The sequence below is a fragment of the Schistocerca americana genome, chromosome 2, assembly GCF_021461395.2.
Source record: "Schistocerca americana isolate TAMUIC-IGC-003095 chromosome 2, iqSchAmer2.1, whole genome shotgun sequence".
Classification (NCBI taxonomy): Eukaryota; Metazoa; Arthropoda; class Insecta; order Orthoptera; family Acrididae; genus Schistocerca; species Schistocerca americana.
In genome coordinates this window covers 206685669-206829847 of record NC_060120.1, presented here as the reverse complement: position 1 = coordinate 206829847, position 144179 = coordinate 206685669, and the positions used below count along the sequence as shown (strand labels likewise).

At 41.6% G+C, this 144179-nt stretch overlaps 1 protein-coding gene across 1 annotated transcript; it reads left to right on the top strand.

Moving 5' to 3' along the window:
* Positions 1 to 48780: 48780 nt before the first annotated feature.
* On the top strand, positions 48781 to 98375 carry LOC124593888 (juvenile hormone acid O-methyltransferase-like). The gene is made up of 5 exons (XM_047132235.1): positions 48781 to 48933; positions 53406 to 53626; positions 57393 to 57525; positions 73857 to 74004; positions 98191 to 98375. Exons 1-5 carry the CDS (start codon positions 48781 to 48783, stop codon positions 98373 to 98375), a joined length of 840 nt encoding a protein of 279 aa, XP_046988191.1.
* The last annotated feature ends 45804 nt before the right edge of the window (positions 98376 to 144179 follow it).

Sequence of the window (144179 nt, the reverse complement as noted above, 5' to 3'; positions counted from 1 at the left end):
AACAGTACCCCAAATTCGGTGGTTCTGTGTACTTACTGCATCCTGTAGTGTAAAATGTGCCACGTCAGTCCATAGAGTGATTTCCCTAAATCACTCCAGGCAAATGCCGGGATGGTTCCTCTGAAAGGGCACCGCCGACTTCCTTCCCCATCCTTCCCCAATCCGATGAGACCGATGACCACGCTGTCTGGTCTCCTTCCCCAAACAACCAACCAACCAGTCGATAGAATATTGCCCGGCCACATGTCATCAACTTCGATCCGTGCCAGAAACGGAAGAGCAAATTCAGAACCTTGCCGCGGATCATGAGGTTTTCTGGTGCTCCACCGTCTGGATCTTGTAGGGGTACCAGTTTAGTAAACAGAACGCACTCATATCCGTGCTGTTGACTACGAGATGCATGATTCTCGGGAGACTGCGCGCGCACTAGCGCTACGCAGGGCAAGTTCTAAACGGTCGGTTGCAGCAACAGCAACTCCGTCGATAACTTCCACTGGGGTAAGGCGCCTTCCTCTTCCAGGCACCGCGCCAAGTGCACACCGGACCTCTCCTCAGAAGGTTCATTCGGCGGTACTCTTTTAGCGCAGCACTGTAGCTGCCGCCGCTCACGCAAAACAGTTTCACTAGAAGTGCACTGTCTCTATCCTCGATAACCATTCTGTTCACTCACGTCACGGCTTGTCAAATAACAGCGTTGGTGCTATGCCGCCATTCAAATGGTGTAAAGCTCCAGCTTCGCACCTGGTGGCCAAAACTGGAAGTAATTTTTTTCCAGTGTAAATAGGTTCCGCACTAATGCATTACCATTCCTACAAAGCGTCGTTGGATTTCGGCGAGTAGCTTCACTTTAATTAAAACCAACTTTTTCCATCCCTCGTGATATACGACCTGTCTGAAACTTGTTGCTGTTATACTATGGGAGATGACGGAAGACACATTCTCGGATTCCTCATTTTGTGACTGAACGTGCTTTGCACTGTGTTCAGTGTCAGTAATCTGCCCATGATGACGACGACAGACGTATGACGAATTTATCCAAAGTGAGTAGCAAACCTACTGCTCGAATTCGAAAGTACGTAAAGAGGCACTACTCAATATTGATACAGTTTTCCACATGCGTCCAGTAATCGTGCGAAACCTCTTGCCCGGCGAAGAGCTCTTGTCCCGGGCATCCGGTTGGTCGACCCTTTTCGTACTGTTAACACGGTACGAGCCCTTTTTTCTGATAATGAGAACTTTCCTATACACAGTCTAAACTGCCTTGTCCTTCCACGTCATTATCTTTCGGAGAATGATAATAAGCTAGATTACAGGAAAACAACTTCACTGAAATCGTAAAAAGCGTCGCTCTTACCTGATTAAAACAAACAAAAGACAAAAAAATCATTACTGAGGCAGTCAATCACAATCGGAATCCTTATGTTTCGTTTTATTCTTTATTAGTGCTCAGTATCGGCAAATACTTTTCTTAAAACAAATGTTGACAAATTAGTGGACAAATTGTTGCGTGTCTCACACTATACTTCCATTGTTATTCTGGGGATTCCCTTTGATTCGACCAGAGATAGCGAAAAATCGCAGAGGTTTTTTCCCATTGGCTCTTTCCTTGGCTGCTCACAATATCTCATTCAGCTACACTTGCTCTACATATGACTGCTAATTTTGGGAGCAAAAGAATCAGCCTCCTGTCATTTTCTGACTACTTTCACTCAGTAATGTCTTACGGAATAATTTTCTGGGGTAACTGAACATTTAAAAGGAAATATTGATTGCACGGAAGACAGCTGCAAGAATAATATACGGTGTTCACACGGAGTCTTCATATAAGTACCTCTTGAAGGATTTAGGCGTGTTAACTGCGCCATCACAATACAAATATTCGGTAATGAAATTCGTCGTAAATAACCCACTGTTGTGGCTGTGCCCTCTTGTAATGTTTTGTGGTTCCTGTCTGCATGAGGAGAGGGTGGTATGCTAGGTGGGTGGCTGGTTTCCTCTCACTTCAACACAAAATGCACACGTGGTTAAAATACACTGTATTACAGGAACCAATTGTGTACTAACTTCAATTACGTCCGGTCTGAAGTTCTGTGGTTAACATCAACCAAATAACATGTACTAATTCTTGAATCTTGTCCGTGTCCTTATCACAACTGTACACAATGAAGTTCCCTCACAGCTCGCTAAGGTGTGAGGCGACGACTATCACTGCGGAGGACTAGATCACAGTGGGAACTGACTCCCGACGCGACGTACGTTTTTTCTTCTTTTTTATTGTTCGTTCACTCAGTTTTTTTTTATTACAGAGGATTGCTAAACCCTCTGACCGAACACGCTGAGCTACCGTGCCGGCGTCTGAGATACTGTTACTGATTGATAGCTCGGTCGCCTATATGCACGCTGCCCTGGGGGCGTTACCGACGCGTAGTCTAGGGGCTGTTTTGGTTTTCTCTTGTTATAAGGGCGCTTATTTCAGCGCCTGCTATACAATATTTGCTACTAATGACTGATGTGATGGTGAAGGCGCACGCCAGCACACCGACCACAGTTATCTGAAAAGAATATGATGGCCGTACTTTCGACACTAGAGAAAAAATACCTTTATTAGCCACTACTGAAGCTGTTAGTGGTTGAGATAGGAGTTCATTATGCAGCAACAAAAATTATTGATCATTTGTACAATAACATATATGACAGGTAGCAAAGTAAAATTTAAATCAATGTAACCTATAATCCTGTCTTTTATCCCATGGAAGGTTTTTTTATGTAAAGACTGGTTGTCAGGAAAAAACGATCTGGTTTTTATGTTGCATAAATGCATGAGTGGAACGAAAATGGCATGTTCATTAATGTCAATACTAATGACGTAAAGGAATCAAAAGAAAAATTCGGAGTAGGTGTTAAAATCTTTGGAGAAGAAATGAAAACTTTGATGATTGCCGATGACATTGTAATTCTGTCAGAGACAGCAAAGGACTTGGAAGAGCAGTTGAACGGAATGGACACTGTCTTGAAAGGCGTATAAAAGATGAACATCAACAAAAGCAAAACGAGGATAATGGAATGTAGTCGAATTAAGTCGGGTGATGCTGCGGGAATTAGATTAGGAAATGAGGCACTTAAAGAAGTAAAGCAGTTTTGCTATTTGGGGAGCAAAATAACTGATGATGGTCGAAGTAGAGAGGATATAAAATGTAGACTGGCAATGGCAAGGAAAGCGTTTCTGAAGAAGAGAAATTTGTTAACATCGAGTATAGATTTAAGTGTCAGGAAGTCGTTTCTGAAAGTATTTGTGTGGAGTGTAGCCATGTATGAAAGAGAAACATGGACGATAAATATTTTGGACGAGAAGAGAATAGAAGCTTTCGAAAGGTAGTGTTACAGAAGAATGCTGAAGATTAGCTGGGTAGATTACATAACTAATGAGGAGATATTGAATAGAATTGGGGAGAAGAGGAGTTTGTGGCACAACTTGACGAGAAGAAGGGACCGATTGGTAGGACATGTTCTGAGGCATCAAAGGATCACAAATTTAGCATTGGAGGGCAGCGTGGAGGGTAAAATTCGAGAGGGAGACCAAGAGATGAATACACTAAACAGATGTAGAAGGATATAGGTTGCAGTAAGTACTGGGAGATGAAAAAGCTTGCACAGGATAGAGTAGCGTGGAGAGCTGCATCAAACCAGTCTCAGGACTGAAGACCACGACAATAACAACAACAACAACAACAATAACGTGCGTACATATCCTGTAAACTGACTCTTTCCACATCATTTTGATAAAAGAGCCGTTCCAATGGTCTACGGAACATGTAACTTTCTTACCTAAATTACGGTGGCTGATTTGTTACGTCACATAATGTATTTTCTGCATTCCGTTCCACTTTCCTTCCTTTCACATTCGTTCTTATACTTTAAAAGAAGGATACAAAAGTCTATAGGTTTCAAGGGAATTGACTTCGAACAGCCCTGTAATTTGCCGTATCACACTTTCTGGGTCCTTGCAAGACTTAAGAATGACAAATGTGGTATCCTCTTTTTGCTATTGCGGCAATTTGTTGCGCTACATAAGCTCCCTTTTGTATAAACCATGTTACAAATCAATGTCATAGATACAACTTGAATTCACCGGATATCTCCTTCAACAGTGTAGCTGACTGTCCGCTTGGTGCGCTGCTGTCGTAGGTGTATCGCGACTGTATATGCTAAACTGTATTTCAACTGTTTTTAACTGCGATATTGTTCAAATCATATCCAGTATTCCACACGCTGTTTCGGAGAAGCCTTTCAAAAGTACAATTTGCTCTCCACAATGTAAGAAAACTTTGAAGTGTAAAGACACACCTGATCACGAGTTTTCCTAGAATGAACAGCGCCGTAGACCACAGACGCTGTCGGTGCCTGAAGTGACGACGAAGCACCAAACGTAGAACTCACCGACCACAGCGTGAGTACCGCGACCCAGATATAGACACATAAAGAATCGAGGGCGCCCGCGTTTTTTTATACGTACCCACCACCCCTCCGGCCCGTTAGACGCTCTCGCCCACCTCAAAAGTTACCGAGTCAGCAACACTCAAACGGTGCAATCTCTAACTTTTCGTCGTATGAGACGTGTTAAAAGAAATGTTGTTGGATGCACACTTAGTTGGTGATTGATTTGATGACATATTTGAATATACAATCAAAAAGCTGCTATTAAACTTCATTTTGCTGCAACTTATATTTTACTGTTTCAGCATAATCTGGCAAACTTGAAAGCTTAAATGGGGCGTTCTTTGTTTCAAAGTCTGCCAGACTGTGATGAAACAATGAAAGACAGTTACAACAAAACAAAGTTTAATATCAGGTGGTAGAAATAATACTTTTGATTATAATAAGTGGAGCAAAATTCAAAGACGATTTTTCGCAAAGAGATCCATAATTTAATATCTGATAATGAACCTACGGCCGAGCGGTTCTAGGCGCTTCAGTCCGGAACCGCGCTGCGGCTACGGTCGCAGGTTCGAATCCTGCCTCAGGCATGGATGTGTGTGATGTCCTTAGGTTAGTTAGGTTTGAGTAGCTCTAAGCCTAGGGGACTGATGACCTCAGATGTTAAGTCCCATAGTGCTTAGAGACATTTTAACCATTTAATGAACCTACGCATAGCTACAAAAATGGCGTAAATTTTATTACTACACTAAACGCGATACCTACTTTAATACCTTCTTTTACGCACAATACTTGCAATAATTTCCTGGTGTGTATTTTTGCCGAAAATTAATAATATTTCTCAAACATTTTTGTGGGTTCTGTAAAAATTATACAATGGATTAGTCTCCGAATTTTCATTCTGAAACGGAAATTGGGAAATGGAAAAACAGAGATATCAAATTGATCAGCGTGAGGTCTAGTTTGACAAGGAAGAAATTAATTCTTGAAAGTAATCACGATAATTAAGAAGAGCAATGAGTGATTGGGTTAGGGAAAATTTTTGTCATAATTTTCATATCCAAATTATGGATGGCAAATTGATAAATTGGGTACCACACTGACGCGTGTGAGCTCTAGTGCAAAAAAAAAAAAATACTTTAAAGTAACCCAGCTAATTAAGAAAAATTTAGTTTGTGATTTCAGGAGAAACTGGTCAGTGAATTTTCATAGCCAACTGGAGATTAGGAAACAGACAAATGTGGTACAAAATTGACCAGTGTGAGATACAATTCTGTAAAAAAGTTGTAATTGCTTGAAAGTACTGATGACAAATAAACCATTAGTGATCTGAGGGAAAACTTGAAATCTTTAACGAACACCTACGTAAATGAAGTGTCAAAAATGTATAAGACAGCAAAAATTGAAACTAGTTTGCTTTCACTCTTAATACAATACCAATAGATTCTGAAATATATTGTATTTCATGATTTATGAGCAAAACTTGAAAATAAAAAAAAATTAAAAATAAAAGGTAACATGATTTGTGAAATGATTTGTAAGAAATAATACAAATTAGAGAAACATTTGACCTGTCTTTCAATGATGCTCCAAATTATATAAAACAAACGAGGTGGCCATTGAGAACTTGAAGCTCAGTGCTTAACTTAGAATATAAGTATTTTATAGGGTACTGGAGAATATTTTTCTTGCGGAATCTTACTCATTGGTCTCCTTATGTCACTAACATATTAACATCTCATAGTTTTGTGTAATTAAAATTCTTAAATCAAATTATCACCGCATAAGTCATTGTTATTTGTGTCGTCATTGTTAGACGACATCTGCGTTTATTACACATTCATCATCAGTCATCAAACATGAACAAGGTTAGTTACTTATACGTGAGACTTTCCGTCTCTCATTAAAATTTACGAGTGATCTCCCACTGTGTAATATGTTATCTCTAGCGCCCTTCTTGCACTGTAAAGTGACACGTTGACATACGATTTTAATGTGACTTAGTTTGGATTAACTGACGTACGTTAGTGAAACTTCCAGGCAAATTAAATCGGTGTGTTCAAAATGGCTCAAATGGCTCTGAGCACTGTGGGACTTAACAATTGTGGCCATCAGTCCCCTAGAACTTAGAACTACTTAACCTAACTAACCTAAGGACATCACACACATCCATGCCCGAGGCAGGATGCGAACCTGCGACCGTAGCGGTCACGCGGTTCCACACTGAAGCGCCTAGAACCTCACGGCCACACAGGCCGGCAATCGGTGTGTCGGACCGGGATTAGAACCCGAACATTTACCTTCCACATGCAGCGCTCTTACTTGTAACTTGCCATTCGTCTCACAATTTACACTGAAGCGCTAAGGAAACTGGTACAGGCACGCGTATTCAAATACAGAGATATGCCGAAATCGGCAGCGCCTATATAAGACACCAACTGTCTGGCGCAGTTCTTAGTTCGGTTACTGCTGCTATAATGGCAGGTTATCAAGATTTAAGAGAGTTTGAAAGTGGTGTTATAGTCGGCGCACGAGCGTTGGGACACTGCATCTCCGAGATAGCGATGAAGTGGGGCTTTTCCTGCACGATCGTTTCAAGAGTGTACCGTGAATATCAGGAATCTGGTAAAAGATCAGATCTCTGACATCGCTGCGACCGGAAAAAGATTCAGCAAGAACGGGACCAACCACGACTCTTGAATCTTTCAACGTGACATACTTGCAACGCTTCAGCAAACTGCTGCAGATTTCAGTGCAGGGCCATAAACAAGTGTCAGCGTGCGAACCATTAAAGAAAACATCATCGATATGAGATTACGGAGCCGAAGGCCCACTGTGTACCCTTGATGACTGCACGACACAAAACTTTACGCCCCGCCTGGGCCCGTCAACACCGACATTGGACTGTTGATGACTGTAAATATCTTACCTGGTCAGACGAGTCTCGTTTCAAATTGTATCGAGCAGTGGACTTGTATGGATATGGAGACAACCTCATGAATCCATGGACCCTGCATGTCAGTGGGGGCCTGTTCAAGCTGCTAGAGGCTCTGTAAGGATGTGGGGCATGTGCAGCTGGAGAGATATGGGACCCTTGACAGGTCTAGATATGACTCTGACGAGTGACACGTATGTAAGCATCCTGTCTGATCATCTGCATCTTTTCATGTCCATTGTGCATTCCGACGGACTTGGAAAACTCGATCATGACAATGCGACACCCCACACGTCCCAAATTGCTACAGAGTGGCTCAAGGAACACTCTTCTGGGTTTAAGCACTTTCGCTGGCCACCAAACTCCCCAGACGTGAACATTATTGAGGATATCTGGGATGCCTTGCAACGTGCTGTTCAGAAGAGATCTCCACTCTCTCGTACTCTTACGGATTTATGGACAGCCCAGAGGATTCATGGTGTCAATTCCCTCCAGCACTACTTCAGACATTAGTCGAGTCCAAGCCGTCGTGCTGCGGCACTTCTGCGTACTCGCGAAGGCCCTACAAGATATTGATCAGGCGTACCAGTTTCTTTGGCTCTTCAGTGTAGATCATTTAATCAAATTAATTTCCTCTTCGAAAGATTTAAAATGATGTCCTCTTTCACCTCCATGCCGTATTCTGACCTTTATGTGTGCTATCTCCCAAGTGCTGTCGGTTCCGACGTAGTAATCCTTTTGCCGTCAGATCCCGCTGCAACTCCTTGTTCCACGTTTACATTTAACACCTAGTGCTTGCTCCGCCCGCTGCAGCTAACTTCCCCCATGCCTGGAGTTGGCTTCTCGCTGCGTTTTACGAGCGGCGCCTAACTGCCTCTTAATCATGTTTCTCATTTTGTGGTGCTTCCCCACTGTGTTTGCGAAAACAGGGCGCTCGTTTACTGTAACAGAGCGACACGTGTCGCGAACGTGTCCCGCGGACGCTTCAAGTTCTGCCTGAGAGACTGCGGTCATGGTGGCACCGACACCGGCAGATTACGGCAACGACCGACTTTGTCCGAAGACGGCCGATCTTTTCAGACCAGTACGTCACTGCGAGCGCGGCCAGATGCAGCCGGTCTCCTCGTCCGAACGTACAGAATTCGGACGACATTCGACGAAATTCAAATCTTTCTTCGGTCGAATCTCCCGACGTTCTCACACACGAAATATGGATCGTGAGAAACTGATAAATTGAGTCCAAGAAAGATCGTATTTGTGTCATGTTGAGAATATAAATTGTCGTAATCAGGATATAGCTCAGCATTTGTGGACTGAAATTGGTGCTTTATTGGAAACCACTGGTAGGCAAAAGCACAGTCGGGTATTTTAGGCGTATATTATAACACCAAAACATAATTCATTAAAGAGAAAAGAGTGGCGTATATTACGCTTAAAGTTATCATACTGGATGTTTTTTGGGTTTTGGTAGCTGAGCACTATCGGTCTACAAATTACTGTTGCTATTTACTGGCATTTATACGCCAGCAAGGTCGCCATTTTTTTACTTGAGGTGATTGCAAATGTGGTGCATGTGTTACCACTTTTCAATATAGCTGCTGTTAAAAGTATCTTATTCTAAAATTTATGTTTGCCTGTCGCGCGTATCTTTAGTGACAGTCACTGAAGTGTAAATGACATATTTCTCTTTTGCTGAATTTATTTGTAGTTGTGGCGAGTGTTCGTTATCTTCCTTTTCAAATATCACCACGAATAATCTCGAGTGCGTAATAGAACGTTTCTCTCTTCATCTCACACGCTGATGGAAAAAAACTCGCAATACCAAGAAGGAGTTGTACAACGAAAACTAAAGTTGGTAGGCGCGTTTCTACATCTGAAAGATGCTGTCTATTCAGACTTTGTGTCATTTGGAAACGAGTGGCGCTAGCTTGGTACAAACACAACGTAGGCTACTGTAACTGCTTCTCGATTGGATGTTAAGCGAGGCCAGATGGACGACGTTGGACAACAATGGGGCACATAATGACTTCACATCGGATTGGCAGAAAAGCGTATCACGTGTAAGTATAGCCTAGGGCTGCGGTCGCACTGGCACAGACTGCATTCCTCCCACGACCGACATCGGCCGAAGACGGCCGATCTTTTCAAAAAAATACGCCAGTACGTATGCGGTCTTGTTACAACCGATCTCAGTCTCAACGCCCGAACGAACAGAGTTCGAACGACGGTGGGTGGATTTCTAATCAGTTTACATATTGTCTTCTTTGTTTTACGGCCTCTTTCTTCCTCAGTCGCAGTTACACAAGCTATATATGTTAATACCGTCTTTCTGCGACAGTAATAAAAGCCATAGTGACACTGAAGCGTTTCACTTTATAATAACGCACCTTCAAAGGTCGCTGCGAAAATAAATCTTTTCTTCAAATTTTGTTTGCTGTGATCACGAACAGTTATCATTCTTCAACTTACTTCTGTAAACAATAAGTCCCAGAAGTATGAGGATTGACAGAGTATTTTTGTTTCTTCATAGTCCACAGTATGGCCAGTCTTTATACAATGGTCAGCCACGGCTGATTTGGTGGCCTGGCATAATTCGGTATGACGCTTGTGTTCGCGGCACTTCTCTTCTACAGTGCGGACTGTCTCCCCAATGTAAGGTTTTCCGCACTGACAGTGAATTTGATAAACGCCTGGTTTTCGAAGGCCTACATCATCTTTCACTGAACCCAATAGAGTCAAGGGGGCCGGAATACGCATTTCACATTGTGTTTCCCCAGGATTCTACCGATTTTTCTTGAGGTGTTTCCGACGAACGGAATGCACACCAATGACTTGTGTTCTTCTGTTTCTCCTTCTTGTTCTCATGGCGCAGTCTGTCTGAATGCGTGTCTTATTTGCTTCTGGTTGTACCCATTTTTCCGAAACGTTGTCTCTAGGTGCTGCAGCTCTGCTGGAAGGCTCTCCTGATCGCAGATCGATCGTGCCCTGTGAACAAGTGTGCGCAAAACGCCTTCACGCTGGGAGTTGTGGTGACAACTGGAGGCATTTAGATACAAATCGGTGTGTGCAGGTTTTCTGAATACACAATGTTCCAGCTTCCCGTCAGATTTCCGTTTCACCAGGACGACAAGAAACGGTAGGGCACCGTCCTGCTCCACCTCCACCGTGAACTATATGTTGGGGTACAGCGAGTTGAGGTGTTCGAGAAATTCATTTAAGATATCCCGTCCATTTGGCCAAACAACGAACGTGTCATCCACGTAGCGGAAGAAATTAGTTGGTTTTTGTTTGGCTTGTTCTAGTGCCTTCTCCTCGAAATTCTCCATAAAAAGTTGGCTACAACCGGCCCCCATGGCGACGCCATCTGTCTGTTCATAATAATTTCCGTCGAACAGCAAGTATGTTGAGGTGAGCACGAACTCGAAGAGCCTTGTTAGGTTGTTGTCGAATTTCTTGCTTATCAGATCGATGGAGTCTTTCAGTGGTACCCTGGTGAAGAGGGACACTACGTCGTAGCTCACTAACAGGTCGCTATCCTGGAGCCGAAGTTCTTGTATATGTTGCAGAAAGTGGATGGAATTGCGGATGTGGTGTTCGCATTTTCCCACAAATGGACTAAGGAGACCCATCAGGTGTTGGCCCAGTTCATAGGTTGCTGCTCCTATGTTGCTGACTATTGGGCGCATAGGTGTCCCATCCTTGTGGACCTCTGATAGCTCATACAGTCGTGGCGGTGCAGCCGCTCGTGGTCGAAGTTTCTTGACAGTTTTTCCATCAAAGATACTGCGAAGAAGTTCAACGGTTCTTCTTTGAAGGCGATTCGTCGGGTCTCCTTCTATCCTTCTGTACGCTGCGTCATCGAGAAGATCGTACATTTTTCTCTTATATTCTGAGTGCAGGAGTACCACTGTAGCATTGCCTTTGCCAGCAGGCAAGACCACCAACTCAGGATCGCTGCGTAACTCGCGGATGGCTACTCTCTCCTCCTTAGAGATGTTCTGTTTCAGTGGTGCGGCCCTGGTGAGCGCACGGCACGTTTCACGACGTATTTATTCTGCTTCATTGGCTGGCAGAGTATAGGTGGCCTGCTCCACACTGCTTATAATGTCCACAATCAGTAGAGATGTCGGGGCTGGGACGAAGTTGAGTCCTTTCTTGAGCACCGACATTGCTGCGTCATTGATAGTTCTTCCTGTAAGGTTGATGACAGTACGCTTAGGTAGTTCTTGCGTAGTCTTCTGTCGTGCTGCAAGGCGTTCAAGCTTCGATGTCTGCTTACTGTAGCTTTCCTTCATATGCCGTCTGCTTGTGTCCAGGTGGCAGCGTTAGCCCATTCCCATAATAAACTGAAGATATCCTGAGATGGACATCCAGCAGTTTCTTCGAAGTGTCATCCAGGCAGCGGCGAGTATAATGAATTCTCTCTCTTACCAGCGCTAAGCTGGCTCGTCTCATGATGCGCCTGGCCGCTGCAGTCCTTATGTGGTGAGTTATCTTGGCGAAGCGCGGCACGACAGTACCGTCTCGGCACCTAAGCAGGAACGCAAGTGAGTACAGCAGTCGCTCCTTCTAGTTCCGCAGCTTGTCCAGCATCTTCATCTGTTGTAGCATTTCCTCCCCGTAGAGGTACTTGATATGCGATCTGAAGTTTTCCCGGCGTATTTCCAATTCGAACAGTTCTCGGGTATCCGACCGGGTAGCGTCGTAATTTCTCCACAATATTTCGGCAGACACAATAAAGACAGCGGCCTTCAACTTACTCGGGCTTGGAACCCTGGACTCAGCCTGGAGAGAAAGATGCGGTCCCAGAGATCGAGGACGCCCCTGATGGCGGCAGCAGGGAGACTGTAGACCCCCGTTCAGACCCAGGCGCCGCTTCCCCCACCACCTCCAGTAGCCGCAGCACCGGCCGCACCAAAGACACCAGGAAAGGAACGGTGGAGGGGGTAACGGCTAGTATATATAGGTCGCCGAGGGGTCGCCGAGGGGAACAGCACAGCATTCGTCAGGAACCACCTGAAGATGGCAGCGTGTACGTATGCCGAAGTATTATGGAGAAATTACGACGCTACCCGGTCGGATACCCGATAACTGTTCAATCTCCACCTCGTTGTTTACACGAAAAGCTAGAGTTCACACGAGGCGAGCGGCTGCTCACCCATCAGAGACAAAGTCCCGCGATACCACTCAACGCCAAATTTTCCAATTCGTTTCACTTCCTAGCTACCTAAAGACCGACTGTCCGCTTTCGCACCTCAATCAGAACTGTCCCTCTCTGTCCGTCTCCGGCTGCGTTTTCCCGCGCGCCGAATATCCTCGCTCAAGTGAGTAGAGCAGTTCCCTTTCCTGAAGCTGTCCATCTGGTTGGCTACAGCTTATTCTACATTATTTTACATTTCAACATATAATCAAAGCTTGACCACTTTCACATTCGAAATAAAGTAACAATAATATCCAGTACGTAATAAACGTCAAAATCTTTCTTAAGCTTGAATGTCACGGCCAGTAGCCTAGCACCAATGTGCTTTCTGGTAAATAAATAAAGCACAAAAGTAACGATTATGCACTGAACGTTACAACAAATATTCTGTTACCTAATGATTCAATAAGGTGTCATGCTGTCATCGTTCAATGTGTTTTGTGTGGAGGAAATGATGATCTAATGCTTAACTGAATATATTGATAATTTAAATTCACTATTTCTTTTAAACAAATAAAGTTACAGAGTTGATATTTATAACATTCGTCATTTTAATGATGCGCTTCTATATGAAATGTCGATTGTTAAGATCGACCAAAGCGTTCAGATTTTAGCATTGACGTCTTTGTTACAAAACTTGTTAATTTCATTAAATGAAACAACAAGTTTACTGTTACCAGTCACCGTTTTATTTTTTCCACGGCGCGTTTCGAAGGTTTAAACCTCCATCATCGGGTGGATTTACATTAGTTAGTGTTACATACGTGTGTATGTTGTGTTACGACATTTGGAGGAACTTGTGGCACTGCCTCCAGTGGTCACAGGTTCCTTTTTCTGTCGTAACACTTCACATGTATACTGCCACATTTGTAAACAAATATGGACAAATGTGGCAGTATACATGTGAAGTGTTATGACAGAAAAAGGAACCTGTGACCACTGGAGGCAGTGCCACAAGTTCCTCCAAATGTCGTAACACAACATACACACATATGTAACACTAACTAATGTAAATCCACCCGATGATGGAGGTTTAAACCTTCGAAACGCGTCGTGAAAAAAAAAAAAACGGTGGCTGGTAACAGTAAACTTGTTGTTTCATTTAATGTCAGTAACAGTCACGGTAAAGCCTAACCTAAAAATGTTCGCATTTAAAATTGTTAATTTCAATTTAACAGTAAATACTAAACTATTGTAGATATGATCAATATTCAAGTTTTATTGGGATGACCACGAAAATTTATGGATGGTTGATTAAAATCACTGTGGCATAATTCCCTGAATTACTACAGGATTAAATAGTTTTCACAAATGTTTCCCTTTATGGCATATCTTAGGTCCGCCATATTTAACACTGATACGTCTTTCTGGCCACAAACAGCTTCTATGGGGTTTCCATATCACATAGGTTCTCGTCTGTCTCGCTCGCACACTAAAGCACCTAGGCCACATTCAGCACAATAGACGCCTGTGAATTTCCCCATCTCGTGGCGAATCTGCACTCTTTGTGGCACACTGTCCCGGACGACAGGTTCGTTTCACAATTCCTGAAGGCTGACTCTTTCGGCCCTATATTTAAATGAGAGCGAAATGCTGGTCAACTCACACGCAACACTGAAGGAACTGTCTGCTTGCCAGTTTTGCTAATGCCTGCAGCAGGCTTTGAATTCACTGCACTGATTACATGGGCCTTGTGACTATATTTTTGTGATTGGGCAGAATTATTATGTTTGTTCCAGTGCAAACATCCAGATTGTACTTACGTGACCTTTCTTGTCACAAGTGTATCACTGTGCCTGTCTGGACGGGCAATCATGGCGTTTGTGCCGTGAATAGCAAACGAGAAAATGACTTAACTCTGTTCACTGATGTGTCCACCTTGAGCCGTGGCGCTCGTTACTGGCGCGCCAGTCTCTTGGATGTTCATCATCGATCCTTCGATGCTTCTTATCTTTGCTTGCCTTGTTGTTTTCCGCATTCGCGGGGCGAATGGAGTTGACGTTTGCTCGGGCTACCTGCTGAGACGCCGCGAGGTACGAGGTGGGAAGCAACCAAGTATATGTGGAGTTGGTTGTACACGGTCTGCCGGTTCAGCATGGAGGATATGTGCTGGATGCCTTCCTTTCTGTTTTCCTGATTTTGCTCGCAGTGTCTTGCGACCGCCTAACTTGGGTTGCTGCCTGGTGTATACTACACGAGCCATACCGGACGTCCAGCAGAAGCCAGCAGAAGTTAAGCAGCCTTGTATTTCTTCAAAGAAAAGGAGCAAATGTATAAGACCTTTTGGTGGCCTCTTAAGTGTGGCCATCGCGTTTACACTGCCTTTGGGGAGAGCTAATTCTTTTAAATTTAAATAGTTGCGGTTCCCTGTCCTTTATAATCTTTTGGGGGTTTTATTTGAATTTTCTCTTTGGGGTTCCTTCCTTGTGCATGGTTAAATGTTTACTTGTATAGCGGGAAGTGACTCCTGGTTAAAACTCGGAGAAGTTGTTTAATGTTACTGCCGCTTCCGCCATTTGTCTTTTCAATTAAGTATTGTCATCCCTTCGAGCGACCTTGCGTCACTCCTTGTTAATTAATGCTGGTTTATGTGTACTTAATTTTGAATTGGCCATTTGAATTAATATTTTGGAGCGCAGTATAGCACTAAGGCAACCTCATTCTATACCACCTTGCGCCCCGGTCTAGTACCATAGTTTTCAGTGGCACGAGTTAGCTCCACTACCGGCTTTACTGATGTGCTCCCTTCAAAATCTTGTCTTGTATAAGTTTGCCCCATGTGTGTCTGGGAATACAGAGATGAGCTTTAGTGTGACTTCAGTGCTAGTCAGTTAATGAAATCTTCATTTTGGCTTGGTTTCCACTGAAGAGTTTGAGTGGAGCGTAGTGTGTTTATTATTCATTTAATTACTGTAAGTTTGTTTATTTAATGGGGAGCAAGACATTTAAAGACTGTTGGTATTACCGCCCCTAGTTGCGGAGTGTTGCTAATTCGTTCCAGATGGCCTACTACTTATTCAATGGCAAGGCTGTTGATTAGTTGGTTACTGTGAGTACAAATTCACACTATTTATTTGTTACCGAAATTGTTGAAGTGTCTGTGTCGTGATTCAATCATTAGCTGCTTGTTTCAGCTAAATTAATATAAACCTTACATTGCCTCCTTAAAATTTGTTGCCAGCAGAAACCCTTAAGAAAATGGTTCAAATGGCTCTCAGCACTATGGGACTTAACTGCTGAGGTCATCAGTCCCGTAGAACTTAGAACTACTTAAACCTAACTAACCTAAGGACACCACACACATCCATGCCCGAGGCAGGATTCGAACCTGCGACCGTAGAGGTCCCGCGGTTCCAGACGCGCCTAGAACCGCACGGCCACACCGGCCGGCGAAACCCTTAGGACAACTAAGTTTTGTCACTGCTTATGTTAACCTTTACTGGGGGCAATATTTCATGTAGTTAAATTTTGTCTTAAAATGTGTATTTCTCTGATGTAATAAACGAGTGGTAAAATAAAAAAACAAAGGAGCCTGGTCCTTCCCATTGTGTCCGGTTGGTGACACGTATCACACCTGTTTGAAGAACTGTTTACACATCTTGGCGCACTCGTGCTGTTGCAACCAACTGGTCCAGCCGTGGGCAAGGGAAGACTCAACTCGATAAACTGGCGGCTGCTCAAATTTATCGGTCGCTACGGCACCCGAATCATACTGATCTAGAATTTGCACTACGTGATGAAGTGATGGATCTGACTGTTTCAGAATCTGCTCTCTAAGATTGACATCAGTTTCATTGTACACGATTGCATCACGCAACATAACATCTGAATATAAAGCACCACAAGCGCATCTGAAATTGCATTTCATACCCTGCAAATCTGTTACCCACTTGCGATAAGTTAGTTCTGACCTTATCTTGCAACAAAAGAATTGGTGGCAAGCTGCCACCACAATCACTCTTGGTCATAATAGTTAGTTAGAGAACCTACAACCTGACCACAGGAAAGTTCACTCGGAGTGGCGTCAGGGAACAATTTCTGAATGAGGTGAAAGACTGCACTTCCTACTGTTGACAAAAAGTAATGTAGTTTTACAGTACCTGATACTTTGCGAGCAATGATGTCGGCTTCATACCGTTGCAACCACTCGAGCCATTCCTCTTCTTTTTCGTTAAATTGGCGAATAGGCGGTATGGCACTTGGAGCTACAGTTGTTGCTTGTTGGTCGGTTGGTCGTGCTGCGTTTGGCACTTAATTGGCCAGTAACTGCTGTACCGTGTTTAGGAGGGTTACAATCTGCTGCGTCTGAAACTGAAACATCTATGTTAGCTGTGTTTCACATTTCGCTTGCAGCTGATGTGCCTGAGCAGTTGGTGGGACAGGTCGGTTGCTCATTTTGGAATAGCCAAATGCAATAAAAACACAATGCAAGCAACAAAAATAGGCACACAAGCAAAGAAAATTTCTGCAACGCCCACGTAAAAACACTGAATAGAAAATAACACTATAAGATACATTGTTAAAACATGTAAACACACCCCTGCAAAGAAAAGGCAAGGTAGAATTAAGGCACAATGAAAACACAAAAGCCAACGATGAAACAAAACAGAGACAGAAACTTCCTGGCAGAATAAAACTGTGTGGCGGACCGAGACTCGAACTCGGGACCTTTGCCTTTCGGCGGCAAGTGCTCTATCAACATTTTTTTTATGCACGACGATTGCCACTTTTTTTTAATTCGGTCGCGCTAACCACTTTTTTTTATTTGAGGTTCTTTTTTAAGAGTGGTCAGTTATGAGTAGGTGGAGACAAGGCGGGCAGGGGTCGGAACCCGAGGCCTGGCCGCGGTGCCTCCCCCCCCCCCCCCCCTCCCATCCCTGAATCACTCCCTCAAAGCAGCTTTTTGATTTATTTTTATTTTATTTTATTTTAGTGTATTTTTTGTCTCTTTTATTTTCCAGGAACAGGGTAAATGAACAAAATATCTTTAATTGGTACAAGCTTAAATACAACAGAAATGCCATCTCTCCGGCGGAAATAACACGACGCATTACACTCGTACAAGGCGAGCAATTTTTGTTTTAACAACATGTAGGAAAAAAAGAATAATAATACTGATGTAAGCTAAGAGGTGTGAAGCAATATACAGTGGAGTGGGGGGAAAACCAGTGTGTTCTGTATAGTGCATAAAAGAAAGGAGGCGCGTGACCATGCGCCTACTCCACTGCGGGTTACAGTATAGAAAGTGGCGCGGGGAGTCTCAGATGTCAGCAAGAGGGGGCGGGAGTGCTGTCTGCGTGTGGCAACATCCAACTGAGCGGGGGTGACGTAAAGATCGCGTGTAGGTAATTGGCGAAGAAGGCGCGGTAGCGCGGTCGGTGCTCGACTTCACTGTGGGCGGTTTGTAAGTACTGCCAGAAATCAAGGCGTGATTTGTCGCCATTATTATACACGTAGGTGATCGTCCATCCCTTGACCCATACAAACGCATGATTTTTGGTGGCGGGGAAATAAGTATCCTCAGGATGGAGGAAAGTCCATGGGCCAATCGAGTCCGGCAGAATGCGGAGGTAACAGGCAACGAACTGTCGAGCAAGTTTCCAGACGTCACTGGTGGCAGCACAAGTCAGTTGATGGACGCCGTCATCCATGAGGTGGCAAATGGAACAAAGTGGTGAGTCCGCTAGTCCGATGGCGTGAAGACGTTGATTTGTGGCGAATTTTCCACTGCTTGTCCGAGTTGCACATATACAAGGACGCCGCTCGGAGTCGCACATTGACAAGGCCGAGGCCTCCCGCTCGCGGGGGAAGGGTGAGCGTGTCGTAGAGGACCTTAAAGAGCGTACCGGCTGTAAGAAAGTATCCGAAGGCAGCCTGGAGGCTGCGTCCAGTAGTTGATGGCAGCGGGAGGACCTGTGCGACGTGGACCATTCTGGACGCCACATGTTGATTGAGGTATTGGACACGTTGTAAAGAATCGAGTCGGCGGAGAAGATTTTGTCGCACCGTCGTGCGGATAGTTTGGAGTGCGCGCCGAAAATTGATGGCAGTGGAGCGGCGCACGGTGGAGGTGAAAATGATACCAAGGTATCGCAGTTTTTGTACACACGGGAGAGGTGCTAAGTCGTCGTGTGAGAGGCTGCGTCCAATGGACATCGCCGCGGATTTAGCCACATTCATGTTACTGCCCGCTGGAGTTCCGTACGTTGATATCAAATCAAGTACCGTTAGTGTTTCACTCCGTGAGCGGATCAAGAGGAGGAGGTCGTCCGCATACGCACGACATCGAAAACTGTGCTGTCGCAAAGTGAGACCAGAAAGGTGGCTCGTCAGACTCCCGATGAGTGGCTCCAGGTTTATGGCATAGAGTAGGGTCGAAAGTGGACAGCCTTGCCGTACGGAACGCCGGATCACCACTGGTCCCGCCACACGGCCGTTGACCTGAATCAACGACTCAGCGGAGCCGTACAGGCTCCAGCTGATGTCGATAAAGGCTGGAGGAAAAGCCATGCGGTTCGTCACTGAGAACAGAAAAAGATGCTGCACTCTGTCGAATGCGCTGTCAAAATCAAGGGCAACCACCCCCGCGCGGAGTCTGCACGCCGCTGCTAGTGCAATTAAAGCGAGACATTCTCCTGTGGCCGTTTGTATACTAACTGAGCCGCCCGGAGTTGTCTGTTCCGGGAATAGAATGCTAGGCAGGACCTTGCGGCATCACGTTGCCAGTAGGCGTGTAAAAATTTTATAGTCTTTGTTAAGCACAGTCAGGAGACGGTAATGTGCTGCCGTCACACCAGGTGTCGGTTTGTGGATGGGTATAATAATTCCCGTGACAAAGGACGGCGGTACGGCGTTCCCCGTCGTCATCAGTTCATGAAACATCGTCGTCCACCGTGACGCCATTAGTGTGAGGAAAGCGCGATAAAATTCTATCTGCAATCCGTCGACACCAGGTGACTTATTCAGAGCACCTTTGTTGATTGCATCGTGCGCTTCGTCACGCGTAATTGGCTCCATCAGCTCGTCCGCTTCGTCGCTGGTGAGGGTGCGAGTACGTGTGGTAACACAGACTCCGCAGCGTGGTCGTTGGTAGTCTCCTCCTGGTACATTGTGCGGTAGTGGTCGACAAAGGCACTGACGATTTCGGCCTGGCAAGTGACGTGCTGGCCGCGACAGGTGTCGATCTCGGTGATGAGTCGTTGTCGTCGATGTTTCCTATCGGAGGCGATATGATGCATGGTGGGATGTTCTTGTTCCGCCGAATCTTGACATCGCGTTCGCACCATAGCCCCCTGCAGCCTACGGCGTGTCAAAGTGACAATTTGCGCCTTAATTCTGCTGCGTTCCCTCTGGGTGTCCGGGGTGGGCGGCTGGGCGTCCAGGTCGCGGAGAACGGCGTAGAAATAGTCGGCAGTGTGGCGGCGCCACGTAGCAACTTCCTTGCCATACTGAATCAAGGTACGTCGAATGGCAGGTTTGGCACATTCCAGCCACCAGGTCAAGGTCGTGCAGTACTTAGGTAAGTGACGTTCACAGGTGGCCCATGTCTCGGTAACACGTTGAAGACGTTCGGGATTATGAAGATGGGAGGTGTTTAGCTTCCAGGGTGCACGACTACGCCAGACCACTTGCCGGGGAAGGAGAATGTTGCAGATGTAGACACAGTGGTCCGAAAAGGCCAAGGGCCAACGTTCTGCACCTCGGACTGCAGGTGTGAGTTTCCGAGAGACATAAATCCTTTCAAGGCGGCTCGCGGAGTGACTCGTCTGGTAAGTATGTCCAGGCGCGTCGCCGTGCCGAACTTCCCAAGTGTCGCGGAGCAACAGATCTCGGACGACAAGACGCAGTTCTTGACAGGTGTTGTAGTGGGGCACTTGATCTTTAGGGCGCAAGACACAATTAAAATCACCTCCAAGCAAGTAATGGTCGCAGCGTCCAAGAAACAAAGGAGCGATTTCCTCTGAATAGAAGAGTGCCCTGTCGCGTCTGCGGGTGGAGCCCGACGGAGCGTAAATGTTGACAATACACGTCCGCATGACGGTGACGGCTATGCCTCTGGCAGATGGAAGGTATGTGATATCGGCCACTGGAATGCCTTCTTGGGCGTAGATGGCTACGCCGCGTCCCAGGTGGTCACCAGGAGAAGGATAAGTGTTATATCCCGCGACGTCTGGAAGTGTGACGAAGTGTACTTCTTGTAGTAGTGCGATGTCGACGTCCGACGCCCATATCATCTCTCGCAGCAGTTTAAGTTTCACAGGTGAGCTAATGGTGTTGGTGTTGATCGTCGCTACTCGGTAGGTTTGGAGCCGTACCCCGCCGTGGAGGAGAACTCCACCAGCGGAGGATGAAGAGGGGCGAGGCAACGGCGAGTCGTGCCGTGCGCCACCTGACGGCATTATCAGCGGCGTAACGAGGCTTCCGTCTGGGGTAGCTCTGTCCCCAGTGTGTGGTCCGAGTCTTCATCGCCGTCTTCACTCCACGCCATTGAAGGCGCTGTCGTTGTGGTGGTTATACTTTCCACTTCGGTCGTAGGGGCGGAGGACGTCTCGGCGACAGTCGCAATGGTGGAGTCCATTGGTTCAGGAGGGCCTGGGCGAGCCAGTAGAGTAGTGACCGTCACAGCCACAGTCGACGTCATGTTGTCGTCATTCGCTTCGTCGTGCAGGTTTTCTGAGGTCTCGTCGGGTCGGACGTCCTCTGGAGCATCAGGGGGAGGTGATCCGTCTCGTTCCGAACCCGTGCGGCGCCTCCTCTTGCGCCTCTTAGGTGAACGTTGTTTGCGGCTTCGTCCGTCTGTGTCGGAAGACGGAAGGGAGTCGCGTCGCTCTGGGAGGAAGGCCGTCGTGGGAACGTCAAATGAAGGGGCGTCCATATGATCGGGCGGGTGGGGGTCGGAAGTCGTCGCTGTTGGTAGTGGCGCCGGAGTAGCGTCAGGCTTTGAGCGCGACGTTTCGGCCCCGGCGGTATCCGTAGCAGCTGGAAGGGTCACCGGTACATGGTCCGACTGGCGGCGGCCGGTGAGAGAAGAGAGAGCCGATGCGTAGGTGATCGGTAAAAATGTCGTCGGAGCCGGAGGTGCCACGGTAGCGGCTGGGAATTGGGTGATTCGTGGCTGAAGACATTCAGATCTGAGGTGGCCTTCTTGACATGACGTCATAAACACTGAGATTTATGAAAAACTGCCGCATTGCGCATGAAATTTAAATTTATTACTTCTTTTCTACTACTTATATGCGCAACAGATTTTGTAGACAGTATCCAATATACCACTGAATGTACTTGCTAAAGTATATCATTATAGGACATATAGATCGGGAGATATGACATCGTAAACACTGAGACGCGCAAAAACTACAGCATCGTGTTAAGACGTTTAAATTTTTTACGTCTTTGCCCACAACATATTTCGCTGTCAGTATCCACATATCCCGTTGAATGTGCCTACACAAATATATTACTACACGACATATAGTTCGAGAGATATGACGTCAAAAACACTGAGATGTGTGAAAAAAACGCCACAACACGCATGAAATTTTAATACATTTTTTCTTTACTGATAACAATAGGCACTCCAACAGTCAGTCAACTTAAGGAAATCCCTGACACCTTGAAACGCCTTTGACAGCTTTCAACTATGCAGAGCGAACGGTTGTAGGCGGAAACGACGGCCGTCTATAGAGCTATGAAGAGCTGTTGCCATAGAGACGTTTACAGAACCGCTTTGTAGACACGCGAATTAGCTGAGTCGAGTGTACAGAAACTGTCCGTGATCACGTTTCTTAATCTGAATACTGTACCTATACATCGGTACATCGTGCACAATTCTATGATACGACTGTTTCATAATTTCAAAGGTGTTTTGACGAATACATGAATTGAAATTTTTTCGATACTTCACTACAAATACAGTTCATTTTTTGAAAATTGGAAAAATGAATACTCGGGTAATGCCAGGTTCGTCAGCTAGTCAAATTGTAATTTTAGTGTTTTCAGTAGACGGATATTATTTTACTGGTAACTCAATCTATAGATGTCAGCCTTTTATTTGTCCTTGGGCCTACCTGCTTCCCACAATATGAAAACCTCAAAGCTGTGTTGAAGTACAGGAACTATGAGAAATATTTTGGCACAATATGTGGGGATTTGAAAGCAGTTAGCACGGTACTACTTCAACAATCCGGCTTCACAAAAATGCCTTATGTCATTTGTGAACGGGACAGCCAAGCGAAAAACAGGCTTTTGGAGGCAACTAACTGGGGTGAAAGAAAAACCCTCCAATTGAATTCATAGAATGTAATAAATGAACTAGTTGTTCCACCATCCAAGATACAATGATCTTCTTTTCATATCACGCTTGGACTAACGAAACAGTTAACTAAAGCAATTCCAAGAAATGGTGACTGCTTCATGTAACTGGTAACAAGATTTCCAAACGTATCTTATGAGAAACATAAATAAGGGCTTCTTGTGGGGCCACAGATCAGAAATTTAATGAAAAATAATTTGTCTGAAAGTACAATGCATCCAGTGGAGAAAGGACTTTGATTCTTTTTGAAGAAGTAGTGACCAACTTCGGGAGCGACAACAAACATATAAATTACAAAACCACGGTTAAAACAATGTTGCCAGATTTCATGAAATTTGGGTGTAACATGACTGTGAAGTTTCATTTTCTACCTTGACATACTGATTGGTATTGTAATTGTCAACTGTCGAAGCTGCGTTGGTAAAGTACCAGAACTTCAAGCACTGATAGAAAGCACCGAAGCTGAAATCGTTATAGGTACAGAAAGCTGGCTTAAGCCAGAGATAAATTCTGCCGAAATTTTTACAAAGGTACAGACGGTGTTTAGAAAGGATAGATTGCATGCAACCGGAGGTGGAGTGTTCGTCGCTGTTAGTAGTAGTTTATCCTGTAGTGAAGTAGAAGTGGATAGTTCCTGTGAATTATTATGGGTGGAGGTTACACTCAACAACCGAACTAGGTTAATAATTGGCTCCTTTTACCGACCTCCCGACTCAGCAGCATTAGTGGCAGAACAACTGAGAGAAAATTTGGAATACATTTCACGTAAATTTTCTCAGCATGTTATAGTCTTAGGTGGAGATTTCAATTTACCAAATATAGACTGGGACACTCAGATGTTTAGGACGGGTGGCAGGGACAGAGCATCGAGTGACATTATACTGAGTGCACTATCCGAAAATTACCTCGAGCAATTAAACAGAGAACCGACTCGTGGAGATAACATCTTGGACCTACTGATAACAAACAGACCCGAACTTTTCGACTCTTCCAGTGCAGAACAGGGAACCAGCGATCATAAGGCCGTTGCAGCATCCCTGAATATGGAAGTTAATAGGAATATTAAAAAAGGGAGGAAGGTTTATCTGTTTAGCAAGAGTAATAGAAGGCAGATTTCAGACTACCTAACAGATCAAAACGAAAATTTCTGTTCCGACACTGACAATGTTGAGTGTTTATGGAAAAAGTTCAAGGCAATCGTAAAATGCGTTTTAGACAGGTACGTGCCGAGTAAAACTGTGAGGGACGGGAAAAACCCACCGTGGTACAACAACAAAGTTAGGAAACTACTGCGAAAGCAAAGAGAGCTCCACTCCAAGTTTAAACGCAGCCAATACCTCTCCGACAAACAGAAGCTAAACGATGTCAAAGTTAGCGTAAGGAGGGCTATGCGTGAAGCGTTCAGTGAATTCGAAAGTAAAATTCTATGTACCGACTTGACAGAAAATCCTAGGAAGTTCTGGTCTTACGTTAAATCAGTAAGTGGCTCGAAACAGCGTATCCAGACACTACGGGATGATGATGGCATTGAAACAGAGGATGACACGCGTAAAGCTGAAATACTAAACACCTTTTTCCAAAGCTGTTTCACAGAGGAAGACCGCACTGCAGTTCCTTCTCTAAATCCTCGCACAAACGAAAAAATGGCTGACATCGAAATAAGTGTCCAAGGAATAGAAAAGCAACTGGAATCACTCAATAGAGGATTGTCCACTGGACCTGACGGGATACCGATTCGATTCTACACAGAGTACGCGAAAGAACTTGCCCCCCTTCTAACAGCCGTGTACAGCAAGTCTCTAGAGGAACGGAGGGTTCCAAATGAATGGAAAAGAGCACAGATAGTCCCAGTCTTCAAGAAGGGTCGTCGAGCAGACGCGCAAAACTATAGACCTATATCTGTGACGTCGATCTGTTGTAGAATTTTAGAACATGTGTTTTGCTCGAGTATCATGTCGTTTTTGGAAACCCAGAATCTACTATGTAGGAATCAACATGGATTCCGGAAACAGCGATCGTGTGAGACCCAACTCGCTTTATTTGTTCATGAGACACGGAAAATATTAGATACAGGCTCCCAGGTAGATGCTATTTTTCTTGACTTCCGGAAGGCGTTCGATACAGTTCCGCACTGTCGCCTGATAAACAAAGTAAGAGCCTACGGAATATCAGACCAGCTGTGTGGCTGGATTGAAGAGTTTTTAGCAAACAGAACACAGCATGTTGTTATCAATGGAGAGACGTCTACAGACGTTAAAGTAACCTCTGGCGTGCCACAGGGGAGTGTTATGGGACCATTGCTTTTCACATTATATATAAATGACCTATTAGATAGTGTCGGAAGTTCCATGTGGCTTTTCGCGGATGATGCTGTAGTATACAGAGAAGTTGCAGCATTAGAAAATTGTAGCGAAATGCAGGAAGATCTGCAGCGGATAGGCACTTGGTGCAGGGAGTGGCAACTGACCCTTAACATAGACAAATGTAATGTATTGCGAATACATAGAAAGAAGGATCCTTCATTGTATGATTATATGATAGCGCAACAAACAGTGGTAGCAGTTACTTCTGTAAAATATCTGGGAGTATGCGTGCGGAACGATTTGAAGTGGAATGATCATATAAAATTAATTGTTGGTAAGGCGGGTACCAGGTTGAGATTCATTGGGAGAGTGCTTAGAAAATTCAGTCCATCAACAAAGGAGGTGGCTTACAAAACACTTGTTCGACCTATACTTGAGTATTGCTCATCAGTGTGGGATCCGTACCAGATCGGTCTGACGGAAGAGATAGAGAAGATCCAAAGAAGAGCGGCGCGTTTCGTCACGGGGTTATTTGGTAACCGTGATAGCGTTACGGAGATGTTTAATAAACTCAAGTGGCAGACTCTGCAAGAGAGGCGCTCTGCATCGCGGTGTAGCTTGCTCGCCAGGTTTCGAGAGGGTGCGTTTCTGGATGAGGTATCGAATATATTGCTTCCCCCTACTTATACCTTCCGAGGAGATCACGAATGTAAAATTAGAGAGATTAGAGCGCGCACGGAGGCTTTCAGACAGTCGTTCTTCCCGCGAACCATACGCGACTGGAACAGGAAAGGGAGGTAATGACAGTGGCACGTAAAGTGCCCTCCGCCACACACCGTTGGGTGGCTTGCGGAGTATAAATGTAGATGTAGATGTAGATGTAGATTTTTTGCCTGCAAACCTGGACACTGTCACTGAAGAACAAGTAGAACGGTTTCACCTCGGAAGGCGAAACGCAAACATTATGCAAAACAGAGATAGCAGTTGCGAAGGCAGACAATCAGAGACGAGAAGTTTTGCCCCTTGTCAGAAGGAACTTCATGCAGTGGAACCAGCGAAGCGAAATTAAATTGTCACACATGTGTTGTGCTTTGTAACAATTATTAGCTGGTTCAAATGGCTCTGAGCACTATGGGACTTAACATCTGAGGTCATCAGTCCCCTTATTATTAGCATTTTAAGTTAACATATGCTGTTATCTATTCTAACGCAGTGTGTAGTAATTATACACATGATACAAAATAAGTAATTTTAATGGAATAAAAAAAATTCCCTGTTAGAATAAAATGTGATTTTATCTAAAACATTAGATGTCATATGTACAAACAGCTGACGTGATACAGAAAAACAAAAATCAGAATGGAAAACATGTCAAATAACACCTTACAGTCACAAAACATTCCTCTAAAAATTCACCAGTATAATGCTATTAATTAAAAACAGATAAAAGTGTGACAATACTGGGGTAACTAGGGATAAAGGATCTAACTTACACGTTGAACAACTCATGTGAACAAGCTTATTCCGATTAATACACCACACACTTAGTGTAAGATGAATTAAATTCACACACGCAAGCACAGGATTTCAGTTTTAAACATTGTTCAGGCAGTGTTACGAAGACCACACTTTGGATTTTGCTCAGTAATGCTACACCCTACAAAGCATCATTTTAGGGGGAAGGAAGATTAGTTCTGCACTAGAAAAACGTGATCCAACTATACGAAACACATGTGGCTAATCATTCCTAAGCAGACCTAAACGAGCTTCTGCCCAAACACGAACTGACCAGGCCTAAACAGTGCAAAACACATGTTACTTACAATACAAATCTCAGCATGCAAACATGCAAAAAAGTAGGCAGTCCGAATCACTGTTCTGTAACTGTCAGCAAATGGAACAGCTCAATTAATGTGCGATGCTTATCACTTGACTGTGGACTCTCAAATTAACTGACAAATTGTTATTGCCATGCCTAATTGTCATATAACAACATACAGCACATATTGCTAAAAATTACATGCTAAACAATTAGTTTTTGGGTACACATGAGGCTGTGCACGAATATGATCTTTTAAGAAAGGCTGCGACATTTACTGATTGTAACTACGGCGCAGAGGGTTTACAAAAGCATTTCAGCGTGTATTCCCTTTTCTTGCCCTAATCAGCTGTTAAATAATACCGAGATCTAATCGTAACGAGCAAAATACGATATGTAAACACACAAAATGATCAAAGAAAATGTTGGACAAGGTTCCACACAGAGGAGAAAGTCTGTTCCATGTCTCAATTTTCTGTAATATGTAGGCATACTTGGAGCTATTTTAGTTGTGGCACACAAATCCGTTGCCTTGACTTTTCAGAAGTTTTTCAGTAACGCATCACCTCACAAAGCACGATGAATAAGGTTCATGTTCTACACTAGAAAAATATAATTGGTGTTACTGACTAGCTAATATAGATTTCGTCACATTTGAACTAGAGCCTACCTGTGGTGGCATGGTCATCCACCAACGTTACATTTTCCGACACTTTAGCAGACGGAACCATACTAAAAAATGTTGCATTTTGATTATATAGTTAACAAAGTGTATCACTTAAACTACACATTTTCGTAGTACAGATACATGCCTTCATAATGTTCCAAATATGACTTGTAAACACACAAAATGCCCACACCACCAAAGGCATTGGTGGAACAAACTTCCACACTGAGGTGAAAGTTTGGTATCTGAAAAGACGATCTTTGCATCAAACTAAAAGTGCTCATCATATACCTAATGATTTTTAGAACAAACCACACATACAGGTTGCTTGTCACAGTATGTAAGTACAATTTCAGATCTCTAATGGTGAACCAAAATACGATCTTTGGACTAAAATAAAATGATTTATCAAAATACCTAATATTTCGAGTACAAAATAGACATGGCATTCCCACCAAGCCTGATTGTTCTGTACTGTTAGAAAAATAGATGTGGCCCACTATTAATTTAACCTACAGGTTAAATGACACTTGTCGACGAACTTAGTACGATGTTGGTACACAACTTCAATAAAACCAAAACTGTGTGTATTATTTATCGAAATACATAAAAGTTTGTTCTGTAACACGACAGAACACTTACAGGTGTTACTACTGATGTAACTTACAGCTTAAAGTGCACTTGTCGACAAGAATAGTTTGACCTTTGCACAAAAGTAAACAACATTAGTCTAAGTCTAAACTGTCTGTATTATTTTGTCAAAAATATATCTTAATTCGATTAAAATCGAATAGTGAGTCAAAGAGTACAGTGAGCGCAGTGCATAATCATTAACTTTATCTTGTTGTACAAAACACCTGCCATCTTCTGCTAATAATGCTAACATTCTTTATCACACAGTGAAGACTAAAAGGCGCTTAAGTGAAACAGTGTAACGAACCAGTGTGATCTCACAATGGTAAACCATATTTTCATATAGCTAGCTAGATCTCGTCATTTTTTAGTCTTACCATCAGATTATCGTGAATTTTGCCTACGTTATGGGGGCTGTTACATTGTTTCTCCCCTGATATATGGCTCTGCTGTAAAGGGAATGAAAAACATGTACTCCACCTTTGTCCTCCAGCACCTGATTCATGGTGCAATTACCGTAATGCCCACTACTGAAACAGTTCATACAGCCATTATCATTCCATCCCAGCAGCAGTCATGGATATCATAAACTTATTTACAGAAACCTGGAAAATCCTGGATTACTGAAGTGTCTGCATGGTGAGACTCAAAATCCCAATGAGTCGTTCAATAAACGTATATGGACTGCCTTACCAAAAAGTGTTTTTGTTGAAATGAAGACAATAAAGTGGGGGCTCAGTGATGTTGTTATTGCGTTTATTGATGGCAACATTGGTAGCGTAAAAGTGCTACAGCATGTGCGAATTAATGCTGGAGGAAACTGCATCAGACAACCTGAAAAGTGGACAAGATTTACATTGATAAAGCAGAGTATGAAGCACACTTGGCCACTAAGGAGTCCAGAAAGAAGAAAAAAAGGAAAAACTTGGAAAAAGATCAAGAGTATGATACACACTATGGTGCAGGGTGCCTCTGAGTGACTAAAAATAAAAAATTAGCGTATATTAAGTGAATTACAGGCTTTCGAAACTTCAGAAGCCGTTCATGAGAATTTAAATTTCCTGTTGTATTTTTCACTTAATCTCGAAAATCACTTCGAATAGAGTATTCAAATTTTAGGGAGTAATAATATATATATATATATATATATATATATATATATATATATATATATATATGTATACTGAATCTACTGAACTAACAGAAGAACATAATGTTATGTACAACTAAAATTATATAGGATAACGTACAAAAAAGTACACAAAATTTTAACTGTGTAATTAAAAAATTGTATTTCCGAAAGCAGTGGCTGAAATGAAATTATTGTAGTTCAGTAAACTCAGAACATACAGTTTAATGTCCTGTAAAAGTTTCATGTCAATGGCAACAGAGGTTCCGGAATTACATTGAAGCCAAGTCATTAAATTTTACGATGTCGGTATAGGGTGTTCCAATCCCCCTTAAAAAGACATATAAAAACCATTAATTTCATAAGAGACAGACAGCAGTGTCCTGTCTTCGCTCTAGTTGGTTTTTAAGCTGCTCGAGCAGTGGTTATACACTGACGATGCCTTCCTAGGTCACCAGAGTAGTGCAAAAGGAAGTAGTTTTATCATTTTAAAGTTTGTCGAATTAGTGATTGGGGTAGGAAACTTGCAGAGTAACTGTCCGATGTCAGACAAATATATCGAGCATTGGAGTGTTAAGAGCGTTGCATTCCACATGATTAATACTTCAGAAACCATGTGGCTTTAACAATATAGCATTTTTAGGTGCAGAACGTTGTAGCTACAGAAATGCGTGTTTATGCCCTGTAATCATTTCTCTCATGCTGGTACCTTCCTGGCAGTGACTCCAGACAGTGTAATAATACTTCAGAATTGATAGCACAGTTGATATACATGAAATGTTTCAAACCCCGTCTGTCTGGAGCTCCATCGTGTATAAACCACACGTTTATTCTTAACCATCCGTTATATGATTGAACACTCCCAGTTCTACTACACACCGATAAGAGGTGCTACCAACCTCGATATGCACTGATCTGGAGACATCTTGTACATTTGGATGGATGCCGTGGGTAAGACTGATGCGGAACAGTCTTTTCTGAATGGCAGTTACAGACACAGCTCGCCCTGTTTTTCACGAGACGTGGAATGTAGTAGGTGTCAACCGCAGATTCACAGGATAAAATTAAAACTACGTGGTCAGTTGTGAAGGAGGTGTCTGGTCAGTAGCACAAGGTCGACGATATAAAGTCAGTTCGCAATAAAAATATTTCTGTTACTGATAAATCAGATATATGTATAGTATTTATCAATCTTTTCTGAGCATTGCTGGTGAATTAAATAAAAATTTAGTTTATACAGGAAATGATATAACTTTCTTGGCAAATGCCTTTCCGAGATTGATGTCTGAAATACTCCTCTGTGATACAGACACGAGGGAAATTGAGTCAGTAATTAAATTACTGAAGACTAAGGACTCTCATGGTTATCATGGAGTGTGTAGCAGAATATTAAAGTACTGTGCTGCACATGTTAGCCCTGTATTTAGCCATATTTGTAAATTTTCCTTTAGGAGTAGTCAGTCTCCTGAGCGATTAAAGTACTCAGTAGTAAAGACGCTTTATAAAAAGGTAGAATGGAATAATGCAGATAATTTTAGATCAATTTCTATGCCATTAGTGCCGGCCGGTGTGGCCGAGCGGTTCTAGGGGCTTCAGTCTGGAACCGCGCGACCGCTCCGGTCACAGGTTCGAATCCTGCCTCGGGCGTGGTTGTGTGTGATGTCCTTAGGTTAGTTAGGTTTAAGTAGTTCTAAATTCTAGGGGACTGATGACCTCAGATGTTAAGTCCCATAGTGTTCAGAGCCATTTCAACCATTTATTATGCCATCAGTGTTTGCAAAAGTTATTGAAAAGGCTTGTATGTAACGATAATTGATCATTTTATATCACACGATTATGTATCAGATGTACAGTTCGGCATTAGAAGTCGTTTAACAACTGAAAATGCTATATTCTCTTTTCTCTGTGAGGTACTGGATGGGCTAAAAAAAATGTTTCGAACGCTTGGAATATTTGTAGATTTTACTAAGGCATTTGATCGTGTTGATCACAAAATATTGTTCCAGAAATTGGACCATTACGGAATACGGGAAGCAGCTCACAACGGGTTCACCTCTTACTTTAGCAACAGGCAGAAAAAGGTCACTGTTCACAATGTTGATAACGGCTGTGATGTGGGGTCTAAGTGGGGTACTGTCAAGTGGGAGGTGCCCCAGGGATCAGTGTTGAGGCCACACCTGTTTCTTATTTATATAAATGGTATGCCCTCTAGTATTACACGTAACTCAAAAGTTTTTCTGTTTGCTGATGACACTAGCTTGGTAGTAAGGGATGTTGTGTGCAACATTGGCTCGGTTTCAAATAGTGCAGTACATGACGTAAGTTCATGGCTTGTAGAAAATAAACTAATGTTTAATCACAGTAAGACTCAGTTTTTAAAGTTTCTAACACACAATACAACAAAATCTGACGTTTTAATTTCACAGAACTGGCATATGATAAGTGAAAATGAACAGTTCAAATTTCTAGGTTTCAGATAGATAGTAAGCTGTCGTGCAAAGCCCACGTTCAAGATCTTGTTCAAAGACTTAATACTGCCACTTTCACTATTCGAACGGTATCATAACTGAGTGATCATTCGACACGAAAATTAGTCTACTTCGCTTATTTTCATTCGCTTATGTCATATGGTATTATATTTAAAAAGATATTTTTGGCTCAGAAACGAGCGGTTCAGGCAATAACAGGTGTAAGTTCACGAATCTCTTGTCGATCCCTGTCCACGAGTCCGGGTATTTTAACATCCACCTCTCAATATATATATATTCCTTACTGTCATTTCTTGTTATCAATATTAGCTTATTCCCAAGAATAAGCAGTTTTCACTCAGTTAATACTCGGCAAAAATCAAACCTGCATTTCGATCGAATTTCCTTAACTCTTGTGCAAAAAGGTGTGCAATATACTGCTGCTTCCATTTTCAATAGGCTACCACTCGAATTAAAGAGTCTTAGCAGTAATCCACGCTCTTTCAAATCGAAACAGAAGAGTTTCCTCATGGGGCACTCCTTCTGTCGAGTAGTTCCTTGAAAAATTAAACTGATTCATATTGTAAACATATGGACTGACGTTTTTCGGGTTCATGAACATTTATTTTCATCTGTTATTACTTTAAGTTGTAATTTCATGAACTGACACGTTCCATGACCTTGGAGATTTGTTTTTCAATTTGGTCCTACGGAATTTGACGTGTAAATAAATAAAAAATAAATTAATTAAATTGGCGACAGTGTTGCAGGGAGGATTCGTCAAGGAAAATGTGGGAGGGATCTGCCAATCTCCAATTTTATCCTACAAATGCGGGAAAACTCTGTGACACCCATCATACAGGGAAAGATGACCAGTCATAACCATAAATTCTGCACTATGATCGATGTGGTGGAATATATAGATAACCTAACTGATCGGAATGGAACACTGTCTAATATACTTTGGTGTATATGACCGAATGAATGTACAGCACAGTCATTTATTTGCAGTCACAATTCAGTATACGGTACTTGCATTGTAGTGGACGGGTGATTTAGCGATGATACAGAATCTGGTAATCATTCTACTGTGTGGCGTCGAAACTGTGGAACAAGTGGTATAGTCTGGTGTATGTGACTGAATGGACATACTGTACAGTCATCTATTTGCTTTCGTAATCTAGTATGCGGTGTATATGACCGAGTGGACGTACTGGACAGTCGTCTATCTGCATTCACAATCTGATATATGGTACTTGCAAAGTATTGGAGGGGTGATTTAGTGATGGTACAGAAACTGGGAAGCATTGTGCTGTATCACTGGCTGGCATTGAAATTACCGAACGACTGGTGAAACTGCAAAAATTCGCACACCGTCAACTGCAGTGTGTATTAGAGTACATCATCCCATATTGGACGACTTTTGACAGTCCAATACATTCACTGATAAGCTTTTCATTGCCACATGATATTGAATGACACTATTTGGTTGAGATTTCCCCAAGGAAGCGTACTGGCCCCAACACTTTTTAATATATATACTAATGACCAGTCCCTCCCCCAAGGCACCGAAAGCTTCATACATGCAGATGATTGCGCCATTACCGCTCAAGCAGACAGCTTTGAAACTGTTGAACAGAATCTATCAGAAGCCCTCTTACAACTTGCCACCTACTATAAGGGGAACCATCTCAAACCCAACCCAGGGAAAACCCAAACCTGCGCCTTCCACCTAAAGAACAGACAATCTGCAAGAAGACTACCACTTAACTGGGAAGGAGTGCCCCTGGAACATTGCGAAACACCAAAATACTTAGGCGTCACCTTGGGTAGAGCACTCACCTATGAAAAGCACTGCATTAACACTAAACATAAAGTAGCCACGAGAAACAACAGTGTGCGCAAACTAACTGGCACTACATGGGGGGCACGGCCTGGAATAGTGAGAAACACAGCTCTTGCTTTGTGCTATTCAACAGCGGAGTACGCGTGTCCAATGTGGTACAATTCTAGCCACGCCAAGCAAGTGGACATACCGCTTAATGAATGCTGCCGCATCATCACAAGCTGTCTGAGACCAACCCCGACTGATAAATTGTACTGCCTGGCAGGCGTGGCCCCACCAGATATTAGAAGGAAAGTAGCGGGCAGGAAGGAAAAGACAAAGGCGTTGACCTCACCTGCCCACCCGCTATACAAACACCAGCCAGCCCGATGTCGACTAAAATCTAGAAAAAGCTTCCTGCACACAGTAGAAAACATCGTCGGGACACCGCAGCAAGTGAGGCTGGCACTGTGGCGAGAAGAAAACGGGCACCTTGGGGAATGGTTAGTCCCAAACGAAGTACTCCCTCCCGGCCATATGGAAGGATGGACGACATGGAAATTTCTTAATATTCTGCGCTCTGGTGTTACACGATCCAGAGAGAATATGCGCAAATGGGGCCCTCTCAAATGAACCGGCGCTGTGTGACTGTGGACACACTCAAACCACCATCCACCTCACGCAGTGTGTGCTGTGCCCAAGCATCTGCACCATGAAGGATTTGATGAATGCCACCCTGGAAGCGCAGGACGTGGCCAGGTTCTGGTCCAAGACTTCATAAAATAAAAAACTACTTGACCCTGCTTACATATCTGCCGGCCGCGGTGGTCTAGCGGTTCTAGGCGCGCACTCCGGAACCGCGCGGCTGGTACGGCCGCAGGTTCGAATCCTGCCTCGGGCATGGATGTGTGTGATGTCCTTAGGTTAGTTAGGTTTAAGTAGTTCTAAGTTCTATGGGACTGATGATCACAGATGTTAAGTCCCATAGTGCTCAGAGCCATTTGAACCATTTTTATATATCTGTATACTTTTATACTCTTTTTGTATTTGTTATATACTTGATATGTATGTGTTAATAATTCTGATTTTATGTACGATGCTTCTGACAAGATTAAAAAAAAAATTGGTTGAGATGGAAAGAGCCTTGGCGGAACACTGGATATCTGCTACTTGTCAGTGTGGAGCATAGTATTAAACGTTGGGTTCATCACCTTCCCAGTTATTTGGATGCGTTCCTCAATTCTGCAGACTAGTCCTATTTTTGTATGCTACAATATCCTTCAGATGTTTTTTTTTCACCAATAAGATAACAGTACCTTTTTTATTATTAGTGCCTCACATGTACTGTGAAAACACCTTCCAGCGAGGGTCAACACCAGAACAGTAATCATGTACATGACTGAAAAATGAGGGAAAAATGCTCTTCGAAACAGAACGCTGAGGCATTCACTATCCCATTACTGTGGAAGATGAGATTAACTGTACAGGGTACCACCTTCTGATAGCTGTTGCGAATGTTCTACAATCCCGCAAGCTCTTCCAGTTTTAACATGTTGCGATGTATTCCCGACGTTTGTCATTGGGTAACATCACCTGTGCATTTTATTTCTACCAACCTGTATGTGGTGGTAGCTGCATAGTTACACCATGTGGTGTTCAGCTTTCTGTAAGAGCCAATGGATTGAAACGTAATGATGTCGGTTTAGCACGTGACACAGACCTTTAGGACATAACAGAAAAAGTGGCAGTGCACAAAGCTGTAATTGTATACTGCTTGGAACTGTTACAACAACAAAAAACACAAAACAATATACTAAATTGCTTATGAAGGAATAACAGAGGAACCCTCTCTCGTGATTGATAGTCTGTTGGATATGGTCTTCCTCTAGTATAGTTGAAAAACTTTGTGCAGATCTGCGCAAGAGACTTCGACCAATGCCCACCAGCTCCAGTGGAGTGACACGTATATATGTAATGTGCTTGGTGTCAACACAAAGATGATATTTGTTTTTTGATACATCAGGAGACAGAGAGATAAGGTAAAATCTTATAGGAGGTTCTATTATAAGGAGTCGTATAACTGATTAAAGTTTGCATGCATATAGGTCTCTCAAAACTACACCAATTTTGCTCATGAAACCAACAGAACTCCACTGTATCTATTCTCATGGAATCACAACTGTTTTTATTATTATCATCGCGACTGTGTGTTTAAAAATACGTCTCACCACAAGTCCTATGTTATTTCATACTCCATAATCTCTGATTATAAAGTAGACACCACTTTAATCATAGCTCGTTGTAGAACATCGAAATGATAGTGTTTTTCCCGACATGTGAGTATGTTGTGTGAAACAAGTTGACATGATCAAATTGCTGATAAAACTAGAACGCAAAAATCTGCTGCTATTGCAAATGATAGTTACTCTATGACAGAATCTTTACAGACAGGTCAGTAGAGCGCAGTTATGGAGTAAAAATGTCACATGTAAGCATGCAGACAGTATATACTTTCGATGTATCGGAAGGGATAGACACAGTAAAATCTTATAGGAGTTTCTACTACAGTATAGACTCTCATGAATTGTTTCTAAACGCCAGTGTGATATAACATTACACTGGCAAAATGGGTCCTGCCATAGTGTACAAAAGAGCACTGTACTCTTCAATTATAGCTTGTTATTGTCGAATGAAAAATGATTGTGTTTTCTCTGACGTGGAACAAATGGAGCGAAGGGCTGTATTCTGTAATGTTATTTCACGTGTCTGAAATGTTTGTAATACACACACACATAAGTTTTTTTTTTTTTTTTTTTTTTTTTTTTACAGACACTGATTAGAACGTGAGGCTCTCAGGTTGTGTAATTTGTCGAGCAAGCTGAAAAACATTGCTTAACACAAATGTAGTTTCTTTGGAGTTTAAATTCTCGCTTTTTCTTTACTCCATTGATGATTTCGATATAATTAGAACATTCTGCGGTAATCAGTAGTTATCGCAGCAACATAGTGGAAGCATTTTTCCCTCAGTTTTATGCAGGGTGCACATGTATAGGCCTCAGCAGTCTGGTCATCTATGATCGATGGCGGTGCTGTAGATTTTTTTCACTTCGTTAGGTGTCGCAAAATAATAAGATGCGTATTGTATCCTGCAGCAAACGTAAAAACTATATTGAGTGTGTTTTCCTTTTTAAAAGATGCTCGCATACAAGAAGTGCCTTGACATTAAATACTATTGTTACAGTGAAGCGTTTTCACGTTCAGAAAGGTAGCCACTTTCTGGGGTGGACCTTCTTTGTGTGAGGCCACCAGGGCAGCTGCTCCACAACAGAAGGGGCAGTGTGAGGGGCAGTGCAGTGCAGCTACATTTTAGATGAACAAAAAGTTTGTAATTGGGATGGTCCTGAGTTATCTCATACAGTTTAGTTGGCTTTACATCCTTTTGTGTTTGCGAAGGGCCGATGCCTAGACCATCACCTCAAGGCTGGGTGCAGCCAGCGGCCAAGGAGAATGGCAGTTTGCCACAGATGGCACACTGTAGCAGTTGAAAGCGCTTGTGTGTGTCCCCCACCCCGCAAAGGTGGAAGGAGGGGTGAGGGAGGTAGGGGAGTGAATTATGGGAGGTGGGAGTGCCTATAATTTTGCTAGTTCTTAGCTGTACTATGAGGAAAATGCATGTTCAACTGCCACCCCTCTGCCATCTTTAGGAACTACATTTTTCCCCATTGATTATGAGTGCTGGTTTTTCTTTTCGCGACCAATTCACTGTGTAATTAAAACAGTGAAGCGTTTTCCATCAGCTGCAGTAGCATGTATTGGCTTCGATTGCCTGGGCTGTAATGTGATTGTCGAGCAGGCATCTGTAGCGAACTCTGATGCCAAACAGCGATAGATACAGTCCTCAGCTGCAAGCTTACAAGTAATTCACTTATTAAACTCCTCTCTGTTGAGTGGTATTGTGAAATCTTTTCCCAGAGAGATAACATCAGTTGTATGGAAATGTTTGAGTCCTATTGCTATTTTCTGCATGACTTACGTAGTGCTATGCATATAGTTGTGTAATTAGGACTGATCTCTACGATTAATGATGTAATTAATACCAATCTGTAGTTCAATTTCCCAACCAAAATAAATAAAATACACTAACCTAACCTTCCTCTCCTGCATCTGGACAGTTTCCTTGTGTTGTGGGTGCACTTGGGCTTTCTGTCCAAAAGGACAAGAGTTCGAGTCCTGGAAATAGCAACATCATTTTGAATTTCAGACCACTTCCTTTGTGGGATGGGGGAGAGGTGGGATGTCAGGGTAGCGGTGGGAAAAACAAATGTCCACCAAATTTCGATATTCTCGCCATAATTCGAAATTGCCATCATATTTGCAATTCCCACCAATGGGAATGGGTGAGGGGGAGGCGTTGGGGAGCAATGTGCAGGCTGAGGGAAACACATGATGTCACCTGGGGATGTGGTGGATTTGGGGTGGGGGTATAGGTGATAGTGGGTGGTGGGACTGTTATAGGGGTGGGTGTGGGAGTAATAATTGATCAACTGAATAAATTTACATATCAATTAGATATCAAAAGTGTCCTGGGAGCCTGAGTACCCTACTGCTCATATACTAGCATCTTAAGGGTCTTACAATTGCAGTTGCGGTAACCTGAATAAAATGCCTGAAAGCAGCTGAGACGTCCTGCTAAACCCGCAGGACAGGACAAGTAGTAGGAACTGTGGAAGGGAGCCAGAATTAGCGGCTGTAAGTTACTCTCCAAACATAACACTTTATGTAGTTATCCAAACATTACAGCGCAACTTCTAAGCTTGACTATCGACAGAAAACGCCTTTAATTCTCAAACGGCTGAAGGCCCATGAATTAAATACAACAACTATAAAAAATTTTTTTGGAGACAGAAGGCGCCAGGCTTTAACCTTAAGTAGCATTTAATCCCAAGTGATGTAAGACCTGATAAGTAAGAATCGAAAATTTTAAAGCGGCTGAAGGCCCATCATTTTAAGAACAATACAACTACGATAAATTCTCAACAGAAAGAAAGCCCACAGCTTTATCTCCCAAAGGATGATACTTGATAAGTAAGATCCTTAAAACTTACAGCGGCTGAAGGCCGGTGCTTTTAAAAACAACACACTACAATAAATTCTCAACAGGCAGAAAGCCCACAGCTTTATCTTCCAAAGGGTGATACTTGATAAGTAAGATCCTTAAAACTTAAAGCGGCTGATGGCCGATGCTTTAAAACAATATAGTAAATTTTCAACAGGCAAAAGGCCCAAGCTTTATCTTCAGACAATGTAAGACTTGCCCAATTTAGAAAAACTTACTTTTAAAACTGCTGAAGGCCTTTGATTTAAAAAACACAATTACAAGCATACGATTTCCAACCATCGGCTATGAACCATTAAAAGTACACACTTAAACGAAAACAGGAAAGGCAGTATAGGCAACGGTGCTCATAAGTTTCCAGGGGGCTCGGTCTGCCCTTGAAATCGTAAAATTCGCTTAGGTGAGACAAGAAGTCGGCCCAACTATACTCGATCCGTCGGTAACACAACCAAGAGAAAGTCAGGGACCCACCGACAATACCACTTGCTAGCGACCGACCAGTATACGAGAATTCCAAAGCCAAAAAGTTACAGACATAGCCGCCCACAACCAAAAATACATTAAGCTGTCAAAAACTACACACCATGTTGGACAGTGACAGCAGGTGAGGAAAGGACACTGCCTGAATTTACGTCAGCGACTTGGGCAGGTAATCGGAATGCTAACGGCCACAAGGCAGAAAATTCCTCTGGTGCACTTGAATTTCAAACTGACAAATATAGTTAATTCCACCACACGGTGGCTAAATCTTCACCAACTCGAACACTCGCTGTTGCTCCCAGGAATACCACCAACAGCGAACCACCAACCAAGGGAACAACGTGAACAGACGTGGCTTCGGTAATTAAATCACCACTCAACTTTCGTGCCCTGGGTCGGTGAGCCACGAACCTCGTAGCACTCGGAACAGCCCCCACATGCTCCGACACTGCACAGAGACCGACAGCGGGCCCGGCCGAATGTGCCACGCAGACACTTGCTTGCTAATCCGCTCCAACCGACCGACTGCCTCACACCGCCAATCCGGAACTATAAACACCAGACCGAAGATGGTATACGGTGCAAATATCGATACACACCGCTGCTGCCACACGTAAAAAGAGGAAGAACCACGGCATAACCGCAATAACCGCGGGAAACCTAACGCAGAGTAACAGCCAAGTTTTAAAGCAACGCATAAGCAGGGGTCAGCACGGCTCATCAACGACTTACTCGTAGACGGTAGTGTGAAACAAGCTGCAGCCATATGTCCACTCCTTCTGTCGTTAAGTATCTTTTAAGGAACAGGCCATACAGATACATAAAATGTGTACCTAACTCAATCGTCTGAATGTATTACAGTATAACAAACACGAGTATAATACTCCCGATGCCATAGTCAGTTAGTTCGATCAACGTCCCGTGTAAAGATCTTTTTGTGGCAGTTGCACCTGATGTAGGACAAATTAAAACTTTATTGAGCAACAAATATGTATGCTGAATTAAGGCCACTTTGTATGAAGTGTTCAGCCAATTTATAAGTATTTCACTATTAGTTCTTTAAATCACCAGAAGACGAAAGCCACTTCGTAATTACATTTACCAAAGAAAAACAAACAAACAAAACCTTAAAACAGCATTTTCTGTTAGGGAATAAAATTGTATAATAATTTCCACAGTGAAATTTAAAAAATTAGTAAAATACATAAGTTTATAAAGCCAGCTAACCATAAGTATAATACGAGGGTTGGAACTTAAATAGTGACAATTGTTTATTCAGAACCGATACAAATGAGTTACATGTTTGCACCTGTTACTGTCCTTCAAAGTAGTCACCAGCATTGTATAGAACCAGTTGCCAGCAATGTGGAAGTCGTAGTATACCGCTAGCAGAGCCTGTTCTGTTGATGGTGCGAATGGAGCGGTCTACTGCCTGTCAAATCTCTGGAACAGTTCTGAAGCGAGTGCCACGAAGTGGTTCCTTCATTTTCGGAATCAAGTCAAAGTCACAAGGACTTAAGTCCGGAGAGTATTGTGGATGGTACAGTACTTCCCAGTCCCATAGACCGAACAGAGCAGCCACAGCTTGCGCTGTATGCGCCCGCATAGATGCGAGGGTTGCGCAGAAAGTGTCGCCGCTTCTTTCGCAAAGCTGGTCGCAGGTGATGCTCCAAAAACGAACAGTAATACTGTGCATTGACGGTCTGCCGTGGAGGAACGTGATGCGTTAGGATAACACCATCACAGTCGTACACGAGAATAACCATAACTTTAGACCGCTCCATTCGCACCATCAACAGAACAGGCGCTGCTAACGGTATACTACGCCTTCCACATCACTGGCAACGGGTTCTACACAACGCTTGTGACTACTTTGAAGGACAGTAACAGGTGCAAACATGTAACTCTTTTGTATCGGTTGTGAATAAATAGTTGTCACTATTTAAGTTCCAACCCTCGCATCTATGGACCTACTAGTCCACTTTGCACTTAAATACAATGTTGAAGTATGTGATACCACTGAAGTCACACTCCAAGATTGAGGCCATTTGGCACTAAAAAAAAAAAAAAAAAATGCACGTGTTAGTGCGGGCTGCCTACATGGAGTATCAAATCATCAACAATATAAATGGTGTCACCAAGCCACTCTTTCAGACTCCTTCTCTCCTGTAAAGCCAATTATAATCCAAAATAGCCGAACCACTTGTGCTATCGTGCAAAAATAAATTAAAGATGGTAGAAGTAGCACAACTGTGTTTCGTACCATCTCCCCTCCTCCTCTCCAGGCACTCACAGGGTAGTATTACAATGAGACAGTAAAATCTATTAAATTGCCGGCAAGTTCGAAGCTATGCATTAAGGAACTACATAAACTTTACTTGAATAGGTACCAAATTCAAGATATGCATTATTTCGGAGAAGGTCTAATGTAATTCTGTACACATACGTACCTCTGTTTTTAAGCAATGTGATATCAAAACTATCTGTAAAAATGGAGTCAACTTCCATTATTTTCATGGCAGTCATTGATTTTTGCATATACATACACATGTCTGTATTTCATCAACGTAATATTAAAATGATATGATAATTGGTATCATGTTCATAATTTCCATGAAAGTCAAAGATATTTACATAAAATGGTATAAGATATTTTACATAAAATGCTATATTTGCCTCTCGGTGTAGGGCACTGCTTAAAGAAATGGTGAGGGTAGCCATTTACAAATTCAGAATTGATCACTCTCCTTTTTTTTTAAAAAAAAAAGGAATGGGTAATTATTTAAAAAAACGGATCGAGTAACCATTTAAAGAAATAGAATGGGTCATCAAAATGACTCTGAATCGTACCTCTAACGCGTCAAATTTTGAAACTAAATGTAAGAAGTGTGACGCAGGGCGAAAAGCTGTGTTTCTGTCATTGCTGAGTGTAGGAAGTGGAGCCGACATTCACCGTTTTTCTCGTTTATGGCTGAAATCCAACACATATTTTAAGAATTGAAGGACATGTTGTATTAGACATTAGACTGACAGACCTGGGGGAATGTTTCCAGATGGATTTTCACTCTGCAGCAGAGTGTACACTGATACGAAACTTCCCTGCTGATTAAAACCGTGCACCTCATTGGGACTAGAACCCAGTTTCTTTGCCTTTCGCAGGCAAATGCTCTACCTGCTAATCTACCCAAGCACAACTCACGACCAGTCTTCACAGTTTTACTTTCGCCAGTACCTCATCTCCCATACCTCATCTCCCACTTCTTTCCAAACTTCACAGAAGCCGCCAAATGGCAAGTGTGAAGAACAGGGGGGAACGGGGAGGGATTTAGCTGCTACACTACCCTGTCCAGCAACCACTTTCGCTGTTCCCTATGAAGGAATTCATAATAGTGTGTTTAAGGGCGCTGGCTGGCTTTACGGGAGTGACAAGGAGAGACACCACACAATAAATTCAGTTTCGGCCTTGGGAACGGGAGGCAGAGACCACGGTTGGTTTGCTTTCCAGATTAAAACAAATCTAATCAATCTACATTTTTTGTCATGTATTTCGTTAATTCTTGTCGATTAACCTTCGCGGTACCATGGGGGTTGGAGGCGGTAATTTGTATCTATGTTTTGAAAATACTGCAATGTAGTCAGGTAATTTATATTCTAAAATTTTGCTTTAAATATTTATCGTTCCTAATGAACCCATATACCAGATTCCGTATTTGTTTTAAATCCTTCAGTTAAACGTGACCCACAAACTGTCGTAGCAGTAGATGTAATGTTTCACAATGAATCTCATATTCAGGATTTTCAGCTTCACGACCATATGCACAAATTAATATCTCTTTAAAAAGTATGTTGTGAATAAAAGTCATCTATAATTAATGAAATGTATATTTTTAAAATTTTTTGTCGAGGTCATAAAATAGCTCCCCACCCACTAGTTGTACACATTAAAAAGGGCATTGATTTTGCTAAGTATGTGCTAAAATGTTCTACAACGTAGTTTTACATCAGTACCCTTACAAAAACTACGTTGTTAATATGAGTCAACAGCAGTTAATGAATTTTTAATTTTCCTTTTTTTTTTTTTTTTTTTTTTTTTGTTGGCATAAGTATCCCCCTCCCGAAACTGGTAATAGCCGTTACTGAAAATGCATTGCTATTGCTAGGGCGAATGTGTTGAATATCAAAATCGACGATGATTGAAGTTGTGTTGAAAGTACTGGAAAGCGGATAGTATCAGCGGAGATAGCAGCTAACTTTACATATGGGTGATGTGCTCCTTTTATTGGGAACTACGAATTGTAGGCCTTGATGTTTAGTTACTGAAATTGCGATATTATAGTATTCAATTAATTTTTAGTTAGGAACGAGTTATTCAACGTACAGCATCCTGCAATGGTTCATTTAATCAGCTCGAAAACGTGCATCTGCATAAGTAACTTTATTTGATCAGAAGTATAGTATATGGAGACCTATATGAGATGTGGAGTTGATCACCAAATGTCACGAGAAGCGTACCCCCACCCCCCACCCCCAGTATAAATGCAGGTGGTGAGTATTGTGTTGTCAGTAGACGATAAACAACTGCAGAATGGATCAGACACGAGAACTCAGTGACACTGGATGTCGACTGCGGACTGCTGGTGCTGCAACTGAGAACTGGAAACGCGATGCAACATTTACAGCTAAACAAAGATCATGCGTGCCTCATGTACTAACGGAGAAGTATTACCTTGAGTGGTTGTAAAAAACTACATGAAATCGGAGGAAGGAATCACTCCTGAATTACAAAGTGCTAGTAACAGTTCACCTAGCACAATGACTGTGCATAGGGAGTTAAAAAGGAATGGGTTAAAATAACCTCGCAGGCCCTCATGAACCACAAATTCGTGTAGTCAATGCTGAGCACCTCTTGGGATGGACGGACTGCAGTTTACGCTAAATGAGTGACTCGGAGCAATGAGTCACGCTATACCCTGTGGCAGTCCGAAAGAAAGGTTTGGGTTTGGAAACGCCCAGAGAAAATTTCCTGCCATCATGCGTAATGCGAATATTTAAGTCTGGAGGAAGTGTTGTGATCGTATGGGGCTGTCCCTCGTGGTTAGGGCGTGTTCTGCTAATTGCGCTTAAGTCAATGCTAAATGCGGAACGATATGAACCAATTTTACAGCTCTTTTGACAGCACTATGTGTTCGATCAGCAAGCCAATGCAACCTGTAATGAAGTAGAATCTATCATGCAGTGGTTTGTGTACAATAATATTCCTGGCAATCGGCTGGTTCCCCGTGGGTCCTGACCTGAGCACAATGGAACATCTCTAGGGTGAGTTTGAACATCGGCTTCGCCCCACACTCCAGCGTTTAACTAACTTTTCCGGTTTCCCGATCTTGAGGAATAATCGACTGCCACTTCTCCGCAGACATTCAGACACCTCTGTGAAAGAGTCTCCAACGGAGTTCAAGCCGCCATAAGGGCGAATAGTGGACACAGCCCGTATTAGTGTCCACAATAGCTTGCTTGATCAGATTGTGTAAGGGTATAAAATTTAGAATGCAACGACTAGTTGTTACGGAAAGTACAGCTCGCGACTATATGAGGCCGACCAGAGGCTGCAGTGGAACACTACTACTTGGGGGCATTTAACTGCCTATGGATAACACTAACACATAAACATGACAAACACTGGTGAATCCCTGCAGCACAGCAAAATTAACTGGCACCGCCAGGTGTTAACTAGCCGACCAAGCGGCAACGCAGGGGAGCTGATCTGCACACTAAAACAAAATAAAACCCAACCACAGCCCTTACACCGTCAGCGATTTACGAGCAGTCGACCACTTATATGACAGTCTTGGCCTGTCACAGAGCCAGACGCTGCAGCTGGCCCGGGATACCTCGCAGGTGCCCAGCCCCAGCGCTACCCCTTCTCGAACATTCTTTACGGCGACCTAAGCTATGACAACGGTGCCGGGCATTACACGACACCCAAAACTAAAGGCCACCCTATCCTCATATGTTCTGTCACAGATAGCAAGCAGCTCGCTACTGCTCTTATTATCCTACCAGACAATCGCAGACTCTTGACGCTTGCCTTGGCACATTTTTTCCCTCTGCCCTTGAAAACACTGCCCTTCTCTCGCTTTTCATCCACCATCTATCTCCTCGATGCGACCGTACTAGTGGATAATCTTGCCCAGCCCCATATTCCATGAAGTACTCGGTTAGTAACTGACAAATATGGAGGTGACAGTAGATTTTATGAGATGGTCACCACGTCATTGAGGGCGTAGACGGGCTCTACCCTTTGCGTAATAAAAAAAAAATGCAGTGGAACTTTCAGTTTGCGACCACGAACTGTGTAGGATCCAGTCGGTTCGCGTGACCACTCAACAGCACATTCCCGGATGACACACTGTCTTAGATGTGTGTGCTCTCAGCGCCTGTAAATTTTTAAGTGTCCTAATTCAGTCTACGAAAATATTTAATGGGTTTAACTTTCCTCCCTCCGGTTATGAGAACTTGCGCTGTTATTAAGTAGTAATTGCTGGCTAGAACTTCGTAACTTTTCATGAGTCGCAACCCTCGGGAAATGGATTTATTAGTGGTTTAACGAAGAGGCAGCGCTTTTTACTGTCGTGAGTGAACGACACTCGAAAAATCTCGAATAATGCGCTTAATTTGTAATTTAACTTGACTGATTATGAGCTTTTTCACCCCAGGCGCATAATGTGACAGTGACGAGTACACTGAGGAGGGACTCTCGTGTTAGTCTAGAGACATTAACTGTTATGAAATACCCTGGGTGCTGAGCTGACAGTCTAGACTCACTATTTGTGCCAGTGGCATTCAGTAGCGTATGGACATTTTAATTAAAAAATTAAAAAAGAGTTCAATAGTGTAAGCTTAGGTTTCTGCAGCTGCTGTCACTCTCAATAAAATTCTCTTGCGCTGTGGACAGCATTGTCAATATATAAAACTGTGCGACGTTTCAGCCGCTACTGCAAACGATCTTCCTCGTGGCTAGACTGTTGAATGTGAGAGACTTTAGATCTTATATAGCAGCGTAGGAAGCTGCCTTACGTAATTTGATGGGGCGCTTGAGGGCAGAAGGGGTGTTAGGCGTCCGTTATTGGTGGGTCCTTGTCATTGGTGGGTAGAGACGTATGTCACTGGTGTTTAGATTACGTCTTGCCATTGGTGGAAACAGGCGAATCAGAAACGGACGGTAGTTGTGACGTAGCACTGCGTACTCGTTGTCAGGTGTGGGCAGCGGCGTGCCCGCGCTCAGTGTGCGGACGACCACCGCGGTGCCCCGCTCGCACGTGTAAGTCGCTTTGCGCGCTGTCTGCTATCTAATGTCTCTCTTATTAAGCAGTGTAGCTCAGCATAAAGCCCCGAGACAGGCCGTCTACAATAGTGGCCGAAACGTCGGACAGTTTATGTATTGACATTGCGGCCAACAATCCAGAACAGTTTGACTGACAAAGTTCAATAGTATTAACAGAAATGGGTTCGTCTTGGCTGCATAGATTTGTAGTCTCTTGCGTTTCTGTCACCAGCCTAATGATATAGTGTTCTCTTACAGCTATTGTACTGCATCAGAACTCCCCAAGTTGCGATAAAACACCTTCCCTTAGGTTTCGTGCTTTTATGTAGCGTTTAATCTTCATATTTTCTTGTCAGGTATTCTTCACCAGCGATTAGAAGCTCGTGTGAGCGCCACATGAAAAAAAAAATGAGAGGCAGATGTTAATTTTCTTCTGGTGGACGCAATGCTAACGTGCCATCGTGTTTTTGTAACAAATTTGCCAAAGTAAATGGTGGGTCTCAGTACACGTTGGCGCGAACTGCGCTGTTCATTTAACCCGTCGAGTTACTTTAAATTTCCATTAAAGAAACAACCAAAAGCTTTCTTCCGACAGTCACAAGGAACGACCACAAATGATACTAGTCTATGTAGGAGCAACTTACATGCGGCTTAGAACTAATACTTACGGATGCAGGTTCTCTCCTCCCCCGTCAACCCATCATCACCACCAGATAACGAATGGCCAGACACTTGATGACATTTAGACTAGAACCCTCGAAGGGACGTTAACTACATTTCTATGAAACCTGACACGATCAAAGTTTCTGGAGTACTTTATCTTGATTTTTAATATAAAATTTGTCTTGGATCGCACATTCATAAAAAGATGCTCTGTCTCGATTGCTAACTCATGACTTTCATATTTAAAATAGACAGAAAAAATATTGTTCGCAAATACTTCTACGTACTTACAGTATTTACCCTATAAAAAGAAAAGAAAATGAATGAGCATAGCATCAGAGTTTCGTTACACTGAGTAACTCGTCAGATGTAATACAAACATGTACAGTGTCATAAAATTACTTTGCGGTCTATGATGCTACTATTTAACATAGAGACAAATGCACATCTGCTAGAGAGCACAACGGCGTGCACGGTAGCATGATTAAAGTTATCGTATAAAAATCATACAAAAACACAGGAAAAAACTATTGGAAGTTAAATTACGTGCATTTAAGCATTACATTTTAACACGAGTTTCTATGGTATCCGCATTTTGTAAACAATTGGAAACATACCACGGCACTAGTTTAACTATGTTTTTGAACGCTAAAACCGGATTCATCCACCAGTGACGTTTTCAAATGATTATGAACCCAGCGCCGTTGAGATACACAGAAAAAGGGAAACAGCAACTCGTATTCTAATCTGTATGCTATTAGTAACCAACTTGTCACGAAACATGTAAACGTACTCGTACGGTACACTGTGGTGTATATTATAATTTTCAGGCTGTTCTAACCGTGCACCACCAAAGACAAAATCGGTTCACAACACTTACTTATACTGATCACATTACGGGTCTGGAGATGTACAGAAGTCTTATTTTACGAAAAGCTCGTGTTATTTGATGCTATTAATATATACAAAGTGTCCATCAAACGGTTCTAGTAAGAAATTTAGGAATGAAATAGAAGGAGTGGGTCACCAATAAACCCCTTAGGATCTTCTTCAACTGAACTTGTTATGGCTGCTGGAAATATATTGTTAATGTGTGCTTCTGAATAATGGACACCTTTCTGGACCGGAGTAGGTGACCTTAAATTTTTGTAAAGATACTTAAAAATTGTTCCCATGGAGCGAGCTGTTGGTTTGAAAAATGAGGTATATTATTTACGATAAACTTCATTAACGCGTAAATAGCTGGGAAGCAGTAGTCAGTTTCCTTCGGCCTTGTTTAAAAACCTCTTCCAGAAACTGACTAGTATTCCGTCTCTAACGGCAAACGGTTAACGTCCACCTTCCCATTAAACTGTATCCGATGTGGAGGGGGGTTTCTCTAAAACCGTTTTTCTTCCAGGCATCAGCATCTTGTTCCTGGCTGTGAGGAGGATAGACTTCTAACCAGCTTGGCTGAGCAAGAAGTGTACACCAGCATGGATAAGCCAGACTTGTACAACCTCGGGTGTGCTCCCCTCACGCTGCTGGCCACCAAGCAGGTTGACGAGCTGTGGCCGGTCCTCACATGGCCGAGGCAGCCGCTGCCGGTGCTCGACATTGGCTGCGGGCCCGGTGACGTCGCCAGGAAGGTGGGTTCTTCACTTCCAGTCACGTTACTACTCCATCAGAGCAATCGACGACTAAGCAACTCCGATGTATTCTGAAAAGTACCGTCGCTCTTGGATATCTAGGACCACCGAGAAAAGGAGGTACACAGAGTGTTCATTTTAACAGAAGACACTGTAGTATCTTGAAACTACACTTCGGACCAAAAAAAGTTCAAATTCCAATTTGCTTGCTCGGAGGGGGACACTCAGTGATATCAAACTCAACCCGCCACCCAACCCCGTGCGTGGCTGGTATGGGCGACTTTGAAATCTTCAATGGGAACGCCCGTTTTTTATTGCAGATTACGATTCTACGGCCAAATCTATATACTTTTGTCTGAAGCATTTCCTTCCTTTCGCCACAGATGACGCTGTAATCAGAGGAACACAAATGGGTACCCCATCGTAATTTATGATATGATACTCAGTGGCCCTTGAAAGGTATTGGGACCGCACCTCCATGCTGTGAAGTTGGGCCAGGCCAGTATTTCGTAACTTTTACTTGGAACCCCATTCGCTTCGTCGTATTCCTCCGACACATCGAACAGGGGAGTACTTGACGCGGCACTGTGGCCATGGCTCGCGACGAACTCTACTCTCCTTTTCCATTTCGAGTAAGTGTTCAAACGTAGTATCACCATCTCCAGTACACTTAATGATCCACTTTCCAAATGATCGTAAACAGGACAGAAGCATAGATGCGGGAATAGCAGCATCGCCGTTTCCGATGCTGTCGCCCATATCTTTACTGCCTGTTGGCACTTGCTGCTGCACTTCATCTTTTACACATCCCCAAAGGAAGAAATCCAGTGACATCAAATCCGGCGACCTAGCAGAACAATTAACAGGGCCACTTCTCCAGATCCACCGACCAGTGTAAACACGATTTAATAGCTCCGGTGCTCCAATTACATAATGCCCCGGGAACTGTCATGCTGAAACCACATACGTTGTCGAACGTCGGAAACAACGTCTTACAGTTGTACCGGTAGTTCCTGTTTGTGCCCCTTCAACGTGCCGTCGATAAGATACGGACTAATGAGTTTGTTTCCTACGACGCCACAAGATATGTTAACCGACCAAGGACGCTGATGGTCAACTTGTTGTAACCAATGGGGATTGTATTCACTCCAGTAATGCATATTATCCCGGTTAAGGCAACCATGGTTTGTGAATGTAGACTCACTGGAAAATAGTTTCTCGGCAGATAACTTGGGGTCGATTGCATTTGTTGACGTGTCCATTTACAAACCACTACCCGGTTACGGAAATCGGCGCCATGCAATTCTTGATGCAGCGATTTGTAGTGTGGATAATCCTTAAGACGAAGCAATGTTGTACATTACTACCTACGAACATATTCGAATCGCGGTGTAATTGCTTATCCGTGGGCTGTGGTGCACTGCCACTGTTACAGCTACTTCACTATCTTCTCCTTCAACAACAATTTGATATGCCAGACTACCAGTAAATGGTAGCTTTAATGCGCCGCTGCACATACTGAGTAAATGAGATAATGTCTGTCCATCCCGCTCACAGGTAACTCATCACCAGCAGCAACAAGGGCTTTACATTTATCACACCCATTCATGAATTTTAGTAAAGAAAGCTATACATACCGTCCTACGTACGACAATAGATTTTAGACTTGCTGTGGGATTTCTATTCTACTTGCATAATCCTTCTTCATCTCCTGATTTACAGTACGACCTGGTACACAACAGGTGCACCAAATTTCGGGCACCTATAATAATTAACAAGAGAAGGATAGTTGCTAGTCACCATATAGCGGAGGTAGTGAGTTGCAGACAGCCACAACAAAAAGACTGTCAGAAAATGAGCTTTCGGCTAACAAGGCCTTCGTCGATAATAGACAACGCACACACACACACACACACACACACACACACACACACACACACACACACACACTGGCAACCGCAACTCACACACACATGATCATAATCACCGACTATTTTCTTTGAAGGCCCTGTTGGCCGAAAGCTCATTTTCTGACAGTCTTTTTGTTGTGCCTATCTTCGATTCGGCACCTCCGCTATACAGTATCAACTATCTTCTTCACAGTACTGTTACTTTCTAACTGGAATTTTACATTGTGTAATATCTAACAGATCGATATATCCTTTTCGAAAGCAAGAAAAAACACGATGCTCACGATTAAGCATGGATTATTTATGCAAGGTGTTAAAAATTATCCCATAATTTGAGAGGCGATGCCAACGGCCTTGTCGCAGTGGTAACACCGGTTCCCGTCAGATCACCGAAGTTAAGCGCTTTCGGGCTGTGGTAACACTTGGATGGGTGACCATCCAGTCTGCCGAGCGCTGTTGGCAAGCGGGGTGCAATCAGCCCTTGTGAGGCTAAGTGAGGAGCTACTTGATTGAGGAGTAGCGGCGCCGGTCTCGTAAACCGACTTATGGCCCGGAGAGCGGTGTGCTGACCACGTGCCCCTCCATATCCTCATTCAGTGACGCCTGTGGGATGACGATGACACGGCGGCCGGTCGGTACCTTTGGGCCTTCCAAGGCCTGTGCGGACGGAGTTTTTTTTTTTTTAGAGGCGATAGTGTGGTCCAAACCAAGACAAAAATATCCAGTAAACATGGCTTCTAAAACGTATATATTAAGAGCTGTGACCATTTGTTCAGTGTAAAAATTTGTTTCACACGAGCCTATGTGAACAAATGCTCATAGCACTTAAGGTATATATTTTATAGCCCATGTATACTGGAGTTTTTTTTCCTTGTTTTAGTCCATATTGCCACCTTTCAATATACGGTACGATTTTTTAACTTCCAGTATAACGAAACATTGGCCTTTGCGTTTAGGTCTCGCGCTGTGAGGGTTCCATACAAACTTCATTATTTATACAGACAGTTCACCCATATCGGAAATCTAGAATCTCGACAACTTACCAACTTGTTATCAACAATGATACTGACAAAGTATTGGTCCCAGGAATTGCAAGGCGTTCGAAAATGTTTTAATTTCAAGTCTGAAGTCGGATTTCAAATGACAAAAAGATATTTTTTCGTGTGATACAATTACAAATTTACATAAACTGTGAAATCTTGCTTCATGCCAAAATTCATGATTCTAGGTGAACGGGAAGTAACTATAGTTTTGATGAGTGAGCTTTCGAGTGTCAAAATATGTCATAAATGGCCGTACCTCGTGACTTCACTGTCTTGGAAGCTTCACGTTCTTACTCCGTCAAGGGACAGTAGATATTAGCATGTGGCATAAATTTGAGCTTGATACGTTTACTCGTTCCTGAGAAAATGGGTTTTTGACAATTGGAGAGACAGATGGACTGACAATAAAGTAATCCAGCAGGGGCTCGATTTTTACCGACTGAAGTAAGAAACCTTAAAAAGAAACGAACTGTAAGTACATTGTGTTTTCATCAGTTTATGAGCAATGTTCTGACACAAGGACACACAAATCTGGAAACAAATCCAGCTCCAATAAAGCTTAAACGCAGCCGATGTTCCTCACGCCAGCGTTGAACGCTTGCTGAAGACGTGGACCCGACAAGCTCACCCTACGTATGCAGGAGCCGGCCACAACCCATGGAGTTTCCACGATACCGGCGGGTTTTCAAACAGACACCGGCTGATGATGCGCCGCCTGAACTACCTTCCAGTTGACGCAGGCTCTACAGGGTGGTCATAAACAGTCTGAAAAGCTTGTAGGGGTGTTGCAGGGTAGGTTGTACTGAGAAATAATTGCTGAGAACAAAATTCATACGTTGCGGCAAGTCCGATTTAATTAGCAATAGAAGCACTTGCACGGGCAAAAGTGCGGTAATGCACAGACACCTGTTAGTCCGTGAATTACCACTTCTTCAAATGCACATCACCAGCTAAAATGTGCCTTTTCCGGAAGTTATAAATTTAATCTAGGTGAGTAGAAGCTACATTTGTGCTCTCTGAGGAAACGAAGGAAGAACATATTTGGCAACAGCTACTCCGGTACACTGCTTGAATTCACGCGTTCAACTATTTGTCTAGCTAACTTCAATAATAACAAAATCAGAAACGATTAATAATAATTTCCCAGTGTAACCTACCCTGCAACATCCTTACAAGCTTTTCAGGCCGTTCCCGACCGCCCTGTACAGGCTTTAGTTGGCGCGGTGAGCTATGTTCCGCGGACAGCGCGGCGAGCCGCCCCCATGTACCAGACCACGACACACGGACTGGACGCTCTGTAATCTGCACCGTGCTCTCCATTCGACAACTGTGGCCTCTTTCATCACCCTCCTCTTTTCTCAATATTCGACATGTCTGGAAATTGCACAGCACGGTTGTATCAATGATCTGCAATACCTGTGGATCGCTTTGCCTCTTCAAAGAAACGGAAGCACTGATTAACTTTATATGCTGTATAGCTTAGAAGAGCAAATCAGAAAGTATATTTCTGCACTGGCAGGTTTTAGCTCCGCGGCTGCCACCGGGCACGAAGCTGGTGGCCTGCGACATCAGCACAAAGATGCTGGAGTTCTGCAGGCAGCACAACGCGCTGCCAGGCACCATCACGTACGAGCAGCTGGACGTGGTTCAGCCCGACCTGGAGAACTCCGCCGTGTGGCAGTACGCGCCCTTCGGCAAGGTGTTCTGTTTGCTGCTGCTGCATTGGGTGCCCGACAACAGGTGTGTGCTCAGTTTGTCGCCCTATCCCATACCGTACAACAGCTGGCCTGCCTTATTTCTCCGATTGTAATGCAAGGGGGTTACACTTGATCACTCCAGCTATGGATTGCTGTTGTGGTACTTCCACGAGTAAGAAATACCATAACAATCAATCATACATTTTCTCCAATAATATTTTAAGTTTATCGATATGTATATCTTATGGTACGGACAAAACTAGATTATGTAAGGCTTGTTGTCAGACTGGCAGAAGAATGTGTTATGTATTAAAAAGAAGTCACAGAGCACCATGCAACTACGAGGGCACGTCAAAGGGTAAAGAACACTGTTTAAAATAGAAATAAACTATTTTATATTCAGGCCAACCTCAGCTTTTGAAAGACATGGCGTTAGGCAGAAGTCCGCTAACAGTTGGTTAAATTGATTTTCATTGAAGCACAATGGGTTTCTCTGCCTAAAGCCTCATCGTCAGGTGCAACATACGCGGTAAAAAGCAAAGTACAGCGTCACCATATAATGTGGATGTTAAAATTAGTAAACGAATGTCAAAAGTATAGTCACAACTTAAAAAGATTGCAGGCATACCGGTCGCTCCTAGTAAGGATTTACTATTCAGTGAATATCGTCATATGGCGTACCTTCATTTCTTAAAATTTGCCTGCATCAAAAAAGACGAAAGAAAATATTTTATAGTGAGTGGACGCTAAAAGTTTTTAAAAAAGGGACGGTTTAGCGTTAAAAAGTTGTCACTACTAACATGATTTGTCACGACACTACGCAGATTACTGTGTGATAAGTGTCAGGTGACAGTGTCTTACCAGTGTGACAGAAAGGCAGGTCGGTGTAGGATAAAGCAAAAGCGCCCTGCATGACCGACAAGGAGAGACTAGCTGGCTGCCGGAACGGAAGCTATCCATGTGGACCGAGGCCCACAAGAAAGACAGGCCGCGGCGCGTACGTCACGAATGTAGGCGTGCGCTCGCTCGCTCGCTCAACTCAGCAGACGAAAACTACGTTTATACGTCTGTTAACTGGTAACTAAATGTGTACGTACTAACGAGAATTGCATCTTTTGCTGGAATCCGCTGTTATGGATTACTACTGTTATTAGTCCTACAACGATAGGAAGTCCACTATGGCTGTACTGGGGTACAATAAAATTAAAATCATGCCAAAATGATTATCAGTTGCATAAGGAACCACTTCTTGTATGAAATGAGGACTGTTAAGCAGAAGAGGCTAAATACGATACACATTTATATCAAGTATTAGTCTTAAATTACATTTTGTTGTAGTACTGTTAATCAGTAGGACTTGGTTCAAATGGCTCTGAGCACTATAGGACTTAACATCTGTGGTCATCAGTCCCCTAGAACTTAGAACTACTTAAACTTAACTAACCTAAGGACATCACACATATCCATGCCCGAGGCCGGATTCGAAATCAGTAGGACTACATAATAGCAAATTCCAGTAGAAGATGCAATTCTCATTAGTGTGTTCACACCAAGCTGCAAGTTAACAGGTCTAGGAACGCATTTTGTCTGCTGAGCTGAGCGAGCGAGCGAGTTCAGGCCTACCTTCGTGACGTACGCGCTGCGGCCTGTCTTTCTCGTGGGCCTCGATGTGGACGGTGTGACGTCATGTACTCATGGCTAGGAGCGTTGGGTCGATGCCTTTACACACGAGAATAATACAGAATTTTATTACGTTCTAAAACTAAATCATACAAACAATCAAAATTAGACAGAATGATGTGGTGCCTTAATTTCAATTGGTTATTCAACGTGAATTGTGCGTTTTCGTTTGCTCTCTCTAACATATTCAAAATGTAGCCTTTTTCTTTCTTATGGAATATTTTTAAATTTTCTGAAGGGCTTGTGATGTTGTGTCCCTCTTCGCTAAGTGCGCCGTTAATTTAACTCGTGGGTTATTTAAGATAAGGTGTTCCTGAAATCTTATTTGAAATGACCTACCGGTTTGTCCTATATATTTATTACGGCAATCTTTGTATGTAAAACAGTATCCAGCCGCTTCATTATATTTGTTTACCAGAGCTCATATATTGGCTCTGAGCACTATGGGACTTACCAGAGCTTTTTGCCTGGGTTTACTGCTTCTATCCGAAAATGTAAAACACGCTGAAGTAATGTTTTACATCACGTATGACTGCATTTTTTTCGCGTACTGCACCCAGATATGGTATTCTAAAAGAAATAGAGCGTTCCTTTGCCTTCTCGGGTGGTGTTTTGCTTTGCCCTTCACCGAGCTGCCCTAACTCACACCGGAAAGACACTGCCACCTTATAGTTTCCACATAGTAACTTGCGTACTGCCGCGACGTGTTAGAAGTGACGATATTTTATTGCCAATCCAGCCCCTTTTTGAAAACTTTTAGCGTCCGCTCATTATAAAATGTTTTCTTTTTTCTTTTTAGATGAAGACAAATTTTAAAGGATGTAGCACACCCCTGGTCTCCCGTTAGAACCGAATTTTTTTTTTTTTTTGCCAGGAGAGGACTTGGCAGATGTTCGACAAGTCAACTGGAAGAAAAATAAAAGCTGCAAAGGCGTACTGTTTACTGAATATGTTCCTTCTCGATATGCATAAAAAACAATGAAAGTTCATGATTCGGTGCAGGTTGTTCTGCAAGGCATCTTTGAACGAGAGACTGCGGGGAGAGTAGTATAGATTTAGAAGCTGTAAAACTACTTTGGAGCAAATAAACCCCTCTGTTCTCTACGAGACATGAAAAAAATCTCATTCACGCTTTCAACTCAACGGAAAAAGAAGGAAAGGACACTATAGATGGGTACAGGGGAGAAGCTGCTGGTTTCATTGAAAACAAAACGGCATATCCCGTTGTGGCTTCTCCCCCACATCCCCCCGCCGTCCTCAGTATCGGCATCTATTCGAGCTATGTGATATAGCAGAAGAAAATGAAGACAACATGGTCGTTATGAAATAATATTAGGAAAGTTGTTGGACGCGAAAACGTATCCCTTTCATCGTGCCAGAACGAGAATTTCAAAGAAATCACAATTGGATGCAATGATAGTAAAAAAAATGCCGTCGATAGCGCCTTAGCTGCAAAATTCAGCAGAAGGGTCCTTCCCTGTCCCTAAGAGTCCGTTAGAAGAACATGTCGCTTTAATTCCAGGCTATGTACAACAATAGTATATTCGTAAGATAAATTTAAAAACTCTTTCATTAATCAGTTGGAGGATAGACATCTTAAATTTTTAGAAAAACTGTTCTTTGCCCCTAAAAGGTTGTAATTTTACAATTAGTCTATAATTTAATACAACATTTGAAGCCACAGGAACAAAAAAGCTGTAGTCAGTAATTTTTTTATGGAATTAATGAAGTGCAATTCTGAATTTTCACCAAGGTGTGCTCAATCTGCTGGTTTTCAAATAGCACAAGATATCAACAGAGAGCAAGGAATGATTACATTGAAGACCTATAACGACACTGAATTTACCGTTACATGTAATTTCATTTTTGTGCTCACATTTACAATGTTATCGTTCTCATAATGTGTTCGGCGTTGTGAACAGCAAGTTCAAGCCTGTTAATTTAACTTCGTTTGCATAATGTGAAATTAAAATCACCTTATTTTGTATGGGGTTTTAGTATTAGTGTTGTACATTTTCACCACAAAATAGTTTTGTTGTAATTCGTTCATTTGATTCTTACAAAAAATCAAAAAGTCTTATGTGTCCTCCACTGGGGCAACGCCTCCTAAGACATTAACATTTTCACAGGCGCGCTGTCCAGAACATTCAAAAGCTGTTGGTGCCTGGAGGAGAGGCTGTCTTCAGCATAATAGCTAACATGGTGTTTTACACAGCGTTTGAAGAAATGCCGAAAGACTCGCGTTGGGCGCGGTACATGCAGGTAACCCTTAGGCCTACCCGATATTCTCCTAAAGCTTAGAAATACTTGGGAAATTATGTTTAATAATTCTAAAAATGCCCTACCTCAGGAGAAGTCAACCTGTTTAGCCTGCCACCCACTTTCGTTTCTGTGTTAGTTGTAATATTTTCTAACCGTCCACCGATTACACAGTAAATATGATTTATGAAGTAGGGATAAGTTTACTTTAGAAAATTTATAAAGCCGAGCTACAAGTTAAAACATACAATAAGCAGTCCTTTATTGTCAACCCCCTGCTGCGATCATCAACAGGAGTCTTCTGGTGTCCCGTGGTTAATGAACAGGGCTAATTATAGGGCAGAGAGAGGCATCCGAGCACTCAGTCTTCCCGAGTTTCATGTACGATAAGAACCGGAAGATGCGGTATTACCGGTCAAGCTGATAACAATAAATTATACTGCACTATCCCTTGGAATATGGCTGAACTGGAATGCAATCACACTACTGTCTATGGCTCTACGTTGTCTAGGTGTCTGATTGCATCAGCCGGATCTTGTTCAATTGATAATTCACATGAACGCAGTTCCCTCGAACTGTACAAACAAATAAGTTACAATAAATTTTGAGGCCAATGCAAAGAGTTTGCAATAAATTTAAAAAAATTATTTCAGCAGATTCCACAAACACTTTTCCTGGTGCCTTTTGTCCGCCTCAACTGCTATTTAAAGCAAAATCGTGCACCAGATGTGCTTAAAAGGAAATGTGAAAGTCCATAGATCGTCTCGTGTACCTCCATACAACGTAGGTAACAATGTAAAATTTCTGACTTGTGAGCGCTGATGCGCCAAGTAAGTCACTGTTCGAATGATACGAGGGCTTGTAGAAAAGCAATATCTCCGAATTTTTAATTCTGTTCTCTATACTGGTAGAGGTACTAAAGGTCTGGCTTATTTCTCAGTCGACTGACGTAAGATGGTTTCGAATTGTAGCGTGTTAAATAGCGGTATGTACCGCAACTATGTCGGTGCGTAAGAAACAATGTGTTGTAATGGAGTGTCTAACCGCAGACAACGTGCATCCAATTGAAATCCATAGAAGAATGAAAGCTATGTGTGGTGATGATTGTATCGACATCACTAATATCCGACGCTGGGCTGTTCGTGCTCTTAATGAAGGGAGTAAAAATCGTCGAAGGAGACCAAGAGATGAATACAGTAAGCAGATTCAGAACCATGTAGTCTGCAGTATTTATTTGGGTATGAAGAGACTTGCACAGTGTAGAATAGCATGGAGAGCTGCATCAAAGCAGTCTTCGGACAGACGGCCACAATAACAACAACCTCATTGTGAGTGACAGAGCACAATCTCTTTCCAAAGCTTAGAGAACAGCTTAGAAGACTTCGCTTTAATAGCGATGAAGCAGTGTAATTAGAGGTAAGGTTCTGGTTCCGTCAGAAAGTCAAATATTCTACAATGGCTGATCAACAAACCGGCTTCTAGCTGGGGGAATGTCTTCGTCACCAAGGTGGCTGCGTTGAGAAATAAGTCTATAGACATGAAAAATAATGAAGTAGATATTAATAAAGCTTGTTTAATTTAAAAAGTTTTGCGATTTTTCGAATTAAAAAAGTTCGGAGTCATTCAAGTGTGAGCAGTGATCAGTATTGAGGAATATGACAGGAACGATCATTCGAAGCAACAATGCCCAGTAAACATTGACTGTAAAATTCATGATTAATGAGCCTTGAGCACCTGTTCATCATCGATACTGTGAAACCAATCGCACATCGACAACGACCATATACTCTGCAACTTACGCAGAATCGTCACTGGAGAGTGGGACAAACTGGACCAGGGCTGGCTTGATAATCTCATCGAAGATACATAAGTAAAGGTTTAAAGTCTGAACATATTAACGTTGGCCCAGGAATGCTGTGAAAAACCTCTAGTGGGAAGCAGAGGATTTTGTCCTTACACAAATGTCTGTGTATTTGATTTGGTGATCTGAACACATCCCAAATGTAAACAATCGCATGATTGAAGCCAATTTTTGTTTACTGTCCAGTGAATTTCCAAATGAAAGGGCGATGCACAACATTTGTTGTTGCGTGTATTTTTTGAGGAAATAAATGCAGATGTCTCGAAGTGTTTGGGTGACGATTTGCCTATTCTTTCATTTCTCCAGAGAGTGGAGAATTCAGCATACGTTCTATGTCCAGAACATCTGCTATGAATTTCGCCTTGATCGTTAATAATAAATTTTATCATCATTGCTTTTTCTCAATTCTATTACAATATGTAGATTTTATTTTAATAAAACGGATTGCTCTTCATAACCTCACTTCGAGAGCCAAACTGCTGAGCAGACAGCTCTCACAACGCAAGCACTTTCGGCGCTGAGGTGTCATCAAGAGCAACCACTCGTGACAGACGAGACTTGTTACATTGGTACAACGCCAGAGGTCCTGCAGTAGACTCACTTGTCACGAGTAGTCAATGGAGACAACAAAATCGTTCACGTGAAAGGGGCTTTAGACACAATCTGCCGAGACTTTCCAAAATAACCAGTTCTTAGCAGCCGAATCTGCACTAGTATATCATTACGATTTCTACAGGGTGAGAATTATTGAACTATTTGAATAAAACGTAAATTAGTTACAAACTACGGCGTGCACACAATTTATTCAACATATGAACGTCACTACAAATATTCGGATTTAGATTACGACATGTTCGATATTGCAGCCGTCATTGGCGATGGTGTGGAGCAGACGAATAAGGAAATTCTGAATGACCCGCTGAAGTGTCGGAACAGCGATGCTGTCGATGACCTCCTGAATGGCTGTTTGCAGCTCAGAGATGGTTTTGGGGTTATTGCTGCAAACGTGTCATTAATATAGCCCCACAAAAAGATGTCGCATGTGTTCCGATCCAGAGGATATGGCGGCCAGTTGAGGCCCATGCAGTGGCTTCTGAGTACCTGTGAGCCATAATGTGTGTCCCCAAAGTGCTCTTCCAGAACATCAAACACTCTCTTGTTTCGATGGGGTCGAGCTCCGTCTCTCACGAACCATATCTTGTCGAAATGAGGGTCACTTTGTATAATGGAGATGGAATCATCTTCCAAAACTGTCACGTGCCGTTCGGTAGTCACCGTGGCATCAAGCATCAACGAATATCGAACCAACAATCCGTGACCGGAGATTGCCCACCACAGAGTCACGTGCTGAGAGCGAAGAGACTTCTCGATCGCGAAATGCGGATTATCAGTCCCCCAAACGCGTTTTTTTTGGTTACTGACGAACCCATCCAAATGACAGTGGGCTTCGTTGATAAGCCAAACAACAATGCGCATGCTAATTCCCATCATGCTACGCAGTAACAGTGCGGTCTGAACTTCCTAACGCAAACCATTCAGAGAAGCTATGACGATTTTATTTCATGTAGTTCAATATTTGCCCCCCCCCCCCCCCTGTATATCACTAAGGTCAGCTAAATTCTCATGCGCGCTTTTGCGCTGATTAATTCAAGGTGTTACAATAAGATGTGAATGAAGTGTTTCTCACTCTGGATATTTCCACACTATCACAAGTAGACATAATTTAACTTTGTTTATTTGAACAAGTTAACTTCGAACACAAACAGTCACTATTTCTGAAGCAGCGCAACAGCAGAAAATAAACGTTTTCCAACGATTCTTCCTAGTATGTGAAGGAAAGTTTCATCACAAATAACTGTTCTTAAACGAAACCGGTATAGATTCTTGAGAGCTTAGATTACGTTCTCGTGAGCAATGAAACGTCTGTCTTAGAAAACAAAGTACGTCTGCAAAGTTGTATCTCACGGGCAGTACGACTTGTCCACGGCGCGGAACACAAAGGCTCTGAGCGCAGGTCGCGGGCGACGTCCCATCTGAGGCTGTGTCCAAATAGTGGTGGTACTTGAGTCGCTGGCTGGCGAAGACAGAACTTTCTCTAGCCGGCTCCGTGCTGGGAGAAATACTCGCGAGGCGGAAGGTTTTAATTTCCCTATTGGCTTGCGAAGCTGCAGCGAATGCAGCTAGAGATACGTGTCTGGAGTGACGCCTGTTCTGCGCCCTCTAGCTGCTTACCGGGAGACCCTCTGTGGATTGAGCAAGATACGGCGGGAACCAGCATGACCGCAGGTGTTGGACTGACGATAACCCGCTGAACAGAGATGCCTTGCGGGTTGGCGGCGTCGCAGGCGACTCTGAGATAGACACCAGTTTACACGAAAGTTCTCCCTTAAATGATAACAAATATAACTAGAATGACAGCACAGTATCACTAAATTATTGAAACTGCCTAAAATTACTACTAGGAACCCAAGAGGCGTATCATTCCAATGGCAAATTACGTCCTTTTCTGCTAGCACAGACTTCTTGTAACTAATGCATCTGATTCCTTGATTTTTATATTATCGTGTTTAGTTAACAAGCTTTCCAAGATTTATGCGTTACCATTTTCTTCGCCTCAATGAATCTCTTTTAATTTTATGTGCTACTGATACAATTATAATGAAATATTCAGCGTTTCGAGCTCTTTAAGAGGATATATTATGCTTCTCAGACCTTTTATGGTGCAGCAACACAAACACAAAAGTAAATCGTTTCGAATACAAGTAACGCACGTAATCAGATGACCAGTACATGGACGCACCAGCCACGCGTAAGTCTGACATTTCCGCGACGCTACCTATACCTGTCCATCGCGAGGTGACTTTTCTCTGCAGTGACAGCTTTAAGCGACTGTGCCACGCCCCCTCTACTACCGAGGGCGCCATGTTCGTTTCGGTCAGACGCTGCCGACTCATGTGGCAGAGAATCCGTAACGTGTGCTACAACACTGCCTATCCTTTGCCATGCTTTGTGCAGTTTCTTGCAAAGTATGTGTGTATATGTCATGTAGTCTCACAATTTCGCTTATTATCGAAAGAACTATCACTTAGGATATAATGTGATATTTGACATGACATCAGAATTGAATTCAAGATGGCGATCCAAGATGGTGGACCTGGGAATACGAACACACTTCCTAGGTCACTTTTCTTAACTTGAAAGTGGCGGGAAATCAAAAAAATCATTCCTTGCAAATGAGAAAAGTAAACATAATTTAAATGTACCCAACGAGGGTACAGAGATTGAAATAAATATTGATGACTTCATCCAAACTATGCACAATTTTTGGTGAACTTAAGAACTGTTATAGCTAATCCAGATGAATCAGGATTGTATTATCCAACTTATGATGGAAAATCCAATAATAATGTAACAAAACTGTTTCGTTACGTGACTGTAAAGGAAAGAAATAACATTTTATCTAGAATCGCACATTCTTTGATATTTACTATTAAAGACAGTCTTGATCACGATTTATTTATCAAGGTGACCGGTTTCGACCACAACTGTGGTCATCTTCTGACGTACAGGATGTATACAAAGCTTTAATTAGAGGGCTACATACATTAAAGAAGATACATAAAGTTATAAAGCTATAAAAAGATGAATTACTATTGAGTAGGATCCTCTTTCTATTGGAGAATCAATACTGGAGAAACCAGTGCACGTCTTACGATACATAATGGAGGCTCCACTGACTTCAGACTGCTTGATGTCATTACTAACCACTGAGTTATAAGTCGAATTACAATTTAAAATTTCTTAGTTTAAAGAACATTGTCAAGAACTAAAAATAAATACACACTAAAATTAGCTTATTAAACAGCTATTGTCAATTAAGAAGTGTTAAAAATATTTAACCATGTAGGAAAAATGAACTTCGGTTTGGCTGTACATGGGTTGCCCTCTCAAGGCCTGTTAGTGAACCATTTGGAACCACTGGTTGCCATGGTGAAGTTGGACGCCGTTGCAAAGATGAGGCAGCAGGCTTCTTTCCACTGATAGTTGTTGTAAAGTCGATAGTCGAACTAGTGGTTGCCATAGTGAGGACAAACGCCAGTGCAAAGATGTGGCAGCAGGCTTCTCTCCAACAAAGTTATTGTGAAAGTGGAATGGTGCGTCAGACGATGTATTATTGAGCAGCAACATGTCTTTATTGAAACGATTTTCAATGTGTAAGCTGCAATAATCTGTAGCTTATATGTATACTACATGCTGCACAGATACAATATGATGTAGTTGTCCATATATATGAAATATTGTCTATGAAGTTGGTATGTAAATTACATGTGACAATTTTTAAAGGCATTGCTATTCCTCAAGTTATATTCCAGTCTTATAAGCAAATAAAAATAATGAAAAAGGGAGGAAAATTATAAAATTATGAGCCATAGTGTCAAAAATAAAATGATGTGAATTAGCAATATGCAGTCTAAAAGCATATATAGGCAAAAATTCTAAAACAGATAGTCAGTCATAAAATAATATTTGGTGAATAAAATTACAATGTAAAGATAAAATATTTCCTAAAAGTCTTAATAATTTTTTTAAAAAATTTTAAAAAACAAAGGACAGAAGAGTAAACATTCTAAAGAAGATCATCGAAAAGCTCAAAGAAATGTTTATCTTTGAACTGAAGTTGTTCGTTTAAAACATATAATGGATTACTTTTGTGAAGTGAAAAGATTTCAATTTCTTCTCAGGTATTTAGCAGTGTTTCTTTTGGCACAGTATGTAATATTTTCAAAGTGTTAGAAATGCAACCCTCTGAATTACTGTAACCATCAAGATGTTGACCAAATATTGATTTGGTACATGCAGTACCAGTAGTATGTTCTTTGAAACGTGTTAAAAAGTTACGGCCAGTTTGGCCAATATACTGTTTCTCACAGTCATTACATGTTATTTTGTAAACGCCTGACTTTTGGTATATATTTGAGTCTCCAATTGTGTGTTTCAGTTTCATCTGTAGGGAGTTATTAGTTTTAAATGCTATTGTCACGATTGTGTTCTTAAATAATTTATTTATTTTATCTGAAATAGGTCCCATGTATGTCTTTTTGTAAATCTCTTCTTGGAATTTGTAACAGCATCATTTGTTTCTTGTAATTTTTGATATAAGAGATCAATACCTGATGGGAATTATAATTGTTAGCAACTGCTATCTGTTTTGATGTATTAATCTCCTTCTGGATTGCATCATGTTGGAGAGGAAATTTCTGTATCCTATGTATCATAGTTTTAAAAAAATACCATTTTGTATCTTGATGGATGGCATGATTTAGCATTTATTATTACATCGGTTGATGCGGGTTTTCTATAAATAGAAATATTATGTTTTCCATTCTTATTTGTAATTGTGAGGTCCAGCAAATAATACTATTGTTACTTTCGTGTTCTACTGTAAATACAAGTTTTGGATGCAAATTATTTGAGTTGTTAGCGAAAGCATCAGTTTCTTCCTATAATTTAACTCCACAGTTGAGCAATGCAAATATTAAACGTCTGATTGCTGACGTAAAGATTGCTGCAAAACATGCACAATTTACTAAGTCTGAAATATGTGACATTGCACGTAAAACTAAAAATGTCATTACTAATGAAAAAGATAAAAACAGACATAATAATGAATTAAAACTCGTACAACAAATCAACCAGAAGTTAATAACTAATAAAGCTCTTGCAATCAAGGCAGATAAAGGAAATACTCTTGTCATTGTTAGTGAACATGATTATGTTTCTAAGACTTTACATCTTTTTAATGCTAATGGAACAGCTGAAGTTAATAAAGACCTGACTTCAAGATTTCAAACAAAAATTAAAAAGCTTATTGATGATAGTGACTCTTTACTTTCACCTAAAGATAAAATAACACTTAAAGTTGTGAAACTCACTTTACCTAAGTTGGGATCACAAATCAAATTACACAAACCAATTTACCAATTCGTCCAATTGTTAATAATACCAACAGTCCCTCTTATCACCTGAACAAAAAGCTTAATCAAATCTTAAAATCCTTCTACATTTATGAAGAAAATTATAGTATTAAAAACAGTTTTGAATTAATTAAGTTAATTAATGATGTGCATATGCCAAAAAACGCAAGGTTCACATTGTTGGACATTACAAATATTTACACGAATATACCTGTTCAAGAGACTCTCTCTATTATTGATGATAACATATCACAAAATCATGAGCCCCGAAGAAATAGTAGAATTCATCAAACTGTTAAGAATTACTCTAGATTTTAATTATTTTTCATTTAATAATAAAATATACATACAGGAAGATGGACTTGCAATGGGGAATTCCCTGGCCAGCACCATAGCAGATATCTTCGTCAATTATGTTGAAATTCAGTTTTTAAAAAATAATCCAGAAATAACAAATAAAATTATATACTACAAAGGATATGTTGACGACACACTGCTATTATGTAATGGCTCTAAGGAAGAAATTGATGCTTTAGCTAACAACTCAAATAATTTACATCCAAAACTTGTATTTACAGTAGAACACGAAAGTAACAATAGTATTAATTTGCTGGACCTCACAATTACAAATAAGAATAGAAAACATAATATTTCTATTTATAGAAAACCCACATCAACCGACATAATAATAAATGCTAAATCATGCCATCCATCAAGATACAAAATGGCATTTTTTAAAACGATGATACATAGGACACTGAAATTTCCTCTCCAACATGATGTAATCCAGAAGGAAATTGATACATCAAAACAAATAGCAATTGGTAACAATTATAATTCCCATCAGGTATTGATCTGTTATATCAAAAATTACAAGAAACAAATGATGCTGTTACAAATTCCAAGAAGAGATTTACAAAAAGACATACATGGGACCTATTTCAGATAAAATAAATAAATTATTTAAGAACACAATCGTGACAATAGCATTTAAAACTAATAACCCCCTACAGATGAAACTGAAACACACAACTGGAGACTCAAATTTATACCAAAAGTCAGGCGTTTACAAAATAACATGTAATGACTGTGAGAAACAGTATATTGGCCAAACTGGCCGTAACTTTTTAACACGTTTCAAAGGACATACTACTGGTACTGCATGTACCAAATCAATATTTGGTCAACATCTTGATGGTTACAATAATTCAGAGGGTTGCATTTCTAACACTTTGAAAATATTACATACTGTGCCAAAAGGACCACTGCTAAATACCTGAGAAGAAATTGAAATCTTTTCACTTCACAAAAGTAATCCATTATATGTTTTAAACGAACAACTTCAGTTCAAAGATAAACATTTCTTTGAGCTTTTCGATGATCTTCTTTAGAATGTTTACTCTTCTATACTTTGTTTTTTTTTAATTTTTAAAAAAATTATTAAGACTTTTAGCAAATTGGTGTACCAACTATTAAATATGAACCAACTTACGAGTTAGAACAACGAGAAAATATTCTGAAAAAATCGAAATTTAAGATATCTTTTTATGATGTACAACTGCAGAAGTAGCAGGATTGAGTAGTAAGAAAAATTTCGAACTAGATATCACATAACTGCAGAATTTATAACATATTTCGAATTTATTACATTTCAGACAAATTGTAAAAATAATCAGTTACTTCGCTCTTCGTTATTCGACCACGTTAAATGGAACAAATGAAATTTTACCACAGGAAATCTGGAATATTAACCCACCAAATAATATTCTCAAAGCATACAATCAATTTCTCGATTTTAAATGAGTTACACTACTTATATCAGATGCTGACATAATTCCACGTAATTTCATAACGAACTATCCTATCTATGTGATTAATGTGACGTGAAGAAACAATATTGTAAGTTCAAAGGAAAGGACTAGGAATCTTTGTGTGGAACTTTTAATGAACAAATCCCTTCAGATACTTCCACGTATGTTGGAATGTATAGTAAGAAAAATTTAACTTACAATGCTTCACACAGAATATTTACTGAAAGTTTTTAACTATGTTGTTTGTTGTTGTGGTCTTCAGTCCTGAGACTGGTTTGATGCAGCTCTCCATGCTACTCTATCCTGTGCAAGCTTTTTCATCTCCCAGTACCTACTGCAACCTACATCCTTCTGAATCTGCTTAATGTATTCATCTCTTGGTCTCCCTCTACGATTTTTACCCTCAACGCTGCCCTCCAATACTAAATTGGTGATCCCTTGATGCCTCAGAACATGTCCTACCAACCGATCCCTTCTTCTGGTCAAGTTGTGCCACAAAATAAATGAATAAAAAATTAGAAAAAGTTAAAGAAATTTTAACATCATGTTTTCATTTCATTTTAAAATATTTTCAGGAAGATAAAGAAAACAAAACTGAAAAATTTAATATGTTAGTTAGAAAATGATTGCTCATTGTATTTCTTGTGTATAGCTCTTTTTATGTAGATTATATTAGCATTTTGAATTTTCAAAATCAATTAAGATTTGCGTGAGATCGATGGCTAAAGGACAAGTCTGCTTCAGCTGAACTACCAGTTTGCAACTCGTATTTTATCCGGTGGCAGGTGGCCTCTAGATAAAGATAATACTGACCTAGAGCAACAATTTCCGTCAGTGAGAGAAAGGTTGCGCACTGAGTGAACTTACGTAAACATTCTTTTCCTCTATTTGTAGTATGACTTACGTGAAACATTCTCTCGCGCCAATCTAAGGCAATTCAAAACTTCTGTCAGAGATGGCGCTGATGGACGATCCATTGAAAATAATAGCGGAACATGTTTTACTTAAAACATAAATTAATTGTTTTTAAAGTTGTCTTCAGTATTCATACTATCATTTACATGTTATTCACATTTCTTCACTTCAAATAAAACACGAAAATGTGAAGAAAATAACTTATTTACATCCAAATTAACTGATGGAAGTAGTGCTTGTAGAATGTACTTTGTCACTCGAATACCTAACATATATACCATTTTAGAGGATATTTACTGTGTCAAAGCTCTAAACCAAGTATGAAGATTGAAGGATTTTGACCATTATCTCATGAAATCATCAAAGTGTCAGTGGTTAGAGAAGAACTAGCTATTTGACAAAACTTTTTCTATTCTCGCTTCTGTACGATCTATCACCAAGTAAAGGGCAAGTTTAAGACCCATCCTAAGGAGCGGGTGGTGTGTTTCATCCCGAAATAATGGAGCCCTCTGTTATCTCAGAAGCAAGATGCACTGACGTACGGGAGGTCAGAGCCCGGAATCTCGGTTTATAGGACTAACACAGTGGAAGGTGTTCGCTAGCGAACGTTTTGCACTTTTTAGGAATGAAGCTAATTTTGTCGTATTAAATTTCATAATCTTTAAATGGACAATATCAAACAGCTAAAGCAGTGTGGTGACTGTCTAGAAAAAAGAATATTAATGAATTTCATAAAGATATGTAACGAAAAGATGGATTTGTAAAGAAAGTGCATCGAGACATCAGAAAATTAAAGTTACATGTGAATTTGGTAGAACTATTGGTAAAACAAGAACACTAAAAAATCAAGTACAATCGACAGTTCATAATAATCGTATGGCTGCTCGAGAAGAAAGAATTAGGAAAATTTTGAGCAAAGGATAGATTTCTTATATTCACCATAATTCATTACGTTTTATTTTCTTACGTTCACTTTTTATAAAGAAATATTAAATTTTATTTTCTTACATTTACGTTTTATATGAAATATTAAATTTTATTTCCTTGCTTTCACCTTTTGTATGAAAAAATAATAATTTGAAAATTATTGAACGTGATACGAAAAAATGTTCAGATTTATTAACTTTTCTAAGTAATTTAAAAGAAATTAAGTGATTTAGACCTGAAAAGTAGATGATCTGTTAAGTTCTGTGTAAGTTCTAGTGAGCTAGCTCACGAGGAACGAATCAGCTAGTGAGATAGAACTGAGATATAATCTACCAAAACGTCCTAATCTCATTGTCTATAGAAAATCTGACACCCACGCACATTGAACCACATGTGGAATATTTTTAAGCTACACTGAAGCGCCAAAGAAACTGGGAGAGGTATGAGTATTCAAATACAGAGAAATGTAAACAGGCAAAATACGGCGCAGCGGCCGGGAACGCCTACATAAGACAAAGAGTGTCTGGTGCAGTTGTTAGATCGGTTACTGCTACTACAATGGCAGGTTACAAAGATTTAAGTGAGTTTGAACGTGGTGTATAGTCAGCCCAGGAGCGATGGGACGCAGCATATCCGCGGTAGCGATAAAGTGGGGATTTTCCCGTATGGCCATCACACGTGTGTACCGCGAACATCAGGAATCCAGTAAAACATTAAATCTCCGACATCGCCGCGGCCAGAAAAAGATCCTGCAATAATGGGATCAATGACGACTGAAGATAATCGTTCAGCATGACAGTCTTCCACAACTGTCTGCAGATTTCAATGCTGGGCCATCAGCAAGTGTCAGTATACTAACCATTTTCTCGTGTACCGTTGATGACTGCACAACACAAAGCATTACGCCTTGCCTTGGCCCGACAACACCGAAATTGCACTCTTGATTACTGGTAACATATTGGCTGGTCGGACGAGTCTCGTTTCAGATTGTGTCAAGCGGATGGACGTGTACGGCTATGGAGACAACCTCATGAATTCATGGACTCTGCATGTTAGCTGGGGACCGTTCAAACCGGTGGAGGCTCTGTAATGGTGTTGGGCGTCTGCAGTTGGAATGATGCGGGACCCCTGATACGTCTAGATACGACTCTGGCAGGTGACACGTACGTAAGCATCCTGTCTGATCACTTGCATCCATTCATGTCCATTGTGCATTCCGACGGACTTCGGCAACTCCAGCAGGAGTGTTCCACACCCCACACGTCCAGAATTGCTACAGAGTGGCTCCAGGAACACTCTTCTGAATTTAAACACTGACGCTGGCCATCAAACTCCGCGGACATGAACGTTTTGATCATAACTGAGACGCCTTGGAACGTGCTCAGAAGAGATCTCCAAACCCTCGCTCTCATACGGAATTATGGACAGCCCTGCAGGAATCATGGTGTCATTTCCCTCTATTATGGGAATCGATGATGATGCTGACTAGTTGTTCCTGTTATCGACATTGACATTAGCAAGATATATGTCTTACCTTCAAATTTGAAGTCGATAACAAATGACAAAAGAAATATTTTTCTTCGTGTTATATAATTAAGGATTAATAATTTCGGATTTTTGTTTTAAGTGTACTGTGAAACCTTGGTTCTAAGTCAATGGGAAGTACCCTACAGGTTTTGGTGAGTGAAGTTTCGAGTATCAAAATATGCGATAATCGGCCATTTCTTTTGATAGTATTGACTTAGAAGCTTAAATTTTTACGCTGTGAAGGGGCCATAGACCTTGAATATGATACGCCAACCTGTTACAGAGAACGTTTGTCTTAAGGGACGGACAGACAAACAGACGGATGAAAAATGACCAAAAAATATTTTTTTGTGTTATAGTTTTACATATTAAGCATTTTCGATTTTTTTTTGCTTTACAATTGTACTGTGAAACCTTGCTTCTAGCCAAATTTCATGATTCTAGGTCAACGGAAGTATCCTATAGGTCTTGATGAATGAGTTTTGCGAATATGGAAATATGTGACATACATAGCTGCATCGACTTATAACCTTACAATTTTTTTACCGTTTAGAGACCACAGCCGTCTCTGGCTGCTGAGGCAACACTGGGATAGCTGTGCATAATGGGAGATGGGACTCTGTGGTGTGGGTAATGAGAAGCCTGGCGGCGGGGGGAGGGGGAGGGATAGCAGTGTGGAGTGGAGGACGCTAAAGTGCTACCTGTGGGAGCTCACAGGGACCATGGAGAGCGAGTAGGGCAGCTATGTGCAGCCGGGAGGTTAGACGGAGGGTGGGGTGGGGGGTTAACGGGAAAGGAGACTAATAAAAAGACAGTGGGTACATTGGTGAATAGAGGTCTATGTAGTGCTGGAATGGGAACAGGCAAGGGGCTAGAGAGTAGGACAAAGACTAACGACATACATAGCCAGGAGGGTTACAGGAACGTAGAATATACTGCAGGGAGAGTTCCCACCTGAGCAGTTCAGAAAAGCAGTTGCTGGTGGGAAGGACCGAGGTGGTGCAGGCTGTGAAGCAACCATTGACATGAAGAAAGTTGTGCTGGCAGCATGCTCAGCAATGTGGTGGTCCAGCTGTTTCTTGGCCACAGTTTGTCAGTGGCCGTTCATGCAGACAGACAGCTTGTTAGCAGTCACTCCCACATAAATGCAGCACAGTAATTGCAGCTTAGTTTTTGGATCACTTGACTGGTTTCACAGGTAGCACTGCCTTTGATGGACTAGAGTAGGTGATGGTGGAAGTGTGACGCTACAACGCAGTCCTTGCTATGAATTTTTTCGCTTACTTAACACATGAGCAAATGCTGGGATGGTTCCTTTGAAAGGGCACAACCGATTTCCTTCCCAATCCTTCCCTAACCCGAGCTTGCGCTCCGTCTCTAATGACCTCGTTGTCGACGGGACGTTAAACACGAACCCACATCACCACCACTTAACACATGAAACGGTTTGTATACGATGTATTGTCTAGCGTAAATATGTATTGTAAATACTATGTTTAAATTATGTAATATTAAACACTGGCAAGTCAGGGCATATTTAGTTAACGTTGAAGTCAGAGAGATTGTTTTGTCGTGCCGCTGGGCGCGGGAGCGCACCAGCGGGCAGTAGTAGCAGTGACGCCGTGCTCGGCGTAAGATGTACAGTCGAATGCTGCTATTCCTAGCTATGTCACATCTAACGACTAGTGTGTGGATCTAAGTACGACGGGAAAGTAATGGTCGGCATATTTGGAAGCATGGCCGGGCAAGTCATTACGGATTAATGGGCATAGTGCTGAAGAAACGAGGGCTTAAATGTGAAGCGCACTGTGGGCCCAAGTCGTAACAGTAAAAGCCCACTGCCACATTGTGTCGCCGCCGTGGAGTTCCGTCGATCCACCGACAACGAGGGAAGTAAGATCTACATAATTTTCGTAGGATTAAATTGTAGAAGGCTTGCCAGTGACTGTGCTTTTCTCCGAAGTTGAACAATTAATAACAAGATTTGTCTAATCGAAGTGTTGCATTCCACCCGACAATAACACCAAGTAGGTTCCTTCCGATCCTTATTTATCTAATTGAGCCGAGTGTGTCACGCCATAATCAAGAGAAAATATGTTAATTATCAAATTAGTAGCATACACGGTGAAGAGTAAATTTCAGACTGTTTTGAACGATTGGTTATCATGGTTAATTGTTGCACTTAATAAGCTTATGCGAACCGTAGTAACTTAATAACAGACTGAAGTAATAAAATTGATTATTAAGATTTATTTCCATGCATATTCAGCTTAAGTGGCCGGCCGGTGTGGCCGAGCGGTTCTATTCGTTTCAGTCTGGAACCGCGCGACCGCCACGGTCGCAGGTTCGAATCCTGCCTCGGGCATGTGTGTGTGTGATGTCCTTAGGTTAGTTAGGTTTAAGTAGTTCATAAGATCTAGGGGACTGATGACCTCAGATGTTAAGTCCCATAGTGCACAGAGCCATTTGAACCATTTTTTCAGCTGAAGTTAGTTCAAGGATATTTCATGAAATTATAAAGCTTATTCCACCTGACAATCGCCCAATTAATGAATTTTTATCATTCAAAACATAGTTAATCAATTATTGGCGATATATTTCATTATCAGTAGATCAAACTGTGCAAAGTACATAATTTTAAAGACAGAATGACAGTCCATTATTCAAAATCTAGACAGATAATTATCTGTGTTGTCAGCATTGCACTTAGCTGACAAATTATGAACAAAATAACTATCAAAATACTTATTGAAAGTTGACCACTAATGTTTAAGTGTAGTTAGATTGTTATGACATTATTTTATATGACTACTGAGCCTGACACAGCACTCACGTAAAAGTTCACGTTCCACCTGCTGCGCTACAAACAGGTAAACTTTTATCTTTGACACAATTATTCACGTACTTAACAGTACTGTCGCTCATCAGTTGAGCTGGCGTCCGATTTTTTAATTGCTTTTACAACTTAATCATTTCTTTCGGTAAAATTTCCACTGGCAAAATTTATTTCCAAATTATTTCCATTATTTCATTTACCGATCGTTATTGAATGAAATTACTCATTCAGTAATGATCAAGTTATAACGTCTCCTGTTTCCCGTTGAATTATCATTATTTACTTCGGATTCGGATGCCTTATCCCGACATGGGTCAAAGTTCATAAGTCACGGTCATTGTTAACTTGTAATTTCGCAAATCCCGGGAGGCCATGAGGCATAGGGTTGGGAGCAGAATGTAATGTATTTTTTTCTGAAGACAAATCGTTTGCAAGCGTTGTAGTGGAGTGTCGATGTTCACGGATTTTGCCGTTCCTCTCAGGACGTGGAGGAGTTCGTTTCTCCGTACCAGCACAGTGAGGACCAAGTGAGCGACTTCCGCCAGCTGCTGCAGAGCGAGGGCTACCAGGTGCTGCACTGTGACGTCGCGCCGCAGGTGCTCTTCTTCCCGAGTGAGATGCAGCGCAGAGGTGAGCAGCTCCTTTACCTTTAGTGTCAGCCAGTGTCTCACAAACAACGCTTTACATGCGCCTGGGTGCAGCTAACGCCAAAACCTCCAGCTGTCCGACACTCAGACCTGTACCAATCGTTGTATGTCGATAGTGTGTCAACCAAAGCTCCGATTTAGTTTGTGCTATGTGCTGTCGTCCAGTAGAACGACGTAAACGTTAATTAAAAGCAACATGAGAACTATGGAGTACACAAAAAGCATTACGATCAGTAACTATCAGGTATAGTTTCCGTGGGGAAGTTTGTAGAGCAATAGATCGTTGTACTAAGCATACTGGGTTTAAAACCCAATGATTGCAATTTTTCTTTACTATATTACGAGTGAAAGTGTTATATGGAACTACGTCATGTTTATAGAACTGTGCACTTGGCAATCTGTTTTCGCTTCGTTCCATTGAAAGCACGTAGTAAACCTACAGAGTACATTTGCAATTTCACAATATACAACCAGAACAAAAAGGAAGAAACAGTTGCATCACATGTGCAGAAGTAATAATAATAATAATGGTCACAATAATAAAAGTAATAGCCGTAATAATAAAGAGCGTGATCCATTCAGGAATTAAGGCTTCACAGTACTGGCTGGTTAAGAAGAAGTGTATGAAGAAAATTACTTTTGTTCACCAAGCACATTTGATAAGAGCTTACATTTGTGCATCCACCCTGAAGATTGCCGAATGAAAGATTGTGTCTGAAACAGAACTTTGTCGAAGTTTTAAAGCCATTATCCACCGGTGACGGTGAGAATTATGCAAATGTGGAGAACCAAACTGACTGTATGTGACGGGCTGCAGCTTAAGAAGATTTTTCCGTTGTTGCTGACTAATCTCTTCCGAAGAATCTCGAGCACCATCAGACATTTTACGCATCATATGCTTGTACACTCTGAAGAAATGAAGATCGGACGGTTGATAAATGAAGGTTGTGTTTGCAGGAATTACGTGAATTGCGATTTTGTTTCCTGGTAGGTTATTTTGTGCGTGCTTGTCACGAAGAACACTAATGTCTTCGTGGGGTCCATACGAATCCAGTATTAGCAGAAGTTTCTCCCATATAAATTTCACGCTTAAACACTTAAAAGGATTTTCAATCACAGGGGTGCTGTGGGGCGACGGGTGGAAGTTATTTGTTTTACAAATGTAATGAAGAATGTAGAAATTATTGCAGTGTTCCCGGCCGTTTTAACCATATGTGGGGCGGCTGGTGGAATTTATGTATATATTTATATATAATGTTTTGTGATGTAGAAACACTGCATTTCCCTGCCGTTTAACCATATGTGGGGCTGCGGGTGGAATTATGTTGTTTAAAATGTTCCTATTATTTATGCCGTCGTTTTGCCGCTCTCAACACTGGCTCTCTAACTACAATTTTGGCAACCAGAATGTGATTAGCAAAACGTGAAGCCTGTAATTAGAATTCCTAGTGCCCACTTCATCTGAGAAATACACTTATAGCTACAGCTTATAGCTCTGAGGAATTAGGAATTTGTCTGGGATTCATAATCAAAAACGATCGTGAAAAAAAAAACGTTCTCTATATTCTGAAAGTCACAGATGAAAAAAAAAAAAGAATCCACACAATCTGACTAACAGAGCAGTTCAGAGTCTAATGCGCTGATGCAACTATAACTGTCCAAATTAAATGTTTAAGTGAATGCTCGCCATAATTTGATGATTAGGTTCATCAAACGCCACGCTAAATAATGGTAGAATGTCTGTCCCGCGGCGGCACGTGAAAATACGACATACAGGTACGCAAACTGAAGATAGATAATTAAAGTCATCCCAGAATTAACACTTCACTCGAAAATGATTTCATGGTTACGCGTATCCCGAGTAACTTAATACGGCATCCGAAGCGGTTTATAGCAATGATACCTACGCGACGCGACTGCCGACACAGTTGGTGTGCTATTCAGCGTCTGGAGAGAACTGGGGCCTTGCTTCTTCGCGTGGATCTGCACAGAGATAACTTGTCCTCCGATGTGTGATGGAGTTCGCAGCAGTTATTGCTTTGCCTCCCATGCATGCCGATGTAATGCGTCTTCACATGTAGGTTGTCTTCTTGAGTGTCTCCTCAGCACAGTTCTGCAGTGAGCTATGCAGCGAGCAGGTGTGGCCAGCGGGTGGTGACGCTGCGCGGCAGTTTGCGGCCCAGCGTCCGGATTTGGGCGTTGTGTGGCCGGCCTGCACGTTCGTAAAATGTGCGGGCGGTCGCTGGCAGAGGTCACGGAGCAGAGGTACTTCCGCGATGTCGTGAAGATAAGCGGTGGGGAAATCGTAAGGCAGGTGTAAGGCCAGATGAAGGATGCGATTCTGCAGTGTCTCCAGCTTCTTCAGGTTCGTGTCGGCGGCGTTCCCCCAGACGACGGCGGCGTATTGGAGTACAGGGCGGAGCAGCGCCTTGTAGAGAGTGATGCACAGCCGCGGTGGTAGTTGGGAACCGGGGTTCAGCACCGGGTACAGGATGCGGAGCCTGTGCCGCACTTTGGTCTTCACTTCGCGGATGTACGGAACCCACGTGAGTCGGCGGTCGATGGTGACGCCGAGGTAACGCGCCGTTGGACGCCACGGGACAGGGCTGCCACCGACGGTGAGCGGTTGCAGACCTGCAGGAACGAGTCGCCTGGTGACGATCAGGAACTGCGTCTTGACCCCATTGAATTGTAGACGCCACTTGACGGTCCAGGCTGCCAGGGTGTCAACGGCGAGCTGCAGACGTCGGCGCATGACGGCGGCAATGAGGCTCCTCGTATATAGAGCCGTGTCATCCGCGTACAGGGCGAGCCGCACACGGTCGATCTTCAGCGCATCAGAAGTGTACAGCGAGTACAGGAGTGGCCCCAACACCGAGCCCTGTGGCACACCGGCATTGATGCGGCGGACAGAGGACAAGCCATGCGCGGCCCGCACATGGAAGGTCCTATCGGCAAGATAGGAACGGATGAGATGGACGTGCGACGTCGGGACCCTAAGTTCAAAAAGTTTGAATAAGAGGCCGCAGTGCCACACACTGTCGAAAGCACGCGACACGTCCAGGAACACCGCGCCGAAGAACTCGCGCTGCTCGAGGGCGACGAACGCATCTTCCACTAGCCGAAGGAGTTGGTGAACTGCCGAGTGGCCCCTGCGAAAGCCGAACTGCTCTTCGGGCAGGAGGCCTTCCTCGTCAACGTGGCGCTGCAGCCGCCTGATGTACACCCTTTCAAAGACCTTGGAGACGGCCGGCAGTAAACTAATAGGTCTGTAGTTCGCAGGCTGACGCAGATCCTTCCCCATCTTCGGAATCGCCACGATCTCTGCGTGCTTCCAGGACTGAGGCAAAGTGCAGGACCGGAGGATTACATTAAAGACGTCGGCGAGATGAGTGACAGCCACCGGCAGTAACTTCTGGAGTAGGGCGTTGGAAACTTCGTCTGGGCCCGCAGCTTTCCTGGGGTTCAGGGCACGCAGGATGGACGACACCTCCTCCGCCGTCGACTCTACAATGACGTCATCGTCGTCGCGTGCCTCCAAGTAGCGTGGGAGCCGGTCAGCAACCAGGTCGTCGTGGACAGCGTCGGTGGGGTCTTCGATCGGCGTAAACGCAGCCTCAAAGACGTCTGCGAGGGCATCAGCCTTCGAAGCTGGTTCGCAGACAGCCTGACCATGGACCAGCAGCGGAGGGATACGTTGCGTGCGGCGTAGGAAACGCTTCGTCGTCTGCCAGGCCGTGCCGTCGTCAAGACAGAGGGTGGCGACCTTGTTATTCCAGTCGCAATTGCGATGGTTGTCAATGGGAGCCCGAATGTCCCGACGCATCCTGTTGAGGAGGCGCTTGGTGTCGGCAGTTCTTGTCCTCTGCCACTCCCGGTATACCCGGTTCTTCGCAGTGATGGCCGCAAGGATGTCCGGCGGCAGCTGTCGGGAGTAGTCAGGTGGAGTGCGAGGTCGGGGCGGCGTTGCTATATTGGCAGCGTCGATCGTGGTAGCCGCGAAGTGCAGAAGTGCTGCGTTCGCTCCAGCTTCCGCAGGGGGCGGCGCGGCGGCGAGTGAGTCCGTCACGGCTGCTTGAAACCTGTCCCAGTCGATGCCAGCGAGTGAGATGCCTCTCCTGGCCTGTTGGAGGGCGTCTAGGTAGATATCAAAAACCACTGGGACATGATCGGAAGACAGTGCCGTCCTCGTCGTGGCGGTGATCCGATGAGGGATGCCCTTGACGACCGCTATGTCGATGACATCCGGGAGGCCACGGGTAGGGAAGATTGTCGGATCGTACGGCCCCACCACAAGCGCATGGTGACGTTCCACTACCCGGAGCAGGCAGCGGCCACCGGCATTGGTGATCCTGGAGTTCCAGGAGACATGTTTACTATTGAAGTCCCCGACGACGAACACCTGCCCCCTCAAGGAGAGCAGAACATCGATGTCAGCAGGGTCCAGTGGACGAGACGGCGGTCGATAGGCAGCGACGAACGTGATGGCGCCCGCCGAGGTGTGAACGACGACACCAGTGACCTCCAGCGTTGCCAGTGGCGGAAGTTGTATCACGTGGTGACGAATGCCATTGCGGACGTAAACGGCTGTCCCACCACCCGCCGTCAGTCGATCGGTGCGATAGCTGGAGTAGTTGGCCGCCCTGACGTCGACCCCAGGCTTCAGGTGGGACGCCTGATCAAATCGGCTCTCCCAACTAGCCGCTGGGCTAGTAAAGCACCACTTTAAGTTACTGAATAAATCATAGCTTCTTTTGCTGATGGCAGATGAAGCTCTCAATTTAAATGCGCATTCAGCACACAGATAAGTAATCATAATAACAGTCTGACGTGGCTAAGTAAAATATTTTGGGCGAGAGAATTAATTTAATTACATTACACGCAGTAGACGAGCTCTGAACTTGCCCTTTGGAGATACGCTATCGCTATAGTTTTATAGTTATTCAATTGAAACTTCTCACATCCTTATGATTATAGCGGATCTCCCTTCTACTTAAATTTAAAAAATCCTAGCGTTATTTATTCGCCTACTTAATCTATCTTGCTTCCTTATTTTTTAAGACAAAAACCAGAAATCATGAATTTCCACTAAAATTTTAATTTGTGAAATCCAAAGTACTGTTTCTATTAAATTATTATGAAAAAGGAATCTAAATATAAATTTTTAAATCTCTAGCTCTTTTCTGTTGCGCCAATGATTTTTACAGAAAAACATCCAAATTTCGAAAATGGTTAAAGTTATTGAACTGACATTCAACACATATTGATTTAGTGTTACTCCTGACATGCTAGAACCGTTTCAGGTTATTTACTTTATTTTTAAAGTATTGCGCAACATTTATGGTGTCAGATCTAGTTACAGCGGACTGGCTGGGATGCAATGGAAAGACTGAGTAGGCTGCTTCCCTACAGTGCGATCCCGGGACCTATGGTAAGACGACCTCACACTATACCAACACACCCCGAGATCCACAAAACAATCGCTCACAGATACGCTTTTCCAGTGCTCCGTAGTGTTACTTTTAATTACCGTTTACGCATCTTCCACCAGATGACATCTTGGAGGTTTAGGTGAAAGCAGCAAAAGTTTGCCCAAACTATTAATCAAATGCCTTTACAGACCCCCTGTCTCTCTAGTCGCTAATCGCTTATCTAGTGTGCATTCCTTGCTCAGTATGTGTGCAGGTTAAACATTACAATGTTATTCCTGATGAACCCCTCGATGTGATGTTATAACTACCCGTACTTGGTAGACTGGCCTCAGGGAATGTGACGATCCTTGCCCTCCACCTGCTGTGGAGAAATTTTCTCTCGCAGCAAGATTATCCTCAGTTGAGGTGCAGATGAGGTGTCCTCAGGGTTCTGTGGAGAAAATTATTCTCGCATCAGTTCCGGACAATGTCTCGTCAGCCCGGCAGTGTTGTTGGTGGCCCAGTTCCAGGACGAGCTGGTTGCAGGTTTGACCCAACTTCTCGTAGAACGAGCCATAGGAGCAGATGTGGAGAGTGTTTCATAGTGTCGTTGTTGGTTGGTTTTCTTGTCATAGGGAGAGACTTCAATTTAAATTAGATATTGAGTGCCAGTTATCCTCTCTCCATTAGGGGTAAACAACATAACTCACAGAGAGGAATGGTGTGATTGTGGGAGGGGGGGGGGATAAGATTTAACGTCTGCAGAATTAAAGTCTGCTGCAAGTCAAGACACAGTTATCAAAACACATGGTCATTTAAACATTGTTGTCGGCATCGTGTTGTCGTTGTGCCTTCTCGGGGATTCTGACCTACGCGTACTGTAGCTTATAGCAGACTGACTGCCTTACCTATTTCATTTTTGGATATGCTGGTTCTTGTTGTTCTCTTCGCGTAGGTCATCTTGTTGCACCTCTTGCTTCTTTTTCTTGCTGTTGCTGCGTGTGGTGCTCGTAACTAATGAAGCAGAAGGTCCGACCGCCTCGTAGTCGTTCGCCGGTGCACCTGGTTGCTCAGGCTACTCACGAGACAGTTTTCCGAGTTACGCGCTAACGTGCAAAATTTCCTCGCAAATTGCCCGAACCGATCTCTTAGCATCGGAATTCAGGCAATCATGTGAAGCTGTCCGTCAGTATTTATTAGTTCAGACATTTAGGACAATATTCAACAATTCTGTAAAACATCTTGTTCAGTACAATTACTAAAATCTTTAAATAAATTCTTGTAGCACATCGAGTCATTCCAAAATTGTCAGACATGCTCCCAAATCTCCACTATGGCCTCCAATTAAACAAATGCGAGCAAATTCTGACCGCCGTTATATATGGTGTACTGCAAAGATGCAGATTGAACCTTCAATAGCATTCAGTTCCCTTACTCTAATACGGTAAGTAATCCATCAGCAACAAAAGGAAGGCAGGTTAACATTTCGATGGGCACTCTGAAAACGAACATGTATTAATACCACGGAAAGTAGTAACTACTGCAACCTACATCCTTCTGAATCTGCTTAGGGTATTCATCTCTTGGTCTCCCTACGATTTTAATCCTCCTAGGACTATTGGATGGAGGAGGTAGACAGAGAGAGGTGGAGAAAAGACAGACAGAGAATAAGGAAGAGGAAAAGGTCAGAAAGAGATGAGGAAGGCAGAGATGAACCAGTAGAGGAATGGAACAAATACATACCAGGGAAATGCTGGGTACTCATCATTTAAACATAAGTACAGTTGCTGTTATTAGTCAATTAATCGTTTGCTGACACACAAGACAACAACACTTCGTCATGCAATTACAGTGTCACAACTCTGGGGTCGCTGAGGGTGGCAGTAGTCTTGGAAAGAGAACAGTCGACACGAAGTGTTCGAATGGTGCCAACTTCTAACGATCAGAATTTTTTTCTTTTTTTGGGGGGGGGGGGGGGGCATCCAACTCATAATGCCCTTTCTACAGCTAGTCTTTGTAGGTGTGTGACGTGTAGGTTATTGATTAATAATAATATAAGTACATATGAGGCCCCAGGTGCCACCTGTGAAGGAAACGATCCCTGGAGATTGACTATGACCGTGAATCTGTAATCAGAAAAGGTTTAAAGAAAAACTACATGAAGTAAATTAGTATTGTGTAAACCCCACGAACCCGTTTTACTTCCGGAAACTTCAAAAGCACACCTCTATATGAGAAGTTTCCCAACCCTGTTAAAATTATGATAATAAAATCCTTTGATATTGGAAAACAATAAAACAAACTGAAGTTAATTTGATAAATAATGACACAGTGTACTATAGCTTTGTTTACCAGTAACAGTTAAACCCATATTAATAGGCATCTAAACATGAATGAATTGAAATATTACAATAAGATCGCATACAATAACAGTTGTCAGATTCAAAGTTTCCTCTGTAACAGTTAAACCCAGATCAATATGCATCTAAACATGAATGAATGGAAATATAAATTAAGATCGCGTACTATGACAGTTGTCAGATTCAAAGTTTCTTCTAATACGCTAACTTGAACCAATGGCGAATAAGCTACATCTTTGTAATTGGTCGGTGTAAATACCTTCAATGGCAGATGCCTCAACTTACACGTCTGGCCACATTTCGCCAGTGCAACACATAAATGCTCCTGTCTAAATTACTGTATATACACATCGAAGCACACCCTTCCAAAAGACACATACAACGTATGCAACGACTAGTACAAATACACTGAAAAGCAAAACCAAATAGATGATGGGAGTAACTGCTGTTCGTGATCGCGTCAACAATCACTGAAGGTGAACAATCATTACAATACACAACTTTTATTTACAGACATTAATCAATTACAGAGCATGAAGCAATTAAATTGCTTAGAATTGTGTTTCTCGACGAGGGGAATGTTTTTTGAGTCTTATCTGTTCTGGGTCGGCGTGCTGTGGCGACAGCGGTGTCAGCAGTGTGAAGTTGCTGATATGACTATTGTAAGTTTATCCAGTCATGTCCCTGGCATTAAAATATTCTCGTTCTTTTCATGCTCTTTTGGCTGGCAGTGGTAATAAGTGACGTAGCATCCATTTGTCGTAGGTCGGAACAAAGTAACTGCTGATGTAGCACCTGAAGGTCGTATTAGTTCACCTGCAACTTTCACAGGGGATAGTTTGGCACAGTGCACATCGTGTTTAAATTAACCTTCCACTTGCTATACTTTGCCAATTGCGAAGCTAGACAGTCCATCTACCATTAATATTCATGGTTCATAATAACACTTTTCTCACGAAAACAGTCACTAATATAGCAAAACAGTTCACAGTTTCCACATTGGCAGTTAGTGTTTTAGCACATGTCATATATCGTAGTCAAGAAATTGCGCGATATTAAATTCACAATTTATGTAATGCTGCTCAATTCTAAACCGACGACTATACTGTCTGTTCACGAGTGCATTGTCACTGCGACAGGCATCGTTTTGCAAAACCAACAGCGTTTGCATAATACAACGTCCGTTTAGAACATCCACCATAAAGTCAGATTTCAAACCGGTCTAACACAAGAATGTCCGGTATAGGCACACACACTTCATGTGCTACACTATATAACCAAATGAAAAATATTCTTTGTCACCAGAAACATATCTATGGAGTACAAGGTAGTAAAAGAAAGAAAAAAATGTTATATCGTTATTAGTCACACACACCGCCAATGCCAGTATTGGCTCTTCTACAGAAAAGTATGACGACCACTAAAACAGAATTAACTACCGCCCAACAATGTAACTATCGGCTCTTAAACAGGAATGTTTGCGATCACTCATCTAGAATTAAGTACGGGAAAAATCTTGAGGAAATGTAATTCATTCACGAAGCGAGTACCTTACAAAACAGTCTTAAGGCTTACTCGTGAGTTCTGCTCATCAGTCTAAGATCCTTACCAAGTTGGGTTAACAGACGAGAAAGAGCCAGTAAGGAGCAGCGTGTTAAGTAGACGCGAGAGCATTGCAGAAATGCTAAACAAACGCCAGTGGCAGACATTGCAGGAAAGCCGATGTTTATTTATTCCATGGTGCTAAAATTCCAAAATGAGTCGCATCTGCCCTTTGAATATTCCGTGGAATTTGTATTTCAGACTTCATTGTTATTACTCTTTGAACATGGTTATGGTCTCGTTAAAATAAGTGTACCTTTCCAATTATATGGCCGTGTTTGGTTCAGTTGATAGTGCATACATGTAATATAAACAGGTCCGTTATGGCAAAAGCCTCGCCACTCTTGTTGTTATTGTTGTGATCTTCAATCTGATGGCAGGTTTGATGCAGTTCCCCACACTAGCCAATGTTGTGCAAGCCTTTTCATTTCGGCGTGATTACTACAATCTATGAACCTGCATTCTCTACTGAATGCTTGGGCTCTGAAAATGTTACTCTCCCATAAGTAATTACCAGACTAACTATTCACTAATACTGCAGGACGTCTCATATTAACTGATCCGCTCTTTTGGTCGAGTAGCACCATTAACTTTTTTTCCCTCAGTTCTGTTCAATACCTCCCCTTTAGTTATACCTATCAAACCTGCAGCATTCTTCTGTAGCACCAGATATCAAATGATCTTATTCTCTTGTTGCCTCTACTCTTTATTGTCCAAGTTTCATTTCCATACGGGGCTACACTCCATAAGAAGTTCTTCAGGAGGGACTTCCTAGCATTTAAATTTGTACGATGTTAAAAAATTCCTCCTTCTGAAAATCGCTTATCTTGCTATTGCCATTCTGCATTTTATATCGTCTCTGCTTCAGTCATCATCAGTTATTTTGCTGCCTGAGTAACAAAACTCATCAGTTTTTTGAGAGCCTTATTTTATAAATCTGATTCTATCAACAACAAAAGTTTGGATAGGCTTATCAAGAACAAAAGACAAAACAACTCCGTTAACATCTATCTGAAGCATTGTATTTACCACAGTATTCACATTTTCCCATCTCTCATCGAGCAAAAGTTACTCCATATCTTCAGAATTCAACATGTCTACCTGTTCATAGCTATTCTCTGTCATTTTTCCAGCATCGAAATCGGCTACGTATGGAAGTGTCAGTCCCGTGTTGGTGGGCTCTCCACATGCACTTTATTCCGTGGATCAGCTGACTGCAGCTCTGCAGTGCTCAGACCTTAGTTCCTATCACTCCAGTGGCCATCCCTGGTATATTCCCTGCTACCTCTATTGTTAATAAAGCGTCTACCATTCGAACCGTCTCTACCTTTCCTATCATCATGATTCTCGATGCTACCACTTCCCATTACCACATCTATATCGTCGTCAATATATTGCTCGCGGTCGTAATTTCTAATCCCTTGTAGACTTCAATCAAGATACACAGACTTCTTCCAGGAGCATTCTCATCACTATTATCATATTCCAACATCTTAATAAACTCTGACAACCTAAGTCATCTTTCACTCAAGCAGCTAAAATAATTTGATGTAAATGTGACAAAAGTTTCATTACACAGATACGAATCGACGTAGCAAGACTATAAGGACTGTATAAGAATTGATTTTTCAATAACATATGTTCAAATAATCAAGCAGGATTGTATAAACCACAATTGCAAAAATCTTACATCATTACAAGACCGTGTTTAAGTCAGTGTTGTGCTGCCTCAGACCAATAAGCAGGCAGGCACATAGGCCTAAACACCTCATAGGATTAACAATTTCTAGTCAATATATGTATCTGCACAGCATATTCACTTTCCAAGTAACCGTACACAAATTCAGTCTTGCAGCCAGCAGGGAGACTAGGCAGAAGTATAAAATCAAATTGCTCCAACAAACATGAGGATGAATGACAATTGCTGTATTCCTGACAGGTAAGGATTTACTATAAGCGAATTCAGACACACCCTCAGAAATCTCATTCTCTTGATCAAGCTCTCTATGACTACTCTGGGTTCTCCAACTCCGTAATGGCACAAAGGATCTGGTTCGTCTTCATGATCTGAATCCATGTCACAGTGCAGTACGTGATCCCTACTGTAACAGCGACATCCAGTACCTTCACTTAAATTAATATTTTCAAAGCACAGTATATAGTAATTAGTTACCCAGAAAACAACACATGCATTGGGTAACACAACAAGTCAAGCTAAAATACTGGGTCTCTTACTAATGAGTACTACAACATTCACATCTACATCTACAGGATTACTCTGCAATTCACAATTACGTGCCTGGCAGAGGATTCATCGAAACCCCTTGAAGCTACTTTTCTACAGTTCCACTCTCAAACAGCGCGCGGGAAAAACGAACACTTAAATCTTTCTGTGCGAGCTCTGATTTCTCTTATTTTATTACGGTAATCATTTCTCCCTATGTAGGTGTTCGCCAACAAAATATTTTCACACTCTGAGGAGAAATAGGAGACTGAAATTTCATGAGAAGGTCCTGCCGCAGGTAAAATTGCCTTTGTTTTAATAATTGTCACCACAACTCGTTTATCATATCCCTGGCACTTTCCCCGTTATTTCGTGATAATACAAAGCGAACTGTACTTCTTTGACCTTTTTAGATGTCCTTCATGAATCCTATCTCATGCGGAATAAATCGCAATCTTTGGTTTGGTATCCCAAGAACATTATCTGTGAACTCGTTCCAATTTAAGTTATTTGTGTTGTAATCCCTAAGTACGAGGGCTATCCACAAAGTACATTACGTTTTGGAATTAAAAATAAATACAGTATTGGAAATTTTTTTTATTATATACAGATGAAAGCCACACTTAAATACTACTTTTCTACATAGATGCCATTTAAATTATGGCACTTATCTTAGCGATGGTCGAGCTTGGAAATTCCTTCGTCGTAAAATTCGGCCTTTTGCTCTGAAAGCCCATATCGATGATGTTTCGTTGAATGGTTCGCACGCTGACACTTGTTGATAGCCCATCGTTGAAATCTGCAGCAATTTGCGAAAGGGTTGCACTTCCGTCAATCTGAACGATTCTCTTCAGCCGTTGTTGGTCCGTTCTTGCAGGTTTTTCTTCTGGCTGCAGCGATGTTGGAGATTTGATGTTCTACCGGATTCCTGATATTCACGGTATGCTCGTCAAATGGTCGTACGGGAAAATTCCTACTTCATCGCTACCTCGGAGATGTTGAGTCCCATCGCTCGTGGGCCTACTATGACGCCACGTTCAAACTCACTTAAATCTTGATAATGTGCCACTGTAGCATCAGCAAGCGATCTAACAACTGCGCCAGATACTTGCTGTCTTATACGGCCACTGCCGACCGCAGCGCCGTATTCTGCCTTTTTACGTATATCTTTATTTGAATACGCATGCCTATACCAGTTTGTTTGGCTTGGCACTTCCGTGCAGAAAAACTGCAATAAAGGGTACCTAGGGGGGGGGGGGGGGTTAGGGGGGGGGAGGATGCCCTCGAATTCGACACAACCGTCAGTAAAAACTGAATCAACCATTTGTAGCATTGTCTATGCTATCATAGAATCAATTGCTGAAACACATCACAGAAGTTCCAGATTTACTTCTCTTTATGAGCAGACGACTTTCAAAATGGTTCAAATGGCTCTGAGCACTAAGGGACTGAACGTCTGAGGTCATCAGTCCCCTAGAACTTAGAACTACTTAAACCTAACTAACCTAAGAACATAACACACACCCATACTCGAGGCAGGATTCGAACCTGCGACCGTGGCGGTCGCGCGGTTTCAGACTGTAGCGCCTAGAGCCGCTCAGACGACTTTCCAAGTTGAACAAAATAAATAGTATATCAGCACCAATATTCTACACAGAAACCACACTTCCAAAGAACAAGCATCCAAATCCAGAAAATCACGTCACATGCCAAAATATACAATGATTAAGAATGAAAATGAGCAATGCAGGATCCAGTTCTTAACACAAAGTACAACACTTCAACACACGGTAAGAAGAAAATGTTTATCAGTTTAACACTAAAAAAAGGTTAGCAAGAAAAGTAAATTAATTCACTCTGCAACAGTCGCAAACATTCTGACGCTTAACATCTGCAAATCTTCTATCTGAAAAAAATATATCAGTCCAAATTTAAACTTAAATAAGAAAATGCTGATTATACTTTAAATTCGAGAAATTTTTCACCAGTTTCGACAGTCTCTTGTTTCAGTATGCAGAATAGTGCAAGAAGTAATCATTAGCAACCGCCACTCGTGTTTAGACCACAAACAGCAAAAAATTACTTTCCATATTGTCCTTACTTATCACAGTAATTATTACATAATCATGACAAAGTACTCTTTACTATTCTCCCTCACAGTGAGTTATGTCAAGAATTAAGTGAAGAAACTCTTTTGAGGCACGCCAAGTATGCACTCATTACTGATCATTTAAGTGCTTAAAGAAGGTGAGAAGATAACGTGTATCATATGCTTTAACGCAAATTGTCCTGTGTTCTCAGCATAAGCAACGATATTCTGTAATAAAATGTATGCCAAACTGATAACTGTTTCAGAGAACAAAATTTTCAACAAATAGATGAAAAGATTTCTGAACATTAACAAAAATACCCATTCGATAGGTAAATTTTATTCGTTAGATAACTCTGGAAACTTACGTTCTTTCATCTTGGCAGGGTCGCCAATATGTACATCTGCTGTCGTGTTGTAGCTTTCAAGTGAGTCATCCAGCTGAAAATTCCCCCTTTCAATCATAAATGTTCACCCAGGAAATAATATTATGACGTAACCTGAAACGAAGAGCAAGGCTGAGTGTTGGGAAGAAATGACCTGAGGCCACATGGTCAACAACGGACGATGAAGTCAGCTGTCTCAAAACTTTGTACCCGAGAAACTTTGACGTTGGCTTGATGTGACGTTATGTGTTGGCCAGTGTGAGTGCTATTATTTGAAGTGGAATATTTTAACATGACATGACATGATGGGAAGTGCGACTTGGCCTTAAGAGGTGCGTGAAATACGATATTTGGAAGTTGACAAATTATAAGACAACTTTCAAACACAATGTGAATGGTCGACCTAAGTTCAAACGGTGTTAATGACTGTGGAATCAAGTGATTTCCTGATCTCATTAAGTGGCCCCTAAACTATCAATAATATTGGGCAGCAACATTGTGCAACATATCAACAGCTGGTTCCAGACAATGAATCGATATGGCACAATATTGGTGTCAAATCCCGGATGTGCAAACATGGCAAATACTGATGCCATATATGGCTCTTGGGCTGGTTTTGCGCTCATGCAAGAAAAGAGAAAGCGTAAACGAATAAAGGAGTGATATAATAAGAGAGGAGAATTGACACATGTAAACGTCCTAAGTGACTTGACAATAAGCGAGCCAAATGAGTATCGGAAATTTCTGAGGATGGACGCTCGCTCATTAGATATACTGTTTCACGTCATTACATCTATAATTCTGAATATATATAGTTAGTATTTATTTATTTACATCCAGTTTTGAAAATAAGAAGTACACATAATTTTACTTAAAGTGCGTTAAAAAATTTCTTGCCCTTGCATAAAGCTCAAGCCACCAACGCACCAAAGTGGTGGTTCCAGTAGCTCGGCACCACCAGCCTCGCTTTTCGATGCACTTGTAATTCTTTTCAGCTCTTTCCTATAATTTTTCCACAATGAATTCAATTTCTTTACTAAATGAAGCTTATGTGCTCCCAGGTACGTTTCCCTATATTTCGACAACAACTGATAGAATTGTTCCGTTTTCTCATGGTGACTGCTATATTCGTTCCATTTATGTTGGGATTTGGTGAACAAAAGATATGTTATGTCTATTGGCAGTGAGTTAATGTGTATGGACCTTTTCACCTAATATGTGTATTATTAGCTATCTATGCTAGATTTTTCGTTGCATGCTTTTGTGTGTTGGCCTTTGCAAACTGCCAGGAGCAAATTAAATATAATAAATAAAATCTATTTTCGTGAACAGTATTTCTCTGCCTATATTATTTTACTGTACAGATATAAAATTCAATAGGTTATGGTCCTAGGAAGACCGAATTGAATAACTTTGACCAGTAAATTGTGGTATACTTAATATTACTTGTGAGAAGTCTATAACTTACAGTACTTGTATTGCAACTGCGCAAAGTACTTGTGCCCAAATGAGGCAGATTGAGAAGTTCATGGGTCGAGATAATTATGCAGTTTAGAAGTCTGTAGTATAAGCTTATCTGCACTTGGACAATCTTCGGGATGTCATTGATGGAACCTTGAATTTCACAGATTCAGATTTCCAGAACAAAGATCGTAAGGCAAAAACCAAATTAATTCTTCTAGTCGGATCATGTTAATTACCTTCACACAGAAAAGGCCAGTACAGTGAAGGAAGTATGGGACAATCTAAGAAGAGCGTTTGAAGAAGGATGTTTGATTAGGAAAATGAATTTGCAAAGAGAGCTTATCACCACACGTCTAGACGAATGTAAAAATGTTAATGAATATGTGAACAAAATCTTCTTCCACTTTGAATCGTTTAAGAAATATTGGATTCGACATCGCTAATAAATGGATTGGTACCTTGTTACTAGCGGAACTACCTCTAAGTTCTCCCACATAATAATGGGCCTAGAGAATTCAGGTAAACCCATTACAGGCGACAGCGTAAAAGTCAAGATATTAAGAATATATAAAAATATTCTATCCAGGACATAGGAATGCCTTCGTATCGAAAATACAAAAAGAAGAAACCTGTTCGATGTTATAAATGCCAAGGAAAAACAAGTACACAAGAAAAAGTCTTGTTTCAAAGGGAACACAAAGGAAAGCGAACAGTAAAGTTAAGGTACTGGATATTATTCTTGGTAAAATTTGGGTAAGAATACAGGTTAGTTCCTTGATTCTGCAGTGTCTATGAATGTAACCAAAGGCCAATGAGTTTTATACGATGTTTCACCTAGAACATACATTGTTCGCCTAACAGTGGATGGTTCTCCATTACAATGTGATTGGAAAAGAAAGATAAACTTTAATTTGAATGCTAATGCAGAATCACACGGCATTACAGCTCATAATGTACATTACATTAAGAATGCTGCTAAAGATTTTTCCTTCAGTTAGTGAAAGGGCTACAAGATAATTTTTCTATTTAAATGGTGGAGAAATAATTGATCAGAAGGGCCAGTGTGAGACCCACAGATACTAAAGAAGAAATTATTTATGAATTAGATGTTCCTGAAGTTTGAAATAGTTATCCTTTACATTCTGCGAAAGGTTTTTTATGTCATAAAGGACTGGACATCATAGCAGGAGAAGTACGGCCTTGTTAAAACACACGGCAACAGGGTTAAAGGAAAATAAGCGTTGTAACTTGCGTTGTGAAATTTGTTTACAATGAAATCAAGCCAGATTATCGTTTAAAACAAGTAAAAATAGATGTACTGAGCTTTCACAGCTGATACGCAGAGACGTTTGGACCCATGGAAAAGGAATCTATCAGAGCACTTGTTGTTTCCTTACCTTGATTGGTAATTTTTCGAAATAAACCCACGTTTATTTCCCTGGAACCAAGGACAAAGTGAGCGAGACATTTGCCACTTTCGCGTCATGGCTGAAAGAAGCAGTGGTAAGAATATAAAAGGTATCAGGCAAGAAAATAGTACCGAATGCGTCAATAAACACTTTAGACAACGACTGAGTGAACTTGGAATCAGAAATCAAACTGCAGCTTGCTTTAGTTCTGACCATAATGCAGTAGCAAAACAGGCTAACAGAAAAATTCTATAAAAAGTAAGGAGCATGTTTAAAGGATCCAGAATTACTCATATGTTATTGGGCAGAAGCAGAAACAAGTGCAGAGTATCTGAATAGTAAATCGTCTACTAAAGATTTACCAAATACGACCACATATGAAATTTGGACTGGAAAGAAGCCAGATCTAGACCATCTAAGAATATTTAAATGAAAGGCCATTGTACAAGTTCCCAAACTACTTAGAAGAAAATGGGGCTCTAAATTTGAAAATCATATTTATTGGAAATTGTGAAGATTTCCAAGGTTACTGAATCGTAAAGCCTGAATCAAAAACGGGACTAACTAGCTGAGAGGTAATATTTTTATAATTGGTGAGAATGAAACGTATAGTGAAAAAGTATGTGCACATATTAATCTGAATAAGATGTCCAAGAGCGTTCAAAAGCACCAGAAAATTTTAGATTTAAAGTACATGAAAGAGCTGTTCAAGTAGAATCAGATATGTTGAGTGAAGATGAAAAGGATAATGAGGACCAGGAAACTCCAGCAGCAATGGACGTAAATTTGCGGCGTTCATCGTGTAGAATATAAGCTAAATTGTATCCAGAATATAAAATGTGTGTGGATGCTCAAATATTCAACAGTAACCTCTTACAGTTGAAGAAGCCTTGGTTAGCCCGAGTGCAGTTTATTGGAAGAAAGCTACAGAAAAGGAATTAGAGTCTTTTTCTACTCCGGCCGGTGTAGCCGAGCGGATCTAGGCGCTTCAGTCCAGAACAGCGCGATCGCTACGGTCGCAGGTTCCAATCCTGCCTCGGGCATGGATGTGTGTGTTGTCCTTAGGTTAGTTAGGTTTAAGTAGTTCTAAGTTCTAGGGGACTGATGACCTCAGATGTTAAGTCCTATAGTGCTCAGAGCCATCTGAACCATTTTTTTTTCTACGAATGATATTTACGAGTGCACCACAAGGAAAGAAACCATACGAGTGAGATGGGGATTGTACACTCCTTAACTATAGAGCACGTGATCCGATCGTGTAATGGCGATGAAACAATGGACGCGTGAACAGACAAAACCGATAACCGTCTTCCCACCCACTGAGCGCCGTGTATTTTGTGGTCGCGACGTAACGATACGCGTGGTACTGTCTAAAAGATCCAGATCGCGTTGTGGGGAACTCAGTTTAAGCTCGACACTTTGGTCCACAGCTCGACGCTTTCGTTTGCGGCAAACAGAATTATACACATGGATACACGTCTATATTGGTCCGTTGCTCAGCTCACACTGGTCTCCACTTTGTCTTGTGCGAGCCCGTGCACTTCGCACTATTCCCAAAATTTGCCCAAATGGTAAATCTGCGGGTGTGGTGTCGGCGGCCACCGCTAGTTTGGGACGGCACTAGCTACAGCTCGCGCATTTCTCGGCACGGCTGCCACAAAGCTGTTTGTAGAAAACGAAGGTAGAATGTGAAAAAGCAATTCCCTTACTTGCGGGCAGTCGCCATTCTTTTATAATCAGCTCAAATTCTACGCCAAATAGTGCCTTCATTACTAATATCGTGAACAAAATTTGCTAAGACCCTAGAATTAAACGTTGGGTTGTAGTTAAAAGAAAATTTTTATATTTAAAAGGAACCGTTGTTTACCAATTAAGTAATTGTTAGACAGTGAACAAGAACCTGGAAAGTTATATTGATGCAGACTGGGGAGAAGAACTGCATAACGGACATTCTATTACAGGCAGCTGTTTCAAGTTGATGGGAGGATTAATATCCTGGTCTTGCAAGAAATAACCACCAGTGGTTTTGATTACTGTTGGGGCTGACTATATGGCATTGTCTTTCATCTTACCAGAAGTGTTATGATTAAGAGCTCTAATAGGTGAAACTGAGCCACATACTATTATTGAGTCTACCAAAGTGTTTTCCGACAACAAGGGAACTGTCAAGCTAGCTCAGAAGCAGATAACAAGTGCACGATTCAAGCACATTGATATTGGGTACCATTTTACTAGGTATCGCCTAAAACAGAAGGATATGGATATAAACTGTTTGTGTACGGAGGAAGCAGGTCTGATTTATTGACCAAGGCTCTCAGTAAAGACAAATTCCAGCTATTTGAAAAACTGTATGGTTTAACAACATAGAGTACAATGCGTAGTGCTCCGAAACGATGTAGTGTTCATGATTATTGTGAACACATAAAACATTTGTTCAACAGGAAGTGTTGAATGTTCGTGCTCGAAATATGTGTTATGTGTGTCAGCATTGAGTTGACATGCATAGACTTCCTGGCCCAAGGTATGTAGTCTTGGTATATATGCTAGATGTTATGTGTTCCATTCTTGTTGTAGTATGTCTTTGTAAATTACGGGGAATACATCAAGTATAATAAAAAATATGTTCCTAAATAGCGTTTCTCCATCAATATTATTTTACTGTGTAAATGTGCAATGCAACAATTAAGTACTTTGTGAGACTGGAAACCACTAAATATTCTCAATAATAAGTGTCCGTTCCTCTATTTTGAACCCATTTCCGTTTCACAACACATCAAAATGCACAAAATAAACACCGTAACAGACTGCTCTGACAGGCATTCAATATTAGCCAGCGCCATTAGCATAAGACATTTTACGTAAAATCTAATTTCAGTAGATCCGTCAGTGTGCCGTATAATATATTACACAACTTTCAATCTTACCTACAGACAGCCAATATCATTGGGCAGTATGAAATATTGAGTCATTCTCTGACGTTTAGTTCCCACAAGTATACCGTGAAAATGTTGTTGAATAATATGTATGCGTGCACCCAGAAATGTACTCATTTACGTGAAATACACTAATATGCACAACCCTTAAATTTAACATAATGTTGTAAACTAACTAACCTCAAACACATGTACACCAGCTGTCAAATTTTAATATTGAGAGGGCTACAGTTCCGGACCTGTCAGAACAAAGCACACTTATAATAGGTGTGTCAGCACACAGTGTAATGGATTTGTAAATATCTTCATTTCATTAAGTCATTTATGTGTTACGTCAGAAACATGACGCTATACAACGTGGTTAATCCACTGAATGAGAGCAAGTATGGATATTAATTTACTAAATCGTAAAAAAATTATAATATGCGGAATGGAGCGAACAGTACATTTATGTGTTCGTACTGTTCCAATGACAACATTGTCTTAAAAATTAAATGAAAACAGTCCTGATCGCGTTTCCAGATTTTTCATTTGTTAGCAACAGGTTTCGGCTCGTTCCTCGAACCATCTTTAGGCTCTTTCTGCCATTATAGCTGCTGGTGACCGCAGACGGAGCGAGATCCGTGTAATTACGGTTCTTTAGCATTTTATACCGATCGCTATACTCCATCTACAAAATGCTTTCTAAAATTTTGAAAACATTGTCGTAGATTGACCAAATATTATGACTGGAGCAAATATTGTTTTAACAGGAAACCAGATTGACAAAATATTATGACCGGAGCAAATTCTGTTTTAAAGAGAAACCAGATACCGTACTACATTGATACTTCCTGGCAGATTAAAACTGTGAACCGGACCGAGACTCGAATTCGGGACCTTTGCCTTTTGGAATGTAGGAGGCGAGGTACTGGCAGAAGTAAAGGTGTGAGGACGGGGCGTGAGTCGTGCTTGGGTAGCTCAGTTGGTAGTGCACTTGCCCCCGAGAGGCAAAGGTCTCGAGTTCGAGTCTCGGCCCGCCACACAGTTTTTATCTGTAAGGAAGCTCCATATCAGCGCACACTCCGCTGCAGAGTGAAAATCTCATTCTGGAAACATCCCCCAGGCTGTGGCTAAGCCATGTCTCCGCAATATCCTTTCTTTCAGGAGAGCTAGTTCTGCAGGGTTCGCAGGAGAGCTTCTGTAAAGTTTGGAAGGTGGGAGGGGAGGTACTGGCAGGAGTAAAGCTGTGAGGACGGGGCGTGAGTAGTGCTTGGGTAGCTCAGTTGGTAGAGCACTTGCCCGCGAAAGGCAAAGGTCCCGAGTTCGAGTCTAGGTCTGGCACACAGTTTTAATATGCCAGGAAGTTTCATATCAGCGCACACTCCGCTGCAGAGTGGAAATCTCACTCTGGAAACATCCCCCAGGCTGTGGCTAAGCCATGTCTCCGCAATATCCTTTCTTTCAGGAGAGCTAGTTCTGCAGGGTTCGCAGGACAGCTTCCGTAAAATTTGGAAGGTAGGAGGCGAGGTACTGGCAGAAGTAAAACTGTGAGGAGGGGCGTGAGTCGTGCTTGGGTAGCTCGGTTGGTAGAGCACTTGCCCGCGAAAGGCACACAGTTTTAATCTGCCAGCAAGTTTCATATCAGCGCACACTCCGCTGCAGAGTGAAAATCTCATACCGTACTACATTATTTATCCAGCTAAGAGCCTTATTAACGTAGCAGCCTTTTTCAAAAATTCTCGCTGTGACTGCAGCTCACACGGCTGCAGTAGTCCAAGATAGAATGGCGGGTCTGGTATTGGACAATAATATGCTGAAAATATTTTTAGGTCCGTTATACATCTGAGGTAGAGACAGGACTCCGATACTGGCGCAGCTGTCGGCGTGAGCTTGATGTCGTGGAATTGCAGGTCCAGATATGCATAATTTGAAACATTCGGTCATATGTTCGTATATTCTTCTGCTCAGTGGAACTTGTGATACAATTTCAATTTAGTGACTTACACGACACAGTTTTAGATTTACTCACGTAAAAGTACAGTCTTCGAAACACTCAAACGAATTACCATGCACACACATTGTTCCACCAGTGACCTACCGATTTGTACCCAAAAACTGACTCAGTTTGTTCAAGAATAAAAGTGCGACACACAGTTCACATTATATTACTCGCTCTCTTTCTGCAGTTCCCATCAATGCGCTCACGTGAGATAACGCACGAAAACCATCGCACCAGCCATGCCACATGTCTGCAGTCCGCGTTCTCATGTTACTCACGGTCCTACAACTCGATTGTTCAGTCTCTACAGGGTCTTTTTTTTTTCACCATGTACTGAGAGTACACTGAAAAAATAAAAACAAGTCTGATGAACATACGTCCGAATCTGCATGTTTTCCACGCTAGAGACCATTTATTCAATCATACTTTGATACAGAGACTGCGGTCTAATACGCGCTGCAATACCATGCAGCCACACTTACAGTATGCATGGTTTTCTCCTAGAGGGTGGTACAGTTCTTCAGATATGAGGCCCTAGAGCCCTCTCCTGCCATAGCAATTGGTAACGTTGTGTCCGATTCACTTCTCTATGTGATTCATGTTGGAGTGGGTGTGATACAGTGTTGTACACAATGGTTCCGACATAGTGTTCACTTGCGGAAAGGCAAATGGCAAAAGGGGGGGGGGGGGGCAGCAGCAAGATTGTATCAGGAGAGCTATCCTCACCGTCAGTAGCCACAGCATTCAATATTTACAACAGTGTATCGCCATTTGTCTGTGACAGGGTCGTTTCAGGAAACATGAAACCACGAAGAACTTACCCGAAATGTTCGAACACCAGACTTGGAAGAAAATATGATTAACACATCAGGAAGGCGACCGCTGTGTCAGTACCATTCGGTTTGCCCGCCGGTAAGGGGTAAGCCAGACGACCGTGAGGAACTTTCTCTATATCAGATGCTACTACCCTCATCACTTCAGACGTGTGCAGGGCGCTCTAGAGACACACTTTCCGCATCTGGAGCAGTTTCGTCACTGGTTTCTTCACCAGGCAACCATGATTCTGGGATTTGTGTCGTCTGTCCTATTCACAGCTGAGACCACCTCTACGAGGAGTGGTATGTTCAACTTTCTTATCAGGATCTGTGCTATAATATGCAGAACCCCCATGGTGTGGTGACAGCGAATTATCAGCATCAGAGCAGCCGGAATGTGTGGGCCGGGATAATTGGCGATCGTCTTTTGGCACCAGTCTCCCTTCAGCGTCGCCTAACGGGCCGGAACTATCGGCGTTTCTTGCGGGTGACTTTGCCTCCCTTACTGGAAGAAGTGCCATTGATGATTCGAAGGGTTACGTGGCGGCTACATGATGGTTCTCCAGCCTACTGGACGCATCTTAATCGTGTCTTGCCAGGTCGGTGGACCGGACGAGGGTGTCCAGTTGCATGGCCTCACGTTCACCGGATCTCAATCGGTGTGGTTTCTGGTTATTGGGCCATCTCAAATGTATCCTGTACACAGAATCATTCCAGATATGCAGACAAGGAAGGAGGATATTCATGCTGCCTTTGACACTGTTCGGATGCAGCCTGGCCCACGTGAACGTGTGAGACAGAGCATGCTACAGCGCGTACATACATGCCTTGAGGCACTCGAAAATCATTTTCAAGACATACTGTAGCTATGGCTGCATGGTGCAGCGTGCATTAGACCGCAGTCTGTATAAGAGTGTATGATCGAATACCCAGAAATCATGAATTTCCGGACATAAGTTCATTAGATCTTTTCTGTTCTGTATCCTATCATCAATAAATCCACAGACTTTGTACACGGGGGGAAAAAATCCTCCTGTGTTGTCGAAAACGGGAACTTTTATAGCACAGAGAATTATAAACAGAAACAATGAAAAATTAATGTTCAGGTAGAACTACTAATTGAACGTCTTGACGTTTACTACTAAACACAATGAATAAAACAAAACAATAAAGGGAAAAATTAATTATGTAGGCTCCCTAGAGCTATACCTTCAATTTTTAAAAATTGTTTTGTTTTTCTACTATATGACATGTCTGATACAGTCTGTAAATGCACTATGGATGAATAAACAACTAATTAACAGTGCCTCGATAGATAAAGTCTGAAGCATTGAACATACTGTAGAACATCCTTCTTTTGCGAACTTTGTCTTGATAAAATGCTGCTTTCGATATCTTAAACCATTATTCAAATATAATATTTGTATGCTTTGTGATTTTTCATCGTAATCTAATATTTGTCGTAATCGAATATTTGCCTTTTTATTTTTTTTAGATTTTCTGAAGTCAGTATGTCCATTCCTGGACCGAGTTCCGGAAGACCAGAAGGATAATTTCTTAGATGATTGGCTACAGCGTATGGAGAAACTGAATGGATTATCAAAGGACGTTGGAAGCAGTGAAGAGCCGAAATACTACATGCACTTTAACATAATGGTTGCTATGGCCAGAAAACTGTAATTGGGAGTTTTGCACCACCGCTTGAACAATAAACAATATTTAATAACGGAAATGACAAACAACACAGAGCACAAACAGAATTCCCCGGCTAGTCTGTTGTTAACAGAAAATTAAACTATAGACATTTATATGTAATTATCTTCCCGTAAACTGTTTGGAAAATCCTCTCAGGTGTAAATGGCACTCTAAGAGTATCCTGATCTGTACAGTTTTGACGATACTCCTGTCAAAGATATTCCAACAGTGCTAGTGTTCCGCTTTTAATTACCAGGATGTCAACAAGATGCTCCTTTGCTCCCTTAATTCGTTGGCTTCTCTCTCACTTTAACATCAGGGGCATAAATGATTCGTTTCGCACCTCTGTCGAAATGAAGAACAACTAAAGGTTTGCTGCTTTAGTATATACACCAACAGAAGTGTAAGCAGAAAGCTTACCAATCGAACGGAGTGAAGTAGCCGAACAGAGAGACTACTAAAGGTTTGCACCTTTAGTCATTCTTCATGTCGACAAGGGTGGCGAAAGGAAATATATTGTTAAGAAGAGTTGTAATTTATAACTTCACTGGTATTCACTGACAGATGCAGCTCAGATTATTACGAAAGGGGTTACTATTGCATAATTTATTCTCATGGCAAATTTTGTGAACCCTGCAATACCAACAATGCCGCCGGCCGCGGTGGCCGTGCGGTTCTAGGCACTTCAGTCCGGAACCGCGTGACTGCTACGGTCGCAGGTTCGAATCCTGCCTCGGGCATGGATGTGTGTGTTGTCCTTAGGTTAGTTAGGTTTAAGTAGTTCTAAGTTCTACGGGACTCATGACCTCAGATGTTGGGTCCCATAGTGCTCAGAGCCATTTGAACCATTTGAACCAACAATGAAACAAGCAGAAAGTTTACCCCGCAAATATTGTGTACTAATAGGGCGTGTTGAAAAGTAATGTCTTCGATTTTCTATGTGAAAACTCTTACAACTTTTTTAAATAATCCAACCTTATGAAGATAATGCATCTTCAATGTTCATGCCTACATATTTATTTCTGAACGTAGGCACCCTGGCGAAGAACACATTTCTTCCAACGAGGGACATGTTTGTTAATATCGTCACTGCAGAATGTTTGACTTAGTTGACGGAGCCACGCCCTCACCTCTGGTGGCAGCGCTTCATCCCTATCAAATTGAAGTCCTCAAAGGTGTTCGTTAAGGTTTTGAAACAGCTGAAAATTGGATGGAGCCAAGTCGACATTGAATCGAGGATGGTCGATGACGGTGAACCAAAGACGTCGGATTGTTGCAGATGTCGCAGCGCTCGTGTGTGGTCTGACATTGTCGTGCTGAAGGACAGGGTGTTCGATATGCGGACAAACTCTTGGAATTCGCGCTTTCAGATATCTGAGTGTCTCGCAATGCACTGACACTATTACGTAACACATCGCCATGCTGCATACTATAGTTTGGAGCCCTCTAGCGGCAGAGCGTTGCAACTTGCGTCAGAGATGCGGAAAAGTCTACCGGCTAATATCAGTGTCATGTAACAGCCGCTATTGAAAACAAAATGAAGAAAATTAGGAGGCATTACTTTTCAACCCGCCCTCGTAATCGGACAGTGTGGTATTTGAAGTTAAGGGCCGATCAGAAAAGCAATCTTCAGCGAAGCTCTTTGTTGCCCAATATTTGATATCTATGCATATCTAAATGTTTTCAGAGTGGGCAGTAGTGGCATGAATTTATTTAGCTTTGTGAAGAAAGTGCCACTAGAAAATTTAAAGTGTTTACATTTCTAAGCAGAATAAGCTGGAGAAGTGTCACAAAGGAAAATGACGTCAAACCTGTGCATTTACATTATCACAAATAATGTAAGGTACGAGGGCGAAAGAAATACTTTACTAAAACTTACCGGCAGATTAAATATGTGTGCCGGACCGAGAATCGAACTTGGGGCCTTTGCCTTTCGCGGGCAAGTGCTCTACCAACTGAGCTACGCAAGCACGATTGATAATCCCTCCTCACAGCTTCAGTTCTGCCAGTACCTCGTATCCTACCTTCCAAACTTCACAGAAGCTCTTCTGTGAACCTTTCAGAGCTAGCACTCCTGGTGGTGGTGGTGGTGGCTAGTGTTTAACGTCCCGTCGACAACTAGGTCATTAGAGACGGAGCGTAAGCTCGGGTTAGGGAAGGATTGGGAAGGAAATCGGCCGTGCCCTTTCAAAGGAACCATCCCGGCATTTGCCTGAAACGATTTAGGGAAATCACGGAAAACCTAAATCAGGAAGTCCGGAGACGGGGTTGAGCCGTCGTCCTCCCGAATGCGAGTCCAGTGTGCTAACCACTGCGCCACCTCGCTCGGTAGCACTCGTGGAAGAAAGGATACTGCGGAGACATGTCTTAGCAACAGCCTAGGGAATGTCTCCAGAATGATATTTTCAATCTGTAGAAACAAGTTTTTATAAAAAATGGTTCAAATGGCTCTGAGCACTATGGGACTCAACTGCTGAGGTCATTAGTCCCCTAAAACTTAGAACTAGTTAAACCTAACTAACCTAAGGACATCACAAACATCCATGCCCGAGGAAGGATTCGAACCTGCGACCGTAGCGGTCTTGCGGTTCCAGACTGCAGCGCCTTTAACCGCACGGCCACTTCGGCCGGCTCAAGTTTTTATAAAATGGATTAATGTGGTTAAATGATCTTTATCAAACCCCAAATGTCTTCCTGAACATGGAGAGTCACTATATCTACATCTACATCTACATCTACATGGATACTCTGCAAATCACATTTAAGTGTCTGGCAGAGGGTTCATCGAACCACTGTCACAATTCTCTATTATTCCAATCTCGTACAGCGCGTGGAAAGAGTGAACATATATATCTCTCCATACGAGCTCCGATTTCCCTTATTTTATCATGGTGTTCGTTTCTCCCTATCTAGGTCGGCGTCAACAAAATATTTTCGCTTTCGGAAGAGAAAGTTGGTGATTGGAATTTCGTGAGAAGATTTCTGCGCAACGAAGACGCCTTTGTTTCAGTGATGTCCATCCTAAATCCTGTATCATTTCAGTGACGCTCTCTCCCCTATTTCGCGTTAGTACAAAAAATGCTGCTCTTCTTTGAACTTTTTTACGTACTCCGTCAGTCCTATCTGGTTATGATCCCATACCTCACAGCAGTAGTCTAAAAGAGGATGGACAAGCGTAGTGTAGGCAGATCTGTAACACTTTCTAAGTGTCCTGCCAATAAAACGCAGTCTTTGGTTAGCCTTCCCCATAACGTTTCCTATGTGTTCTTTCCAATTTAAGTTGTTTGTAATTGTAATTCCTAGGTACTTAGTTGAATTTAATGCCTTTAGATTTGACTGATTTATCGTCTAACCGAAGTTTAACGAATTCCTTTTAGCACTCATGTGCATGACCTCACACTTTTCGTTTTTTAGGGTGAATTGTCAATTTATGCACCATTCAGATACCTTTTCTAAATCGTTTTGCAATTTGTTTTGACCCTCTGATGACTTTGCAAGTCGATAAACGACAGCGTCTTCTGCAATATGCATTTAAGATCTCTGCCATCGATTCTGTATCACGTAGCCGTGGTTTTCCTCTGTGGTCGCTGTTCGGCTATTTAAGCACGCGACGCTGTGGGGAGAGGGGTCATCTCCTCCAGTTGGCTGATGACACCGCCTTCCTAGCCCTTTATCCTAACCGTCAACGGTCCCAACGTACCCTCCAAATTGACCAATTCACTGCTTGGTGCAACCAGTGGTTCCTCGGTATCAACCCCTCCAAGACCCAGGCGATCATCATAGGTCGAACCACCAGCTATTTCCATCTCCATGATCTCTACCTCACCATTTATGGCCGTCCTATCCACCTCATTCCTACCCTCAAATACCTTGGCCTCACCCTCGACCGCCACCTCACCTGGACTCCCCATCTCCTTACCATCCAACACAAAGCTCACAACAGACTCCGTCTCCTGAAACTGCTGTCCGGCTGGACATGGGGTCTGCATCCTTCCACCAACCTTCACACCTACAAATCCTTGATCCACCCCATCCTCTGTTGCGAAAGCGTGGCTTGGATTTACGCCCCTCCCTGGTTCTATAAATCCATCCAAATCCTCGAACACCATGCGCTCCACTTTTAATTCTGCATCGTCCTTCCATCCCCCATGAACATCCTCTACGACCTCATCCCCTTCCCCCACATTCTCCTTTTCCTTGAACACATCTGCAGGCTATATATTGTCCACCACATTGATTCCCCTCACCCCCTCGTGTCTCCCTTCCTCTCCATCCCCAGCCCGTTGCTGTGCCTTTACTGCTGTGTCCCACCCTCTGTCCATCTCCACACCCTCTGCCTCCTTTCCTAACGCAACTTTAACCATCTACCCCTTCCAGATGATGAGCTTCGCCCTGACATGTATCCTTCATACCAACTCTAACCCCAACATCCACCTGCCTCCTCCTCAGGGCTCCCTCTTCTCCCCCTCCCTTCTCGGGTCTTTCTCCTCCTACTCCCCATCCCTCTCTTGTACTCCCCTTCAGTGTCTCTGCACTCCCACCTGCCTTGTCTTCCCTCTTCATCTCCTGCCCCACCAGTTTCCTGCCTCTTGGTGTAGCCGCTGACACCCCTACTCTTTTTATCCCACCCCCTCCCCTGCTGCCCCATGCTCTCCCCTCCTCTTCCATCCTGTCTGGCCTCTCCCTCGGCAGGTCCCACCTGTCAGTTTTATTCTTCATCGTATGTACTCCAAGTGGATTTAAAGTGTGTTGTTCTGGAGTGTTTTTAACACTGTGGCTGACTTTTAACCTGTGTGTTTGCCTTCGGTGTCTTCTTAGTGTTTTGAGATTGCCAACTGTGTTTTTTTAACTTTATGTCGACTTTTTTAATTATCCCCACATGACCGTCTCCATGTCAGTGTATTTTTACCTCCATTATCTCCCCTTACTCTGTCTTATGTCCCCCGTTTTTATCGCCTTATATGTAACATTTTATTCTCGTATTATTGTCATGTCACTCGGCTGAAAAGCGGCGGACTGTGCCGCTGACAGCCCTCCCCTGCCCTTATGGCGCAGGGGAATGAAATCACAATAAAGAAAAAAATTGGGGAGAGGGCTGGTTTTGATCGGTTGGTTGGCGCTCCGGTGTGCAGTCTGGTTGTCGACGGTCGCTCTTCGCGCATTCTCTGCCTGTTTCTGTCACGTGGGCAGTGGGGCTGCGGACGGAGACTTGCGTGCGGTCGGCGTGTGTGTATTGCGTCTTGTGAGAGGGCGATGTTCTCATCTCTGCTGCTAAACGATGTGAAGATGTGAAGGTGCCTTTCGTATACATCAGCCTGCAACCAGATGCACTAAAGAATCAAACGGTGGGAATTATTCAGGTTCTTAGAGTTCTGCTGTATACATGTTTATTGAGTTTCGTGCTGTTTGCAGTTAAAGGATCTTATAGTGTTTGCACTCCCTTGTAGTCTGTTTCGTATTGACCACTGGTGCACAACGTATTGAACAGTGGTTACCTGTCTGAATGAGGTTTGCCTGTTTTGGTTTTATGTTGGTGTTTCCGTGGTATAATCAGCATTGCGCGTCGTCTGTTGTAGCTGATCGTTTAACTGGGGGACGACGCCTTGACGGCGGCCAGTTTGAATTGTAACCGATAGCGCGGTCGCCTTGTTTGCCAGTAGACACCAGTTCTTCAGTGAATCTAAGTTGAGTATTACATTATTTGTTCCTGGTGACACCAAGGCGTCCGTCTTTCCTTCTTCATCATTCCTTTCAGCTTTCATTCAGGCTCGATCTGAGCTGCAGTTTCCGCAAACCCCTGATATGGTACTACTTGTCACTGAAATTTTGTAAAATCTGAAAGATGCCTTTCATTCTACTGTGTTTTTAATATCTTACTGCTGTTATATCTTAGAAAGGTGTCTTGCTTCTGTGGGAGTGTGTGTCAGTAAACAATTTATTGTTTGTATAGTTCTTAAGATTTATGTAAACAGGATTCTAAAATTGTTGATTTGGTTTGTTTGGTGTGGGCTTTGATGCCCGTAGACATTTTGGCTTTTTAGTAATGTTTCAGTTTCTTGGGTAATTATGTATATTATTCTGGAGTAATAGCAGTCTGCTGTTGCCATGCAATTGTTAAATAAAATATGTTGGAAATTATAAGTCAGTGTGTGTGTTTCATTGATAATTAATGCCTTGTCTTTATTGGGTTGAAGTATCCTTGAGAGTGTGTCTAATGTCACAATGATGTTGATGGTAGAATCAAAAATTTAATATGGCGTTGGTGGAAAACTAAAAATTAGAAGATGTGAAACTAACCCTGTTGTGCTATTGGGCAATTAAAAACAATTAAATTAGAAAAATTAAAGAATCCAAAAACGTTGGAAGTATACCACACATTCCGGCTGCTCTGATGCTGATAATTCGCTGTCACCACACCATGGGGGTTCTGCATATTATAGCACCGATCCTGATAAGAAAGTTGAACATACCACTCCTCGTAGAGGTGGTCTCAGCTGTGAATAGGACAGACGACACAAATCCCAGGATCGTGATTGCCTGGTGAAGAAACCAGTGACGAAACTGCTCCAGATGCGGAAAGTGTGTCTCTAGAGCGCCCTGCACACGTCTGAAGTGATGAGGGTAGTAGCATCTGATATAGAGAAAGTTCCTCACGGTCGTCTGGCTTACCCCTTACCGGCGGGCAAACCGAATGGTACTGACACAGCGGTCGCCTTCCTGATGTGTTAATCATATTTTCTTCCAAGTCTGGTGTTCGAACATTTCGGGTAAGTTCTTCGTGGTTTCATGTTTCCTGAAACGACCCTGTCTCAGACAAATGGCGATACACTGTTGCAAATATTGAATGCTGTGGCTACTGACGGTGAGGATAGCTCTCCTGATACAATCTTGCTGCTCCCCCCCCCCCCCCCCTTTTGCCATTTGCCTTTCCGCAAGTGAACACTATGTCGGAACCATTGTGTACAACACTGTATCACACCCACGTCAACATGAATCACATAGAGAAGTGAATCGGACACAACGTTACCAATTGCTATGGCAGGAGAGGGCTCTAGGGCCTGATATCTGAAGAACTGTACCACCCTCTAGGAGAAAACCATGCATACTTTAAGTGTGGCTGCATGGTATTGCAGCGCGTATTAGAGCGCAGTCTCTGTATCGAACTATGATTGAATAAATGGTCTCTAGCGTGGAAAACATGCACATTCGGACGTATGTTCATTAGACTTTTTTTTTATTTTTTCAGTGTACTCTCAGTACATGGTGAAAAAAAAAGACCCTGTAGAGACTGAACAATCGAGTTGTAGGACCGTGAGTAACATGAGAACGCGGACTGCAGACATGTGGCATGGCTGGTGCGTTGGTTTTCGTGCGTTATCTCACGGATAAATTATTTATGTTAATACGTGAGCGCATTGATGGGAACTGCAGAAAGAGAGCGAGTAATATAATGTGAACTGTGTGTCACACTTTTATTCTTGAGTAAACTGAGACAGTTTTTGGGCACAAATCGGTAGGTCACTGGTGGAACAATGTGTGTGCATGGTACCTCGTTTGAGCGTTTCGAAGACTGTACTTTTATGTGAGTAAATCTAAAAGTGTGTCGTGTAAGTCACTAAATTGAAATTGTATCACAAGTTCCACTGAACAGAAGAATATACGAATATATGACCGAATGTTTCAAATTATGCATATCTGGACCTGCAATTCCACGACATCTAGCTCACGCCGACAGCTGCGCCAGTATCGGAGTCCTGTCTCTACCTCAGATGTATAACGGACCTAAAAACATTTTCAGCATATTATCGTCTAATACCAGAACCGCCATACTATCTTCGACTACTGCAGCCGTGTGAGCTGCAGTCACAGCGAGAATTTTTGAAAACGGCTGCTACGTTAATAAGGCTCTTAACTGGATAAATAATGTAGTACGGTATGAGATTTTCACTCTGCAGCGGAGTGTGCGCTGATATGAAACTTCCTGGCAGATTAAAACTGTGTGCTGGACCGAGACTCGAACTCGGGACCTTTGCCTCTCGCAGGCAAGTGCTCTACCAACCGAGCTACCCAAGCACAACTCACGCCCTCTCCTCACAGCTTTAGTTCTGCCAGTACCTCGTCTCCTGCCTTCCAAACTTTACAGAAGCTCTCCTACGAACCCTGCAGAACTAGCACTCCTGAAAGAAAGGATATTGCGGAGACATGGCTTAGCCACAGCCTGGGCGATGTTTCCAGAATGAGATTTTCACTCTGCAGCGGAGTGTGCGCTGATATGAAACTTCCTAGCATATTAAAACTGTGTGCCAGACCTAGAGTCGAACTCGGGACCTTTGCCTTTCGCGGGCAAATGCTCTACCAACTGAGCTACCCAAGCACGACTCACGCCCCGTCCTCACAGCTTTACTTCTGCCAGTACCTCGCCTCCCATCTTCCAAACTTTACGGAAGCTCTCCTGCGAACCCTGCAGAACTAGCACTCCTGAAAGAAAGGATATTGCGGAGACATGGCTTAGCCACAGCCTCGGGGATGTTTCCAGAATGAGATTTTCACTCTGCAGCGGAGTGTGCGCAGATACGAAACTTCCTGGCGCATAACAACTGTGTGCCCGACCGAGAATCGAACTTGGGGCCTTTGCCTTTCGCGGGCAAGTGCTCTACCAACTGAGCTACCCAAGCACGACTCACGCCCCGTACTCACACCTTTACTTCTGCCAGTACCTCGCCTCCTACCTTCCAAAAGGCAAAGGTCCCGAGTTCGAGTCTCTGTCCAGCTCACAGTTTTAATCTGCCAGGAAGTTTCAATGTAGTACGGTATCTGGTTTCTCTTTAAAACAGAATTTGCTCCGGTCATAACATTTTGACAATCTGGTTTCCTGTTAAAACAAAATTTTCTCCAGTCATAATATTTGGTCAATCTACGACAATGTTTTCAAAATTTTAGAAAGCATTTTGTAGATGGAGCATAGCGATCGGTATAAAATGCTAAAGAACCGTAATTACACGGATCTCGCTCCGTGTGCGGTCACCAGCAGCCATAATGGCAGAAGGAGCCTAAAGATGGTTCGAGGAACGAGCCGAAACCTGTTGCTAACAAATGAAAAATCTGGAAACGCGATCAGGACTGTTTTCATTTAATTTTTAAGACAATGTTGTCATTGGAACAGTACGAACAAATAAATGTACTGTTCGCTCCATTCCGCATCCTATAATTTTTTTACTATTTAGTAAATTAATAGCCATACTTGCTCTCATTCATTCAGTGGATTAACCAAGTTGTATAGCGTCATGTTCCTGGCGTAATACATAAATAACTTCATGAAATGAAGATATTTACAAATCCATTACACTGTGTGCTGACACACCTATTAAAAGTGTGCTTTGTTCTGACCGGTCGAGAACTGTAGCCCTCGCAATATTCAAATCTGACAGCTGGTGTACATGTGTTTGAGGTTAGTTAGTTTACAACATTATGTTAAATTTAAGGGTTGTGCATATTAGTGTATTTCACGTAAATGAGTACATTTCTGGGTGAACGCATACATATTAATCAACAATATTTTCATGGTATACTTGTGGGAACTAAATGTCAGAGAATGACTCAATATTTCATATTGCCCAATGTTATTGGCTGTCTGTAAGTAAGATTGAAAGTTGTGTAATATTTTATACGACACAGTGACGGATCTACTGAAATTAGATTTTACGTAAAATGTCTTATGCTAATGGCGCTGGCTAATATTGAATGCCTGTCAGAGCAGTCTGTTACGGTGTTTATTTTGTGCATTTTGATGTGTTGTGAAACGGAAATGGGTTCAAAATAGAGGAACGGACATTTATTATTGAGAATATTTAGTGGTTTCCAGTCTCACAAACTACTTAATTGTTGCATTGCACATTTACACAGTAAAATATTATTGATGGAGAAACTCTGTTTAGGAACATATTTTTTATTATATTTGATGTATTCCCCGTAATTTACAAAGACATACTACAACAAGAATGGAACACATAACATCTAGCATATATACCAAGACTACATACCTTGGGCCAGGAAGTCTATACATGTCAACTCAATGCTGACACACATAACACATGTTTCGAGCACGAACATTCAACACTTCCTGTTGAACAAATGTTTTATGTGCTCACAATAATCATGAACACTACATCGTTTCGGAGCACTACGCATTGTACTCTATGTTGTTAAACCATACAGTTATTCAAATACCTGGAATTTGTCTTTACTGAGAGCCTTGGTCAATAAATCAGACCTGCTTCCTCCGTACACAAACCGTTTATAGCCGTATCCTTCTGTTTTAGGCGATACATAGTAAAATGGTACCCAATATTAATGTGCTTGAATCGTACACTTGTTATTTGCTTCTGAGCTTGCTTGGCAGTTCCCTTGTTGTCGGAAAACACTTTGGTAGACTCAATAATCGTATGTGGCTCAGTTTCACCTATTAGAGCTCTTAATCATAACACTTCTGGTAAGATGAAAGACACTGCCATATAGTCAGCCTCAACAGTAATCAAAACCACTGGTGGTTATTTCTAGCAAGACCAGGATATTAATCCTCCCATCAACTTGAAACAGCTGCCTGTAATAGAATGTCTGTTATGCAGTTCTTTTCCCCAGTCTGCATCAATATAACTTTCCAGGTTCTGGTTCACTGTCTAACAATTACTTAATTGGTAAACAACGGTTCCTTTTAAATATAAGAATTTTCTTTTAACTACAACCCAACGTTTAATTCTAGGGTCTAGGCACTATTTGGCGTGGAAGTTTGAGCTGATTATAAAAGAATTGCCACTGCCTGCAAATAAGGGAATTGCTTTTTCACATTCTACCTTCGTTTTCTACAAACAGCTTTGTGGCAGCCGTGCCGAGAAATGCGCGAGCTGTAGCTAGTGCTGTCCCAAACTAGCGGTGGCCGCCGACACCACACCCGCAGATTTACCATTTGGGCAAATTTTGGGAATAGTGCGAAGTGCACGGGCTCACACAAGACAAAGTGGAGACCAGTGTGAGCTGAGCAACGGACCAATATAGACGTGTATCCATGTGTATAATTCTGTTTGCCGCAAACGAAAGCGTCGAGCTGTGGACCAAAGTGTCGAGCTTAAACTGAGTTCCCCACAACGCGATCTGGATCTTTTAGACAGTACCACGCGTATCGTTACGTCGCGACCACAAAATACACGGCGCTCAGTGGGTGGGAAGACGGTTATCGGTTTTGTCTGTTCACGCGTCCATTGTTTCATCGCCATTACACGATCGGATCACGTGCTCTATAGTTAAGGAGTGTACAATCCCCATCTCACTCGTATGGTTTCTTTCCTTGTGGTGCACTCGTAAATATCATTCGTAGAAAAAAAAATGGTTCAGATGGCTCTGAGCACTATAGGACTTAACATCTGAGGTCATCAGACCCCTAGAACTTAGAACTACTTAAACCTAACTAACCTAAGGGCATCACACACATCCATGCCCGAGGCAGGATTAGAACCTGCGACCGTAGTGGTCGCGCTGCTCTAGACTGAAGCGCCTAGATCCGCTCGGCCACACCGGCCGGAGTAGAAAAAGGCTCTAATTCCTTATCTGTAGCTTTCTTCCAATTAACTGCACTCGGTCTAACCAAGGCTTCTTCAACTGTAGGAGGTTACTGTTGAATATTTGAGCATCCACACACATTTTATATTCTGGATACAATTTAGATTATATTCTACACGATGCACGCCGCAAATTTACGTCCATTGCTGCTGGAGTTTCCTGGTTCTAATTATCCTTTTCATCTTCACTCAATATATCTGATTCTACCTGAACAGCTCTTTCATGTATTTTAAATCCAACATTTTCTGGTGCTTTTGAACGCTGTTGGACATCTTATTCAGATTAATATGTGCACATACTTTTTCACTATACGTTTCATTCTCACCAATTATAAAAATATTACCTCTCAGCTAGTTAGTCCCGTTTTTGATTCAGGCTTTACGATTCAGTAACCTTGGAAATCTTCACAATTTCCAATAAATATGATTTTCAAATTTAGAGCCCCATTTTCTTCTAAGTAGGTTGGGAACTTGTACCATGGCCTTTCATTTAAATATTCTTAGATGGTCTAGATCTGGCTTCTTTCCAGTCCAAATTTCATATGTGGTCGTATTTGGTAAATCTTTAGTAGACGATTTACTATTCAGATACTCTGCACTTGATTCTGCTTCTGCCCAATAACATATGAGTAATTCTGGATCCTTTAAACATGCTCCTTACTTTTTATAGAATTGTTCTGTTAGCCTGTTTTGCTACTGCATTATGGTCAGAACTAAAGCAAGCTGCAGTTTGATTTCTGATTCCAAGTTCACTCAGTCGTTGTCTAAAGTGTTTATTGACGCACTGGGTACTATTTTCTTACCTGATAACTTTTATATTCTTACCACTCCTTCTTTCAGCCATGACGCGAAAGTGGCAAATATCTCGCTCACTTTGTCCTTGGTTCCAGGGAAATAAACGTGGGTTTCTTTCGAAAAATTACCAATCAAGGTAAGGAAACAACAAGTGCTCTGATAGATTCCTTTTCCATGGGCCCAAACGTCTCTGCGTATCAGCTGTGAAAGCTCAGTACATCTATTTTTACTTGTTTTAAACGATAATCTGGCTTGATTTCATTGTAAACAAATTTCACAACGCAAGTTACAACGCTTATTTTCCTTTAACCCTGTTGCCGTGTGTTTTAACAAGGCCGTACTTCTCCTACTATGATGTCCAGTTCTTTATGACATAAAAAACCTTTCGCAGAATGTAAAGGATAACTATTTCAAACTTCATGAACGTCTAATTCACAAATAACTTTTTGTTTAGTATCTGTGGGTCTCACACTGGCCCTTCTAATCAATTATTTCTCCATTTAAACAGAAAAATTATCTTGTAGCCCTTTCACTAACTGAAGGAAAAATCTTCAGCAGAATTCTTAATATAATGTACATTATGAGCTGTAATGCCGTGTGATTCTGCATTAGCATTCAAATTAAAGTTTATCTTTCTTTTCCAATCACATTGTAATGGAGAACCATCCACTGTTAGGCGAACAATGGATGTTCTAGGTGAAACATCGTATAAAACTCATTGGCCTTTAGTTATATTCATAGACACTGCAGAATCAAGGAGCTAACCTGTATTCTTATCCAAATTTTGCCAAGAATAATATGCAGTGCCTTACCTTTACTGTTCGCTTTCCTTTGTGTTCCCTTTGAAACAAGACTTTTTCTTGTGTACTTGTTTTTCCTTGGCATTTATAACATCGAACAGGTTTCTTCTTTTTGTATTTTCGATACGAAGGCATTCCTATGTCCTGGATAGAATATTTTTATATATTCTTAATATCTTGACTTTAACGCTGTCGCCTGTAATTGGTTTACCTCAATTCTCTAGGCCCATTATTATGTGGGAGAACTTAGAGGTAGTTCCGCTAGTAACAAGGTACCAATCCATTTATTAGCGATGTCGAATCCAATATTTCTTAAACGATTCAAAGTGGAAGAAGATTTTGTTCGCATTTTCATCAACATTTTTACATTCGTCTAGACGTGTGGTGATAAGCTCTCTTTGCAAATTCATTTTCCTAATCAAACATCCTTCTTCAAACGCTCTTCTTAGATAGTCCCATACATCCTTCGCTGTACTGGCCTTTTCTGTGTGAAGGTAATTAACATGATCCGACTAGAAGAATTAATTTGGATTTTGCCTTACGATCTTTGTTCTGGAAATCTGAATCTGTGAAATTCAAGGTTCCATCAATGACATCCCAAAGATCGCCCAAGTGCAGATAAGCTTATACTACAGACTTCGAAGCTGTATAATTATCTTGACCCATGAACTTCTCAGTCTGCCTCATTTGGGCAGAAGTTCTTTGCGCAGTTGCAATACAAGAACTGTAAGTTATAGACTTCTCACAAGTAATATTAAGTATACCACAATTTACTGGTCAAAGTTATTCAATTCGGTCTTCCTAGGACCATAACCTATTGAATTTTGTATTTGTACAGTAAAATAATACAGGCAGAGAAATACTGTTCACGAAAATAGATTTTATTTATTATATTTAATTTGCTCCTGGCAGTTTGCAAAGGCCAACACACAAAAGCATACAACGAAAGATCTAGCATAGATAGCTAATAATACACATATTAGGTGAAAAGGTCCATACACATTAACTCATTGCCAATAGCCATAACATATCTTTTGTTCACCAAACCTCAACATAAATGGAACGAATATAGCAGTCACCATGAGAAAACGGAACAATTCTATCAGTTGTTGTCGAAATATAGGGAAACGTACCTGGGAGCACATAAGCTTCATTTAGTAAAGAAATTGAATTCATTGTGGAAAAATTATAGGAAAGAGCTGAAAAGAATTACAAGTGCATCGAAAAGCGAGGCTGGTGGTGCCGAGCTACTGGAACCACCACTTTGGTGCGTTGGTGGTTTGAGCTTTATGCAAGGGCAAGAAATTTTTTAACGCACTTTAAGTAAAATTATGTGTACTTCTTATTTTCAAAACTGGATGTAAATAAATAAATACTAACCATATATAATCAGAATTATAGATGTAATCACGTGAAACAGTATATCTAATGAGCGAGCGTCCATCCTCAGAAATTTCTGATACTCATTTGGCTCGCTTATTATCAAGTCACTTAGGACGTTTACATGTGTCAATTCTCCTCTCTTATTATATCACTCCTTTATTCGTTTACGCTTTCTCTTTTCTTGCATGAGCGCAAAACCAGCCCAAGAGCCATATATGGCATCAGTATTTGCCATGTTTGCACATCCGGGATTTGACACCAATATTGTGCCATATCGATTCATTGTCTGGAACCAGCTGTTGATATGTTGCACAATGTTGCTGCCCAATATTATTGATAGTTTAGGGGCCACTTAATGAGATCAGGAAATCACTTGATTCCACAGTCATTAACACCGTTTGAACTTAGGTCGACCATTCACATTGTGTTTGAAAGTTGTCTTATAATTTGTCAACTTCCAAATATCGTATTTCACGCACCTCTTAAGGCCAAGTCGCACTTCCCATCATGTCATGTCATGTTAAAATATTCCACTTCAAATAATAGCACTCACAATGGCCAACACATAACGTCACATCAAGCCAACGTCAAAGTTTCTCGGGTACAAAGTTTTGAGACAGCTGACTTCATCGTCCGTTGTTGACCATGTGACCTCAGATCATTTCTTCCCAACACTCAGCCTTGCTCTTCGTTTCAGGTTTACGTCATAATATTATTTCCTGGGTGAACATTTATGATTGAAAGGGGGAATTTTCAGCCGGATGACTCACTTGAAAGCTACAACACGACAGCAGATGTACATATTGGCGATCCTGCCAAGATGAAAGAAGGTTCCAGAGTTGTCTAACGAATAAAATTTACCTATCGAATGGGTATATTTGTTAATGTTCAGAAATCTTTTCATCTATTTGTTGAAAATTTTGTTCTCTGAAACAGTTATCAGTTTGGCATACATTTTATTACAGAATATCGTTGCTTATGCTGAGAACACAGGACAATTTGCGTTAAAGCATATGATACACGTTATCTTCTCACCTTCTTTAAGCACTTAATTGATCAGTAATGAGTGCATACTTGGCGTGGCTCAAAAGAGTTGTAAGTAGGCTGTTTAAGTTTTTTTATTGGTAACGCCACCTCTGTATGAAAATCACTGGCTGTGCTGTGTGCAGTCTGTGGCTAGTTTTGCATTGTTGTCTGCCATTGTAGTGTTGGGCAGCGGCAGCTGGATGTGAACAGCACGTAGCGTTGTGCAGATGGAGGTGAGCCGCCAGCAGTGGTGGATGTGGGGAGAGAGATGGCGGAGTTTTGAAATTTGTCATGAACTGCTATATTTATATATGATGATGTCAAGGTAAATACATTGTTTGTTCTCTATTAATATCTTTCATTTGCTAACTATCCCCATCAGTAGTTAGTGTCTTCCATAGTATGAATCATTTATTTAGCTGGCAGTAGTGGCGCTCGCTGTATTGCAGTAGCTTGAGCAGCGAAGATTTTTGTGAGGTAAGTGATTTGTGAAAGGTATAGTTTAATGTTAGTCAGGGCCATTCTTTTGTAGGGAATTTTGAAAGTCAGATTGCGTTGCGCTAACAAAATATTGTGTGTCAGTTTAAGGACAGTCGTGTATAATTGTTCAAAGGGGACGTTTCATATGTCGACCCTTAGCCTAGGATACCTCACTGGAATCTTCTGATTTTTTTCTTGTAGTTTGTGTAATTAGTGTAGCTATTGTTTATTGCCAGCGCGTAATTATAGAGAGAATTTCCTTTGTAGTTGTAGTTTTTCATTGTTGTACAGTAAAACAGTTGTGGCATGCATGTAGATTTGCACCAAGTATTTCGCAGCTGCGCTGGCAATTAAGTAGACATTATTTTCATTGCTATGTTATTTTATTTTGCTCTTCAAATTGCGCTTTTCTGTGTTATCGTGTGAAATACTGTGACAATAATGGCGTGTGAAAAACGTAATACTAGGCTCCAAAGTAAACTGAGAAATGACAGTGAAGACGAAAGCAGTGTGTTAGCGCCACAGAGTAATGAATTAACTAATGTTCAAAGTAGTAATTTGGTAATTGCGCATAGGGAAATGGAGCGGGCGGCAAACAATGGTGTAGACAGTGAAACAGGTAGTGAACAGGGAATCGTTATCGATCGATTGGTCGGCAACAGCTCGCCTCAGGAATCGGGATTGACAGAACACAATATTGCAAATACTGCAGACTCAGGTTTTGGGTTCCCACCGTTTTCTCAAATGAGTCAAGACACATTTTCCACTTGTCAAAATGTGAATGTTGCCGGTGCAACTTCACTGCCGAAAAGCACTGAGGAACATGTTTCAGACACCAGTGCATTGTTATTACAATTAATGCAACAAATGGGACAAAAGCTTGAAAAGTTAGACACAATGGAACAACATCAGAGACAAACACAGCAACAGTTAGACACAATGGAACAAAATCAGAGACAAACACAGCAAAAGCTTCAAAAGTTAGACACAGTGGAACAAAATGTTAAAAAGTTAGACTCATTGGAACAAACACTTGAACAAACATGTGAAGATTTAACTACTGAGTTACATAACATTGAATCGAAATGTCAAAAAGTCTGTAATGACGTAAAAACACAAATTTGTGAGCATTTTCAACCTATTTTTTCACGGCATGAAAATGCATTACAGAATCACGAAGCAGCCATAAAAGAACTGCAAATTATTGTTCATGAAAATCATGAGGCCTTGCAAGCTAAATTTGACTCAGTTGCATCTACCGATTCGGTTACACGACTTGCAAAAACTCAGGAAAACTTTAAGGACACAGTAGATACTCTGAAACTTGGTTCAGAAAAACACACTGAAGAAATAAGTACACTATCGGAGAAAGTAGCCGAACTTTCGGATCAGGTCACTAACTTATCTACAAAGGTAGATGATGATCTGAATGACACAAGACCCGTATCCTTCACTGACACAGAAGAGTATGAACAAATAAGAAAATTAAAACAAAATCAGAATCAAATTAATACACAACACCAAAGAGAAATCCGGGAAGTACAAGATCAGCTGACACAGGTAATACAAGAATTATGTATTTCAGAGGACACTCGCGCTCCAACATGGGAAGAGGGACTTAGAAACACGGAAAAGCCGCAAAATAATAACACAGGGCATTTCGGAAGTTATGAAAGAAATTGGCAATGTGCACCGAATATTGAGATGGAACAGCCGACACGACGTAACAATGACCGACATGCGACTCGCCGACATGATGATTTTGACTATAAGCTGTTCATTACTACACGTAAATTCAAAACATTTAAGATTTCCGGCAACGACATTCATCCACAAGCGTGGCTCCATCAATTCTCTCATTGTTTTCCTCCCAACTGGTCATTGGAGCACAGGTTAGAATTTATGTGTGGCTACTTGGAGAATGAATCAGCTGTAAGAATGCGATCGGTAATTCACGATTGCCACAGTGAAGGAGAGTTTTACCATGCCTTCCTCTCAGCATATTGGTCTCAAGCCACACAAGACCGAGTAAAACATAGCATCATAATGATGAAACGTTTCGAACAATCTGAATTCTCCAGTCTTGTGAAATATTTTGAAGACATGTTGCACAAGAATCAGTACCTGTCAAACCCATACAGCCCCTCAGAACTCATCCGCATTTGCTTAATCAAATTACCTGAACATTTACGGCATATTATTTTATCAGGAGGTTGCAAAGACGACATTGAAGCTTTTCAGGGACTGTTACAAGAACTAGAAATTGACACTGATAATCGCGGAACGCGAAAACAAGGACAAAACAATTACAGGTCACATCCGTCACAATTCCGTGATGACAGAAACAATAACCGGACATGACTGGTCTATTCTTACGACGCAAATCGTGACCAAAATAGACACCACCCGTACGACAACCGTTGGCAGAGTAGTAATAATTACAGGGAAAGATCACCTCTCCGCGGTAGTGACTATCACAGAGACAATCAGAGAAACAGACAATATGGGAACCAAAATAATTATTATCAAGGGAGACAGAATAACTTCAGATGCAACAGTTCAGCGCGCAGTTACGACTCAGGGAGAAATTCTCCACCACATGACCGACAAACAAGAAACTATGTAAACTACCGACAAAACGACAGACGTGAATTTCATCAGAACTGGCGGGATTCTAACAGAGCTGGGCTCTCTCGGCAAGGCGAATTTGTAGAAGTTAGGTCTCCTAATCCCAATAACAACGCGCGCCAACAAAGAGACAGACAATGACTCGCGCCGCAGGCACCCACGTGCGCCGGCTGGCTCAGAGAAAAATAACATAGACGCTAACCTTGTGAAAAACTCCAGTATTCTTTACTGACGTATACTGCATGATAATTGCTCTCAAGTTCAAACTCTGTGTACTAGGAAGAGTAAAGGTTTACACCACATTTCACATGTAAAACCATTTATTGAGAGATAATCTGCTTTTTAACTTAGTCTTTGGTATAAAACTTTTCACTTCACATTTCTAGTATGCTTTGTCAGACGTAGAATCTGTTAACATGCAACAATGTTTGAAGTTAAATATCCAATCAAGAACCAAGAGAACTTATTGAAACAGAAATTACGAATGCATTGTTACTGTGAACAGACGACACAGTGTTATTGTGTGTGTACATTCTTGCTTGTTAGTTGCACGATTACATAACGACTATAAGGCTCACATACTTAGAACATTTACCAGTACTGCTAATGAGATTTTAATGCAACATTTTGGTTTACTTGAAAATACATTCTGGATTTAAAGTACTTTCTGTGAGATACCAGATGACACAGTGGTTAGTTTATGTGACAGCTACACGATTTTATCACGACGCTACTAATGAGTGACAATTTAAAATGTTGCTTTTGCGGTGTTTCTGTTTTATATCTGCACAGTTTTCTGAATTCTGCTGGAAAGCAAAACATGTTTTAGCAGTAAGCTACAATGAGATTGCCTTTTCCGTAGCACAACAATACGTTACAGCACAGTACTTTCTTCATCATGGCAATAGACGTAATAACTACGATATCTATACACAAAGCATTTCACTTTTGTTTATCATGAGGTAAGTACATTGACTTCTGCAGAACTTAGCTTTCGGAGGACGATAACTACGACAAAAAGATTATATTGCAACAAGATGCACATTTAGCGCTACAGGACACACATTTGAGTGATTAATTTTGTACTTAAAACATTTATTTTTAAAGTTATTTGAAGTACAATGATACAAAGGTTTTCAGTGATACATTTCATTCCATTGCTGTAATTTGTAACACCTGGGAGTATAATTACATTTATCCTCAGGGGGGTACACACTTACTTTGTGTACCATGTGTTTGGCAAACACAAGGAGCCCTAGCTAATATGGTATTTGCTTATACAACTTTACACATCGGTACCATATTTCTCTAACACACAAATTACACAGCTATCTGATCATGTAACTGAGAGATAAACTTTTTTTATTACATCAGTGACAGATGTTTACGCAATTACACAGTTGGATAACTTCACACTTATGAAATTGTATTTTGTCTGTACTTTGTGAAATGCTCATATTTTTTCTGAACCATTGTGATACTATGAGAGCTTTGAATGATATATTTGGTAAGGGAGCATGATTTTAAAGTACGTTTGAGGAAGATGACACTATTGAAATGAGCAGAGAATTTTTTTTTAGGTTTTGAAATTATTGCAGAAAGCTACGACGTTTTTGAGATTTGACTGAGGTGTTATGATGTTATTATTACGACGACGATGTGTACCATGCTGTTGAGATATGTTTATGATCAATAAGATGATGATACCGTATATGAGGAGTTTGATTATGCTTCATATTTATAATGACGAAATATTGACGAGTGTCGATGGATACGTATATGTGTAATAAGGTAAGGAGTAATGAATAGTGGGTAGGGACTCTTGACTTGTGAAACAGGATGTTGGAAACCAAGAATTGTACTTTAAGAGTTATGAAATGTGCGTAAATTCGTGACTGTATCACAATGCTGACGAATATTTTATTTGGACACTTATATTTATAGGATTTTCTTTCTACAGATTTGCAACGCTAATTCTTGACCTGTGAAATATTTTTATGTGAGACTGTCACTGTAGCGGAAACTGCTGTCGTAAATATTTCCGTAAGAAAGTTAAGTGACCACCTGCACGTAATGCGTCGCGGGCACCCACCTTGGCGACGGCCGCCCGAAAAAAAAAAGCCATTACCCTTTCAGAGGCGCAGGTGGAGAAAAAAAAAAAAGGAGAGACCATTAACCTCGCTATGGACATTCCTTTGTGGAAAGCATCGCAAATAAGACACGCTCATTACTTGGAAACATATGATTATATTGTGGAGCGCCTACTTTCTGCTACTTACTGAAATGCTTATAAACTGATGGGAAATATTCTTACATCTGCAAACCTGATAATGACAAGTGTCTTTCTACGAGAGTTGAGAGCTACTGACTTATGAAATGTCACATGACTATTGAATGATATTTGTATGCTTTGGTTTGCGTAATTGCTTATTTCATTTGATACCTGTTTTCCAGCTGTGTTACAGCATTAGTTTTATAAAATAAACTTAGATGCATTTGCTAATGTGAACACTTTCTGTCAACAGATCTATTAAATGATAATTTTGTAATCCACATTCTTTAAAAAAAGGAGCACTTGGAAAGGAAAGAACAATAAGAAGGGACTAGTAACAGTAACTGGACACATAATTTTCTTTTCAAGTACATGGTAATATTTTTTTTACAATAAGTTGTTGTGGTGCACCACTTTAATTACTTAGACATTAAGATGTGATTATACATTTCCCTTATCTGCATTGTTATCTTTACTGTAATATTTTTCTGCTTGAGCTATGTCATGTTTAGATATAAGCTGCTGTTTGCCAGGCATAGTGCTACTGAACTTTAATTTGTGTTACTCTGCTAAGCCAGATTTATTTTTTTGTTTGCTGCGCATTGCCTCATATTAGTTGTAATGTTGAATTGCTTGGTAATTTAGATTTACTGTAGCTTGCTTTGCGATTTTCCATTTTTTTTATTGCTGTTTATATTAATTGTTTTATGTGCTGCTGCATTGCCTCGTCCCTTAGTTTAGCATCTGAGCTCAGTAGATTTAAGTTAGCTTAAGAGGGGGTAGACTATATAAGAAACTAACTATGATGACTTGGAAGAAATGTGTTGAGAAGCTATATGAAAATGGTTTGGGCGAAAAAGAAGGATACTGTACAGTGGAGAAAAACTATTTTTGACAAAGGTTGTGAACGGAATACAGAAGGCAGGCTTAGATAGGACTTTTGGGAATAATGATGAATGAAGGGAGATCTCCAAGAAGCAAAGAAAGTTTTGTTTGCAAAATACTGCAATGAAACAAACCCTGTCCTTTCCTTTTGTGTTATCCCACTATGTGTTTGTGTACCCTTGTGTAGTTGTTTTCTTCCTGTCTCTGTGTAGTTTCATAGAATTTTTTCTTCTTTTAATATTAAGCTACATTCACTATGATGAGGAATACTGTTATCCTCGAATATAATTGGCATTAATAATATGTTATTTACTTTGTAAAGATGTTAGACATTATTAATTCTGTTCTGTTTAATGCTCATGTGTGAAATTGATGTTTCGAAAGTTATTCTGATCTTTTATGTATTTACTTATGTCATAATTCCTGCAACACTGATGTATATGTCTATTTCTATTCTTTTGTAAACCCTGTACTACAAATGTTATCTGTATTATTATGTTATTTAATGATGTACTTTGTACCTTTGTAATTGTATTTTCATGTTGTAAATTTATAAAATTGTAATTGACACCAGTTCATCTTATTATTAACTTGTAAGTTACATTTCACTGCACACGTTTCTGTTGGTCATAGTACATGGACAATATGTGAGAAGTAGGGACTGATAGTGTTTGCACGTGTGTTAATGATTCAGTAAGGGACTGGATAACAGCATTGCTGGTTCTAAGGACAATTCCAAAAACTTTGTGAGTGCACAAGTGGTGGTTTATGGACTTGCTATATTCTCCGCAAGACTCTTCGATGGTGAATGTGCACCTGCACAATCGCAACAGATGGCTGCTGGACATTCTACAAGGACTACAGTGGGTCTGCACCTCTGGTGGCCCACCAATACCATTATTTCTACAAGGACTACAGTGGGTCTGCACCTCTGGTGGCCCACCAGTACCATTATCTCTACAAGGACTACAGTGGGTCTATATCTTTGATGATCCACCAATACCATTATTTCTACAAGGACTGCAGTGGGTCTGCACCTCTGGTGGCCCACCAATACCATACTCTCTACCAGGACTACAGTGGGTCTGCTCTGTGATGACCTACCTACCAATCTTCTTCAAACTGTCGACTGACTCTGCTGTGGGTTTGCTCTGTTGTGGCCCATTACCTGTCAGCATGTCAAGAGTCAGCACTGTCTTTCAGTTGGAAGGACAACACTACTTCTTCAAGACTGCATGGAAATCCACTACTTCCATGTGCATTTTCTTCTACTGCTCAGACTTTGAGAAAAACACTACTATTTTACTGTGACGAATGATGAGGACTGTCTTTATGGACTGTGAGAAAATTTTAGCTTTTGACCAACATTGTATCAATAAGTGTGTGCATTTGATATCTTTGTTATTGTAATTATGAAAAATTTTATCAAATCATTATTGGCCACTGCCCAAACCAATTTGTAAAATTTTTTGTGGGGAGCATGGGGGCTATGTAAGTAGACTGTTTAAGTTTTTTTATTGGTAACGCCACCTCTGTATGAAAATCACTGGCTGTGCTGTGTGCAGTCTGTGGCTAGTTTTGCATTGTTGTCTGCCATTGTAGTGTTGGGCAGCGGCAGCTGGATGTGAACAGCGCGTAGCGTTGTGCAGTTGGAGGTGAGCCGCCAGCTGTGGTGGATGTGGGGAGAGAGATGGTGGAGTTTTGAAATTTGTCATGAACTGCTATATTTATATATGATGATGTCAAGGTAAATACATTGTTTGTTCTCTATTAATATCTTTCATTTGCTAACTATCCCCATCAGTAGTTAGTGTCTTCCATATTTTGAATCATTTATTTAGCTGGCAGTAGTGGCGCTCGCTGTATTGCAGTAGCTTGAGCAGCGAAGATTTTTGTGAGGTAAGTGATTTGTGAAAGGTATAGTTTAATGTTAGTCAGGGCCATTCTTTTGTAGGGAATTTTGAAAGTCAGATTGCGTTGCGCTAACAAAATATTGTGTGCCAGTTTGAGGACAGTCGTGTATAATTGTTCAAAGGGGACGTTTCAGAGTTTCTTCACTTCATTCTTGACATAACTCACTGTGAGGGAGAATAGTAAAGTGTACTTTGTCATGCTTATGTGATAATTACTGTGATTAGTAAGGACAATATGGAAAGTAATTTTTTGCTGTTTGTGGTCCAAACACGAATGGCGGTTGCTAATGATTACTTCTTGCACTATTCTGCATACTGAAACAAGAGGCTGTCGAAACTGGTGAAAACTTCTCGAATTTAAAGTATAATCAGCATTTTGTTATTTAAGTTTAAATTTGGACTGATATATTTTTTTCAGATAGAAGATTGGCAGATGTTAAGCATCAGAATGTTGACGACTGTTGCAGAGTGAAATAATTTACTTTTCTTGCTAACTTTTTCTTAGTGTTAAACTTATAAACATTTTCTTCTTACCGTGTGTTGAGGTGTTGTACTGTGTCTTAAGAACTGGATCCTGCATTGCTAATTTTCATTCTTAATCATTGTATATTTTGGCGTGTGACGTCATTTTCTGGATATGGATGCTTGTTCTTTGGAAGTGTGTTTTCTGTGTAGAATATTGGTGCTGATATACTATTTATTTTATTTAACTGGGAAAGTCGTCTGAGCGGCTCTAGGCGCTACAGTCTGGAACCGCGCGACCGCCACGGTCGCAGGTTCGAATCCTGCCTCGGGCATGGACGTGTGTTACGTTCTTATGTTAGTTAGGTTTAAGTAGTTCTAAGTTCTAGGGGACTTATGACCTCAGAAGTTCAGTCCCATAGTGTTCAGAGCCATTTGAACCATTTTGAAAGTCGTCTGCTCATAAAGAGACGCAAATCCGGAACTTCCGTGATGTGTTTCAGCAGTTGATTCTATGATAGCATAGACAGTGCTACAAATGGTTGATTCAGTTTTTAGTGACTGTGGCGTCGATTTCGAGGGCAACCCCCCCCCCCCCCCCTCCCTCCCGGTATAGGCATGCGTATTCAAATAAAGAGATACGTAATCAGGCAGAATACGGCGCTGCGGTCGGCAGTGGCCATATAAGACAGCAAGTATCTGGCGCAGTTGTTAGATCGCTTGCTGATGCTACAGTGGCACATTATCAAGATTTAAGTGAGTTTGAACGTGGCATTATAGTAGGCGCACGAGCGATGGGACACAACATTTCCGAGGTAGCGATGAAGTTGGGATTTTCCCGTACCACCATTTAACGAGCATACCGTGAATATCAGGAATCCGGTCAAAACATCAAATCTCCAACATCGTTGCAGGCGGGGAAAAACCTACAAGAACGGGACCAACAACGACTGAAGAGAATCATACAGATTAACAGAAGTGCAACATTTTCGCAAATTGCTGCAGATTTCAACGCTGGGCTATCAACAAGTGTCAGCGTGTGAACCATTCAACGAAACATCATCGATATGGGCTTTCAGAGCAAAAGGCCCACTCTCGTATCCTTGATGACTGCACAACACAAAGCTTTACGCGTCGCCTGGTCCCATCAACATCGACATTGGGGTGTTGATGACTGGAAACTTGTTGCCTGGTCAGACGAGTCTCGTTTCAAATTGTATCGAGCGAATGTGCGTGTACGGGCGTGGATACAACCTCATGAATCCATGGACCCTGCATGTCAGCAGGGGACTCTTCAAGCTGGTGGAGGCTCTGTAATGGTGTAGGTCGTGTGAAGTTGAAGTGATATGGGACGCCTGATACGTCTAGATACGACTGTGACAGGTGACACGTACAGAAGCATCCTGTCTGATCACCTGCATCATTCATGTCCATTGTGCACTTCGACGGACTTGGGCAATTCCGTAGTGGCCGTTCCCTCCAGCACTACTTCCGATATTAGTCGAATCCATGCCACGTCGTGTTACGGCATGCTCGCGGGGTCCCTACACGATATTCGGCAGGTGTAATAGTTTCATTGGCTCTTCAGTGTAGAAGACTGATGGAAGAGGAATTTTCAAATAATTTAAAGCATACTAAATTCATTGGTTACTTTAAATACATCTCATTTAATTAAATTTATCTCATTTAATTTTTGGTTGGAGCCATCTAGAACTTAACAAGCTTTGCATAGGATTTAGGGTCTCGTGTGATGTTAAGGATACTGAAGGATCGTGTAGAGTATTTGAGTTATTGTGTACAATCTGGCAGCACTTCATATAAACACCTTTCAGAATGTTGTTAGTTATTTCAATTTTACAAGCATTTTCCTTAACCTGTTTTCAGCTCTTCATAGTTTCCCGAACGAAACTATGTCTCGAAACCTGGGAGAAAATCCAACGAGAGTCTGATCGTACGTGAGGTACACCAGTGGCAACACGCTATCCATACATTTATTGCGCGATAACAATGCTGACGTCACTGACGACAGTACCTCTAAAGTAGAGTTACTAAACACAGTTCCCCGAAACTAGCATACCAACGGAGACAACGTAAATATTCCAAAATTGCAGTCTTGAACAACTGCCATCATGTGTAACTTACAAGCAGATATCATCGGTTTAGTGAAGCACCTAAATCACTTAAGAAAGGAAAATCTTCCGCTCCAGATTGTGTACCAATCAGATTCCATTCAGAGTACGTTGACACAATGGCTCTGTACTTAGCAATCACATACAGTCGCGCTCTCGTGGAAACGTCCGTCCCCAAAGACTGGTAAGTTGCACATGTCATACCAATACCCAACAAAGCAAATAGGAGTCATCCGCTAAATTACAGGCTAATATCCCTAAGGCAACTTGCAGAAGAATTCTGGAACATAAACTGTGCTTGAACATTATGAATCACCTCGAAAACAACGATTTATTGACAAACAGTCAACAAAGATTAAGAAATATCGTTCTTGTGAAACACAATTAGTTCTTTATTCTCAAGAAGCAATGAGTGCTATCGACAGGAGACGTCAAATTGATTCCATATTTTTAGATATCCAAAAGGCTTTTGACACCGTTTCCCCACAAGTGACTTCTAATTAAATTGCATCCCTATGGAGTATCGTCTCAGTTGTGTGACTGGATTCGTAATATCTTGTCGGGAAGCTCAATGTTCGTAATAACTGACGGAATGTCATCGAGTAAAACAGAAGTAACGTTCGGCGTACCCCAAGGAAATGTATTAGGCCCTCTGTTGTTCCTAATATGCATAAAAGATTTAGGAGATATCAGAGCAGCCATCTCAGACCTTTTGCAGATAACGCTGTCATTTACAGTCACATAAAGTCATCAGATGATCATATCGAATTGCAGAATGATTTAGACAAGCTAACTGTATTGCGAAAAAAATGGCAGTTGAATCTAAATCATCCATATGATCACTAAAAAGAATCCGCTGAATTTCAGTTCCAGGATAAATCACAAAATTAAACAGGCTGTAAACCAGCTAAATACTTAGGGATTAGAACACAAATAACTTAAATTGGAATGAGTTCACAGATAATGTTCTTGGGATACCAAACCAAAGATTGCGATTTATTCCGCATGAGATAGGATTCATGAAGGACATCTAAAAAGTTCAAAGAAGGACAGTTCGTTTTGTATTATCACGAAATAACGGGGAAAGTGCCAGGGATATGATAAACGTGTAGTGGTGGCAATTATTAAAATAAAGGCAATTTTACCTGCGGCGGGACCTTCTCATGAAATTTCAGTCTCCTATTTCTCCTCAGAGTGTGAAAATATTTTGTTGGCGAACACCTACATAGGGAGAAATGACTACCATAATAAAATAAGAGAAATGAGAGCTCGCACAGAAAGATTTAAGTGATCGTTTTTCCCGCGCGCTGTTTGAGAGTGGAACTGTAGAAAAGTAGCTTCAAGGTGTTTGGATGAATCCTCTGCCAGGCACGTAATTGTGAATTGCAGAGTAATCCTGTAGATGTAGATGTGAATGTTGTAGTACTCATTAGTAAGAGACCCAGTATTTTAGCTTGACTTGTTGTGTTACGCAGTGCATGTGTTGTTTTGTGGGTAACTAATTACTATATATTGCGCTTTGAAAATATTAATTTTGATAGTGATGGTGATGTAAAAAAAACAGAATTTCCAGTTTGGGTGCTTCACAGTACCCACTGGTAATCTGGAATCACTGAAACAAAGTATAGACTACAAGATGCAGATAGATGTTTACTGTTACAATCGTTTTGATAATCATTTCCTTTCATCATTAGTGTAGTGTGTGGCTCAGTAATGACTTCTACTTTTTATGTATTATTACTTTAGGCTTTACACAATTCACATTTTATAGGCAAGTTGCTGTAACCTTGTATTACGTAAATTAATCTTCATTTTATGAAACGTTACGAAGAGAACAGAAAGGGCGAGGGGAATTCGTTTCAACGGACTTGATAAGAAAATAAGAACCAGTAATCTAGAACTGAGCAAGAAACTTAGCTGAGAATATAGAAAATAGTGTTGCTAACGTGCAGGGACAGATACTGAAATATCAATCTGTTAATGGAGAGGTTTCCATGACATTCAATGTATTTAGCTTTCAGTAGAGGTGGGATTTCCACACAAAATTTGATGTAAGAATTTCTAATGTTGAGACTAAACTTTCCATTGTTGCACAGAATTGGTTAATCTCTGGCGGATGTTAATGAACAAATTAGCAATTGCAAAATAATTTTCAAAGTTTTAGGGAAGAGTGTTAAAAGAATAAGACAGAAGTTGAACCAAATCAAGCAGTAGTTACTCACATTGAAGAACAGATTTCAAGCCATGCTACATTAAAACCGGTGTTAGAAGATAATTCTGAAAAGTTAAGGCTTAGTTCAAAAAAATAAATGTTAGAGGGTAAAGAGGAGATTACTAAAATGGATAAGAAAGTTCGTAAATAAGGTTATTACTGTTATTGTTTTACTCTCCGTGTTGCTGTTTGTGAGTATGAAGAGATGATATCACTGTTGAGGTTTAAGGTAACGAAGATGGAAATTATCAGGAGGAGAAGGGAATTAGGACAAGATTGTCTATGACTGAGGAAAGGTTAAGTGAAGGTACTGCATGTCGATGTTACAGTAGGGATCACGTACTGCACAGTGACATGGATTCAGATCATGAAGACGAACCAGATCCTTTGTGCCATTACGGAGTTGGAGAACCCAGTGTGGTCATAGAGAGCTTGATCAAGAGAATGAGATTTCTGAAGGTGTGTCTGAATTTGCTTATAGTAATTCCTTACCTGTCAGGAATACAGCAATTGTCATTCACCCTCATGTTTGTTGAAGCAATTTGATTTTATACTTCTGCCTAGTCTCCCTGCTGGCTGCAAGACTGAATTTGTGTACGGTTACTTGGAAAGTGAATATGCTGTGCAGATACATATATTGACTAGAAATTGTTAATCCTATGAGGTGTTGAGGCCTATGTGCCTGCCTGCTTATTGGTCTGAGGCAGCACAACACTGACTTAAACACGGTCTTGTAATGATGTAAAATTTTTCCAATTGTGGTTTATACAATCCTGCTTGATTATTTGAACATATGTTATTGAAAAATCAATTCTTATACATTCCTTATAGTCTTGCTACGTCGATTCGTATCTGTGTAATGAAACTTTTGTCACATTTACATCAAATTATTCTAGCTGCTTGAGTGATAGATGACTTAGGTTGTCAGAGTTTATTATTGGATATGGATATTGGAATACGATAATAGTGATGAGAATGCTCCTGGAAGAAGTAATAATCAGTCTATGTATCTTGATTGAAGTCTGCAAGGGATTAGAAATTACGACCGCGAGCAATATATTGACGACGAAATAAATGTGGTAATGAGAAGTGGTAGCATCGAGAATCATGATGATAGGACAGGTGGAGACGGTTGGAATGGTAGACGCTGTATTAACAATAGAGGTAGCAGGGCATATACCAGGGATGGCCACTGGAGTGATAGGAACTAAGGTCTGAGCACTGCAGAGCTGCAGTCAGCTGATCCACGGAATAAAGTGCATGTGGAGAGCCCACCAACACGGGACTGACACTTCCATACGTAGCCGATTTCGATGCTGGAAAAATGACAGAGAATAGCTATGAACAGATAGACATGTTGAATTCTGAAGATGTGGAGTAACTGTTGCTCGATGAGAGATAGGAAAATGTGAATAATGTGGTGAATGCAATGCTTCAGATAGATGTTAACGGAGTTGTTTTGTCTTTTATTCTTGATAAGCCTATCCAAACTTATGTTGTTGATAGAATCAGATTCATAAAATAAGGCTCTCAAAAAACTGATGAGTTTTGTTACTCAAGAAGCAAAATAACTGATGATGACTGAAGCAGAGACAATATAAAATGCAGAATGGCAATAGCAAGAGGAGCGTTTTTCAGAAGGAGGAATTTTTGAACATCGTACAAACTTAAATGTTAGGAAATCCCTCCTGAAGAACTTCTTATGTAGTGTAGCCACGTGTGGAAAGGAAACTTAGACGATAAAGAGTAGAGGCAACAAGAGAAAAAGAGCATTTGATATGTGGTGCTACAGAAGAATGCTGCCGGTTTGATAGGTATAACTAAAGGAGAGGTATTGAATATAAATAAGGGAAAAAAAAGTTAATGGCGCAACTCGACCAAAAGAGCGGATCAGTTAATATGAGACGTCCTGTAATATTACTGAATAGTTAGTCTGGTAATTACTTATGGCCGGCCGTAGTGGCCATGCGGTTCTAGGCGCTACAGTCTGGAGCCGAGCGACCGCTACGACCGCGCTGCTACTACGGTGGCAGGTTCGAATCCTGCCTCGGGCATGGATGTGTGTGATGTCCTTAGGTTGGTTAGGTTTAAGTAGTTCTAAGTTCTAGGGGACTGATGACCTCAGAAGTTAAGTCCTATAGTGCTCAGAGCCATTTGAACCATTTGAATTACTTATGGGAGAGTGACGATTACAGAGCCCAAATATTCGGTAGAGAATGCAGGCTCATAGATTGTAGTAATCACGCCGAAATGAAAAGGCTCGCACAACATTGACTAGTGTGGGGAACTGCATCAAACCTGCCATCAGATTGAAGATCACAACAATAACAACAAGGGTGACGAGGCCTTTGCCATAACGGACCTGTTGATATTACATGCATGCACTATAGACTGAACCAAACACGGCCATATAATTGGAAAGGTACACTTATTTTAACGAGACCATAACCATGTTCAAAGAGTAATAACAATGAAGTCTAAAATACAAATTCCACGGAATATTCAAAGGGCAGATGCAATTCATTTTGGAATTTTAGCACCATGGAATAAATAAACAACGGCTTTCCTGCAATGTCTGCCACTGGCGTTTGTTTAGCATTTCTGCAATGCTCTCGCGTCTACTTAACGCGCTGCTCCTTACTGGCTCTATCTCGTCTGTTAACCCAACTTGGTAAGGATCTTAGACTGATGAGCAGAACTCACGAGTAAGCCTTAAGAGTGTTTTGTAAGGTACTCGCTTCGTGAATGAATTACATTTCCTCAAGATTTTCCCTGTACTTAATTCTAGATGAGTGATCGCAAACATTCCTGTTTAAGAGCCAATACTTACATTGTTGGGCGGTAGTTAATTCTGATTTAGTGGCCGTCATACTTTTCTGTAGAAGAGCCAATATTGGCATTGTGGGGTGTGTGATGCCATGACTAATAACGATATATATATTTTTTTTCTTTCTTTTACTACCTTGTACTCCATAGATATGTTTCTGATGACTTAGAATATTTTTCATTTGGTTATATAGTGTAGCACATGAAGTGTGTGTGCCTATACCGGACATTCTTGTGTTATACCGGTTTCAAATCTGACTTTATGGTAGATGTTCTAAACGGACGTTGTATTATGCAAACGCTGTTGGTTTTGCAGAACGATGCCTGTGGCTGTGACAATGCACTCGTGAACAGACAGTATAGTCGTCAGTTTAGGATTGAGCAGCATTACATAAATTGTGAATTTAATATTGCGCATTTTCTTGACTACGATATATGACATGTGCTAAAACACTAACTGCCATTGTGGAAACTGTGAACTGTTTTGCTATATTAGTGACTGTCTTCGTGAGAAAAGTGTTATTATGAACCATGAAAATTAACGGTAGATGGACTGTTTAGCTTCGCAGCTGGTAAAGTATAGAAAGTGGAAGGTTAATTTAAACACGATGTGGACTGTGCCAAACTATCCCCTGTGAAAGTTGCAGATGAACTAATACGAGCTTCAGGCGCTACATCAGCAGTTACTTTGTTCCAGCCTACGACAAATGGATGCTACGTCACTTATTACCACTGCCAGCCAAAACAGCATGAAAAGAACGAGGATATTTTAATGCCAGGGACATGACTGGATGAACCTACAATAGTCATATCAGCAACTTCACACTGCTGACACCGCCGTCGCCACAGCACGCCGACCCAGAACAGATAAGACTCAAAAAACATGCCCCTCTAGAGAAACACAATTGTAAGCAATTTAATTGCTTTATGCTCTGTAACAGACTAATGTCTGTAAATCAAAGTAGTGTATTGTAAAGATTGTTCACCTTCAGTGATTGTTGACCCGATCACTAACAGCAGTTACTCCCATCATCTATTTGGTTTTGCTTTTCAGTGTATTTGTACTAGTCGTTGCATACGTTGTATGTGTCTTTTGGAAGGGTGTGCTTCGATGTGTATATACAGTAATTTAGACAGGAGAATTTATGTGCTGCACTGTGCGAAATGTGGCCAGATGTGTAAGTTGAGGCATCTGCCATTGAAGTTATTTACACCGACCAATTACAAAGATGTAGCTTATTCGCCATTGGTTCAAGTTAGCGTATTAGAAGAAACTTTGAATCTGACAACTGTGATAGTACGCGATCTTAATGTATATTTCCATTCATTCGTGTTTAGATGCATATTGATCTGGGTTTAACTGTTACAGAGGAAACTTTGAATCTGGCAACTGTTATTGTATGCGATATTACTGTAATATTTCCATTCATTCATGTTTAGATGCATATTTATATGGGTTTAACTATTACTGGTAAGCAAAGCTACAGTACATTGTGTCATTATTTATCAAATTAACTTCAGATTGTTTTACTGTTTTCCAATATCAAAGGATTTCATTATCAGAATTTTAACAGGGTTGGGAAACTTCTCATATAGAAATGTGCTTTTGAAGTTTCCGGAAGTAAAACGGGTTCGTGGAGTTTACGCAATATTAATTTATTTCATGTAGTTTTTCTTTAAACCTTTTCGGATTACAGATTCACGGTCATAGTCAATCTCCAGGAAACGTTTCCTTCACAGGTGGCACCTGAGGCCTCATATGTACTGATATTAATATTAATCAGTAACCTACACGTTACACTACACCTGCAATTGACTAGCTGTAGAAAGGGCATGATGAGTAGGATGTCGCCCTCCCCGCCCCCCCCCCCCCCCCCCCAAGAAAAAGAAAGAAATTCTGATCGTTAGAAGTTGGCACCCTCAGCGACCCCCGAGTTGTGACACTGTAATTTCATGACGAAGTGTTGTTGTCTTGTGTGTCAGCAAACGATTAATTGACTAATAACAGCAACTGTATTTATGTTTAAATGATGAGTACCCAGCATTTCCCTGGTATGTATTTGTTCCATTCCTCTACTGGTTCATCTCTGCCTTCCTCATCTCTTTCTGACCTTTTCCTCTTCCTTATTCTCTGTCTGTCTTTTCTCCACCTCTCTCTGTCTACCTCCTCCATCCAATAGTCCTAGGAGGATTAAAATCGTAGGGAGACCAAGAGATGAATACCCTAAGCAGATTCATAAGGATGTAGGTTGCAGTAGTAACTACTTTCCGTGGTATTAATACATGTACGTTTTCAGAGTGCCCATCTAAATGTTAACTTGCCTTCCTTTTGCTGCTGATGGATTACTTACCGTATTAGAGTAAGGGAACTGAATGCTATTGAAGGTTCAATCTGCATCTTTGCAATACACCATATATGTCGGCGGTCAGAATTTGCTCACATTTGTTTAATTAGAGGCCATAGTGGAGATGTGGGAGCATGTCTGACATTTTTGGAATGACTCGAAATGCTACAAGAATTTATTTAAAGATTTTAGTAATTGTACTGAACAAGATGTTTTGCAGAATTGTTGAATATTGTCCTAAAGGCCTGAACTAATAAATATTTGCGGACAGCTTCACAGGATTGCCTGAATTCCGAAGCTAAGAGATCGGTTCGGGCAATTTGCGAGGAAATTTTGTGCGTCAGCGCGTAACTCGGAAAACCGTCTCGTCAGTAGCCTGAGCAACCAGGTGCACCGGCGAACGGCTACGAGGTGGTCGGACCTTCTGCTTCATTAGTTACCAGCACCCCACGCAACAACAGCAAGAAAAACAAGCAAGAGATGCAGCAAGATGACCTACGCGAAGAGAAGTGCAAGAACCAGAATATCCAAAAATGAAATAGGTAAGCCAGTCAGTCTGCTATAAGCTACAGTACGCGTAGGTCAGAATCCCCGAGAAGGCACAACGATAACACGATGCCGACTACAATGTTTAAATGAGCTTATGTTGTGATAACTGTGTCTTGACTTGCAGCAGACTTTAATTCTGCAGACATTAAATCTAATGAGTGTTGTCTACCAGTTGAATGATTGCTTTGTGATATTTAAACAGAGCAAAAATTTACTGATGAAGATTGTCTTCAGGTTAATGTTTTTGTATTCTCAAATAAATATGTAATGAAATGTTCAATCTGTGTGTAAAGTAGTACAGTCCTCCCCCCCCCCCCCTCCCACACACACACCATTCCTCTCTGTGAGTTATGTTGTTTACCCCTAATGGAGGAAGGATAATTGGCACTCAATATCTAATTTAAATTGAAGTCTCCCTATGACAAGACAACCTACCAACAACGACACTATGAAACACTCTCCACATCTGCTCCTATGGCTCGCTCTACGAGAAGTTGGGTCAAACCTGCAACCAGCTCGTCCTGGAACTGGGCCACCAATAACACTGCCGGGCTGACGAGACATTGTCCGGAACTGATGCGAGCACTGGAAAAGCGTATCGGTGAGCGATTGTTATGTAGATCTCGGGGTGTGTTGGTTGATAGAGTGTGAGGTCGTCTTACCGTAGGTCCCGGGTTCTCACCCCTCTGATTAAAAATCCTTTTAAGTGTTTAAGCATGAAATTTATATGGGAGAGAACTTGTGCTAATACTGGATTCGTATGGGCCCCACGAAGACATTAGTGTTCTTCGTGACAAGCACGCACAAAATAACCTACCAGGAAACAAAATCGCAATTCACGTAATTCCAGCAAACACAACCTTCATTTATCAACCGTCCGATCTTCATTTCTTCAGAGTGTACAAGCATATGAAGCGGAAAATGTCTGATGGTGCTCTAGATTCTTCGGAAGAGATTAGTCAGCAACAACGGAAAAATCTTCTTGAGCTGCAGCCCGTCACATACAGTCAGTTTGGTTCGCCACATTTGCATAATTCTCATCGTCACCGGTGGATAATGGCATTAAAACTTCGACAAAGTTCTGTTTCAGACACAATGTTTCATTCGGCAATCTTCAGGGTGGATGCACATTTATCAAATGTGCTTGGTGAACAAAAGTAATTTTCTTCATACACTTCTTCTTAAGCAGCAAGTGCTGTGAAGCCTTAATTCCTGGCCGGCCGCGGTGGTCTAGCGGTTCTAGGCGCGCAGTCCGGAACCGCGCTACTGCTACGGTCGCCGGTTCGAATCCTGCCTCGGGCATGGAGTTAGGTTTAAGTAGTTCTAAGTTCTAGGGGACTGATGACCACAGTAGTTAAGTCTCATAGTGCTCAGAGCCATTTGATCCATCTGAACCTTAATTCCTGAATGGATCACGCTCTTTATTATTATCACGACTATTACTTTTATTATTGTGACCATTATTTTTATTATTACTTCTGCACATGCGATGCAACTGTTTCTACCTTTTTGTTCTGGTTGTATATTCTGTGAAATTGCAAATGCACTCTGTAGGTTTACTACGTGCTTTCAATGGAACGAAGCGAAAACAGACTGCCAAGTGCACAGTTCTATAAACATGACGTAGTTCCATATAACACTTTCACTCCTAATGTAGTAAAGAAAAATTGCAGTCATTTGGTTTTAAACCCAGTATGCTTAGTACAACGATCTATTGCTCTACAAACTTCCCCACGGAAACTATACCTGATAGTTACTGATCGAATTGCTTTTTGAGTGCTCCATAGTTCTCACGTTGCTTTTAATTAACGTTTACATCGTTATACTGGACGACAGCACATAGCACAAACTAAATCGGAGCTTTGGTTGACACACTATCGACATACAACGATTGGTACAAGTCTGAGTGTCGGACAGCTGGAGGTTTTGGCGTTAGCAGCACCCAGGCGCATGTAAAGCGTTGTTTGTGAGACACTGGCTGACACTAAAGGTAAAGGAGCTGCTCACCTCTGCGCTGCATCTCACTCGGGAAGAAGAGCACCTGCGGCGCCACGTCGCAGCGCAGCACCTGGTAGCCCTCGCTCTGCAGCAGCTGGCGGAAGTCGCTCACTGGGTCCTCACTGTGCTGGTACGGAGAAACGAACTCCTCCACGTCCTGAGAGGAACGGCAAAATCCGTGAACATCGACACTCCACTGCAACGCTTGCAAACGATTTGTCTTCAGAAAAGAATACATCACATTCTGCTCCCAACCCCATGCCTCACGGCACATATCCCCGTAACAGACCTAGATGCAACAACTGTCACATACGTCCTTCTATAACACCCCCCAACTTCCCGGGATTTGCGAAATTACAAGTTAACAATGACCGTGACTTACGAACTTTGACCCGTGTCGGGATAAGGCATCCGAATCCGAAGTAGATAATGGTTATTCTGCGGGAATCAGGAGACGTTATAACTTGATCCTTATTGAACGAGTAATTTCATTCAATAACGATCGGTAAATGAAATAATGGAAATAAATTGGAAATAAATTTTGCCAGTGGAAATTTTGCCGAAAGAAATGATTAAGTTGTAAAAGCAATTAAAAAATCGGACGCCAGCTCAACTGATGAGCGACAGTACCGTGAAGTACGTGAATAATTGTGTCAAACATAAAGTTTACCAGCTTGTAGCGCAGCAGGTGGAACGTGAACTTTTACGTGAGTGATGTGTCAGGCTCAGTAGTCATATAAAATAATGTCATAACAATCTAACTACACTTAAACATTAGTGGTCAACTTTCAATAAGTATTTTGATAGTTACTTTGTTCATAATTTGTCAGCTAAGTGCAATGCTGACAACACAGATAATTATCTGTCTAGATTTTGAATAATGGACTGTCATTCTGTCTTTAAAATTACGTACTTTGCACAGTTTAATCTACTGATAATGAAATATATTGCCAATAATTGATTAACTATGTTTTGAATGATATTAATTCACTAATTGGGCGATTTTCAGGTGGAATATGCTTTATAATTTCATGAAATATCCTTGAACTAACTTCAGCTGAAAAAATGGTTCAAATGGCTCTGAGCACTATGGGACTTAACATCTGAGGTCATCAGTCCCCTAGAACTTATGAACTACTTAAACATAACTAACCTAAGGACATCACACACACCCATGCCCGAGGCAGGATTCGAACCTGCGAACGTAGCGGTCGCGCGGTTCCAGACTGAAACGCCTAGAACCGCTCGGCCACATCGGCCGGCCACTTCAGCTGAATATGCATGGAAATAAATCTTAATAATCAATTTTATTACTTCAGTCTGTTATTAAGTTACTATGGTTGGCATAAGCTTATTTAGTGCAACAATTAACTATGATAACCAATCGTTCAAAACAGTCTGAAATTTACTCTTCACCGTCTATGCTAATAATTTGATAATTAACATATTTTCTCTTGATTATGGCGTGACACACTCGGTTCAATAAGATAAGTAAGAATCGGAAGGAACCTACTTGGTGTTATTGTCGAGTGGAATGCAACACTTCGATTATACAATGCTTGTTATTAATTGTTCAACTTCAGAGAAAAGCACAGTCACTGGCAAGCCTTCTACAATTTTATCCTACGAAAATTACGTAGATCTTACTTCCTTCGTTGTCGGTGGATCGACGGAAGCCCACGGCGGCGACACAATGTGACAGTGGGCTTTTACTGTTGCGACTTGGGCCCACAGTGCACTTCTTATATAAGCCCTCGCTTCTTCAGCACTATGCCCATTAATCCATAATAACTTGCCCGGCCATGCTTCCAGACATGCCGACCATTAATTTCCCGTCGTACTTAGGTCCACACACTAGCCGTTAGATGTAACATTGCTAGGAATAGCAGCATTCGACTGTACATCTTACTCCGAGCACGGCGTCACTGCTACTACTGCCCGCTGGCGCGCTCCCGCGCCCAGCGGCACGACAATACAATCTTTCTGACCTCAACGTTAACTAAATATGCCCTGACTTGCCAGTGTTAAATATTACATAATTTAAACATAGTATTTACAATACATATTTGCACTAGACAATACATCGTATACAAACCGTTTCATGTGTTAAGTAAGCGAAAAAATTCATAGCAAGGACTGCGTTGTAGCGTCACACTTCCACCATCACCTACTCCAGTCCATCAAAGGCAGGGCTACCTGTGAAACCAGTCAAGTGATCCAAAAGCTAAGCTTCAATTACTGTGCTGCATTTATGTGGGCGTGACTGCTAACAAGCTGTCTGTCTGCATGAACGGCCACTGACAAACTGTGGCCAAGAAACAGCTGGACCACCACATTGCTGAGCATGCTGCCAGCACAACTTTCTTCATGTCAATGGTTGCTTCACAGCCTGCACCACCTCGGTCCTTCCCACCAGCAACTGCTTTTCTGAACTGCTCAGGTGGGAACTCTCCCTGCAGTATATTCTACGTTCCTGTAACCCTCCTGGCCTCAACTGTCGTTAGTCTTTGTCGTACTCTCTAGCCCCTTGCCTGTTTCCGTTTCAGCACTACACAGAACTCTATTCACCAATGTACCCACAGTCTTTTCATTAGTCTCCTTTTCCGTTAACCCCCCACCCCACCCTCTGTCTAACCTCCTGCCTGCACCTAGCTGCCCTACTCACTCTCCATGGTCCCTGTAAGCTCCCACAGGTAGCACTTTAGCGTCCCCCACTCCACACTGCTATACCTCCCCCTCCCCACGACGCCAGGCTTCTCATTACCCACACCACAGACTCCCGTCTCCCATTATGCGCAGCTGATCCCAGTGTTGCCTCAGCAGCCAGAGAGGCCTGTGGTCTCTAAGTGGTGTAAAAATTGTAAGGTTCTAAGTCGATGGAGTCAAAAGATACAGCTATGTATGTCGCATATTTCCATATTCACAAAACTCATTCATCAAGACTAATAGGATACTTCCGTTGACCTAGAATCATGAAATTTGGCTCGAAACAAGGTTTCACAGTACAATTGTAAAGCAAAAGAAAAAAAAAAATCAAATTGCTTCATTTGTAAAACTATAACACGAAAAAATATTTTTTGGTCATTTATCCTCCGTGCCCGCATCTCGTGGTCGTGCGGTAGCGTTCTCGCTTCCCACGCCGGGGTTCCCGGGTTCGATTCCCGGCGGGGTCAGGGATTTCTCTGCCTCGTGATGGCTGGGTGTTGTGTGCTGTCCATAGGTTAGTTAGGTTTAAGTAGTTCTAAGTTCTAGGGGACTTATGACCACAGCAGTTGAGTCCCATAGTGCTCAGAGCCATTTGAACCATTTGTTTATCCTCCGTCTGTTTGTCTGTCCGTTCCTTAAGACAAACTTTCTCTGTAACAGGTTGGCGTATCATATTCAAGGTCTATGGCCCCTTCGCAGTGTAAAAATTTAAGGTTCTAAGACAATACTATCAAAATAAATGACCGATTATCACATATTTCGATACTCGGAACCTCACTCACCAAAACCTATAGGGTACTTCCCATTGACTTAGAAACAAGAAATTTGGTAAGAATCAAGGTTTCACAGTACAAGTAAAGCAAAAATCCGAAATTATTAATCTTTAATTATATAACACGAAGAAAAATATTTCTTTTTTCATTTGTTATCGACTTCAGATTTGAAGGTAAAACATTATCGAAAGTCTTGGAATCACTGCGGTCGATATCTTGTCAATATCAATGTCGATAACAGAAACAACTAGTCAGCATCATCATCGATTCCCATAATGGAGGGAAATGACACCATGATTCCAGCAGGGCTGTCCATAATTCCGTATGAGTGCGAGGGGTTGGAGATCTCTTCTGAGCACGTTCCAAGGCGTCTCAGTTATGATCAAAACGTTCATGTCCGCGGAGTTAGGTGGCCAGCGTCAGTGTTTAAATTCAGAAGAGTACTCCTGGAGCCACTCTGTAGCAATTCTGGACGTGTGCGGTGTGGAACTGTCCTGCTGGAGCTGCCGAAGTCCGTCGGAATGCACAATAGACATGAATGGATGCAAGTGATCAGACAGGATGCTTATGTACGTGTCACCCGCCAGTGTCGTATCTAGACGTATCAGGGGTCCCGTATCATTCCAACTGCAGACGCCCCACACCATTACAGAGCCTCCACCGGTTTGAACAGTCCCCAGCTAACATGCAGGGTCCATGGATTCATGAGGTTGTCTCCATAGCCGTACACGTCCATCCGCTTGACACAATTTGAAACGAGACTCGTCCGACCAGGCAATATGTTACCAGTAATCAAGAGTGAAATTTCGGTGTTGTCGGGCCAAGGCCAGGAGTAATGCTTTGTGTTGTGCAGTCATCAACGGTACACGAGAAAGCCTTCTGCCCTGAAAGCACATATCGATGAAGTTCGGTTAAATGGTCCGTATACTGACACTTGCTGATGGCCCAGCACTGACATCTGCAGAAATTTGTGGAAGGCAGTCATGCTGAACGACTATCTTCAGTCGTCATTGATCCCATTTTTGCAGGATCTTTTTCTGGCCGCGGTGATGTCGAAGATTTAATGTTTTACTGGATTCCTGATGTTCGCGGTATACACGTGTAATGGCCATACGGGAAAATCCCCACTTTATCGCTACCTCGAAGATGCTGCGTCCCATCGCTCCTGGGTTGACTACAATACCACGTTCAAACTCACTTAAATCTTTGAAACCTGCCATTGTAGTAGCAGTAACCGATCTAACAACTGCACCAGACACTCTTTGTCTCATGTAGGCGTTCCCAGCCGCTGCGCCGTATTTTGCCTGTTTGCATCTCTCTGTATTTGAATACTCATGCCTCTCCCAGTTTCTTTGGCGCTTCAGTGTAGCTTAAAAATATTCCACATGTGGTTCAATCTGCAAGGGTGTCAGATTTTCTATACACAATGTGAGTAGGACGTTTTGGTAGATTATATCTCAGTTCTAGCTCACTAGCTGATTCGTTCCTCGTAAGCTAGCTCACTAGAACTTACACAGAACTTAACAGAACATTTACTTTTCAGGTCTAAATCACTTAATTTCTTTTAAATTACTTAGAAAAGTTAATAAATCTGAACACTTTTTCGTATCACGTTCACCAATTTTCAAATTATTATTTTTTTCATACAAAGGGTGAATGCAAGGAAATAAAATTTAATATTTCATATAAAACGTAAATGTAAGAAAATAAAATTTAATATTTCTTTATAAAAAGTGAACGTGAAAAAATAAAACGTAATGAATTATGGTGAATATAAGAAATCTATCCTTTGCTCAATATTTTCCTAATTCTTTCTTCTTGAGCAGCCATACGATTTTTATGAACTGTCGATTGTACTTGATTTTTTAGTGTTCTTGTTTTACCAACAGTTCTACCAAATTCACATGTAACTTTAATTTTCTGATGTCTCGATACACTTTCTTTACAAATCCATCTTTTCGTTACTTATCTTTATGAAATTCATTAATATTCTTTTTTCTAGACAGTCACCACACTACTTTAGCTGTTTGATATTGTCCATTTAAAGATTATGAAATTTAATAGGACAAAATTAGCTTCATTCTTAAAAAGTGCAAAACGTTCGCTAGCGAACACCTTCCACTGTGTTAGTTCTATAAACCGAGATTCCGGGTTCTGACCTCTCGTACGTCAGTGCATCTTGCTTCTGAGATAACAGAGGGCTCTATTATTTCGGGATGAAACACACCACCCGCTCCTTGGGATGGGTCTTAAACTTGCCCTTTACATGGTGATAGATCGTACAGAAGCGAGAATAGAAAAAGTTTTGTCAAATAGCTAGTTCTTCTCTAACCACTGACGCTTTGATGATTTCATGAGATAATGGTCAAAATCCTTCAGCCTTCATACTTGGTTTAGAGCTTTGACACAGTAAATATCCTCTAAAATGGTATATATATTAGGTATTCGAGTGACAAAGTACATTCTACAAGCACTACTTCCATCAGTTCATTTCGGATGTAAATAAGTTATTTTCTTCACATTTTCGTGTTTTATTTGAAGTGAAGAAATGTGAATAACATGTAAATGATAGTATGAATACTGAAGACAACTTTAAAATCGATTAATTCATGTTTAAAGCAAAACATGTTCCGCTATTATTTTCAATGGATCGTCCATCAGCGCCATCGCTGAAAGAAGTTTTGAACTGCCTTAGATTGGCGCGAGAGAATGTTTCGCGTAAGTCATACTACAAATAGAGCAAAAGAATGTTTACGTAAGTTCACTGACGGAAATTGTTGCTCAAGGTCAGTATTATCTTTATCTAGAGGCCACCTGCCACCTGATAAAATACGAGTTGCAAACTGCTAGTTCAGCTGAAGCAGACTTGTCCTGCAGCCAGCGCTTTCCATCGATCTCACGCAAATCTTGATTGATTTTGAAAATACAGAATGCTATTATAATCTACATAAAAAGAGCTATACACAAGAAATACAATGAGTAATCATTTTCTAATTAACATACTAAATTTTTCAGTTTTGTTTTCTTTATCTTCCTGAAAATATTTTAAAATGAAATGAAAACATGATGTTAAAATTTCTTTAACTTTTTCTAATTTTTTATTCATTTATATAGTTAGAAACTTTCAGCAAATATTCTGTGCCAAGTATTGTAAGTTAAATTTTTCTTACTTTACATTCCTACATACGTTGAAGTAACTGAAGGAATTTGTTCATTAAAAGTTCCACACAAAGATTCCTAGTCCTTTCCCGTGAACTTACAATATTATTTCTACACGTCATGTTAATCACATACATAGGATAGTTCGTTATGAAATTACATGGAATTATGTCAGCATCTGATATGAGTAGTGTAACTCATTTAAAATCGAGAAATGGATTGTATGCTTTGAGAATATTATTTGGTGAGTTAATATTCCAGATTTCCTGTGGGAAAATTTCATTTGTTCCATTTAACGTGGTCGAATAACGATGAGTGAAGTAAATGATTATTTTTACGATTGTCTGAAATGTAATAAATTCGAAATATGGCATATCAAATTCTGCAGAGTTATGCGATATCTAATTCGAAATTTTTCTTACTACTCAATCCTGCTACTTCTACAGTTGTACTTCATAAAAAGATATCTCAACTTTCGATATTTCAGATATTTTCTCGTTGTTCTAACTCGCAAGTTGGTTCATATTTAATAGTCACTACACGAATTTCCTAAAAGTCTTAATGATTTTTAAAAAAATTTAAAAAACAAAGGACAGAAGAGTAAACATTCTAAAGAAGATCAAGCTGAAAGAAATGTTTATCTTTGAACTGAAGTTGTTCGTTTAAAACATATAATGGATTACTTTTGTGAAGTGAAAAGATTTCAATTTCTTCTAAGGTACTTAGCGGTGGTCCTTTTGGCACAGTATGTATTATTTTCAAAGTGTTAGAAATGCAACCCTCAGAATGATTGTAACCATGAAGATGTTGACCAAATATTGATTTGGTACATGCAGTACCAGTAGTACGTTCTCTGAAACGTGTTAAAAAGTTACGGCCAGTTTGGCCAATATACTGTTTCTCACAGTCATTACATGTTATTTTGTAAACCCCTGACTTTTGGTATATATTTGAGTCTCCAGTTGTGTGTTTCAGTTTCATCTGTAGGGGGTTATTAGTTTTAAATGCTATTGTCACGCTTGTGTTCCTAAATAATTTAATTATTTTATCTGAAATAGGTCCCATGTATGTCCCATGTACTTTCACCTAAAGATAAAATAACACTTAAAGTTATGAACCCCACTTTATCTAAGTTGAGATCACAAATCAAATTACACAAACCGAATTTACCAATTCGTCCAATTGTTAATAATACCAACAGTCCCTCTTATTTCTGAACAAAAAGCTTAATCAAATCTTAAAATCCTTCAATATTTATGAAGAAAATTATAGTATTAAAAACAGTTTTGAATTAACTAAGTTAATTTATGATGTGGATATGCCAAAAAATATGTGTTTGTCATGTTTGTGTGTTTGTGTTATCTATCCATAGACAGTTAAATGTCCCCAAGTAGTAGTGTTCCACTGCAGCCTCTGGTCGGTCTCATATAGCCGCGAGCTATACTTTCCGTAATGACTAGTCATTGCACTCCAACTTATATACCCTTACACAGTCTGATCAAACGTATCCAAACAGCTGTTAGTGGACACTAATATGAGTTGTATCCACTAAACGCCCTTATGACGGCTTGAACTCTACTGGACACATTTTCACTGAGGTGTCTGGATGTCTAGCGAGAAATGAGATTCAATTGTTCCTCGAGATCGGGAAACTAGAGAAGGTAATTAGAGGCTGGCGTGTGGGTCGAAGCCGATGTACAAACTCAACCCAAAGATGTTCCATTGTGCTCAGGTCAGGACCCACGGGAGACCAGGCAATTGTCAGGAATGTTACTGTCCACAGACCACTGCATGATAGATACTACTTTATTACAGGTTGGATTGTCCCGCCGATCGAACACATAGTGCTGTCAAACGAGCTGTAAAATTCGTTCATAATATTCCGCATTTAGCATTGACTTAAGCGCAATTAGCGGAACACTCCCTAACCACTAGAAACACCCCCATGCGATCACAATACTTCCTCCAAATTTAAATATTCGCGCTACACATGATGGCAGGCAATTTTCTCTAGGCGTTTCCGAACCCAAACCTTTCCATCCGACTGCCACAGGACATAGCGTGACTCATTGCTCCTAGTCAGTGTAAACCGCTGTCCATCGATCTCAAGAGGTGCTCAGCACTGACTACATGAATTTGTGGCTCATGAGGATCTGCGAGAGCATTTTAGCCCATTCCTTTTTAACTCCCTATGCAGGGTGTTGAGTGGTGCAGAGCACGGAACTCGGTAGGATTCGGTCGGGAACGGGATGTAAATCAAATATTGGTAGGAAGGAATACATTCCCTGGAAGTATCCCCTGGCACATCCCCTATTTACAAGTTACTATTTACAAGTATGCAGAAGTGGTCATATTAGACTGTACTGCTCTTGTCTTCAAATGAAGGGCTTATTTCAATAGTGGTACAAGTCCATTTTTGTTCATTCTGAGATACAGAGTCCTAAAGTTAAATGAGCGCTGAAAAATCTGAGTTGAGATACCAGAAATATTCAAGTATATGTACTTGAACAAAAATGGATTTGTACCACTATTGAAATAAGCCCTCCAAATACAAGTCCTACTGCGGCTAAGTCTCGAGAATCTTTCTAAATACTGCCTATTCCAGATAATACACGTACAAACCTTGACCCCGAGCGTCACAGAGGTAGTGCCCCAGACAACTACCGATCTGTTCTCCCACTGCAGGCGGTGGTTGGACTATTTATAAGGAGCAGTTGCACACTGCACCACCCGTATGGTGTGTTCAGTGATGGTTGTGTCGATTGGGATCGTCATGGAGTTGCCGCATGACGTCCGCCATACTTTTCTGTCGTATACTTGTCGGCGCTGGTGCCTG

Excerpts from the sequence above, each read along its gene's own strand:
- LOC124593888 (XM_047132235.1), top strand. The coding sequence starts at position 48,781 with ATGGATAAGCCAGACTTGTACAACCTCGGGTGTGCTCCCCTCACGCTG. Across the intron at positions 48,934-53,405 it reads CCGGTGACGTCGCCAGGAAG|GTTTTAGCTCCGCGGCTGCC; the intron begins GTGGGTTCTTCA and ends CTGCACTGGCAG. Across the intron at positions 57,526-73,856 it reads GTTGGGCGCGGTACATGCAG|GACGTGGAGGAGTTCGTTTC; the intron begins GTAACCCTTAGG and ends CGTTCCTCTCAG.